This window comes from Entelurus aequoreus, linkage group LG01 (assembly GCF_033978785.1).
Source record: "Entelurus aequoreus isolate RoL-2023_Sb linkage group LG01, RoL_Eaeq_v1.1, whole genome shotgun sequence".
NCBI classification, from domain to species: Eukaryota; Metazoa; Chordata; class Actinopteri; order Syngnathiformes; family Syngnathidae; genus Entelurus; species Entelurus aequoreus.
Genome location: NC_084731.1, coordinates 10,575,621 through 10,719,799, shown reverse-complemented (window position 1 = coordinate 10,719,799; position 144,179 = coordinate 10,575,621). Strand labels below are relative to the sequence as shown.

The 144,179-nt window shown below is 39.3% G+C and overlaps 2 protein-coding genes and 1 pseudogene across 7 annotated transcripts in view; 2 read left to right on the top strand and 1 right to left on the bottom strand.

The window, feature by feature from the left end:
* The window catches only part of LOC133648124 (growth/differentiation factor 8-like), a 7,008-nt gene extending 3,115 nt beyond the window's left edge, over nt 1–3,893 (top strand). The window contains exon 3 of the mRNA XM_062043909.1: nt 2,548–3,893. Within this exon, the coding sequence (XP_061899893.1) occupies nt 2,548–2,928 (381 nt within the window). The 3' untranslated portion in view covers nt 2,929–3,893. The remainder of the gene's footprint in view (nt 1–2,547) is intronic.
* An 18,711-nt stretch (nt 3,894–22,604) lies between these two features.
* Nucleotides 22,605–36,049, bottom strand: LOC133655444 (sodium/hydrogen exchanger 2-like; annotated as a pseudogene).
* Nucleotides 36,050–42,319: 6,270 nt separating this feature from the next.
* On the top strand, nt 42,320–136,749 carry LOC133648080 (inositol polyphosphate-4-phosphatase type I A-like). 6 transcript variants are annotated; one of them, XM_062043883.1, is made up of 27 exons: nt 42,320–42,447; nt 50,074–50,133; nt 62,249–62,489; nt 62,727–62,771; nt 64,589–64,707; nt 64,789–64,905; nt 64,991–65,070; nt 65,155–65,266; nt 65,357–65,447; nt 69,802–69,949; nt 70,024–70,154; nt 77,198–77,302; nt 77,377–77,485; nt 78,989–79,006; nt 85,366–85,552; nt 85,627–85,842; nt 97,674–97,806; nt 97,892–98,041; nt 104,181–104,252; nt 104,364–104,536; nt 104,611–104,734; nt 109,490–109,557; nt 114,452–114,651; nt 114,737–114,834; nt 114,907–115,019; nt 115,089–115,243; nt 136,303–136,749. In XM_062043883.1, the coding sequence occupies exons 3-27, from the start codon at nt 62,384–62,386 to the stop codon at nt 136,433–136,435; spliced, it is 3,003 nt and encodes a 1,000-aa protein (XP_061899867.1). In that variant the 5' UTR covers nt 42,320–42,447; nt 50,074–50,133; nt 62,249–62,383; the 3' UTR covers nt 136,436–136,749. The 6 variants fall into 6 exon arrangements, with proteins under 6 accessions (XP_061899867.1, XP_061899845.1, XP_061899875.1 ...); XM_062043861.1 differs by lacking the exon at nt 136,303–136,749 and adding an exon at nt 121,631–122,997; XM_062043891.1 differs by lacking the exon at nt 78,989–79,006 and having other exon boundaries at nt 85,369–85,552.
* Nucleotides 136,750–144,179: the final 7,430 nt, after the last annotated feature.

Below are 144,179 nucleotides of genomic sequence, written 5' to 3'. Positions count from 1 at the left end.
AGACTAAACGTGACTGCTGTTGTTGTGTGTTGTTACCGCGCTGGGAGGACGTTAATGAAACTGCCTAACAATAAACCCACATAAGAAACCAAGAACTCTCTCTCCTTGTTGTGCACTCTACTCTCTAAAAGCCGTAGATGTCATGACGTCATTGGGCAGGCAAGCTGTTTATATTGTGGGAAAGCGGACGTGAGAACGGCCGTCCCCACTCAGGTCCGTATTGAGCTGGAGGGGGCGTGGCCTCCAGGTACGGCTGAATACCGGGAGTTTGTCCAGAGAAAATCTCTGCCGGGAGGTTGTCGGGAGAGGCGCTGAATACCGGGATTCTCCCGCTAAAAACGGGAGGGTTGGCAAGTATGCACTAAAATGGTAACACCCCAATAAGTTTTTCAACTTGTTTGACATTGGTTTTTACAACATTATATTGTTCATAGCTGCCAGTTTTTCTATCGTAAAAAACAAATGTACCGTCTTTCCATTTACAGTAACACACCGTTAAAAACAACAACCGTAGATTTTACAGTCAAAAACTGTACAAAAACTACAGTTGTACTATTTTTCAACTGTAATTTGATGGGTAGTTTGCTGTAAAGTTAAGTGTCTTTGTTTATTTTTATTTAGACAAAAACATGTTTGGCAAGTATGATAATATGCTGTAATATCTGTCGCAATATTGGATACTATAAGTTTAAAAGGTATGCAATTTATTTTTTTCTGTCAAAATGAAAAAAATTATATTACATTTAGTGAGAAAATATAAAGTACTTTATTGACACGTATCATTTCCAGGTGTTTGCGGGCCACATAAAATGATGTCACAAGTCAGATCTGGAGTTTGACCTTGAGTTTGATGTACACAGATGCCTAGAGGGCGCCAACTTTCCAATGTATTATCCACAGTACAACCCGCCCTCTCCTGCTTTTTGTACGTGGTGCCCAACCACCGGGCCGCGGCCCGATACCGGTCCGCGGACCGATTGGTACCGGGCCGCACAAGAATTTAAAAATTTTATTTTTTATTTTTTTTATTTTTTAAATGAAATCAACATAAAAAACACAATATATACATTATATATCAATATAGATCAATACAGTCTGCAGGGATACAGTCCGTAAGCACACATGATTGTATTTATTTATGTAAAAAAAAAATTAAAAAAAATTTTTTTTTTATTTTTTTTTTTAATACATCCCCCACCCCACACCGGTCCATGGGACAAATTTTCAAGCGTTGACCGGTCCGCAGCTACAAAAAGGTTGGGGACCACTGACGTACGTAACGCATGCACGCGCATGAGCTTCAGGTGTTGTTAGCTATTAATCCCAATTTAGCTCGCTAGCGTTAGCTGTCATTGAATGCATATTCTGTCATAACAACGACATGACTGCAAATGTATCGTTGCTTCTCTTGGCCTGCTTTTGTACACGTGCACGCTCTGCCTGTGCGTACGGCTTCCTCCCACCTCCAAAGACATGCACCTGGGGATAAGCCCCTCCCACTTCCAAAGACATGCACCTGATAGGTTGATTGGCAACACTAAATTGGCCCTAGTGTGTGAATGTGAGTGTGAATGTTGTCCGTCTATCTGTGTTGGCCCTGTGATGAGGTGGCGACTTGTCCAGGGTGTACACCGCCTTCCGCCCGAATGCAGCTGAGATAGGCTCCAACAGGTGTAAAAGAAAGGGCATCTCTATCCTCCTTCAAAACCGCAAAAAAAAGTTCACCTCCAGGCAGCTACAACCCTAAACTAACACCCTCTCCGGATTGCTAATAATCAAATGCTAATAATCAAATGTAAACAATCAAATGCAGATACTTCTTCCTATGCCTTCTGATCTCTCTCTCTCTCTCTCTCTCTCTCTCTCTCTCTCTCTCTCTCTCTCTCTCTCTCTCTCTCTCTCTCTCTATCTCTCTCTCTCTCTCTATGTCCACTACTTGCTGTCCATATCCTACCCCCCCCCCCTCCAAACCCCTGATTGTAAATAATGTAAATAATTAAATGTGATTATCTTGTGTGATGACTGTATTATGATGATAGTATATATGATAGTATATATAGTATATATCTGTATCATGAATCAATTTAAGTGGACCCCGACTTAAACAAGTTGAAAAACTTATCCGGGTGTTACCATTTAGTGGTCAATTGTACGGAATATGTACTTCACTGTGCAACCTACTAATAAAAGTCTCAATCAATCAATCAATCAATCAAAAAAGTGTGTAAGTGACTGGGAAGACAACCGATGTATACCGTAACTTGTAGGTCGACGTTAAGATAACATGGAGTCTCTCCTCCAGGATAGAGCTATCACTTTTGCGTTCCGAAGTCGGAATTTATTGCCTCTTCTCGTGAGAGAGTTAATCCAGTCCACATACGAATGTCCAACTAAGGCGCCTTAATTTCTTATGGGCTCAACCATTATTTACTTAAACCTGGTAGTTTAATATAAACATTCACCACATGTAGAACATAACATGAGTTTTTGGACAACATGACAATCTATAACAGAAACCTTGTCTAGAAATGATTCCTTTCTTCCCAGCAACCGTTCATCGAGATCAAGATCCTGGACAATCCAAAGAGGTCCCGGCGCGACTCGGGCCTCAACTGCAACGAAGAGTCCGCTGAGACGCGCTGCTGCCGTTACCCGCTCACCGTGGACTTTGAGGAGTTCGGCTGGGACTGGATCATCGCACCGAAGCGCTATCGAGCCAACTACTGCTCAGGGGAGTGCGAGTTCCTGCACCTGCAGCAGTACCCGCACGCGCACCTGGTGAACAAGGCCAACCCGCGGGGCACGGCCGGGCCCTGCTGCACGCCCACCAAGATGTCGCCCATCAACATGCTCTACTTTAACCGCAAGGAGCAGATCATTTACGGAAAGATCCCCTCCATGGTGGTGGACCACTGCGGCTGCTCCTGATGTGCGCGACACTTAGATACGGTCGTGGATTTGTAGGGTTTTAAAAATCAAACTACATGCAAGGACACAGTATTTGTTTTAGTGCATTTGGATTCACACGTGACTGTGAGCTCCACGACGCCGTGGCGGACCCCCTGCTGCTTCCGATCTCTTCTGATTTGAGCTTCGGCCAAAAGAAAGTCTGCATGATGTCCAACATGTGCTTTTATTTGAAAAACAACGAACTGAATGCCCTTTCATTCCCTGCGCATGTTTACAAACCCCTTGCTGGGAATCACACACCATTTATTTATCAGGACATCTAGCAGGTTGTGTACAATTTATAAGATGAGATCACCAGGGAAACAAGTCCCTCCGTACAGTTTCTAACATAAGCATTTATTTGGGCTTCACAATAAATGCCAAACACACAAAAGAAACAATATAAAAGATATAGGTTAGTGATTTGCAAATCATTTGTATTCCGTTTATATTTACATCCAACCAGGATGTAACCAATCTGGCGCCCTAGGCAAGATTTTAGGTGGCGCCCCCCCCCACATCGGCAGTGAAGTGTATATACTCACAAGAAACCGAATAGCTTTGTCTTTGACCTTTTTTTTTTACTTAAAGAAAGCAAATTAACAATCAGAATAGTTAACAAGATTAAAAAAAATATGGATAAATAAATGAATAAAAAAAATGATTATATGAAATACAATATTTTTTACATACATAAACACAAAATAAAACGTGTCAACAAGTTGCATAAAATAAATTAAAAATACAATATCAATAAGGCACTGCACAAAACAAGATATCAAACCAGTATGACTTTAACAACTATATTACAAAAAAAGTTCTCTATTGTGCTTTTTAATATTGCATTAACTAGAATGACTTACAAATGACTGTACACCAGGGAGTACTGTAATTACCTAACGTTACATTATTATTTTCCATAACAATTTAGCCCCCTCCACAATATTAACCCAACGTTAAAACAGAACTAGCTATTTATTGATTAGCAATTGCCGAATCATGTAACATTAGCTTAATGCTAAAAAGCCAGGTTACTATCACATTCTGTAACAGAAAAATAATTTCATGTAGGCTAACGTTACCTACCTACTATGTCTGTCTTTTTCTCGTTTCTCCTCTTCTTTTCTCTTTTTTCTGCACCTGACAGTTTTGGCCGTTTTGACATCTTGTGTTGATTTTTTGATGTGGTGGGAAGGGAGGGGGCGCACCGTGCCGGGGGAGGGGGGGGCGTAATGTTGTAACAAATAATATTTCTATTAAATAGGCTTTACTTTGCATTTTAATTAACGTGGGATTATTTTATGTATTTAGAAATAATAGTACCAAGTTTTTTTTTCCGTTTTTTTCCCTTCCAACATTTGTGGCACTGGCGTGGCGCCCCCTGATGGACGGCGCCCTTAGCATTTGCCTATACGGCCTATGCCACGGGCCGGCCCTGCATCCAACACAATTTCCCAACTTATATGGAAACGGGGTTTGTATGTAGAAATGGTAGTACAGTACTATAGGAGCTAAACCCGAAAACATGTTCATTGAACTGTATGCAATAAAACAAACAATGCAGAAAGTAGAATAAACATGGCAAAAAGCAGAAATAAAATATCCAGTCGAATAAATAACGTACAGTATATGTACAGTGGTGACACAAAGTGTAAATTGAGTAATGTGCAGTTGCAGCTGTGACAATATAATCCCTCTGTTGCAGTTGGAGGTCAATCAAAGGCAGTTTCAATATAAACTAAAGTTGTTTATTTTCTCAAGACATCCGCCGGTAAGAATTAAAGAGGAGTAGCGTCGAGTGAAGGCGTGTCCGAACTTTTCTCACAATACAATTTTGATATTTATTTTTACAGGCCAAAAGCAACCTATGTGGACGTTACTTACAGTGGCGGTCAAAAGTGTACGTACACTTGTAAAGAACATCATGTCATGGCTGTCTTGACTTTACAATCATTATTATTTTGTTGTGATGTAGTGATTGGAGCACATACTTGTTGCTCACAAAAAACATTCATGAAGTTTGCTTCTTTTATGAATTTATTATGGCTCTACTGAAAATGTGAGGGTCAAAAGTATACATACAGCAGGGGTCACCAACGCGGTGCCCGCGGGCACCAGGTAGCCCGTAAGGACCAGATGAGTAGCCCGCTGGCCTGTTCTAAAAATAGCTCAAATAGCAGCACTTACCAGTGAGATGCCTCTATTTTTTAAATTGTATTTATTTACTAGCAAGCTGGTCTCGCTTTGCCCGACATTTTTAATTCTAAGAGAGACAAAACTCAAATAGAATTTGAAAATCCAAGAAAATATTTGAAAGACTTGGTCTTCACTTGTTTAAATCAATTCATTTATTTTTTTACTTTGCTTCTTATAACTTTCAGAAAAAAGATTTTAGAGGAAAAAATACAACCTTAAAAATGATTTTAGGATTTTTAAACACATATACCTTTTTACCTTTTAAATTCCTTCCTCTTCTTTACTGACAATTTAAATCAATGTTCAAGTATTTTTTTTTTTATTGTAAAGAATAATAAATAAATTTTAATTTAATTCTTCATTTTAGCTTCTGTTTTTTCAACGAAAAATATTTGTGAAATATTTCTTCAAATTTATTATGATTAAAATTTAAAAAAAATATTCTGGCAAATCTAGAAAATCTGTAGCATCAAATTTGAATCTTATTTCAAAGTCTTTTGAATTTCTTTTAAAATTTTTGTTCTGGAAAATCTAGAAGAAATAATGATTTGTCTTTGTTAGAAATATAGCTTGGTCCAATTTGTTATATATTCTAACAAAGTGCAGATTGGATTTTAACCTATTTAAAACATGTCATCAAAATTCTAAAATTAATCTTAATCAGGAAAAATTACTAATGATGTTCCATAAATTATTTTTTTAATTTTTTCAAAAAGATTCGAATTTGCTAGTTTTTCTCTTCTTTTTTTCGGTTGAATTTTGAATTTCAAAGAGTCGAAATTGAAGATAAACTATGTTTCAAAATTTAATTGTCATTTTTTTTCGTGTTTTCTCCTCTTTTAAACCGTTCAATTAAGTGTGAATATCATTAATTATTAATAATAACATAGAGTTAAAGGTAAATTGAGCAAATTGGCTATTTCTGGCAATTTATTTAAGTGTGTATCAAACTGGTAGCCCTTCGCATTAATCACTACCCAAGAAGTAGCTCTTGCTTTCAAAAAGGTTGGTGACCCCTGACATACAGCAATGTTAATATTTGCTTAGGGTTAGGGTTAGGGTTAGGGTTAGGGGTTAGGGTTCACAGCAGGTGTATTATGGGGCGCCATTGCAGGATGGGTATCACTCAGTGTTAAAAGCCATGGAATAAAAGTATGTTCCTAAGAGAGATTTAAAAACTGGAAGAGAGGAGGCATGTCTAACAGAGGTAGGTCGTTCCAGAGCTTGGGAGCAGCAGCGGCGAAAGCTCTGTCACCTCTAAGCCTCTATACGTTTACCAAACAATCTGTCACTCCTAATCGCTAAATCCCATGAAATCTTATACGTCTAGTCTCTTACGTGAATGACATCAATAATATTATTTGATATTTTACGCTAATGTGTTAATAATTTCACACATAAGTCGCTCCTGAGTATAAGTCGCACCCCCGGCCAAACTATGAAAAAAACTGCGACTTATAGTCCGAAAAATACGATAAATGTGTTGGTTTTCTGACATTATTTCATCTGACCACAGAACTTTCCTCCAGAAGGTCTTATCTTTGTCCATGTGATGTCAGATGGAACAATGGAGCTGTTTGGCCACAATACCCAGAAATATGTTTGGAGGAGAAAAGGTGAGGCTTTTAATCCCAGGAACACCAGGCCTACCGTCAAGCATGGTGGTGGTAGTATTATGCTCCGGGCCTGTTTTGCTGCCAATGGAACTGCTGCTTTAAATGGGACAATGAAAAAGGAGGATTAGCTCCAAATTGTTCAGGACAAGCTAAAACCATCAGCCCGGACGTTGGGTCTTGTTGGGTGTTCCAACAGGACAATGACCCCAAACACACCTCAAAAGTGGTAAAGGAATGGCTAAATCAGGCTAGAATGAAGGTTTTTAGAATGGCCTTCCCAAAGTCCTGACTTAAAGGTGTGGACAATGCTGAAGAAACAAGTCCATGTCAGAAAAGCAACACATTTAGCTGAACTGCACCAATTTTGTGGTCAAAAATTCCAGCAGAAGCTTGTGGATGGCTACCAAAAGTGTCTTATTGCAGTGAAACTTGCCAAGGGACATGTAAGCAAATATTAACATTGCTGTATGTATACCGTATTTTTCGCACTATAAGTCGCAGTTATTTTCATAGTTTGGCCGGGGGTGCGACTTATACTCAGGAGCGACTTACGTGTGAAATGATGAACACATTAGGGTAAAATATCAAATAATATTATTTAGCTCATTCACGTAAGAGACTAGACGTATAAGATTTCATGGGATTTAGCGATTAGGAGTGACAGATTGTTTGGTAAACGTATAGCATGTTCTATATCGGGGGTCACCAACCTTTTTGAAACCAAGAGCTACTTCTTGGGTAGTGATTAATGCGAAGGGCTACCAGTTTGATACACACTTAAATAAATTGCCAGAAATAGCCAATTTGCTCAATTTACCTTTAACTCTATGTTATTATTAATAATTAATGATATTTACACTTAATTGAACGGTTTAAAAGAGGGGAAAACACGAAAAAAATGACAATTAAATTTTGAAACATAGTTTATCTTCAATTTCGACTCTTTAAAATTCAAAATTTAACCGAAAAAAAGAAGAGAAAAACGAGCTAATTCGAATCTTTTAGAAAAAATTTAAAAAATCATTTATGGAACATCATTAGTAATTTTTCCTGATTAAGATTAATTTTAGAATTTTGATGACATGTTTTAAATAGGTAAAAATCCAATCTATACTTTGTTAGAATATATAACAAATTGGACCAAGCTATATTTCTAACAAAGACAAATCATTATTTCTTCTAGATTTTCCAGAACAAAAATGTTTAAATAAATTCAAAAGACTTTGAAATAAGATTTAAATTTGATTCTACAGATTTTCTAGGTTTGCCAGAATATTGTTTTTGTATTTTAATCATAATAAGTTTGAAGAAATATTTCAAAAATATTCTTCATCGAAAAAACAGAAGCTAAATTGAAGAATTAAATTAAAATGTATTTATTATTCTTTACAATAAAAAAAATTTTTTTACTTGAACATTGATTTAAATTGTCAGGAAAGACAAGGAAGGAATTTAAAAGGTAAAAAGGTATATGTGTTTAAAAATCCTAAAATCATTTTTAAGGTTGTATTTTTTCTCTAAAATTGTCTTTCTGAAAGTTATAAGAAAGCAAAGTAAAAAAAAATTAATGAATTTATTTAAACAAGTGAAGACCAAGTCTTAAATCACCAAAAATGATTCCCGGGCGCGGCGCCGCTGCTGCCCACTGCTCCCCAAGGGGATGGGTCGAATGCAGAGGACACATTTCACCACATCTAGTGTGTGTGTGACAATCATTGGTACTTTAATCTTAATCTTGATCTTTAAAATATTTTCTTGGATTTTCAAATTCTATTTGAGTTTTGTCTCTCTTAGAATTAAAAATGTCGGGCAAAGCGAGACCAGCTTGCTGGTAAATGAATAAAATTTAAAAAATAGAGGCAGCTCACTGGTAAATGCTGCTATTTGAGCTATTTTTAGAACAGGCCAGCGGGCTACTCATCTGGTCCTTACGGGCTACCTGGTGCCCGCGGGCACCACGTTGGTGACCCCTGGTCTATATGTTATAGTTATTTGAATGACTCTTACCATAATATGTTACGTTAACATACCAGTTGGTTATTTATGCCTCATATAACGTACACTTATTCAGCCTGTTGTTCACTATTCTTTAGACATTTTAAATTGCCTTTCAAATGTCTATTCTTGGTGTTTGCTTTTATCAAATACATTCCCCCAAAAAATGCGACTTATACTCCAGTGCGACTTATACTCCGAAAAATAGGGTACTTTTGACCCAGCACATTTGCTCACATTTTCAGTAGAGCCATAATAAATTCCTAAAAGAAGCAAACTTCATGAATGTTTTTTGTGAGCAACAAGTATGTGCTCCAATCACTACATCACAAAAATATAAGAAATGATTGGAAACTCAAGACAGCCATGACATGATGTTCTTTACAAGTGTACGTACACTTTTGACCACGACTGTATGTTCAAATGTTACAGAGCCTGTATGCCACACGTCGTGTAACAGCATTCTCCAGCTTCCGACAGGAAACAATTCCAGGTGTAACAATTGATCGATATACCGATTTATAGTCCTAAATTACAAGTATATCAATTTGTGCTCGGCAAGTTTGCCTTCCGGAAGATAGGTATCGATCGTTTTGAAAGAGAATGAAATCGTTTTTTTCCAAAACATCGGATTGAAGAACTTTATACGAAGTTTAACACTTTTATGGATGAGGACGTTAAACGTTAAGTCTGTTTGCCCGTCTGTGGTGTTATCAAGACAAAAATGGCGGATAGCTACGGCGGTTGAGAAACGTCATAACAAAAGCAGACGCCACAATATCATGAATTGCAACACAAAAAACTTTCTGCTACAGCACGATTGCAAAAGCCACAACAAATACTAACAACGCAACAGTGTAAAACCGCAACGCAACGGAAGTGACGGCTGCGCGGGCTACGGCGAGACACAGACTTCCGGAACACAACAACATGCGACTGGCAGCCGATTTCATCAGAGACAAAGAAACACAAGTAGGAAGTGAGAGCCAACACCAGCAACAAGGATGAGGGGGCACACATGATTCTGCACACCTGGGACACGGTCCAGGGCAGAGAACAGAATACAGTTATGGCCGGGTCAGGGAACTTTGTTTAGCAGGTAAATCTACTGTTAAAATGTTGGTTAGTGTACTTTATTTAGCAGGTAAATCTACTGTTAACATGTTGGTTACTGTACTTTATTTAGCAGGTAAATCTACTGTTAACATGTTGGTTACTGTACTTTATTTAGCAGGTAAATCTACTGTTAACATGTTGGTTACTGTACTTTATTTAGCAGGTAAATCTACTGTTAACATGTTGGTTACTGTACTTTATTTACCAGGTAAATCTACTGTTAACATGTTGGTTAGTGTACTTTATTTAGCAGGTAAATCTACTGTTAAAATGTTGGTTAGTGTACTTTATTTAGCAGGTAAATCTACTGTTAAAATGTTTGTTAGTGTACTTTATTTAGCAGGTAAATCTACTGTTAAAATGTTGGTTACTGTACTTTATTTAGCAGGTAAATCTACTGTTAAAATGTTGGTTGGTGTACTTTATTTAGCAGGTAAATATACTGTTAAAATGTTGGTTAGTGTACTTTATTTAGCAGGTAAATCTACTGCTAAAATGTTGGTTACTGTACTTTATTTAGCAGGTAAATCTACTGTTAACATGTTGGTTACTGTACTTTATTTAGCAGGTAAATCTACTGTTAAAATGTTGGTTAGTGTACTTTATTTAGCAGGTAAATCTACTGTTAAAATGTTGGTCAGTGTACTTTATTTAGCAGGTAAATCTACTGTTAAAATGTTGGTTAGTGTACTTTATTTAGCAGGTAAATCTACTGTTAAAATGTTGGTTAGTGTACTTTATTTAGCAGGTAAATCTACTGTCAACATGTTGGTTACTGTACTTTATTTAGCAGGTAAATCTACTGTCAACATGTTGGTTACTGTACTTTATTTAGCAGGTAAATCTACTGTCAACGTGTTGGTTACTATACTTTATTTAGCAGGTAAATCTACTGTTAACATGTTGGTTAGTGTACTTTATTTAGCAGGTAAATCTACTGTTAAAATGTTGGTTAGTGTACTTTATTTAGCAGGTAAATCTACTGTTAACATGTTGGTTACTGTACTTTATTTAGCAGGTAAATCTACTGTTAACATGTTGGTTACTGTACTTTATTTACCAGGTAAATCTACTGTTAACATGTTGGTTAGTGTACTTTATTTAGCAGGTAAATCTACTGTTAAAATGTTGGTTAGTGTACTTTATTTAGCAGGTAAATCTACTGTTAAAATGTTGGTTAGTGTACTTTATTTAGCAGGTAAATCTACTGTTAAAATGTTGGTTACTGTACTTTATTTAGCAGGTAAATCTACTGTTAACATGTTGGTTACTGTACTTTATTTAGCAGTTAAATCTACTGTTAAAATGTTGGTTACTGTACTTTATTTAGCAGGTAAATCTACTGTTAAAATGTTGGTTAGTGTACTTTATTTAGCAGGTAAATCTACTGTTATAATATTGGTTACTGTACTTTATTTAGCAGGTAAATCTACTGTTAACATGTTGGTTAGTGTACTTTATTTAGCAGGTAAATCTACTGTTAAAATGTTGGTTAGTGTACTTTATTTAGCAGGTAAATCTACTGTTATAATGTTGGTTACTGTACTTTATTTAGCAGGTAAATCTACTGTTAACATGTTGGTTACTGTACTTTATTTAGCAGGTAAATCTACTGTTAACATGTTGGTTAGTGTACTTTATTTAGCAGGTAAATCTACTGTCAACATGTTGGTTACTGTACTTTATTTAGCAGGTAAATCTACTGTTAACATGTTGGTTACTGTACTTTATTTAGCAGGTAAATCTACTGTTAACATGTTGGTTAGTGTACTTTATTTAGCAGGTAAATCTACTGTTAACATGTTGGTTACTGTACTTTATTTAGCAGGTAAATCTACTGTTAACATGTTGGTTAGTGTACTTTATTTAGCAGGTAAGTCTACTGTTAACATGTTGGTTACTGTACTTTATTTAGCAGGTAAATCTACTGTTAACATGTTGGTTAGTGTACTTTATTTAGCAGGTAAGTCTACTGTTAACATGTTGGTTACTGTACTTTATTTAGCAGGTAAATCTACTGTTAACATGTTGGTTACTGTACTTTATTTAACAGGTAAATCTACTGTTAAAATGTTGGTTAGTGTACTTTATTTAGCAGGTAAATCTACTGTTAACATGTTGGTTAGTGTACTTTATTTAGCAGGTAAATCTACTGTTAAAATGTTGGTTACTGTACTTTATTTAGCAGGTAAATCTACTGTTAACATGTTGGTTACTGTACTTTATTTAGCAGGTAAATCTACTGTCAACATGTTGGTTACTGTACTTTATTTATCAGGTGAATCTACTGTTAAAATGTTGGTTACTGTACTTTGTTTAGCAGGTAAATCTACTGTTAAAATGTTGGTTACTGTACTTTATTTAGCAGGTAAATCTACTGTTAACATGTTGGTTACTGTACTTTATTTAGCAGGTAAATCTACTGTTAAAATGTTGGTTAGTGTACTTTATTTAGCAGGTAAATCTACTGTTAAAATGTTGGTTAGTGTACTTTATTTAGCAGGTAAATCTACTGTTAACATGTTGGTTAGTGTACTTTATTTAGCAGGTAAATCTACTGTTAAAATGTTGGTTAGTGTACTTTATTTAGCAGGTAAATCTACTGTTAAAATGTTGGTTAGTGTACTTTGTTTAGCAGGTAAATCTACTGTTAAAATGTTGGTTACTGTACTTTTACTAAAAACTGCTTGAATGTTGAAAATGTGAGCAGAAAAGGTTTCCTCCTGTTGATTCAACTTAAAGTGTTGGTTAGACTTAGACTAACTTTATGCATCCATCCATCCATCCATCCATCCATCCATCCATCCATTTTCTACCGCTTGTCCCTTTTGGTGTAGCGGGGGGTCGCTGGAGCCTATCTCAGCTGCATTCGGGCGGAAGGCGGGGTACACCCTGGACAAGTCGCCACCTCATCACAGGGCCAACACAGACAGACAACATTCACACTCACATGGAATGTGTCATTAATTAATTTTAATTGGTATTAAATAGCTATTAATTGTAATTACAATAATTAATTCAATGTAAAATTGCATTTAATCATTTAGTAATTTAAGTATTTCAATATTTAATTACTCGACAAATTCCTTATTTCAATGTTTATTTATGCAGGAATTATACCAAATTATTTCATGATTTAGGGAAATTGTTCCACACAGTAGCTCAGTTTCAAAGGATGGAAAGGGTAAGGATGGAAAGGATAATGCAGGTATTAAGTAGACAAAAAATGTACCATAGTAGCAATATAAAATATAACATATATGTAATATTTACATATTATATATACAGTATATGATATATACTGATATATTACATTATATTGTTATATAATATATACAATATATAGCAATCACCACGTACAATATTACAGTGTATGTAACAGCTGCAGCAGTTGCACTTTATTCAAATAAGATGTGAATGCATTGGCCGTTAATTGTTGTTTACTTGCTTGTTTGTATTCATATTTATCTAATTCCCTCACAAGAAATAACAGGACTATAGCAAACTTGACATGCAGGGTCAAGTATTCACTATTTATTTCACAGTCACAATGCTTGAATATTGTTTGCTAAAAGTTACTGAATTGATTTCGACTTACTTACCGTACTTTTCGGAGTATAAGTCGCTCCGGAGTATAAGTCGCACCGGCCGAAAATGCAAAATAAAGAAGGAAAAAAACACATATAAGTCGCACTGGAGTATAAGTCGCATTTTTTGGGGGGAAATGTATTTGATAAAAGCCAACACCAAGAAAAGACATTAGAAAGGCAATTTAAAATGTCTAAAGAATAGTGAACAACAGGCTGAATAAGTGTACGTTATATGAGGCATAAATAACCAACTGGTATGTTAACGTAACATATTATGGTAAGAGTCATTCCAATAACTATAACATATAGAACATGCTATACGTTTACCAAACAATCTGTCACTCCTAATCGCTAAATCCCATGAAATCTTATACGTCTAGTCCAGTGGTTCTAAACCTTGTTGGAGGTACCGAACCCCACCAGTTTCATATGCGCATTCACCCAACCCTTCTTTAGTGAAAAATATTCAAAAAAAATTCAAGACAAAGGTGCACAAAAAAGGAACCATGCGCAAACATCACCTTGTTCAAAGAACAAAACCAACACAGTGCAGGAACTCACAACAAATGACACACCTGCAAATTAGTGTGACTTCTGCTGTTGCCGTATCCGTAATATGCCGATAGGGAGAAGTTTTTATTTACACGATGAGTCGGATGTGTCTCGCCGTCCGCGGCGGAGGGTCCGCTAGGGTTTGATCGAACCCAGGTTAAGAACCACTGGTCTAGTCTCTTACGTGAATGAGCTAAATAATATTATTTGATATTTTACGCTAATGTGTTAATCATTTCACACATAAGTCACTCCTGAGTATAAGTCGCACCCCCGGCCAAACTATGAAAAAAACTGCGACTAATAGTCCAAAAAATACGTAATCTTTTCGCTTATATTGTTCTAAAAAAAAGAATAGTATCGTCCCTGAATTGTATCAGCAACCACAAATTCTGAATCGAATCAAATTGTTGATAAAAAGTGTTATCATACTTGTAATTTATTTCAGTTTTTTTCTCCATTTTCCTTGTCAATTGGATTTTCACAATAAACCTGCACACCGTGGGCTGCAAATACCCGGGCCGCACTTTGGACACCCCCTGCTCTGTAGAGCCAAGTAAACAAAGCGCTTATTTTGTTAGCGAGTTTTAAAATCGGATAGGGCCCGTGCGTGAGTAGCTTATTCGTCTGGTGGCTATTGCATGACAGATAGGTGGAATTGTGAGAAGGTTTGGTAGGTTTGAGGTCGGGCCCTCAGCCTGAAAGAAGTCAACGGAGTGTGGCCGAGGGTGATCTCAGGGGGAGGTTTGTCTTGATTTGACGCTGCATGCAGATGTCCTGGCTGTTGATGTGTTTCATGGGGATTTCTGACCTATATTGTTGCAACACACTGTCCACCATTACTGTCCTGAGCTTGAGTTCACATTTTGTCATGTCTCCAAAGAAGTCACTGCCCTCCACTAACTTTACTCAGCAAGTCACCGAGCAGATGGAAGAGGGACGCTTTCTCATCTTCTGGCTGTTAGTCACATTTTTTGTTTCAACAGCATTTATTACGTTCATCCCTGCAAGTCACAGCACGTAAAAGTCTTGTCAAAATAGCAACATAACTTCTGTTTTCTGTTTTATTTCATTAAAGGCCTACTGAAAGCCACTACTAGCGACCACGCAGTCTGATAGTTTATATATCAATGATGAAATCGTAACATTGCAACACATGCCAATACGGCCGGGTTAACTTATAAAGTGACATTTTAAAATTCCCGGGAAATATCCGGCTGAAACATCGCGGTACGATGACGTATGCGCGTGACGAAGTCCGAGTAACGGAAGTTATGGTACCCCGTAGAATCCTATACAAAAAGCTCTGTTTTCATTTCATAATTTCACAGTATTCTGGACATCTTTTGCAATTTTTTTAATGAACAATGAAGGCTGCAAAGAAGACAGTTGTAGGTGGGATCAGTGTATTAGCAGCGGACTACAGCAACACAACCAGGAGGACTTTGTTGGAGCGCTAGCCGCGCTAGCCGCCGACTTCACCTTGACTTCCTACGTCTCCGGGCCGCCAAACGCATCGGGTGAAGTCCTTCGTCCTTCTGCCGATCGCTGGAACGCAGGTGAGCACGGGTGTTGATGAGCAAATGAGGGCTGGCTGGCGTAGGTGGAGAGCTAATGTTTTTAGCATAGCTCTGTGCAGTCCGGTTGCACAGCATTGTTAACCTTCGCCAGCCTGGAAAGCATTAACCGTGTAATTACATGTCCACGGTTTAATAGTATTGTTGATTTTCTATCTATACTTCCAGTCAGGGGTTTATTTCTTTTGTTTCTATATGCAGTTAAAGCAAGATGCTATCACGTTAGCTCGTAGCTAAAGCATTTCGCCGATGTATTGTCGTGGAGATAAAAGGCACTGAATGTCCATTTCGCGTTCTCGACTCTCATTTTCAAGAGGATATAGTATCCCAGGTGGTTTAAAATACAAATCTGTGATCTACAATAGAAAAAGGACAGAGTGTGGAATCCAATGAGCCAGCTTGTACCTAAGTTATGGTCAGAGCTAAAAAAGATACGTCCATCGCTGCCTCTCAAGTCATTCACTGTAACGTTCCTCATCTACGAATCTTTCATCCTCGCTCAAATTAATGGGGTAATCATCACTTTCTCGGTCCGAATCTCTCTCGCTCCATTGTAAACAACGGGGAATTGTGAGGAATACTAGCTCCTGTGACGTCACGCTACTTCCGCTACAGGCAAGGCTTTTTTTTATCAGCGAGCAAAAGTTGCGGACTTTATCGTCAATTTTCTCTACTAAATCCTTTCAGCAAAAATATGGCAATATCGCGAAATGATCAAGTATGACACATAGAATGGATCTGCTATTCCCGTTTAAATAAAAAAAAATCATTTCAGTAGGCCTTTAATAAAGCTATGAGTGCATGTTTAATTATAACAACCATTGGCGTTGTTAGTCCTATTTTAGGGGGGCTCAAGCCCCCCTAAAATGTTCTTAAGCCCCCCTAAATAATTTGGTGTTAAAAAAAAAAAAAAAAAAAAAAAAAAATCTTTTTTTTTTTTTTTTTACAAATACATGCCGACATATTCATTATAAAGTGGCCCGAATATGAGTTTAAATAAATAATCATATAACCTGTCATTATTCACTCAGTTTCCCCTCACTTTATAGTGAAAGGTAGAGAGCCCCTTTAGTGCGTCGGTATCCAATCCATTCCTCTTGTTCATATACAAAATGCCCACATCACTCAAAATCCTGTCCGCATTTTCTCTGCGACCTTGCTTGCGGTCCTGCAGGTGTACGAAGCACATTAGCACACAGCACTGCAGAACAAGAACCTTGTGTCTGCAATTGTAAATAATGTAGTTTTTAAGTTTTGTGTTTCTTGTAGAATCTATATAAAGTAATATACATTAGCCTATTGTTAAAATAATGAAAAAAAACATCATTAAATATATTTGTTTTATTGTATTGTTACATTAATAGCTGTTGTATTATTATAGGATGGCTTGTTAAACATTTCATAGGATTTTCAGAGGGTGGAAAAACCAAGACATTTAATATAAAATGTAAAATGAATAAAACATAAAAAGAAAAAGAAAGAAAATGGTTAAAAGCCATCGTCCCGGGGAGCATTTAATTTCGTCCCGTGCATTTTTTTTACCGTCCCCGGGACGATCGGACTACATTAATCTCAAGCCCTGGAAGTTACATTTTATTGTTTGCATTATTTGTTTCAGCATTGCACTTTGAAGATGGTCCCTCAGCTCTTTGACAGCTTTGGCTCTTTTTCAGATCAGCAGACTAAGTATTTCTTATTTACAGTTTATATAAAAGTTTCTCATTTCTATTCAGACTTCCATATATATTTAATTTCCTTAACGGCTTGCCATAATATATATATATATATATATATAAATATATTATATACAAGCCAAATTATCCCGATCCAGATATTACTTTAATTCAAGTAATTAAGTAATATTTCCAGGGCTTGAATTTACAACCATTTTAGTCACACATGTGCCCAAAATGTAATCTGTTCAACTTCAAAATATTTGGGAACAAACAATTATTGTATTGTGAGCGAAAGTGCTGGCATTAGCCTCTATGTTGTGAAGTAATAACATAGAGGCTAATGCCACCACTCTCATTGTGTTTCAGTGTATCTTGAAGGATCATGCAAGTCATTGTTTCTTGTTGATGCTGTAAACAAAATGTCACTGTTTGTTGTTGTACTGAACACACATTGAAACTAAACAGACTGAAATAATAATAACAATGAATAATTTCTAAGTCTTTGTTAGCCGTTTGTGAAGTTTTGTGCTCGTGCGCTACGTTCGCTCGCATCCTGTGCATCTCCTGGGGGCTAAGCCCCCCCTGTCCTTAAAAGCTAGTGACGCCCCTGATAACAACTATGTCTTGGCTTAGGCCAGGCCTGGGCAATTATTTTGACTCTCGGGGCCAAATTTAGAGAAAAAAATGTGTCTGGGGGCCGGTATATCTGGGGCCGTACTTATCAAGCTTCTTAGAATTACTCCTAAGAAGTCTGCTAAGAGTTGACTTAAGAGTAAATAAATTCTTCGCTGAAAGCTGCACTTAAAAGTTAGTTATCAAGCGTCTTACTCACACTTTCAGCGAAGTGTAGGACTGAATCTTAAGTGTCACACTCAGAGCTGAATTACGACATTACTATGTGCCGTAAACGGAATTTTAGGTGACGTCATTTCTGTGTCCATAGAAATGACCAATCACGGAAGGGAATCCGTTGTCTAAGAATAAAGAAATATCTTGGAAATATTTAAGTGGACAATGGGAGTGTATATTTTGACAATAAACTACAAAATAATACAAAACAAACTAGTCCCCACCGGCACTCACGCTACCGCTCCCTCTCTTCTCTCGCCCACACACTCACTGACGTCACTCACCTCACGGCCACACACATACGCTACTGTCATAACATTTTCTTTCCAATTCATTAATTAGGCAACTAATTTGAAACTGGTGTGGGTGGCTCTATATATACTAGCCCACTGCAGACACATGCAGAAATCAACAAAGAATCGAAAAGTATTAAATCTGTGACAAAAATAATATCCGCTCTGTCTAAACGATACCGTTTGATCAGCGGCTCGTCATCAAAAAAAAAAAAAAACATTGTTCCGTTCCCTGAACGTTGGCGCACGTCTCTCTCGCCTCAGTGCCATCCCCTGCTGGCAACTCCTAACCACTTAAGACACCTCTGAAGGTCTCTTAAATATCGTGGAGAGTAGGAGTGATTCTTAGACTTAAGAACGTTGATAAAAAGCTTTTATTCTTAAGTTTGAGAGTAGGACTAAATTTCGCAAATTCTCAGGACTTAAGTGTAAAATGGCACTCTAAGAAGCTTGATAAGTACGGCCCCTGATTTTTAGGGACACTAATACAAAACCTCACAATAATGTCTGATTGAAAGCTAAAAACGTTATGACAGACCGCCTTGAAAAACGGAATGGAATTTTACATTTTTTCACTGAATGAGACACCCAGAATGTACATGAAAATAAAGAATGTTACAATATTAACTATGAAGGATAAAACACTGAATATTGACAACATATGAACGTCACACCCCCTCTCCATCCACATATTTTACAATCAAGCGAAACGCAACAAAAACGCAACAAATAAAGCGAAATATACGCAAAGGGTAAAAAAAACCTTCCTAAAATCTGATATATGTGATATATCACTAAGATTTAGAATTTTGTTGTAAAAATCTCCTTCCACGTCTGTCCCTGACACCCACATTTCAGGCTCTGTGGAAACGCTCCCCACCCACACTGCTTGGTACCTCGTCTGAGCTGCTGTGACTGAGATGACCATAGTAACTAATTAGATGACCACAGTAATTAATTAGATTACCATAGCAACTAATTAGATTACCATAGTAACTAGTATATTATGCAAAAGCGCAGATTCCAACCATTGAAATACTTCGTATAGTTCCAGACTTCCGGCCATTTAAAAACATCACTGCACAGTTTCCATCTTAAAGATCTAAAAATATTTTTGGGGGGAATGTCCGGCGGGCCAGATTGAAAAGCTTAACGGGCCGCATGTGATTCTGAAGACCACACAAACAAAATGATATCCCTGTTAGGGACAAGTTTTCTGTGATATACCCCCGACCGAGTAAAAGAAGAAGATCATCCATCCATCTTCAACCGCTTATCCGGAATGGGGTCGCGGGGACAACAGCTCCAGCAGAGACCCCCAGACTTCCCTCTCCAGAGCAACATTAGCAACTTCCTCCTGGGGAATCCCGAAGCGTTCCCAGGCCAGAGAGGAGATGTAATCCCCCCATCTGGTCCTTGGCTTGCCGCGGGGTCTCCTCCCAGTGGGACCTCCCTAGGGAGACGCTCGTGAGGCATCCGCACGAGATGCCCGAACCACCTAAGCTGGCTCCTTTCCAAGCGAAGGAGCAGCGGCTCTACTCCGAGTCTCTCTCGGGTGACTGCACTTCTCACCCTATCTCTAAGGGAGATGCCAGCCACCCTTCTGAGGAAACTCATTTCGGCCACTTGTATCCGCGATCTTATTCTTTCTGTCATTACCCACACTTCATGACCATAGGTGAGAGTAGGAATGTAGATAGCTCGGTAGACCGAGAGCTTTGCCTTCTGGCTCAGCTCTCGTTTGGTCACAGCAGTGCAGCAGAGAGACTGCAATACTGCCCCAGCTGCTCCCATTCTCCGGCTGATTTCCTTCTCCATCTTTCCCTCACTCGTGAACAAGACCCCGAGATACTTAAACTCCTCCACCTGGGACAGAGTCTCGTCCCCTACCCGGACTGTACAAACCATCGGTTTCCTGCTGAGAACCATGGCCTCAGATTTGGAGATGCTGATCCTCATTCCAGCCGCTGAACACTCGGCTGCGAACCGATCCAGTGAGAGCTGAAGATCACGAACCGAAGGTGCCATCAGGACCACATCATCTGCAAACAGCAGTGACGCAACCCTTAGCCCCCCGAGACGTATACCCTCTCCGCCATGGCCACGACTCCGCCTAGAAATCCTGTCCATGAAAATCACAAACAGGATAGGTGACAGAGCGCTGAAGAAGATGCTATCCTGAAGAAGATGCTGGACCAAAATGGTTGAATAATTGGACATTCCCAAAACCAATGAGACAGTGATCCTTCAGCTGATTGACATTTATCACAACGTGGAGATGTATCAGGATAACATTTGTGTAATGAAACTTTGGAGTAATAGAAACAATGAATCACTTTAAAGTGCATGAGCCTAAGTCTACTGTTCATTGAGCAATTGTCAATTTGAGAGAGTGTCCGTTCCCATTGTTGTTTGGGTTTTGTTGTTCTTACTTCCTGTTCCCAGGCTCTTTTAACACCGTCTGCTCATGTCATGGACATAATGAAGCAGCTGGCAAATTTGGCGGTAAACTTTTTACTTGTAGGTGATATATTTAGTAATTCTAAGAGAGGGTGTTTTTCATTTACCAGCTGAGACTTTGAAATGTTTTCTTTAATAAATGTTCTTACCTGCAAATAGCGAGACCAACTGGATTGGGACAAATTGAATTTGATTCGCAATTGCTCAAATGACGCAAGAATGTCCTTGAAATGAATGTCCTTTATGCATTTAATTACATTTGGGTACTACGGTAGTTAAAAAAAATATGTTTGTTATCGATGGAATAAATGCATGATTGTGGCACATTGGTGAGTACATAGTTACATTGGAAATATTCAATTGTTTTTTAATTTGAGAAATAATTTTGATAGAATTTCTTACTACTACACTATGGCTTGTTGATTTAATAGAATTGATTGATTGAAACTTTTATCAGTAGATTGCACAGTACAGTACATATTCCGTACAATTGACCACTAAATGGTAACACCCCAATAAGTTGTTCAACTTGTTTAAGTCGGGGTCCACGTTAATCAATTCATGGTAAAAAAAAAGACTGGTTTAGTAAAAAGTAGAGATAGCAATGATGTGTAAGGTTTAACTAATGACTGCAATTCCAATTTCAGCCACCAGGGAGCAGAATTGAGTGATTCATTGTTTGGGAAGCCCATCTTCCAATAGGTCAATGCGTTCAGATTTGATGCCCAGTAATCCTTTTTGAACATTGGAAGACCCAGTCCCCCTTCCTATGCAGATCTGAATAAATTATTTTTGGATATTCTGCGTTTTTTATATCCCCACATAAAATCTAGAACTAAAGATTCAAGTTTTTGGAAAAAATCTGCAAGAATGAGAATTGGTAAGTTTTGAAAAAAATAAAAAAGTCCAGTCCATAGTGGATCTAGCATAAGAATGACAGTTCAGTTCATAGTGGATCTAACATAATAGTGAGAGTCCAGTCCATAGTGGATCTAACATAATAGTGTGAGAGTCCAGTCCATAGTGGATCTAACATAATAGTGAGAGTCCAGTCCATAGTGGATCTAACATAATAGTGAGAGAGTCCAGTCCATAGTGGATCTAACATAATAGTGAGAGTCCAGTCCATAGTGGATCTAACATAATAGTGTGAGAGTCCAGTCCATAGTGGATCTAACATAATAGTGAGAGTCCAGTCCATAGTGGATCTAACATAATTGTGTGAGAGTCCAGTCCATAGTGGATCTAACTTAATAGTGTGAGAGTCCAGTCCATAGTGGATCTAACATAATAGTGTGAGAGTCCAGTCCATAGTGGATCTAACATAATAGTGAGAGTCCAGTCCATAGTGGATCTAACATAATAGTGAAAGAGTCCAGTCCATAGTGGATCTAACATAATAGTGTGAGAGTCCAGTCCATAGTGGATCTAACATAATAGTGAGAGTCCAGTCCATAGTGGATCTAACATAATAGTTTGAGAGTCCAGTCCATAGTGGATCTAACATAATAGTGAGAGTCCAGTCCATAGTGGATCTAGCATAAGAGTGAGAGTTCAGTCCATAGTGGATCTAACATAATAGTGTGAGAGTCCAGTCCATAGTGGATCTAACATAATAGTGAGAGTCCAGTCCATAGTGGATCTAACATAATAGTGTGAGAGTCCAGTCCATAGTGGATCTAACATAATAGTGTGAGAGTCCAGTCCATAGTGGATCTAACATAATAGTGTGAGAGTTCAGTCCATAGTGGATCTAACATAATAGTGTGAGAGTCCAGTCCATAGTGGATCTAACATAATAGTGAGAGTCCAGTCCATAGTGGATCTAACATAATAGTGAGAGTCCAGTCCATAGTGGATCTAACATAATAGTGTGAGAGTTCAGTCCATAGTGGATCTAACATAATAGTGTGAGAGTCCAGTCCATAGTGGATCTAACATAATAGTGAGAGTCCAGTCCATAGTGGATCTAACATAATAGTGTGAGAGTTCAGTCCATAGTGGATCTAACATAATAGTGTGAGAGTCCGGTCCATAGTGGATCTAGCATAATAGTGAGAGTCCGGTCCATAGTGGATCTAGCATAATAGTGAGAGTCCAGTCCATAGTGGATCTAACATAATAGTGAGAGTCCAGTCCATAGTGGATCTAACATAATAGTGAGAGAAAATAAAATAACCTTCCGGATTGTTATAGGTGGACAGTTCAAAAGCCAGCATGTGTGATGGTATGGGGGTGTATTAGTGCCCAAGACATGGGTAACTTACACATCTGTGAAGGCACCATTAATGCTGAAAGATACATACAGGTTTTGGAGCAACATACGTTGCCATCCAAGCAACGTTATCATGGACGCCCCTGCTTATTTCAGCAAGACCAGACCTGTCTCCCATTGAAAATGTGTGGTGCAATACGAAGGCTAAAATATGAGAAGGGAGACTGTTGAACAACTTAAGCTGTACATCAAGCAAGAATGGGAAAGAATTCCACCTGAAAAGCTTCAAAAATGTGTCTCCTCAGTTCCCAAACCTTTACTGAGTGTTGTTAAAAGTCAAGGCCCGAATCATTGTCATTAACATGTTTCTGACAGCCCTTTTCACAAGTCCTCGCTCAACCTTTTTCTTGACATTTCACGTCCCAGAGCCTTGCGAGCCATGTGACAACTTCCCAAGTAGCGGGTCTCCAGCTCCATTCTTCCGGACATTCTGGTTGTCAGGCATCCAGCCAGGAGGCGCAGGTAACGGGGGAGGAGCTACAGATTCCTGCCCATCTTCTGGATCCCTTGGGGTCCCCTCGAAGGTGCGCCTCCGCGGGGCTACAACCGGTGTCTTTTTCTCCGGATAAGGGCGTCGCTCGTCCACCACAACCACCTCAGGTGAGGCAGCAGGACGACCCGCTCTGCTTCCTGCTTCTGTGACGGTCTTCAGCTTCCTCACTGAGGTCAACCAGCGGGATGAGGAGCTTGGCGACACCCCACCTGACACAAGAGGTACATTAACTAGGTGAGTAAAGAACAATTACACCACGATGCCAGATTTGTGATCGTTGTTAGGAACTCGCATGGCTGCCGTTTTGGTGACCCCAAGATGCAAGAACCAGGAGGACGATGAGCAGGCAAGATGTTTTTAATTATCATCAACAGAGGAGAAAGCAGTCTTGCATGAACCAGTTCCAACATAACGTGATCTTCGAGCACTGAGGAGTGCTCGAGACAAAGCATGAATAGGATACATGTTGATTGGCCGCAGGTGTGGACCAACGGCAGGTGAGTAAACGAACAGTGCTCAGCGGAACAAGCAGGAAGTGGAAACCAAAATAAGAGCACTGATAGGAAGTGTGGAGAATGCATATATATGTTTAAGGGTTATTTCTTTATTCATAGTCATGTTTGAAGCAGCTAGTGTTTTTCCATTTGTACTCTTTCTATCTTTTCATTTTATGTCCGCAAGTAAACTGTGTGTGTTACCTTGAAGACTTGGAATGTAGGAGTTGGAGTACTCCCTTATATCTTATCTGTAGTAGAACAATGAGCCTGTATTCCTTTCTGGAGAGGGTAGGGGCTGTTTGCGGATTCAAGGAGTAGTCTCTTTCCGTTTGAATGCCAGATCAACTAGAGCAGCCGATACGAATGTATTAATTAAGTTGGTCTCCCAAAGATTAAAGATTAAGATTAAAGTACCAATGATTGTCACACACACACTAGATGTGGTGAAATTTGTCCTCTGCATTTGACCCATCCCCTTGGGGAGCAGTGGGCAGCAGCGGCGCCGCGCCCGGGAATCATTTTGGTGATTTAACCCCCAACTCCAACCCTTGATGCTGAGTGCCAAGCAGGGAGGTAATGGGTCCCATTTTTATAGTCTTTGGTATGACTCGGCTGGGATTTGAACTCCAACCTACCAATCTCAGGGCGGACACTCCAACCACTACAAAGCTTTGGAATAAACGAGAAAATATTCCAATTCTGTTTTGATGGTCCTTCTTACTCAGCATATATGTCATCAAAAGAACTTGGGATTGACCAGTAACTTAGATTCCCTTGGAGGAAAAACTGGTCCGACGCAACAGAAGTAAATACAAAAACAAGGAAAACAAACAGAAATGAAGTGACAGATCGTCACAATCGTACCATGACTTCGTCTTCTGAGAGGAAAAGCAACCTCTGGGTCGACTCCGGGCGGCAGGGAAAAGTACTTCTGGGATTTGGACACATTTTGAACGGCCTGTGTGAGAAAGAATAAGGGCGGTTTCAAGCAGGACTGTTGTCTTCTATGTTTGTGGGAAAGGTAAACTGTAGAAAACCAACCCACCATTTCACGTAAACTCTCAGATCGCAGGCTGCGTCTGATGCTCGCATGTCGGCGAATTAAAATCTCCCTGGCTCGGCTATTTTCAGGCAAGTTGGATTCGTTGGTGTAAGCCATCGTCTGCGCATCAAGCAGGTGTGCTGGTACGTCATTAATATGTTTGTGGGACGTTCCCGTCACTGGAGAAGACTTCTCTTACCTTCTCTCTGATTCTGTACATGTTCTTGGCCAGGATGTCATGCATCCTACTGACGTCTGCAGCCAGGAACTTCTTCTTAGGTCGAGACGCTCCCTTCTTCTCGTCGCTGGACAGGACAATGAACAGCCACTGAGTTACTCATTGTTGAAGTTCATACATCCATTTTCTACCGCTTGTCCCTTTTGGCGTGGCGGGGGGTGCTGGAGCCTATCTCAGCTGCATTCGGGCGGTAGGCGGGGTACACCCTGGACAAGTCACCACCTCATCACAGGGCCAACACAGATAGACAGATAACATTCACACACTAGGGACCATTTAGTGTTGCCAATCAACCTATCCCCAGGTGCATGTCTTTGGAAGTGGGAGGGGCCTATCCCCAGGTGCATGTCTTTGGAGGTGGGAGGGGCCTATCCCCAGGTGCATGTTTTTGGAGGTGGGAGGAAGCCGGAGTACCCGGAGGGAACCCACGGGGAGAACATGCAAACTCCACACAGAAAGATCCTGAGCCCGGGATTGAACTCAGGACTACTCAGGACCTTCGTACATGCACTAACCCCTGTTCCACCGTGCTACCCCATTGTTGAACTTGTCATACGTAATTATCTTTGCGGGATAGGCCAGTAAAAAAGGACCTGCAGGCCACATGTGGAGCCCAGGCTGCACTTTGAACACTCATATATTATTGAAAACTGTTATTAAGCCCGTATCAGTGCCTACAGGGTTTTGTTGGATTTTTTGGGGATTGTTGCGATCTAAAATGTCTGAATTCGTGGCGGCTTTTTTCAGAAAGTTGTTGCAAAGGTTGCAGCGTTTCCTTCCACACCTTTTCTGCAAGCCAGCTACTTTTCAATTGACCAAGACGAAGGGATCTACCTCATTCATATATATCATTTATATTGATTTATTTATGAAAGAGATGTTAACAAGTTAAAGGTGTTTAAAGATAATACAAGCATGTTTAACATTGCTTTCTTTCATGAAGACAAGAATATAAGTTGGTATGATTGTGATGACTTGCATTGATAGGAATCAGACAGTTAGTGATGATAACCTCCACATTTTCAAATGGAGGAGAAAAAAAGTCCTCCTTTCTGTCCAATACCACATGAAAGTTTGTCCAGCTTCCATACTCCTTTTTATACACTTTACAAGAAATACATTGGCGGAAAACTCCGTAGCTTGCTAGCTTGTGCGCGCTAGCTTTCTGATACTCTTATTTTGTTAGCGCAGGCGGGATGGAGCAGGGCTTTTATTGTGAAGACAGGAACTGTGCGGTCGGTCTTTAGAGTTTTGACGGCAGGTACGGTTGAAATAAAAAGTGTTTCTGGCCTTCCTGTCGGTCGTTTTTTCTTAATAATGATCTGGCAGCAGCCAGCTTCATCTCACAAGATCCTCGGGTGCTGGGAATGTCAATCAAGTGACCAAAGTCACGTCTGACTGAAGACTGATGATCGATAATTTTTAGGTCTATTTTTATTCATGCCTGGCTGGCGATGGACTGACACACCCTCCACCATCCATTGTGACCGAGTGCAAGAGCTTTTTACGACCCCCTCTCCCCTTAGAAACAGCTGTTGCTATGTAATCAGGGAAAGTCCAAATAAAAGAGGATGCCTGCAACCATTTCTTCAGAGCATTGTGGAAGACTGTCCAAAAGTACAGCACAGACGTTTCTCCTCATGAGCCAAATTGAATCCTGTCTCTGTTTGATTCCTTGCTTCTTGTCTGTTTAATAGATGTCATCGTTGTTTGAACCTGACAGTCCTACTATAATTTATTTATGAGCCTCCAATCTATTTGTGGCTCGGCAGGAAATACAGATGATGAATAATTAATGGGAAAGGTATTTAAATAGTCAAATGTTTCATCTGACTAATATGGACCTGATAACACGAGACTGAGTTTGTGCATTGACAATAGCATCTACTTACTACAGGGAAACGATGGACGGTGCCGCACTCAGGTCGCCCACTGATGTGTCCAGCAAATCAATGGCTGTCTGCAGCTCCAGTTTTTTGTACAGAGACACAATACTGGACTCTGCCCTGTTGTCTCGAAGCAGGATGCGCCTCAGAAAGCGATCGTTAAATTTTTTAAACCTGAGACACGGACAAAAGCACAAGGAATCGATCAATTTTTTATGACTGAAAAGATTGCAATCGTGTATTTCTGCAGCCCTACTTGTCTTTCCAGTAGTAATGGCTCCATTGCCCACACAGGTCCTCAATGCCACAAACAATGTGCTCCATCACCTTAGCGAAATCACTGTCAGTATCAGAGCAATCAGAATAGATGATCAACTACCAGCATGTTCTTACTCTGTTGTGTATTTCTACATTGATGGTGCTTGAGTCCTTGTTGGTCCGTCTGATATTCATATATTCTATGATGGGACGAATGCTGATCCCCTGCCAATTAGAAAAACATGTACATGATGTAGTTGTAGGGTCGAGGTACAAGACGACCGCACCTGTATGAACACGGTGAATATGATGACGGCGATGGAAGCGGTGACAAACAAGTTCTTCCTGTTGATGCTGTCGGGCATGGTGAAGACCAGAGCAAAGCAGATGGCCCCGCGCACGCCTCCGTAGGCCAGACCGAACTGGTCCTTGAAGGTGAATTGGATCGTCCGGAGTGGGTTGACGATCTGAGACAGAACCAGAATGCCTGCGGGACAGAAGATGCTCAAATCCAAGTCTGATGTGCCTGCGCTGGCGTTTCCGCCCGCACTCACCGATTCCTCTCCAGAGCAGGGCGAATAGGAGGGTGAACAGGATGTAGGCCCAGTTCCACTCATGTTCCGTCGTAATGGTCACGACGCCCAGGAAGAAGAAGATAAGAGTTTCTGAGATGGTGGCCAACATCTTGACCACGTGGCGGATAGTAGTGCAGGACCTCTGGGAGACGTTCTCCTCTACATAGTACTTCATGGTTATAGCACATGTAATAATCCTGAAAGTAGGATATAAAGTAGGACATACGTGACTCACAGCAGCAAATACTCACAATTATCTGTACCAAAATTCATGCCTTTACAAAGATAAAAGCTATGCCGAGTCTAAGGCTTCGTTTTGTCATGGACTTCATCCCAACAAACATTCGGTTTCTGTCTGCCGTTTCCTGTCTTCTGCTCTGTTTGTAGGCAGGTTGGTCTGGTGGTTGGGGTGGAGCATTGAGACTCAATTAGTGGTTGGGGTGGAGCATTTAGACTCAATTAGTGGTTGGGGTGGAGCAATGAGACTCAATTAGTGGTTGGGGTGGAGCATTGAGACTCAATTAGTGGTTGGGGTGGAGCATTGAGACTCAATTAGTGTTTGCGGTGGAGCAATGAGACTCAATTAGTGGTTGGGGTGGAGCATTGAGACTCAATTAGTGATTGGGGTGAAGCATTGGGGTGGAGCAATGAGACTCAATTAGTGGTTGGGGTGGAGCAATGAGACTCAATTAGTGATTGGGGTGAAGCATTGAGACTCAATTAGTGGTTGGGGTGGAGCATTGAGACTCAATTAGTGGTTGGGGTGAAGCATTGAGACTCAATTAGTGGTTGGGGTGGAGCAATGAGACTCAATTAGTGGTTGGGATGGAGCAATGAGACTCAACCGGTTGACACCCTTCCGACTGGCTTACTTACTACATAAGCGATTGTCGACATAATCAAAGTCCTAATAGAAACTAGCCATTGCTTCCCTCGTCACTTTGGCCAGAGACGTAGCAGAACGGTTGGTGATAATGGAATTGAAGTGAATTATATTTATATAGCGCTTTTGTTAGAATAATTGTTTCTAAATTATCACAAAAACTTTGTGTTACATTGAGGGTCTGGTGAGAAGACAAAAGCTGTCTTTGAAACCTACCAAGAGTAAGGCTCGTAAAACTCCACTGTGTAGGGGGGGGAAGCAAGATGAAGGTGTTCCTGTGTTCTTTCATGTATGGTAATCAACAGAAAAATATTGTTCTAACCCAAGGACTTCAAAGCGGAGAGAAGAATGGATCTGCCCAATTTCCAGACAACCTCTTTTTGAACCTCCTTTTTCAACTGGTTTACGAACGTCTTTTTGAACTATTTTATGGACCTCTTTTGGAACTATTTTACGAACTGTTTTTGAACTGATCTTTTCTGTGAATTGTTTACGACCTTTTCTGTGAACTTTTTGCGACCTTTGTCCTTTGGAAACAGCGGTGGCCATGTGGTCGGGGAGGGTCCAAAATAAAAGAAGGAGGTGTGCAATCTTTTGGCAGAGCGTGCTGAGATACTGTAAAGGGTACAGTGTACAGACGACTCTCCTCAATATTGAGTCCAAATTGAATTATGTCTCTGTTTAATTCTTTGCCTCTTGTCTTGTTTAATAGATGTCATCAGTGTTTGAACCTGACAGCTTTTCTCTAGTGACTTAAAGCACTTTAACATAGTGAAGGGACGGCGTGGCGTAGTGGGTAGAGCAACCGTGCCAGAAACCTGAGGGTTGCAGGTTCGCTCCCCGCCTCTTACCATCCAAAAACGCTGCCGTTGTGTCCTTGGGCAGGACACTTCACCCTTTGCCCCCGGTGCCGCTCACACCGGTGAAATGAATGATGAATGAATGGTAGGTGGTGGTCGGAGGGGCCGTAGGCGCAAACTGGCAGCCTCGCTTCCGTCAGTCTACCCCAGGGCAGCTGTGGCTACAAATGTAGCTTACCACCACCAGGTGTGAATGAATGATGGGTTCCCACTTCTCTGTGAGCGCTTTGAGTATCTAACAATAGAAAAGCGCGATATAAATCGAATCCATTATTATTATTATGAAACCCAATATCTAAGTTACATTTAAACCAGTGTGGGTGGCACTGGGAGAAGGTGGGCAAAGTGTCTTGCCCAAAGACACAACGGCAGTGACTAGGATGGCGGAAGCGGGGATCGAACCTGGAATCCTCAAGTTACTGGCACGGCCGCTCTACCAACCGAGCTATACCGCCCCGTTGAATTGAAAAACTACGGCAGTTTGTTGACATGGTTTTCTTCCGTTTGTGTATATTTCTCTTTTCATTCTTCTTTTGTATGCGATATTTTATGCAGAGGTACCTCAACTTACGAGCTTAATGGGTTCTCTGATGGAGCTCATAACTCAAAACATTTGTATGGACAATAGACGTCACCCATTGAAAACGATTCAACTGGTGCTTGGCTAAACATCAGAATTTTACACATTTTAGATAAGGAATAGTGTATAAAAATATAAATAAAAAATATATATAAAAGTGAGCTTTTGTTAAACCAAATATTGTGTTTTTTTCCATATACAACAACCTATCTGGATTTGATAAGAGAATCGATAAGGAATCGGTTCGATAAGAGGATTCGATAATGGGCTCGAACTCGATAATTTCTTATCAAACATCATCCCTAGGTATAACATATGTGGGGGTTCATTGGCCGGTTTGTCGCGTATTCAGCGTAAGAGAAACGTGCGGAACTATAATAAAAGTTGAGCAATAATTGCAAGCGCCCATTCATGGCGCATTGCAGCAGGCCCATAATAAATACACACACAACGATATGATCAGGATTTTGGATGGAGAAATTTGTGGTTTTTTGCAAGTGTATTCAACCAAGGGGATGTTGTTCTGTTTCATCAACACTTTGAACTTTCTCTTCCTTGAGAGGTGCATAGCGAGTTTGACATGTTGCGTCAGGCCTCAAGAATCTAGATTTCATACCTTGTTGTTTCTGACTTTTTTATGTTCTGTAGCAAACTCAATGGGACTATATGAGGAACATAAGTTGTAGGTAACATCCTAATTGAGGATGCTTGATGTCCAATCTGTTTTCAAGTAATATGGATGCCTGCAGCAGGTACATGACTACGGCGTGCTTGTTCCACTTACGCGAGAACACTGGAAATGGCGAAGAGCTCGGCGATCAGGTATGCCAAGTAGCTGAACATGAAGACGAAGAGCGGCTCGATCTGGCGGGCGTTGTGGGTGAAACGTGTGGTGAAGGCTGCAGCGAAGCCAAACACGAGGCCGAAAAGGAAACCCCCGGCCCCTACCACGAAGAACCGGGCCCCGCCCAGAAGCACGTCGGTTGATTCCACGGCGGACATGTCCGCCACAAAGGAAAACATGCTATAGAGTACCTGCAAGAAGAACAAGATGAATCAGCAGTTGCGTTGAAACCGCATGAGTTTACACAAACAGTTCACAGATGAGCCGTCAAGCAAGTTTTGCAAGTCAAATAGTGCCAAGAATCTGCTGTGACATGATTAGATGTGAGAGACATGATTAGATGTGAGAGACAAGATTAGATCAATCAGCAATAGTTAGTGGGAAGCTTTTTGAGCGAAACTTGGCGAGAGCCAAAACTGGAACTGGTAAGACCGGACAGAGGACGGTAAGAATGCGTGGTGACCGTCTCTGTCCGTGACAATAAAAGCATCGCTGCCACTCACCACGGTGACGGCGTCGTTGAACAGCCCCTCGCCAAAGATGACGATGTGAGTCTGCTCGTTCACGCCGACGTCGTCAAACACGTTGAGCACCGCAACGGGATCCACGGCCGATATGATCGACGCAAACAACAAGTTCTCCTGGAACGAGTAAAAGAACATCACACCAGGACACTTGCACATGTCCGAAAAGGAGTAATGGTAAATGGGTTATACTTGTATAGTGCTTTTCCACCTTCAAGGTACTCAAAGCTTTTATTTCCACATTCACCCATTCATCGGCGATCACTCGAAAGGAGTATGATTGTCCTCCTGTTGGTGGGTCCTTCAGGAGAACGCCTGTGCGTGGAATCTTTTAAAGTGGGGAGACTGGTGCACAGACAGCCACCACACTTTCCTTGGCAAAGAGAAGGCCAGGGTCCAATGGCATGGAGACCAAGACAATTGGGGCCCATCTTTGCTGCAGCCTTCTTCCGCCTTTGTGACCATTGTGGAGCTTCTCTGCAACGACCTTCTTTCATCTCCGTAATATCGCTAAAATTCGTTCCATCTTGTCCACTAGCGACGCTGAGATCATTATTCATGCGTTTGTTACGTCTCGTCTCGATTACTGTAACGTATTATTTTCGGGTCTCCCTATGTCTAGCATTAAAAGATTACAGTTGGTACAAAATGCAGCTGCAAGACTTTTGACAAAAACAAGAAAGTTTGATCATATTATGCCTATACTGGCTCACCTGCACGGGCTTCCTGTGCACTTAAGATGCGACTTTAAGGTTTTACTACTTACGTATAAAATACTACACGGTTTAGCTCCAGCCTATCTCGCCGATTGTATTGTACCATATGTCCCGACAAGAAATCTGCGTTCAAAGAACTCCGGCTTATTAGTGATTCCCAGAGCCAAAAAAAAGTCTGCGGGCTATAGAGCGTTTTCTATTCGGGCTCCAGTACTCTGGAATGCCCTCCCGGTAACAGTTAGAGATGCTACCTCAGTAGAAACATTTAAGTCCCATCTTAAAACTCATTTGTATAATCTAGCCTTTAAATAGACCCCCCTTTTTTAGACCAGTTGATCTGCCGTTTCTTTTCTTCTCTCCTCTTCTCCCCTGTCTCTTGCGAGGGGGAGTTGCATAGGTCCGGTGGCCATGGATGAAGTGCTGGCTGTCCAGAGTCGGGACCCCGGGTGGACCACTAGCCTGTGCATCGGTTGGGGACACCTCTGCGCTGCTGACCTGTCTCCGCTCGGGATGGTTTCCTGCTGGCCCCGCTGTGGACTGGACTCTCGCTGATGTGTTGGATCCACTGTGGACTGGACTTTCACAATATTATGTCAGACCCACTCGACATCCATTGCTTTCGTTCTCCCCTAGAGGGGGGGGTTACCCACATATGCGGTCCTCTCCAAGGTTTCTCATAGTCATTCACCGACGTCCCACTGGGGTGAGTTTTTCCTTGCCCGTATGTGGGCTCTGTACCGAGGATGTCGTTGTGGCTTGTGCAGCCCTTTGAGACACTTGTGATTTAGGGCTATATAAATAAACATTGATTGATTGATTGATTGAACCATCATCCGCCCACTCCACCGTTGAGGTCTTTTTCGACAAGGGAGACACACAGACTCCAACGTCACTTCTTGGCTGTGGGGAGCTGTATCCGATGGCAAGGGAAACCCAGGACGACCGGCACCTCCTCACAGCTGCAGGAGGCTGCCGGAGCTCCGGTCTGTCGGAGGACCGCCTATGGTGCACCTACCAGCACTTGCTTTTCTCTCAGGGTGTGCTCCCCTAGCCTTTTGTCTTCCCAGACTAACCCACAAGGCAGCGGGGCATTCACCCATTCACACACACATTCACACACTGATGGCGGGAGCTGCCATGCAAGGCCCTAACCACCACCTATCAGGAGCAAGGGTGAAGTGTCTTGCTCAAGGACACAACGAACGTGACGAGGTTGGTAGAAGGTGGGGATTGAACCAGGAACCCTCAGGTTGCTAGCACGGCCACTCTCCCAACCGCCCCACGCTGTCCCCAACCGTATGTTTAACATGTTGACACTTACAGTAATGTATGTGTGTGTATTCTGTTTGTTTACTTCCTGTGTTCAGGTGTCACCCCTTTCTAATTAGTAGAGAAAACAATAAAGAATGCAGATCAAAAAAATGAACGCAAATTAAAACTGCTCCCTTGCCCACTTCACTTACTCGCACAAACCCGAAGTTAACTTTTTCATCATTTCCTGTTGCAACTTTTACTAATTCAGATAGTGACATCAGTATGCAGAGCCTCAGGGTGTCATCGTCACACACTAATTATGATGAAGACTAGATGATCAACGTTTACATTTTTGTGGCAAATCATCGGAGTAGCCATCAAAGTCTGTCGCCATGCGCTGCCCGCATCATATGGTGTAGGCCAGGCCTGGGCAATTGTTTTGACCCGGGGGCCACATTTAGAGAGAAAAATGTGTCTGGGGGCCAGTATATCTATTTTTAGGGACACTAATACAAAACTTCACAATAATGTCTGATTGAATGCTAAAAACGTTATGACAGACCGCCTTAAAAAACGTAATGGAATTTTTCATTTTTCTATGAACGATAAAACATTGAATATTGACAAAATATGAATGTCACACCCCCTTTCGATCGACATATTTTACAATCAAGTGAAACGCAACAAAAATGCAACAAACTGTGAAATATGAACGCGAAGGCTACAAAATAAACCCGCCTACAATCTGATATATCACTAAGCTGTAGAACTTTGTTGTGAAAAGCTCATTCCGCGTCTGTGGAAACGCTTCCCGCCCACACTGCTTGGTGCCTCGTCTGAGCTGCTGTGACGTAGATTATCATAGTAACTAAATAGATGACCATAGTAACTAATTAGATTACCATAGTAACTGGTATATCATCCATAAGCACAGATTCCAACCATTGAAATACTATGTATAGTTCAAGACTTACGGTCATTAGAAAACATGACTGCACATCATAATGGCAGCTACACTTTACATCTTAAAGATCTAAAAAAATATTATTTGGGAATGTCCGGCAGGCCAGACTGAAAAGCTTAACGGGCCGCGTGTGGCTCCCGGGCCTTAATTTGCCCAGGTCTGGTCTAATCCATTCAAACCACCTAATGTTGTAACCTAATGTTGTCCCTGGAAATGGCAATGAGAGGCTAGAAAAACGATACACTCTGTAACCATATCAAAACTGTATTCACTTGCTCTTTCCTGTCCTGGTCACTAACCTGCAGGTTGATATCTTGGACACCAAAGACCTCAATTTGACAAATGGCGTAGAGTGAGAGCCCGATTCCAATGCTGTTCCACAGAGTCCCCACCACTGCGTACCACAGCACCGTGCCGACGTTCTCAAAAAAGGGCCTGGTGGGCATGAAGTAGCCATTTTCCAGGACGATGAGCGGGAGCATGTAGAGAAAGAAGACATCGGAGGTCAGCACGGCTGGCGGTTCCTCTTTCACTGAGTGCATGATGGCGCCGACGATGAGGCCAATGGAAATCAGCAAACAAGATTCCGGGATCCAGATCGTGATATTTTTGTAAATGTGAAAACCTGGAAAATGGCGGGATGAAACAGTAAACAAACAACAAACTTGAAAAGTCTAACAGATGACTCTTCATTCACAATTGAAGTTAAAAAGTGGCTATGGGGCAATCAAAGCTGCTCACACGGTCAATAAGGTGGCCACTATGATTGACACATCAACTTAGTGTGTATTATATTTATCCATGAGAGCATTTTTGTTGTAAATTGTGAGGTGTGTCTGTTAAAATCATGTTTTTTTTTACAAATGATGACAGATGTAATGGAAATGAGCTATTTAGCTATAATCTGGTACAGAACATATCTGTCTTTGAGCTTCATGTTTCTGTGCCTTGTCCCTTCATATAAAGACTCAACTAAAGTATGAAGGTTGATGTGGTAAAGCTGATGATTTGGTATAAAACGTACCAATTTTGGCAAAGGAAGCCAGCAGCACCCACAATGTGAACTCAATGGGGACTTGTACCCGAGGATAGTCCATTGTAAACACAGGAAGTCTGGCCCGCTCCTCATCAGGGAAGGCCTGGGGTTCATCGATGTCATGTTGAAAAGGTTTGATGTCGGTTGCTGCTGAAGGTTCCGACGGTTGAATTTCACATTTCCCTCCAATGCAGCAGAGTGACAAAAGCAGGAGCGTGCACACCCAAGTCTGACGGACAGAACCGAGGCACACATTCTCACAGCTCCACGCCGATCACACACCACAAGCCTCCGACCTCTGCCAGGAGTGTAGACATCAAAATGTTCCGATACTTCCAGTCTCTTCGTGTTGTGGTTGCATTCCCAGTGAGCGTCTGGTCTTGTTCAACCTGCTTGTCACGTGTGCCTTGCCCATTGGGTGGGGCAAAGGTAAAAGACATGATATTGTTAGCGTGCAGTGGCTGGAATGTTCAAGTACGTCTTAAATTGGGAATTTTTTTCTTTTGGAGCCAAAGTACCCCCAAAACAGAGAAAATAATTTTTGAAAGGAATAGCATTAGTATCAGACTTAGAAAAATAAGAGTACATCAAATATTAGCATGAATATATGAAACATATATAAAATATGACAAATTGTTTTTTTTGTTTTGTTTTTAATCTGTCCTGTCCAGCCGCATGGGCAACCATTCATCAAAATTACCATCCATCCATCCATCCATCCATTTTCTACCGCTTGTCCCTTTTGAACTTCGTCAAATGGTGCAATGATTTGTACCTGGAGCTTAATCAATCAATCAATCAATCAATGTTTATTTATATAGCCCTAAATCGCAAGTGTCTCAAAGGGCTGTACAAGCCACAACGACATCCTCGGTACAGAGCCCACATACGGCAAGGAAAACTCTCACCCAGTGGGACGTCAATGTGAATGACTATGAGAAACCTTGGAGAGGACCGCATATGTGGGTAAACCCCCCCCCCCCTCTAGGGGAGACCGAAAGCAATGGATGTCGAGTGGGTCTGACATAATATTGTGAAAGTCCAACACATCAGCGAGAGTCCAGTCCATAGTGGGCCAAGCAGGAACCCGATCCCGAGTGGAGACGGGTCAGCAGCGTAGAGATGTCCCCATCTGATGAACAGGCTAGCGGTCCACCCCGGTTTTGGAGCAGAGTAGAAAAGAAAAGAAAAGAAACGGCAGATCAACTGGTCTAAACAGGGAGTCTATTTAAAGGCTAGAGTATACAAATGAGTTTTAAGATGAGACTTAAATGCTTCTACTGAGGTAGCATCTCTAACTGTTACCGGGAGGGCATTCCATAGTATTGGAGCCCCAATAGAAAATGCTCTATAGCCCGCAGACTTTTTTTGGGCTCTGGGAATCACTAATAAGCCGGAGTTCTTTGAACGCAGATTTCTTGCCGGGACATATGGTACAATACAATCGGCAAGATAGGCAGGAGCTTGACCGTGTAGTATTTTATACGTAAGTAGTAAAACCTTAAAGTCGCATCTTAGGTGCACAGGAAGCCAGTGCAAGTGATAAAACGAAGGAGATGTACATTGACATTTCGCCGTGATCCCCCTGCCGAAGCACCCATTCTCATTAATGGCTCCGCTGTTGAGATAGTCCGTGAATACAAGTATCTAGGCACAATTTTAGACAACAAATTGACCTTTGATGCCAACACTGACCGTATTTGCAAGAAGGCCAATCAGAGGCTGTTTTTCTTGAGGAGACTGAGGGGCTTTCAGGTTGATAGGACACTGATGAGGATGTTCTATTCATCTCGTATCGAGTCTATTTTAACTTATTCTATCACTTCCTGGTTTGGTAACCTCAGTGTGGCCAATAAAAACAGACTAGTTGGTATAATCAAGACCATAGGCACTACCTTGAACCCCCTGAACCAGATCTATCAGGCCAGAGTCATCCAGAAGGCAAAGGCCATTGTGGTCAACCCTCAGCACCCTCTCTTCTCAGAGTTTAGACTCTTGCCCTCAGGATGCAGGTACGCCCCTAGTAATAGAAAGGCCAAAAACCACAGATACATAAGATCCTTTGTTCCCTCAGCTGTTGACTTAATAAATGAGCTTCTTAAACAAGCTTAGCTGCTATGCAGTCACTTTAGTGGGAAGCGACGTGTGATGATTAGTTTTTATTGTTTTACAAATGTTTTTTGTTTTTCGCTCAATGCCTTCATGATGGTTTGTATGTTGTATGTATTTTATGTATTTGTACCTTGTTTTTACTGTTTGTACCTCGTTTTTACTGTTGTACCTCGTTTTTAATCACTACTGCTGCAAATCAAATTGCCCCTCGGGGACAATAAAGATGTTCTAAGTCTAAGTCTTTTGGGGCCGCGGGGGATGCCGGAGCCTATCTCAGCTGCATTCGGGCGGAAGGCGGGGTACACCCTGGACAAGTCGCCACCTCATCACAGCAAAATGACCATATATTAGTTCAAGTTAAAGTACCAATGATAGTCACACACACAGTAGGTGTGGCGAAATTATTCTCTGCATTTGACCCATCACCCTTGATCACCCCCTGGGAGGTGAGGGGAGCAGTGAGCAGCAGCGGTGGCCATTTTGGGTAATTTAACCCCCAATTCCAACCCTTGATGCTGAGTGCCAAGCAGGGAGGTAATGGCTCCCATTTTTGTAGTCTTTGGTACGACTCGGCTGGGGTTTGAACTCACGACCTAGCGATCTCAGGGCGGACATGCTGTGCAGACTTACTTTACTTACTTTCTGTCTTGCCTCTGGTGAGGGCGGTCGCATTTTTTTCCGCTCCCTCTTCTCCCAGCTTGCTCTCTTTGTTTTTGTCTTGTCTGAACTTTTTTGAAGCCTCGTTCTTGCGCTGTCCTCAAATCTAAACATCAGACATGGATATGATCAGCTGGACTATCGACGCAATTGACAAAATCTTTTCGACGATGAAAAGAGGTTTGGGGGAGCCTGGCTGCTCTGATGGAACCATTGCTTCGGGGTACGTGAGAGATTCCTGGGATAAATAGAGAATCATGTGCCTCTCAGTCCTTTCCATCAAGGACGTGGAAGACATCTACCTATTTGGAACCGTGATCGCGAGGGACCTGCTGATTGGGCTGGGCATTGCTCTGGTGTATCGTCAAATTCGTAAGATGATGGCAGCCACTCAAGGAGCCCAAAGGCTGTTCGTCGCAATGGATGGTTTGGGCAGGGCTGTGGGAACACAGACTGTGGCGATTTCTAAACTGAATCGCAAGATGGATCACATCATGGAGGAGCTTGCTGAAAAGGAAATTGAATTGAATTTGAGTGCACCCAGCATGGACGAATAGAACAGACAAGTCATTGTTTTGTCTGCTTGCGGAAAACAAACATCCTAATCTACAATTTGACTCCCTCGAATGGCCTTGATGTGGGGGAAACAGGACCAGGCTGTTCTGAAAACACCCCCGAGGACACCTCTATGATGGACGTTTTTGACCTCCCTCCCTCCTCAACGACACCTGGAGTCGAACTTTTGCAGATTTTAGTGTTTGGTGCAACCGGACCAAAACACGAGGAAATAGAAAAACGACAAAAGAAGACAGAGAGAGACAACAACAAAAAGACAACAACAACACAGCTGTTCAGTATCTACAAATATTGTACAGGTATTCATAAAAACAAATCAGTGAAGTAGATAGTAATAATACAGTACTGGCAATTATTATTATTAAACAAGAATGATCATTATGTTAATAGTAATAACAATATTAACAAGAAATATTAATATTTACCTCCATTCAAACCCCGGCCGAGTCATACCAAAGACTATAAAAATGGGAGCCATTACCTCCCTGCTTGGCACTCAGCATCAAGGGTTGGAATTGGGGGTTAAATCACCAAAAATGACTCTCGGGAGCGGCCACCGCTGCTGCTCACTGCTCCTCTCACCTCCAAGGGGGTGATCAAGGGTGATGGGTCAAATGCAGAGATTCATTTCACCACACCTGGTGTGTTTGGACAATCATTGGTACTTTAACTTTAATGCCATTACTACCAACACAAATGTAGCTCTAACAATATCAACAAAGAAAAATAAATGAATCTCTAATATCAGCATCGACCTAAATGGAGCAATGCTTGAACTATTATAATTATTATAAGTCTAAAGAAGGAGCAAAAGGAAAAAAGGAGAGACATATATTAACGTATACATGTTTACTATGATAAGAATACAACTTAAATTGTAAACAAAGATTTAACTAATCAATATGTAAAGAAAAAAAATAATGATAATGCGTATATGTCCATATATGTCGTTACAATGCAATTGGTTGATAGAATTTTTTTTTTTTTAAATTGCTGGATTTTTTTTTTTTCATTCTGTCTCTCCCGGCTACAATAAATATACTATAAAAGTTGTGTCCTGTCCTTTTATATTTAAGAGGGCAATTAGTGGAGGGTCAAATACTTACTTGCCCCACTGTATATATGATACATATAAATGTGGTATATATCTTTTCAAGTACCCCTTTGGGGTACCTTCATGTACTCCCAGGTTCACCAGTACCCCGTTTGGAGAACCACTGGTCTATTCAAGTATGGACACTGATTTATAAACCTATTCATCAACTAGATCGGGGGTCAGCAACCCGTGGCTCTAGAGCCACATGCGGCTTTTTAGCGGCGCCCTGGTGGCTCCATGGAGCTTTTTCAAAAATGTATAGAAATGGGGAAAAAATGGGGTGTAAAATATATTGTTTGTTGTAACATGGTTTCTGTAGGAGGAAAAACACAACACAAACCTTCCTAATTATTAGAAAGCCCACTGTTTGATATGTTTGTGTTTATGCTTCACCGATGAGAGTATTTGGCGAGCGCCGTTTTGTCCTACTAATTTCAGTGAGCCCTTGAACTCACCGTTGTGTGGACTGTGACTCAACAGTTTGTTTCATACTTGCCAACCCTCCCGTTTTTAGCGGGAGAATCCCGGTATTCAGCGCCTCTCCCGACAACCTCCCGGCAGAGATTTTCTCCCGACAAACTCCCGGTATTCAGCCGGAGATGGAGGCCACGCCCCCTCCAGCTCAATGCGGACCTGAGACTGTGTGGGGACAGCCTGTTCTCACGTCCGCTTTCCCACAATATAAACAGCTTGCCTGCCCAATGAACGGAGAAGTTAAACAGGACAATACTGCCATCTAATGGATAGCCAACGGAACACTGAAATTCAAGTTTGTTTGTTTTTTTCTATGTAAATAAAATAAATAAATAAATAAATAAATATATATATATATATATATATATATATATATATATATATATATATATATATATATATATATATATATATATATATATATATATATATATATATATAGCTAGAATTCACTGAAAGTCAAGTATTTCATACATATATATATATATATATATATATATATATATATATATATATATATATATATATATATATATATATATATATATGAAATATATATGAAATACTCGAGTTGGTGAATTCTAGCTGTAAATAACCACGCCCCCAACCAATAAATATATATATATATATATATATATATATATATATATATATATATATATATATATATATATATATATATATATATATATATATATATATATATATATATATATATATATATATATATATATATATATATATATATATATATATATATATATATATAGCTAGATTTCACTGAAAGTCAAGTATTTCATACATATATATATATATATATATATATATATATATATATATATATATATATATATATATATATATATATATATATATATATATATGAAATATATATGAAATACTCGAGTTGGTGAATTCTAGCTGTAAATAACCACGCCCCCAACCACGCACCCAACCACCCACCCCACCACCCCCGACCAAGTCCCCCCCAACCCCCCCCCCCCACCCCCTACCCCCCACCTCCCGATATTGGAGGTCTCAAGGTTGGCATGTACAACTTCCTCCGACGCTGCCACAGAAAGATTTGTCTTATGCCACTCCTTTCTCTCATTTTGTCCACCAAACGTTTTATACTGTGCATGAATGCACACAGGTGAGCTTTGTTGATATAATTGACTTGTTATGGAGTGCTAATCAGGCATATTTACATCATGTGTTGCCATCATTATAACACTTATATAAGTCTTTTAATTTTCTTTGCGGCTCCAGACAGATTACTTTTCTGTATTTTTGGTCCAATATGGCTCTTTCAACATTTTGGGTTGCCGACCCCTGAACTAGATTATTAACATTTATAAATGTTATCCACTAGATGACGCTAGAGAGTGAATTGTATTCTGGAAGAAAACAATCAGTTTATAGTTTGGTAAAAAAATGTATACTTAAATTATTCTTCATTTTATGTATTTATTTTTTTTGGCTGGAATTATTGTACGCACATCATTTTATAATATTTTTTAAGGAATTAATTTTATTTTTTGGTTTTGAAAGCAAAAAGCCCGCGCGGTGAAGGAGAACGTGATGACGTCATTGTGACGTCACGCAGGAGGCGGAACTAGCCGGCCTGTCACTTCTGGTGCTGCAGTCTGAGACGTTGTGGCGACCTCAGGCGCCTCTCGACAATGTTCCTTTTTCACTTAAATGACGGATTTAACTCTTGAATGCTGAAAAGGAGCATGTAAGTAATACATTCCCGGCACACCTAACGACTCAAGCGAGTGTCTTAACTGTGTTGAAGTTGTTTTTTTAACGACGGTTCTGTAGTGTTTACGTTACAGCTTAAGAAAAGACTAGCTTTTCCCGAAAAAGTTCAGTTTTGACCCTGAGGCTTGAACATTGTCCTTAAACTGGAGGGAATCTGAGGGTTATCAAATAATTTGATAGTGAAAAAAGGACCAAGCTTCATCAGAGGATGGACATTAATGTTGTTTTGTGAGAATCTCTGACCGGAAGTGACTGGTGCAATTCGCCTTCATCCCGTCAGCGTGTTACAATCTGAAATATCACAGCTATAATATTACATTTTGTTAGAAACCCTGTTTTATTATCTTCATGCACACTGCGTTGTGTGTTTGCGGATTGTACGTAAGGTGTGGAGAATATGTTGCCTCTCTTATTTTGAAAGGGTCCTACTTCTAGTACTGCTACCATTTAGGGTGCTCTGAACACTACATATGGGTATTTTGTCAAAATATGTTTTGTCTTAAACTATGTCTGAGTGAATTGTTAAAGGGGAACTGCTCTATTTGAGGAATTTTGCCTATAATTCACAATCCTTATGAGAGACAAGAACACATGTCTTTTTTTAATGCAAAAAGTACCAACAACACCTACATTTTAACCAAGTATTAGCAATATTGTTATAATAAGCGCTATCGTTATGAACCTACATTTAGCGGCTCGTTGATCAGAGAGAGGTAACTTCCTTCTGCCGCTGTATCACCATGAATTGATTAACGTGGACCCCGACTTAAACAAGTTGAAAAACTTATTGGTGTGTTACCATTTAGTGGTCAATTGTACGGAATATGTACTGTACTGTGAAATCTACTAATAACAGTTTCAATCCATCAACAACACGAGCTGGTGAGCTGCTTTCTCGCCTCGGCGCTTGTGAAAGTTTATTCAAGGTTATGAATCATGCGTGTCACTGTGGTAGTAAAATTTGGTACACTTTGACTGCAAACTGAGACCCGGAACTGGTGAAAAATACCCGAAAAGACGCTTTAGTACACTTTGTGAGTGATTCTTCATCTAAACATGGAATATATCAGCATCCCAACAGTTGGCATCCCAGTGAGAGCAGACATTGTGCACTGAGTGATGTTTCGTTATGTTTGTTTGACCGAAGTCTGCAGTAATCAGTGATGTTGTCTGTGAAATTAAAGCGCCACAGTATGCTTGACTTGAGCAATATACGTAAATATTTAATGTTATTATACATGTGCCTGTTACTAAACTACATATATACTTACATCATGTATACAACACCTCATTGGAGGTGTTTGGATGTTTTTTAATGGCTTTTTAGGCAGAATAGACTCCCATAGTCTAAATAGCAACATAGTTTTGTTGTACTTGTGCAATGACAATAAAGTCCTATCCTATCCTATCCATAGGCTCCCGTGCTCACATTGATTTACCAGTAATGGTGCATAAAAAAAATAATCATACTGTATGTGTGCTTGTCGTACAAAAGGATTCCTATTAATAGTCCAACTTACAGGTACAGGAAGTGGACCATTATTCGGCACAGCAGCCTCATACCACAGCGATGTAACTGCATTTACAGTATAAATAGTTTGAATTTTTCCGCAAGTGAGTTTCTCTTTCCGTGTTTCCTCGCCACAAACATGTTTGCTCGGTTAAAAAGCTTGCAAAAGTCAAAAGTAACAACGTGGGTGGTTTAGGAGATCTGGGGCCGTACTTATCAAGCTTCTTAGAATTACTCCTAAGAAGTCTGCTAAGAGTTGACTTAAGAGTAAATAAATTCTTCGCTGAAAGCTGCACTTAAAAGTTAGTTATCAAGCGTCTTACTCACACTTTCAGCGAAGTGTAGGACTGAATCTTAAGTGTCACACTCAGAGCTGAATTACGACATTACTATGTGCCGTAAACGGAATTTTAGGTAACGTCATTTCTGTGTCCATAGAAATGACCAATCACGGAAGGGAATCCGTTGTCTAAGAATAAAGAAATATCTTGGAAATATTTAAGTGGACAATGGGAGTGTATATTTTGACAATAAACTACAAAATAATACAAAACAAACTAGTCCCCGCCGGCACTCACGCTACCGCTCCCTCTCTTCTCTCGCCCACACACTCACTGACGTCACTCACCTCACGGCCACACACATACGCTACTGTCATAACATTTTCTTTCCAATTCATTAATTAGGCAACTAATTTGAAACTGGTGTGGGTGGCTCTATATATACTAGCCCACTGCAGACACATGCAGAAATCAACAAGGAATCGAAAAGTATTAAATCTGTGACAAAAATAATATCCGCTCTGTCTAAACGATACCGTTTGATCAGCTGCTCGTCATCAAAAAAAACCCAACATTGTTCCGTTCCCTGAACGTTCGCGCACGTCTCTCTCGCCTCAGTGCCATCCCCTGCTGGCAACTCCTAACCACTTAAGACACCTCTGAAGGTCTCTTAAATATCGTGGAGAGTAGGAGTGATTCTTAGACTTAAGAACGTTGATAAAAAGCTTTTATTCTTAAGTTTGAGAGTAGGACTAAATTTCGCAAATTCTCAGGACTTAAGTGTAAAATGGCACTCTAAGAAGCTTGATAAGTACGGCCCCTGGTCTTTTTTATGCACTGTTTTTTCAGTCATTCTCATTATTTGGACGTAGGACCTCATTAATATTCGTATAGTTTCTATCTGTTGCTGTTGTTGGTGACTCATCATAGTCGCCCACTCGGCAAGGGTGAGCGCAAGCCGTTTGACTCTACCCTGCCGTCGTCAACCACCGCAGACGGATGCGTGATGTTTTCAGCCGTGTGACCTTTCCCCTGTCTGTTTGCTACTAGACAGAGCGAGAAAAGTACAAACCGGATCTGGATGCTGCTTATACACAAGTAATTTATTACTGACTTTCTGATAATATAGCCTAACATTGGTTGTGACAACATCATCAATTTACAATAGGACTGCCATCTATTTGTGGCAGTGGTGAGTTGCATAGATGCATTGGCGTAATTGGCCATTACACACTTGCAAAAAGTGAGTTAAAAATAGTAAAGCAAAAAAAACAAACGTTTAAAGCTACGAACTAACTTTCATCTGTCTCTTCTTTTGTCATGTTTACCTCTGCCAGGAGGTTACAGTATGCATTTGCTGAGGTTAGTTAGCATAGATCAGGCCTGGGCAAATATTTTGACTCGGGCGGCCAAATTTGGAGATAAAAGTGTGTCCTGGGGGCCGGCATATCTGATTTTTAGGAACACTAATCAGTGTTTCCCATAAACTGCCAAGATACCTGTGGCTATGGGCGTGGTCACCACGACATCATCGAGTAATTTGCATGATTTACTACAATGATTTGATTTTCTCTAAAAAGGCTCAAAAAATGTATACTTACTAATTAATAATAACAGTTTTGTTTTAAACGTCCATCCATCCATCCATTTTACAATATAATTACCACACTTTATGTACATATTTATATACAGATTTGAACAATAAGTTATTCACTGAAATATATTTATTAATTGTGGTTCTTACAAAAAATATATCTTATAAAATATAAAAGCTAAAATGTCTCATAAAGCGCTGCCCCTTTAATTAGTGCATACTAAATAATTTAACTTTAGCCTACTACTACAAGCATATTATTTACCAGCAACATAAAGTGAAACAGAGGCAGAGGTGTCCTGCCACAGTCAGTAACAAATAAACAGAAAACAGTGGTGGTGGTAGATAGACACAGAGCTTCATCAAACATCTGATCCACTGAACAAAGAGCTCCAAAAATCTTGAACTTTAGACTGCCATCAGTTTTACTCCCTACACTTAACCATGTGTTTCCTACTGCCTGCAGACTTTGCACCGTTTGTTTTTATACACATGTTGTGTTTCTAATATAAATACATTTAATAAAGTCAAATACAAATAAGGCAACAAGAGAAGTATCCTACACTTCTCTTTTGTAAAGTAAATCTGAACAGCCGATATGGGCATCTACATCAACAATATGATTTGCCTGAGAAGCTGGAGAGGACAAACATTTTTTTTTATTTTTTATTTTCTTTATTTTATTTTTTTTTTTTATTTTTTAATTTATTTATTTTTGTGGCGGACGTAATTCTTTCGTGGCGGGCCGCCACAAATAAATGAATGTGTGGGAAACCCTGCTAATACAAAACCTCAGAATAATGTCTGATTGAAAGCTAAAAACATTATGACAGACCGCCTTAAAAAATGGAATGGAATTTTAAATTTTTTTCACTGAATGAGACACCCAGAATGTACATGAAAATAAAGAATGTTACAATATTAACTATGAAGGATAAAACACTGAATATTGACAACATATGAACATCACACCCCCTCTCCATCCACATATTTTACAATCAACAAAAATGCAACCAACTCTGCGAAATATGAACTGTGTTCTATTTGTGGCGGTCCAAAAGTATTTATAGCAGGTTGGCACTGATAAATTAATGTATGGAAAATATTGCAGTATTTCTGGTAAAATGTAGATGGATATAATAATAATGTGCACAGGGAAAGCACACCCTTGTCTTACATGCTGTGTGTACTGGTAGTGTTGTGGTACATGTTGATACTTTCTTACATGCTGTGTGTACTGGTAGTGTTGTGGTACATGTTGATACTTGTCTTACATGCTGTGTGTACTGGTAGTGTTGTGGTACATGTTGATACTTTCTTACATGCTGTGTGTACTGGTAGTGTTGTGGTACATGTTGATACTTGTCTTACATGCTGTGTGTACTGGTAGTGTTGTGGTACATGTTGATACTTTCTTACATGCTGTGTGTACTGGTAGTGTTGTGGTACATGTTGATACTTTCGTACATGCTGTGTGTACTGGTAGTGTTGTGGTACATGTTGATACTTGTCTTACATGTTGTGTGTACTGGTAGTGTTGTGGTACATGTTGATACTTGTCTTACATGTTGTGTGTACTGGTAGTGTTGTGGTACATGTTGATACTTGTCTTACATGCTGTGTGTACTGGTAGTGTTGTGGTACATGTTGATACTTTCTTACATGCTGTGTGTACTGGTAGTGTTGTGGTACATGTTGATACTTTCGTACATGCTGTTTGTACTGGTAGTGTTGTGGTACATGTTGATACTTGTCTTACATGTTGTGTGTACTGGTAGTGTTGTGGTACATGTTGATACTTTCTTACATGCTGTGTGTACTGGTAGTGTTGTGGTACATGTTGATACTTGTCTTACATGCTGTGTGTACTGGTAGTGTTGTGGTGCATGTTGATACTTGTCTTACATGTTGTGTGTACTGGTAGTGTTGTGGTACATGTTGATACTTGTCTTACATGCTGTGTGTACTGGTAGTGTTGTGGTACATGTTGATACTTTCTTACATGCTGTGTGTACTGGTAGTGTTGTGGTACATGTTGATACTTGTCTTGCATGCTGTGTGTACTGGTAGTGTTGTGGTACATGTTGATACTTGTCTTACATGCTGTGTGTACTGGTAGTGTTGTGGTGCATGTTGATACTTTTCGAGCTGCCAGCATGGGTTCGATTTTTTGCCCTTCCATTACCTGTGCTGATCCCGCATAAATTGGAGGGTTGTGTCAGGAAGGTCATCGGCAATTTAGTGTAAAAACTTAAGCCTATCAAATTATACGAGTGGCTTGCTGTGGTGGGAGAAGACGCTAGAAAACTACTTGGCTAACAAAACAAATCTATCAATGGCCTAAGACTTCTCACGTGATATTTGTGTAATTAATACAACTTTGCTTTGTTTATCATTGTGGAAATGTGACAAAGGCTCCAGTCGAATGAATCATTGAAAACGGAGTATTTGAAGTGTTTGTGTCTGTTCAGTCTCTAGTGTGTGTAAGCTAAAGATAGCAGCATCCCCTGACATGTGTAAAGAAACATGATTGATCTCCATATTGCTTGTAAATATAAATGATGTGGTTTCTATTGATATGATAGCGTTGCCGCGATCCAAAGAGTGAAGCACATCAGTGTTTCCCATAAACTGCCAAGATACCTGTGGCGGTGGGGGCGTGGCTATGGGCGTGGTCACCATGACATCATCGAGTAATTTGCATAATTTACTACAATGATATGATTTTCTCTAAAAAGGCTCAAAAAATGTATACTTACTAATTAATAATAACAGTTTTGTTTTAAACGTCCATCCATCCATCCATTTTACAATATAATTACAACACTTTATGTACATATTTATATACAGATTTGAACAATAAGTTATTCACTGAAATATATTGTGGTTCTTACAAAAAATATATCTTATAAAATATAAAAGCTAAAATGTCTCTTAAAGCTCTGCCCCTTTAATTAGTGCATACTAAATAATTTAACTTTAGCCTACTACTACAAGCATATTATTTACCAGCAACATAAAGTGAAACAGAGGCAGAGGTGTCCTGCCACAGTCAGTAACAAATAAACAGAAAACAGTAGTGGTCAAATACAAATAAGGCAACAAGACAAGTATCCTACACTTCTGTTTTGTAAAGTAAATCTGAACAGCCTATATGGGCATCTACATCTACTATATGATTTGCCTGAGAAGCTGGAAAGAACCACCAAAAAAAAAAAAAAAAAAAAAAAAAAAAAATTGTGGCGGACGTAATTCTTTCGTGGTGGGCCGCCACAAATAAATGAATGTGTGGGAAACACTGCACATGACTGCAAGAACGGCAGCAGTAACCACAGGATGGCTGCAGCTGGAGAGGTGGTGCTGTTTGTGCTGCAAAGTGTTAAATGGCTGGAGTGATAGGGGAAGACGAGAGGGACAAGAGATGCAGCTGTGTTATTTTTTTTTGCCTCGTGATGCCGTCAGCAACGTGACTTTGTTTACATCCTGCCCGGTCGTGGAAGCGGGCATCCTCGGGTATGTGTGTATGGTGCAGCTGCCGTGTAACACTGATTGTGTCTTGACTGTGCAAGCCTGAGCTGCGTATTTGGATATGTTGTTGTTGAAAGTGCACAATCATGCTGCTAGCAGCTGGAGGCAAGTGCACGCAGTCATATTTGTTTACCGTGTTTACCACATAACCAGCGTGGTTATTATCCAAATATGAGTGTAGCTGCTGTGGGTATTTTGATTCAAAGATAAATAGATTTCACCATGCATTGACCTGCCAGAAAAAAATGCATCCTTGTAATACTTTTCTATCATTTTTTTTGGGTCCAACATGCTCTCAAGTCCTGAAGTGTTTTTTACTGACATTGTAGCCATGGAGTGTTTCTGTATCTTTTAACTTCCCTTGTGCAACATCCAAAGGAAGTGCTGGTAACTTGAGCAATACAGAACATTTGTGGATGTCAGGAACCTACTGCAGTGCGTCAGAATAAAACCAGGACTGTTTTTTTTAGAGGTGTGTGCTGGAGGATGGAGTTTAAAGGTGTTGCTCATTATCATGTGAAAGGCCAACAGCTGCTCGGTACCCTGAAAGACATAATTAATGCGTTATTCTAATGGACTCAGGTGGCACACACACTCACACACACTTCTAATATTAGTGTAATTAACCTGCATGGGGAAAACACACTTTTAGCAGCACTCTAATCTGAATCATTGTTTTCTTCTCAGGTTGTGACCTCCTGTTTCTCTACCTCATCAATAGTCCTCCTCACCTTCCTGGAGAAGACTGTGAGTCCATTGAAAGGGACACAAGCTGTGGAATATCGTATGGCAAGATACAGATTTTCCTCATCTTGTGCTAATTAACAAACGATAAACAAACCCCGTTTCCATACACTACCGTTCAAAAGTTTGGGGTCACCCAAACAATTTTGTGGAATAGCCTTCATTTCTAAGAACAAGAATAGCCTGTCGAGTTTCCGATGAATGTTCTCTTTTTCTGGCCATTTTGAGCGTTTAATTGACCCCGCAAATGTGATGCTCCAGAAACTCAATCTGCTCAAAGGAAGGTCAGTTTTGTAGCTTCTGTAACGAGCTAAACTGTTTTCAGATGTGTGAACATGATTGCACAAGGGTTTTCTAATCATCAATTATCTTTTGAGCCAATGAGCAAACACATTGTACCATTAGAACACTGGAGTGATAGTTGCTGGAAATGGGCCTCTATACACCTATGTAGATATTGCACCAAAAACCAGACATTTGCAGCTAAAATAGTCATTTACCACATTAGCAATGTATAGAGTGTATTCCTTTAAAGTTAAGACTAGTTTAAAGTTATCTTCATTGAAAAGTACAGTGCTTTTCCTTAAAAATAAGAACATTTCAATGTGACCCCAAACTTTTGAACGGTAGTTTATGAGTTGGGAAATTGTGTTAGATGTAAATATAAACGGAATACAATTATTTGCAAATCCTTTTCAAGCCATATTCAATTGAATGCACTACAAAGACAAGATATTTGATGCTCAAACTCATAAACTTTGTTTTTTTTTGCAAATAATAATTAACTTAGAATTTCATGGCTGCAACACGTGCCAAAGTAGTTGGGAAAGGGCATGTTCACCACTGTGTTACATGGCCTTTTCTTTTAACAACACTCAGTAAACGATTGGGAACTGAGGAAACTAATTGTTGAAGCTTTGAAAGTGGAATTCTTTCCCATTCTTGTTTTATGTAGAGCTTCAGTCGTTCAACAGTCCGGGGTCTCCGCTGTCGTATTTTACGCTTCATAATGCGCCACACATTTTCGATGGGAGACAGGTCTGGACTGCAGGCGGGCCAGGAAAGTACCCGCACTCTTTTTTTACGAAGCCACGCTGTTGTAACACGTGCTGAATGTGGCTTGGCATTGTCTTGCTGAAATAAGCAAGACGGCGCTTAGATGGCAGCATATGTTGTTCCAAAACGTGTATGTACCTTTCAGTATTAATGGTGCCTTCACAGATGTGTAAGTTACCCATGCCTTGGGCACTAATGCACCCCCATACCATCACACATGCTGCCTTTTACACTTTGTGTCGATAACAGTCTGGATGGTTCGCTTCCCCTTTGGTCCGGATGACACGATGTCGAATATTTCCAAAAACAATTTGAAATGTGGACTCGTCAGACCACAGAACACTTTTCCACTTTGCATGAGTCCATCTTAGATGATCTCGGGGCCCAGAGAAGCCGGCGGCGTTTCTGGGTGTTGTTGATAAATGGCTTTGGCTTTGCATAGTAGAGCTTTAACTTGCACTTACAGATGTAGCGACCAACTGTATTTAGTGACAGTGGTTTTCTGAAGTGTTCCTGAGCCCATGTGGTGATATCCTTTAGAGCAGCGGTCACCAACCTTTTTGAAAGCAAGAGCTACTTCTTGGGTACTGATTAATGCGAAGGGCTACCAGTTTGATACACACTTAAATAAATTGCCAGAAATAGCCAATTTGCTCAATTTACCTTTAACTCTATGTTATTATTAATAATTAATGATATTTACACTTAATTGAACGGTTTAAAAGAGGAGAAAACACAAAAAAAATTACAATTAAATTTTGAAACATAGTTTATCTTCAACTTCGACTCTTTAAAATTCAAAATTCAACCGAAAAAAAGAAGAAAAAAACTAGCTAATTCGAATCTTTTTGAAAAAATTAAAAAAATAATTTATGGAACATCATTAGTAATTTTTCCTGATTAAGATTAGTTTTAGAATTTTGATGACATGTTTTAAATAGGTTAAGATCTGATCTGCACTTTGTTAGAATATATAACAAATTGGACCAAGCTATATTTCTAACAAAGACAAATCCTTATTTATTCTATATTTTCCAGAACAAAAATTTTAAAAGAAATTCAAAAGACTTTGAAATAAGATTTAAATTTGATTCTACAGATTTTCTAGATTTGCCAGAATAATTTTTTTGAATTTTAATCATAATAAGTTTGAAGAAATATTTCACAAATATTCTTCGTCGAAAAAACAGAAGCTAAAATGAAGAATTAAATTAAAATGTATTTATTATTCTTTACAATAAAAAAAAAAATACTTGAACATTGATTTAAATTGTCAGGAAAGAAGAGGAAGGAATTTAAAAGGTAAAAAGGTGTATGTGTTTAAAAAAGGTTGTATTTTTTTCTCTAAAATTGTCTTTCTGAAAGTTATAAGAAGCAAAGTAAAAAATTATATGAATTTATTTAAACAAGTGAAGACCAAGTCTTTAAAATATTTTCTTGGATTTTCAAATTCTATTTGTGTTTTCTCTCTTAGAATTAAAAATGTTGGGCAAAGCGAGACCAGCTTGCTAGTAAATAAATACAATTTAAAAAATAGAGGCAGCTCACTGGTAAGTGCTGCTATTTGAGCTATTTTTAGAACAGGCCAGCGGGCTACTCATCTGGTCCTTACGGGCTACCTGGTGCCCGCGGGCACCGCGTTGGTGACCCCTGCTTTAGAGATTGATGTTGGTTTTTGATACAGTGCCGTCTGAGGGATCGAAGGTCACGGCCATTCAATGTTGGTTTCCGGCCATGCCGCTTACGTGGAGTGATTTCTCCAGATTCTCTGAACCTTTTGATGATATTATGGAGCGTAGATGTTGAAATCCCCAAAATTTCTTGCAATTGCACTTTGAGAAACGTTGTTCTTAAACTGTTTGACTATTTGCTCACGCAGTTGTGGACAAAGTGGTGCACCTCGCCCCATCCTTTCTTGTGAAAGACTGAGCATTTTTTGGGAAGCTGTTTTTATACCCAATCATGGCACCCACCTGTTCCCAATTAGCCTGCACACCTGTGGGATGTTCCAAATAAGTGTTTGATGAGCATTCCTCAACTTTATCAGTATTTATTGCCACCGTTCCCAACTTCTTTGTCACGTGTTGCTGCCATCAAATTCTAAAGTTAATGATTATTTGCACAACATTTTTTTTTATCAGTTTGTACATCAAATATGTTGTCTTTGTAGCATATTCAAGTTAATATGGGTTGAAAATGATTTGCAAATCATTTTATTCCGTTTATATTTGCATCTAACACAATTTCCCAACTCATATGGAAACGGGGTTTGTATGTCCCAGTAAAATGGCAGATCTGAGCTAATCAATGTGTGCACTTGGAAAAGATTGGGCAGACCCAGTTCTTGTTCATAATGAGTCGTCGTGTCTTGGCACACACCACCGACCAGTACAAAATGGCTTTTTGCCATATTTGGTCAACTGGCCGAGCTCCAGATACACGGACGCGCTCACTTCCATACACGAACAAGATGAGCTCCATATTCTCAAACAAGTTCTAACGAGTCAAGTAAATGATACTCAGGGGTTAAAAGAAAGTCAAACTACATAAACTATAAACAAAGACTAACTTTTTTTCCATCATGTCACAGCTAAATCCACTCTGAGCTCTCGCACAACTTTCCCATCAACTATAAATCATGTGCACGTGCTCAATTTCACGAATGCCGTTATTTGTAGGTCCCTTCTATGGCCTCTTCAGTCCCTCTTCAGTGGTGCATCAGAGTTTGTAAGCCATGTATTTTTCATTTAAGTCACGCAGTCAAAACTTTCTCAAATTAGTTTCCCTTATTCCCTACTTTATGTCATCATTCTTCAGACACGCTGACTGACGTTGACATACAGTACATAGTTATCAACTAAACCAGGGGTGTCCAAACTTTTTCCACTGACGGCCGCACATTGAAAAATCAAAGCAAGCGGGGGCCATTTTGATATTTTTTATTTTAAAAACCAATACAATACATGTATAAAAAATATACATTTAGGCTTCCACTCAGGCTTGATCCCCAAAAGGGTTTTGGTCCAAAAAATATGAAAAATGTGTCATTATTCAGTATTATTATTTGTGTTATTATTCAAGTTTTTAAATCTCTAGATCAACATTAGGTCTATATGTCAATATAACATTTTTTAAATATTTAAATTGTATGCTCTTTTTGTCAAAGAAAACCATTTTTTTAAATGAAAAAAACACAAAATATGCAATATTTTCACCCAATAACATTTTTAAGAGGGATATTTGAGATAATATAATAATTGGAGCCTTAAAAAGGTCAATAACTCATAACACCATTGATTTTAATTCATTATTATGTTTTGAGCAATGACACTTAAAAACTAATCACACTAAAATTGTAGGGGATCCAAAAGGGTCCTACTCATTAAAGTGTTAAAAAATACATCATAATTTTTTTTTTTTTACTGTTTACTTTTAACACAATAATCTCGAGATCAACTTCAGATCTATCTGTCAATTATACGTTTTTTGTTTGTTCGTTTTAGGCCCTTCTTTAAAAAAAAAACAGCTTGTTTTTTTACATGGCAAACACAAAATATGCAACATTTTCCCCAAAAAATATCTCAAAATATTTAATGTGACGTAATTGGAGCCTTGAATAGGTTAATAATTCATAATGACATTGATTTTGATTCTTTTTTTTTTTTTAAAGAAAGAAACAGCCTACATTTTGCTACATTTTCTTGTTACATTTCACCTGTTTGCTCTTTAAATACCACTTTTAATGTTTTTTATTTTTTTCAATCGTATTTTTAAAATGTGCCGTGGAGCCGTTAAAAAATGACCTGCGGGCCGCAAATGGCCCCCGGGCCGCACTTTGGACACCCCTGAACTAAACCAAAATTTAAAACTAAAAAAAAACCATTGCAAACACATTTATTGGCTAAAGACTCAGGATGTAACAATATCAAAATCTCATGGTGTGATATTATTGTGGTATTGTCCAAAAGAAAAAAAGACTTGGTAAAAGTGCCATAGCAGTGTTTCCCACACATTAATTTATTTGTGGCGGCCCGCCACGAAAGAATTACGTCCGCCACAAATTTTTTAAAAAAATAAAATATATATATATATATATATATATATATATTTTTTTTTTTGTCCTTTCCAGCTTCTCAGGCAAAACATATAGTTGATGTAGATGCCCATATAGGCTGTTCAGATTTACTTTACAAAAGAGAAGTGTAGGATACTTCCCTTGTTGCCTTATTTGTATTTGACCACTGTTTTCTGTTTATTTGTTACTGACTGTGGCAGGACACCTCTGCCTCTGTTTCACTTTATGTTGCTGGTAAATAATATGGTTGTAGTAGTAGGCTAAAGTTAAATTATTTAGTATGCACTAATTAAAGGGGCAGAGCTTTAAGAGACATTTTAGCTTTTATATTTTATAAGATATATTTTTTGTAAGAACCACAATTAATAAATATATTTCAGTGAATAACTTATTGTTCAAATCTGTATATAAATATGTACATAAAGTGTTGTAATTATATTGTAAAATGGATGGATGGATGGATGGATAAACAAAACTGTTATTATTAATTAGTAAGTATACATTTTTTAAGCCTTTTTAGAGAAAATCATATCATTGTAGTAAATTATGCCAATTACTCGATGATGTCATGGTGACCACGCCCATAGCCACGCCCCCACCGCCACGGGTATCTTGGCAGTTTATGGGAAACACTGCATAGTGTGTAAAATAAAGTGTCAGGAATGTTTAGGATAAACACACTTACTGTAATGAACACAAACATGCTCAAATGTTCTAATTATATTTATTATTACACACATATATTTTTAGGTGCAAAGAATTATGCGGGAAAATCCAATATTTCAAGTCTATATTTAAAAAAAACTACAGTTGATGTCTTTAAAGTGACAATGTAAACATCCAGTGTAATTGTTCTGTTAATGTCTTTCAACTTTTACTTTCTAAAAAGCAGTTTCCTCTGCATAGACATATTTTATTTCACTTGGGAAAATGCTGCTTCTCAGAAAAGGTAACTAACAGTTGAACTTTTAATGACGTAAACCTCACAAATAGAAGTTTATCTTCGCTGGCTTTAAATATGTTTTCCAGGTGATGGTTTATCAAGTAGCTTCTCATATACCAGGGGTCGGCAACCCAAAATGTTGAAAGAGCCATATTGGACCAAAAATACAAAAAAAAATCTGTCTGGAGCCGCAAAAAATTAAAAGCCATATTACATGTGCCATGAGATATAAATTTAATTAAGAGGACTTAAAGGAAACTAAATGACCTCAAATATAGCTACAAATGAGGCATAATGATGCAATATGTACATATCGCTAGCCTAAATAGCATGTTAGCATCGATTAGATTGCAGTCATGCAGTGACTAAATATTAGCACTCCACACAAGTCAATAACATCAACAAAACTCACCTTTGTGCACTCATGCACAACGTTAAAAGTGTGGTGGACAAAATGAGACAGAAAACGAAGTGGCATAAAACACGTCCTAGAAAGTCGGAGAAAGTTATACATGTAAACAAACTATACGGTGAGTTCAAGGACCGCCAAAATAAGTAGGACAAAACGGCGCTCGCCAAATACTCGAATCAGTGAAGCATGTTTAATATAAACAGTGTGATTTATAACAATTAGGGAGGTTTGTGTCATGTTTGTCCTCCTACAGAAACCATACTAAAACAAAAAAATTGATTTTTTCCCCCTCATCTTTTTCCATTCTTCATACATTTTTGAAAAATCTCCACAGAGCCACTAGGGCGGCGCTAAAGAGCCGCATGCGGCTCTAGAGCCGCGGGTTGCCGACCCCCGGCATATACTAATACTAACTAATATTTTCCGCGGTGTACAGTAATTGTGCTCCCACCGGTAGTTTTCCTTCCAAACACAGTTAAGAAACTACGAGCAAGTAAAAATGTAGAAAAGACATAAAATATACGTTAACACAGTGTTTTTCAACCACTGTGCCGCGGCACACTAGTGTGCCGTGAGATACAGTCTGGTGTGCCGTGGGAGATTATCTAATTTCACTTTATTGGGTTAAAAATATTTTTTGCAAACCAGTAATTATAATCCGCCAATGTGCCGTTGAGTGTCTGTGCTGTCTAGAGCTCGGCAGAGAACCCGTGTAATACTCTTCCTTATCAGTAGGTGGCAGCAGGTAGCTAATTGCTTTGTAGATGACGGGAACATGGTTTTTCCTTAACACAATATGCGGGAGGCACCGTGTAGGTAAAAAGGTATCTAACAGTTAAACCAAAAATAAACAAAAGGTGAGTGCCGCTAAGAAAAGGCATTGAAGCTTAGAGAAGGCTATGCAGAACGAAACTAAAACTGAACTGGCTACAAAGTAAACAAAAACAGAATCCTGGACAACAGCAAAGACTTGCAGCGTGTGGAGCAAAGATGGCGTCCACAAAGTACATCCGTACATGACATGACAATCAACAATGTCCCCACAAAGAAGGATAAAAACAACTGCAATATTCTTGATTGCTAAAACAAAGCAGGTGCGGGGAATAGCGTTCAAGGAAGACATGAAACTGCTACAGGAAAATACCAACAAATGAGGAAAAGCCACCAAAATAGGAGCGCAAGACAAAAACTAAAACACTACACACAGGAAAACACCTAAAAACTCCAAATAAGTCAGGGCGTGATGTGACAGGTGGTGACAGTACACCCAACTACTTTGAGACAAGAGCTATAGTGATGCATGCTTGGTTATGGTTTGAATTCATATCCAACAATTGCGACTTTTTATTGTCAATATCGGCTACTGAGTTTCCTTTTTTTATGATTTCTGCTGGTGGTGTGCCTCCGGATTTTTTCAATGATAAAAATGTGCCTTGGCTCAGAAAAGGTTGAAAAACACTGCGTTAACATACAGTATCATTTAAAACAAAAGTAAAAAATATACATTTAGGAATAAAAAGATCACATAAACTTTTTTTTTTTTTTAATGAATCAAATAAAAGGCAGTTCAAATAAAAATGATTCCAAGTCTCATGCTTGGTTGAAATCCAGTAAATAAAAAGTAAATTGTACTTCATCTTTTCTCCAGGCCTCTGATTGGCTAAACTCTGTATAACTGCTGTGGAGTGTTGTCGTAAATGTAGAAAGAAGGTAGGTGCTGCTACAGTCGGTCCAGTTGCCACGACAGATGTAGGGCTCGTTAATCAAACTGGGGCAAGTCAGGCACCGCGGAGAGATCTATGTGGACCAGTTATCTTAAAGTAGGCCAGCAACTATTAACCTAGAATCATAGTTTTAATTGAATCCTTCTCAAATTGAGGATGCTCATGCAGTATTTCATTTCATTGAACCTGTTACCATGCGACTACAATCCTCAGGTCACTATTATGCCAGATTATTTATTTATTAATCACTCCTGTGGGTGCGAGCGACACTCTATATCAGGGATGTCAAACATGCGGCCCAATGGCCGGATCAGGCCCGCCAACAGGTTCAGTCCAGCCCACAAGAGGAGTTTGCTAAGTCATACTTGCCAACCTTGAGACCTCCAATATCGGGAGGTGGGGGGTAGGGGGTGGGGGTGGGGGTGGGGTGGGGGGGGGGAGGGGGGGGGTTGGTCGGGGGGGGGGGGGGGGGTTGGGGGCGGGGGGCGTGGTTGGGGGCGTGGTTATTTACAGCTAGAATTCACCAACTCGAGTATTTCATATATATATATATATATATATATATATATATATATATATATATATATATATATATATATATATATATATATATATATATATATATATATATATATATATATGTATGAAATACTTGACTTTCAGTGAATTCTAGCTATATATATATATATATATATATATATATATATATATATATATATATATATATATATATATATATATATATATATATATATATATATATATATATATATATATGTATTTTATTTACATAGAAAAAAAAATTAATACTTGAATTTCAGTGTTCCGGTGGCTATCCATTAGATGGCAGTATTGTTCTGTTTAACTTCTCCGTTCATGATGAGTATATCATTTCGGCCACCGTGTTCAATGGAGAAGTCTGTTCTACAAAATTTACAGGCAACATACACCTTCCCCTTCAAACTGTCCTGGATGAACTGAAATTCTTGTTTCCATTCGTTTTGGAACTTGCAAGCGTATTTCTTCATCTTGCTCGTCGACGGCGTCGCCATGTCTGCAATTTCCTCGTTCTTCTGCTTCGTCTCCTTGTTGTGTGCGCAGTTGTGCACTCTACTCTCTAAAAGCCCTAGATGTTATGACGTCATTGGGCAGGCAAGCTGTTTATATTGTGGGAAAGCGGACGTGAGAACAGGCTGTCCCCACTCAGTCTCAGGTCCGCATTGAGCTGGAGGGGGCGTGGCCTCCAGCTCCGGCTGAATACCGGGAGTTTGTCGGGAGAAAATCTCTGCCGGGAGGTTTTCGGGAGAGGCGCTGAATACCGGGATTCTCCCGCTAAAAACGGGAGGGTTGGCAAGTATGCTAAGTGGAAAATTAAACTGCTGTTCTAAATGTGTCCACTGGATGTCGCAATAGTAATTATGTTAGGCAAGCGAATAGTATACCAAGCAAGATATACATGCTAAAGCGGGGCTGCAACTCCCCCTCGACCTAAAGTAAAACAAACAGAAGTAAAATTACAAAAATGCTAACCCTAATTAAAAGGCTGCATGAGACACTGCATATTGACATAGTTCCGCGAAAATGATTGTCTTCTGTGAACATTTCAAGAAAGTGAACAGTGTGTGATTTGCTGCAATACTGTCAGTCTTGTAAGTTTTTGTTTTTGGTTTGTTGAAATGGTTCACACGTTGCACAGCTTTAATTTTTCTATTAATACACAGTGATGCCTAGAAGGTAGGGAGTAACTCAACCCTCTTTGATAGTGTCTACCTCAGTTTAAAGTTCAAGTTGAAGTACCAATGATTGTCAAACACACACCAGGTGTGGTGAAATTATCCTCTGCATTTGACCCATCCCCTTGTTCACCCCCTGGGAGGTGAGGGGAGCAGTGAGTAGCAGCGGTGGCCGTGCCCGGGAATCATTTTTGGCGATTTAACCCCCAATTCCAACTAGGGATGTCCGATAATATCGGTATCGTTTTTTTTATTATCTGTATCGGGTTTTTTTTTTTGGTTTTTTTTTTTTTTTTATTAAATCAACATTAAAAACACAAGATACACTTACAATTAGTGCACCAACCCAAAAAAACCTCCCTCCCCCCATTTCTTTCTGTTATCAATAATGTGGTTCCTACATTATATATCAATATATATCAATACAGTCTGCAAGGGATACAGTCCGTAAGCACACATGATTGTGCGTGCTGCTGCTCCACTAATAGTACTAACCTTTAACAGTTAATTTTACTCATTTTCATTAATTACTAGTTTCTATGTAACTGTTTTTATATTGTTTTACTTTCTTTTTTATTCAAGAAAATGTTTTTAATTTAGTTATCTTATTTTATTTATTTTTTTAAAAAGTACCTTATCTTCACCATACATGGTTGTCCAAATTAGGCATAATAATGTGTTAATTCCACGACTGTATATATCGGTTGATATCGGTATCGGTTGATATCGGTATCGGTAATTAAAGAGTTGGACAATATCGGAATATCAGATATCGGCAAAAAGCCATTATCGGACATCCCTAATTCCAACCCTTGATGCTGAGTGCCAAGCAGGGAGGTAACAGGTCCCATTTTTATAGTCTTTGGTATGACTCGGCCTGGGTTTGAACTCACGTTTGTATGGTTTGTTGCGTTAGCACAGGATTCATACGTGGAAAGGACTAATGAGGTAGTTGTTACATAATAGAGTTTTTATGTATGCTTTATTTTGTTATTTGTTCTACCCTAAATGGGCTGTGACTTAAAGTTGAATTGCTTTGCAGGCCTCAAAGTATGCTGTGATCTTTGTGCATTTACACACAGGATTAACATTCAGTGTTTCCCATAAACTGCCAAGATACCTGTGGCGGTGGGGGCGTGGCTATGGGCGTGGTCACCATGACATCATCGAGTAATTTGCATAATTTACTACAGCGATCTGATTTTCTCTAAAAAGGCTCAAAAAATATATACTTACTAATTAATAATAACAGTTTTGTTTTAAACGTCCATCCATCCATCCATTTTACAATATAATTACAACACTTTATGTACATATTTATATACAGATTTGAACAATGAGTTATTCACTGAAATATATTTATTAATTGTGGTTCTTACAAAAAATATATCTTATAAAAATATAAAAGCTAAAATGTCTCTTAAAGCTCCGCCCCTTTAATTAGTGCATACTAAATAATTTAACTTTAGCCTACTACTACAACCATATTATTTACCAGCAACATAAAGTGAAACAGAGGCAGAGGTGTCCTGCCACAGTCAGTAACAAATAAACAGAAAACAGTAGTGGTGGTAGATAGACACAGAGCTTCATCAAACATCTGATCCACTGAACAAAGAGCTCCAAAAATCTTGATCCTACACTTCTCTTTTGTAAAGTAAATCTGAACAGCCGATATGGGCATCTACATCAACTATATGATTTGCCTAAAAAGATGGACAGGACTTAATTCTTTCGTGGCGGGCCGCCACAAATAAATGAATGTGTGGGAAACACTGAACTATGATATGAAATGTTGTAACAGTTACATCCCTAACCTGCACCATCACCAACCATCAGGGTGCGAAGTACGAGTACAATGTCCTTAAAATTGGTCTTGTCCTGTCCATGCAGATCTTCATTTGATCTTTTCTGTATCTTGGTTTCACAGAGCCCTTAGGTATCACACACTTTTCATATAATACATATCACATTACATATCATAGTGTGCAATTACATAAACCTTTTATTTTCCTTGACCAAATTTCCTTTTGAGGTATGATGAGTGTGTAAGAGAAGAACTGTGATTTTTTATAAACACACATTGAAAAAAAATCAGTCCAACTGTCAATTTAAATCAATGAACTTTTATCATAAACAGTACTGTTGTCATACATGTTGTATTGTGTGTCACAGACAAGACAACCGCTTCCAGAAGCAAATGTGGCGAGACACAGAGGGAAGGATCAAGTCACATGGGAGTGTGTGACAGTACGAGCGTAAGGCTTCGTGTTCAGGCCTCCCGCCATTGCCCCCTCGTCCCAGACAAGCATGGCAGGGAGCAGAGAGCGCAGTGGTCGGGCACAGAGGCCGTGGTCAGTCTACCGGGCGAACACGTTCCAGCTGTCCAGCGAGATGATTGGCTTAGCCCTGGCAGGTAAGGAAGACAAGAATCCGGCTGAAAATGAAATGAAATTGCATTATTCTAAATGTAACTTTTGAAGGGGGAGATGCTAAAAATGAGGGAAATGCTCAGTTTGATCACAAGTTTCCCACAGAAATACACACAAAAACACAAACTGAGTATTTGTTTGCATGCAACTATTAATCGGTCAACATTGTACATACGGATTCAGCGTAATTTGATGCCTGCGTTGTCTTATGTGTCTTCCAGGAAACAGTCAAGACCCAGATGAACCCGTGCTTGAGTTCAGCATTGGTGAGTCAATTAAAGGCCTACTGAAATGAATTTTTTTTTATTTAAACGGGGATAGCAGATCCATTCTATGTGTCATACTTGATCATTTCGCGATATTGCCGTATTTTTGCTGAAAGGATTTAGTAGAGGGTAGCACGGTGGAAGAGGGGTTAGTGCGTCTGCCTCACAATACGAAGGTCCTGAGTAGTTGTGAGTTCAATCCCGGGCTCGGGATCTTTCTGTGTGGAGTTTGCATGTTCTCCCCGTGACTGCGTGGGTTCCCTCCGGGTACTCCGGCTTCCTCCCACCTCCAAAGACATGCACCTGGGGATAGGCTCCTCCCACCTCCAAAGACATGCACCTGGGGATAGGTTGATTGGCAACACTAAATTGGCCCTAGTGTGTGAATGTGAGTGTGAATGTTGTCTGTCTATCTGTGTTGGCCCTGCGATGAGGTGGCGACTTGTCCAGGGTGTACCCCGCCTTCCGCCCGATTGTAGCTGAGATAGGCTCCAGCGCCCCCCGCGACCCCGAAGGGAATAAGCGGTAGAAAATGGATGGATGGGATGGATTTAGTAGAGAACATCGACGATAAAGTTCGCAACTTTTGGTCTCTGATAAAAAAAAGCCTTACCCCTACCGGAAGTAGCGTGACGACACCGGAGGAAGGACTGCTCATATTTTCCTATTTACACCAGCTGCGAGAGAGATTCGGACCGAGAAAGCGACGATTACCCCATTAGTTTCAGCGAGGATAAAAGATTTGTGGATGAGGAACGTGAAAGTGAAGGACTAGAGTGCAGTGCAGAACGTATCTTTTTTCGCTCTGACCGTAACTTAGGTACAAGCTGGCTCATTGGATTCCACACTCTCTCCTTTTTCTATTGTGGATCACGGATTTGTATTTTAAACCACCTGGGATACTATATCCTCTTGAAAATGAGAGTCGAGAACACGAAATGGACATTCACAGTGACTTTTATCTCCACGGCAATACATCGGTGAAGCTCTTTAGCTACTGAGCTAACGTGATAGCATCGGGCTTTACTGCATATAGAAACAAAACAGTTCCTGACTGGAAGGATAGACAGAAGATCAACAATACTACCAAACTCTGGACATGTACATAAACGGTTAATGCTTTCGAGCTCGGCGAAGCTTAATAACGCCATTGAAGCTAATTTAGCTACGGAACCTCGACAGAGCTATGCTAAAAACATTAGCTCTCCACCTACGCCAGCTCTCATCTGCTCATCACAACCCGTGCTCACCTGCGTTCCAGCGATCGACGGTACGACGAAGGACTTCACCCAATCACCAATGCGGTTGGCGGCCCGGAGACGGAGGAAGTCAAGGTGAGGTCGTTCGGCTAGCGCGTCTGCTATCCTCAAAGTGCTCCTGGTTGTGTTGCTGTAGTCCGCCGCTAATACACCGATCCCACCTACAACTTTCTTCTTTGCAGTCTCCATTGTTCATTAAACAAATTGCAAAAGATTCACCAACACAGATGTCCAGAATACTGTGGAATTTTGAAATGAAAACAGAGTTTTTTGTATTGGATTAAATGGGCTCCGAATACTTCCGCTTCCACTGTTGACGTCACGCGCAAATGTCATTATATCGAAACGTTTTCAGCCGGAAGTTTGCCGGGAAGTTTAAAATGTCACTTTATAAGTTAACCCGGCCGTATAGGCATGTGTTGCAATGTTAAGATTTCATCATTGATATATAAACTATCAGACTGCGTGGTCGCTAGTAGTGGCTTTCAGTAGGCCTTTAAATTCAGCTTTTTGACTTATCCAGGTAGGTAATTATTGACTCTGTGTGTCGCCGAGTAGCCTGCAAAGACCTGCTGACTCCTGCTTTGGATCGGAAACCCAACAGTTTTGTAGCTGTGAGCTGCACAACGCCACCGCAGGCCTTCTGGACCAAGCACGCCCAGACAGAAGTCATAGAGGTGAAACGCCATCCGTTTGGTTTTTCTTGTGAACCAGCATGTGCTGGTACAGATCATCGTCACTGTTCCCCACTTCAACAGGGTAGCAGCAACCCCATCTTCCTTAGCAGCGTCGCCTTCTTCCAGGATTGCAACATCAACCAGCAGACGCAGGTGAAACTGGCAGTCTACGACGTGAAGGACCGCTCCCATGGCACGGTGGGAGGTCTACGACGGCAGTCACGCACGCTTCTGCTTTCAGACGGAACTGACACTTCTGTTTTCCTTCTTTTTGCGGGTTCAGATGTACATGTTGGGCTCAGCACTCTTCCCTGTGAAGGAGTTGTTGCATGAAAAAGACCACAGATTAGAGCTGGAACTCAGGTAGAAAGAACATGCAAGGCACCCTTCTCATGTGCACGTGCCCATTAAGTACTAAGCTAGATTGTTTATTTTTTAATCATACAGGTCAGCGGAGAACAAGCGGGTGGGAAACCTCTCCGTGTCCGCATGGCAGATGGGCGAGAAAGCAGATCAGAGAATTTCAGTCAGCCGCCTTCCAGACAGTAACAATGGCCGGGTAGGGCAGCGTATTTTTCAAAGAAACCCTCAACAGGAAGTTAGTTTTCCCCACGTACATGTTGTTGAGCACCTTCAGTGTTTCCTGTAGACAATGCTTGCTGTTGACGAGAGCCTTTCGGAAGCGATGGGAGTGCGAATCAAGTACGCCTCACTGTGCAGAGACACCCTTCTGCGTTCAGGTATGATGACATTTTCCATATGCTACATCCTTTTGTATTGACATGCGGACAAGGGTCAACAGGAGCAGCCTTCAGGAAGCAGACCAGCATCCCTTCAGCAGCTTATTCACAACCTCGCTATGCGGTTTTGCAGCGGAACTTAAACCTGGATCCACCCTCATATGAATGAGATGTTTTTTTGTTTTTTGTTTGCTATCCCGCTGTCTGCCATCTGTGCTGACTGACCCATGACTCCATGTTCACATCACACCCTGACGCTTATTATTGAATGAATGAAATAAGTTTATTTCGGTCATATAATCAACCATCAACCATTTTTGTGTGAGCAGTTTAACAGCACAGATTATACATATTTAACAATCATACACATTTACACACAAAAAGAAAAGAAAAAGAATGACCGAAAAAGGAATAGCTTATATTTTTCTATCCTATACCTTCACTGAAAATAAGATTGCCTGGAACATCAACGTTAAAAAAATCAATGGGATGAAAGTAATTGTTACTATATTTTATAATTTCAAGGTTTTCTTGAACCTTAACAAAGAACTACATGTCTTCAACTCACCGAGCTTGTTCCACCATTTAACTCCTAAAACTGAAATACATTTGTATTTTATATTCCTTCTTACTTTACCTATTTCAAAAATCAATATCCCCCGTAAATTATAGTTTTCTCCTCTTAGCTTAAATTACCTAAGAACACAAACCCAAAGGCTGTTGTTTACTCCAAACATAATTTCCATAATTTTTAAAAACACAATATCTGAAAATGTTAACACATTATAACTTATAAATAATGTATTGGTATGTTCATAGTAGCACGCTTTGTGTATTATTCTAATGACCCTTGTTTGAAGTTTAATTATTGGCTCTATGTTTGTTTTATAAACATTTCCCCAAACTTCAACACAATATGTTAGATATGGAAAAATAAAAGTATAATATAACATATGCAGACATTTCTTATTCAGCATGTGTCTTACTTTATAAAGAATAGCAATGGATTTGGATAATTTTCCCTTTATATATTCAATATGCGGTTTCCAACATAATTTATGATCAATTATTGTTCCCAAGAACTTAGTTTCATATACCCTATCAATTTCCACTTGATTTAATTTTAATTTTGCTTCACAATTTGTCCTTGCACCACTAAACACCATACATTTAGTTTTCTTATCATTTAAAGGCCTACTGAAAGCCACTACTAGCGACCACGCAGTCTGATAGTTTATATATCAATGATGAAATCTTAACATTGCAACACATGCCAATACGGCCGTGTTAACTTATAAAGTGCAATTTTAAATTTCCCGCTAAACTTCCGGTTGAAAACTCCTTTGGATGATGACGTATGCGCGTGACGTAGCCAGTCAAACAGAGATATGGCTCCCCCATTGAAGCCGATACGAAATAGCTCTGTTTTCATCTCATTATTCCACAGTATTCTGGACATCTGTGTTGGTGAATCTGTTGCAATTTGTTCATTGCATTATGGAGAAAGAAGCTGAGCAAGCAAAGAAGAAAGTTGTCTGTGCGAAGCGGAGTATTTTGCGAGGGAAGTCAGCAACACAACACAGCCGGCGTTTCATTGTTTACATTCCCGAAAGATGCAGTCAAGATCGAAGAACTCGGACAACAGAGACTCTTACCAGGAGGACTTTGACTTCGATACACAGACGCCTGTAGAGAACTGGGACAACACAGACTCTTACCAGGATTACTTTGATTTGGATACACAGACGCAGACGCGGTACCGTGAGTACGCAGCTGCGCTTCCAAACATTTGATCGCTTGCCCGTTTGTGCGTGTCACGTACGTTACTTTGGTTAAATATATAAGCTTTATGAACCTTGGGTTAGGTGAACGGTCCTTTGGGCTGAGTGAGTGTGTGTGTTGTGCAGGTGTTTGAATTGTATTGGCGGGTTATATGGACGGGAGCTAGTAGCTAGGAGCTAGGAGCTAGCATAACAAACACCTAGGTGTTTTTATGCGGGATTAATTTGTGGCATATTAAATATAAGCCTGGTTGTGTTGTGGCTAATAGAGTATATATATGTCTTGTGTTTATTTACTGTTGTAGTCATTCCCAGCTGAATATCAGGTCCCACCCGGCTCTCACAGCATCTTCCCTATCTGAATCGCTTCCACTCCCCACTAGTCCTTCCCTTGCACTTTCCTCATCCACAAATCTTTCATCCTCGCTCAAATTAATGGGGAAATCGTCGCTTTCTCGGTCCGAATCGCTCTCACTTCTGGCCGCCATCATTGTAAACAATAGGGAACTCTGCGGATATGTTCAACCGACTACGTCACGCTACTTCCGGTAGGGGCAAGCCTTTTTTTTATCAGATACCAAAAGTTGCTATCTTTATTGTCGTTGTTCTATACTAAATCCTTTCAGCAAAAATATGGCAATATCGCGAAATGATCAAGTATGACACATAGAATAGATCTGCTATCCCCGTTTAAATAAAAAAAATTCATTTCAGTAGGCCTATCATTTAATGATAGCTTATTAATATCAATCCATTTGTTTAGCTCAACCTCTATTATCCTCAACACTTCCTTCAAGTCTTCTCCTGAACAATATACATTTGTATCATCTGCAAACATAATAAATGTCCATTTATTAGATACTGAACAAATATTATTTAAATAAAGTATAAATTACTTAGGTCCCAAAACCGAGCCTTGTGGAACCCCACAAGTTACTCTTCTTGGCTGTGATTTAGTCTTATTCATTTCCACATATTGAGATCTATTACTTAAAAAACTACTTAACCACTGTTGTGAAACACCTCTTATGCCATAGTTTTACCATGTTTGCAGAAGTAAGGAATGATGGATTGTGTCAAAAGCTTTACATAAGTCAATAAATAGACTAGACTAGACTAGACTTCCTTTTTATTGTCATTCAAATTTGCACTTTACAGTACAGATAAGAACGAAATGTTGTTGCATTAGCTCCTGGTAGTGCAGGATAAAAAAGCAATAAGGTGCATATATAAATAAATAGGTTACTGTACAGATAAATATATTGCTCTTTTTCATATACATCCACGTTTATGGATGTATGTTATATGGTCTTTTTGATTCCAGTGAGTTAATCCATTTTGGGGGGATAATTATGATGCGTTCAAGAGTCTTACGGCCTGAGGGAAGAAGCTGTTACAGAACCTGGAGGTTCTGCTTCGGAGGCTGCGGAACCTCTTTCTAGAGTCCAGCAGTGAAAACAGTCCTTGGTGGGGGTGGGAGGAGTCTTTGCAGATTTTCTGAGCCCTGGTGAGGCAGCGGCTTTTTGCGATCTCCTGGACAGGAGGAAGAGGAGTCCTGATGATCTTTTCCGCCGTCCTCACCACTCTCTGCAGAGACTTCCAGTCTGAGGCATTGCAGGCTCCAGTCCAGACAGAGATGCAGTTGGTCTCTATAGTGCCTCTGTAGAATGTGCTGAGAATACCACAGCAATCATCAAGAAGGCTCAGCAGCGGCTACACTTCCTGAGAGTCCTCGGGAAGTACAACCTGAAGCCTGACCTGCTGCTGACCTTCTACTGCTCGTCCATCGAGAGCCTGCTGACCTACTGTATTACAGTATGGTACGGCAGCTGCACTGCAGCAGACAGGGAGAGGCTGCAAAGAGTGGTCAAGACGGCTCAAAAGATCATCGGCCGCCCTCTCCCCTCTCTGATGGACATCTACACCTCCCGCTGCCTCAACAGAGCCAGTGCCATCATCAAGGACAGCACCCACCCTGGCTCTGACCTGTTCCACCTGCTGCCCTCTGGTAAGCGCTACAGGTGCATTAAAACTAAGACGAACAGGCTAAAAAACAGCTTCTTCCCCAGGGCCATAACCACCCTGAACAGACTTCCCCATTGACCCTCATAACTGCCTTCTCTTCGGTGCAATAACCCATTCCACCAACCTCCCTGTTTCATGTCGATATTCATGTACATATTCATTTCACCCTCTGTATAGAGTGTACACTTGTTTTATCGCACTGTATGGAATGGCCTCAATCTCGTTACCCTGCGTAATGACAATAAAGCTGATTCTGATTCTGATTCTGATTCTGAATACTCACCACAAATACTCCAATTGCTTTTTTTCTATTGCTGTAGCTATGTTTTTCTACAAAGTCCACCACTGCTAGGGATGTCGATCGATTGCTCCTGAACCCATACTGATGGTCATTCAGTCGCTCATTCACCCTTATTTATTATTAGGAGTGTATTGATCCCCCCTGTGAGTGTGAGGGATCTGTTTACTTCAAACATGGTGTGGTTCTAAAAATAACACATGTAAAGGGTTGGATTTAGAGAAAATAATAGAATGATTTGCATTTTCAGTGTTTGGAGGCACAATGTCCAGGATGTACCGCTTCCCTACGACTAACGGCAACCACCTGCGGGTGCTTGAGCAGATGGCCGAGAGCATCTTGTCCCTGAACATCCCCAGACAGTTTGTCAAACTGCTGTTGGAGGAGGACACGGCCCGGTACAATGCCACCTGTTATGACTGTACGCCGTGTCACTTTCCATACCGCTAACAGCAAATCATTTCCCTGGCAGGGTCGGTGAGCTGGAGGAGCTGGGAGAGTTGTCCCCTTGCTGGGAGAACCTGCGGCGACAGATCGTCACGCACTACCAAGCTGTCGTAGTCTCGTACCAGGAAACACTGTCTGACCTCAGTAGCTACAAAGGTTTCAACCCTACACAGATACTTTCTTTCTTTCTTTCTTTAGTTTATTTGAAAAACGAACACACTTACAGCTGGGGGTGTAACGGTACACAAAATTGTCGGTTCGGTACGTACCTCGATTTAGAGGTCACGGTTCGGTTCATTTTCGGTACAGTAAGAAAACAACAAAATATAAATGTTTTAGTTATTTATTTACCAAATTTGTAAACAAATGGCTTTATCCTTGTAACATTGGGAACACTATAATAATTCTGCCCACGTTAATCAACATTAAACTGCCTCAAGTTGTTGCTCAGATTCAATAAAATGACAAAACTTTTCTTCTACATATAAAAAGTGCAACATTAAACAGTTTCAAGTCAACTCATCATGCTTAATTTATTACAGCATTTGGGAAGCCTGCAGTTGATTTATTATGTAAATGTTATATTTTTATCAACATGTGCTAGCAGGGACCCTGACATTCAAAACTAGGCTGCTGCATTACTAATGATTCATGTAACTATAGCTGAAAAAATGGTACAATAGCAATAGGAGAGACTATTCATCCCTGAACACCATGGAGTTCATGTAGGCTTAATGATGCACTTACATTATTATATCAACTATCAGAGACAGAAACTCTTCATTTAACATAATGTCCTTTTTTGCTGCTTCAACACAGCTCAATCAACACAGAAAAAGGTAAAGTGAAATAACAGACAGACAGGGCTTTGCTGTCCGTAACACACATACACGCACACACACCGCAAAATGAGCTAACGTTACGCTAAAAGCAAATTAGCTTTCACATCAAGCCAGGACTGCGAGCGAGCTGAACTGCCTTTTATATTTCTAGAAGGTCAACGAGCTCATAGTGATGTTACTAGTAGTTGACTGGGAGGTGTTTATTATCGATTGGGGAGAGTCCGCTGCCTGATGCTTACCTGCTAAACACTGACTACATGTGCTCTGAATACGCACTGCTGATTGGCTGTTACCGCTCTGTGTGTAACCAATCAGATGGTTGTGTGGGTGGGACAATGCTGGGTGCTGTGTACAGGACTGACAGAGACAGGTAGAAGGAAGCGGAGGCGGCTACTTAATATGTTCGTGTGGAAACTCGTTCGGTACACCTCCGAACCGAAATGAAACCCCCGTACCGAAACGGTTCAATACAAATACAAGTACCGTTACACCCCTACTTACAGCATAATACATCACACAATTTCATATAATTTCACTTGACATCATGTCCGAAAAGGAGTAGGAAGAAGTAAAGCTTATTTAATCCTACCCCTTTCCCACTTCAGAGCGTTTACAAATATATACATTCATTTACTGACTTTTTTTTATGGTAAAATGACATCCGTGAATGAGTAATACAACAGTTTTGTAATACATAAAGAAGTCAGTCATTATTAACATACTGAGATGAAGAATATCTTATTTTCAATAAGGTTGAAAGTATTTCTCATAATTCTTCTTCTTTGTACTTTGTAAGCACGATTAATTTGAACAACCTCTTAAACTGGATCATATCAGTACTTTGTTTAACTTCTTTACTTCATCCATTCCATCATTTAATTCCACATACTGATATGCTAAAGGTTCTAAGTAGGGATGTCCGATAATGGCTTTTTTGCCGATATCCGATATTCCGATATTGTCCAAATCTTAATTACTGATATAAACCGATACCGATATATACAGTCGTGGAATTAGCACATTATTATGCCTAATTTGGACAACCATGTATGGTGAAGATAAGGTCCTTTTTTTTAAAAATAATAAAATAAAATAAGATAAATAAATTAAAAACATTTTCTTGAATAAAAAAGAAAGTACAACAATATAAAAACAGTTACATAGAAATTAGTAATGAATAAAAATGAGTAAAATTAAGTGTTAAAGGTTAGTATTATTAGTGGAGCAGCAGCACGCACAATCATGTGTGCTTACGGACTGTATCCCTTGCAGACTGTATTGATATATATTGATATTTAATGTAGGAACCACAAAATTAATAACAGAAAGAAACAACCCTTTTGTGCGATTGAGTGTAAATGGGGGAGGGAGGTTTTTGGGGTTACATATATATATATATATATATATATATATATATATATATATATATATATATATATATATATATATATATATATATATATATATATATATACACTACCGTTCAAAAGTTTGGGGTCACCCAAACAATTTAGTGGAATAGCCTTAATTTCTAAGAACAAGAATAGACTGTCGAGTTTCAGATGAAAGTTCTCTTTTTCTGGCCATTTTGAGCGTTTAATTGACCCCACAAATGTGATGCTCCAGAAACTCAATCTGCTCAAAGGAAGGTCAGTTTTGTAGCTTCTGTAACGAGCTAAAGTGTTTTCAGATGTGTGAACATGATTGCACAAGGGTTTTCTAATCATCAATTAGCCTTCTGAGCCAATGAGCAAACACATTGTACCATTAGAACACTGGAGTGATAGTTGCTGGAAATGGGCCTCTATACACCTATGTAGATATTGCACCAAAAAGCAGACATTTGCAGCTAGAATAGTCATTTACCACTTTAGCAATGTATAGAGTGTATTTCTTTCAAGTTAAGACTAGTTTAAAGTTATCTTCATTGAAAAGTACAGTGCTTTTCCTTCAAAAATAAGGACATTTCAATGTGACCCCAAACTTTTGAACGGTAGTGTATATATATATGTATATATATATATATATATATATATATATATATATATATATATATATATATATATATATATATATATATATATATATATGTATATATGTACATATATCTATATATATACATATAGATACATAAACATATATATGTGTGTATGTTTATATGTGTATGTATATATATATATATATATATATATATATATATATATATATATATATATATATATATATATATATATATATATAGTACATATATACATCTATGTATATATGTACATATATATAAATATGTATATATATGTGTATATATTTATATATATATATATATATACATATATGTACATATATATACACTGTACATATATAAATATGTATATATATATATATATATATATATATATATATATATATATATATATGTGTGTATATATTTATATGTATATGTATATATACATTTATATATGTACATATACAGTTACTTTTTTTAGATATATTTTACTTAGCTCTCCAAAAATGTTCTATACGTAATAAGCACCAGTCTGAAAATGTCGCCTTCTTCTTTGGAGTCGCCATCCCTGTCTTCCTTTATTGACAGTCCATCATGAGATCCTTCAACTCATCAAAATATTCACGATCTGATTAGTGTTGCCCCGTATGGATGATTGTGGGAGTAGTTGGAGGACACCAGGGAGGAACTTTTCCGCGCACAATTCACTGCAGGTGTGATTTATAATGAGAAGAGTGTGCAGCATGCTTTATAAAAATATGTTTTGTTGTTACTTACATTCTGAGCTTTTTGCTTACTCAAAGTTCTACGTTGGAGTCCAGGCAGAGTTTTATAAATGAGGTCCCAGGGGCGTTTGAGCTGTGTTAAGAAATGTAATTATGATGTCTACTGCCACCTATAGGGTAGATCAGGGGTCACCAACGCGGTGCCCGCGGGCACCAGGTAGCCCATAAGGACCAGATGAGTAGCCCGCTGGCCTGTTCTAAAAATAGCTCAAATAGCAGCACTTACCAGTGAGCTGCCTCTATTTTAAAAAATGTATTTATTTACTAGCAAGCTGGTCTCGCTTTGCCCGACATTTTTAATTCTAAGAGAGAAAAAACTCAAATAGAATTTGAAAATCCAAGAAAATATTTTAAAGACTTGGTCTTCACTTGTTTAAATACATTCATTAATTTTTTTACTTTGCTTCTTATAACTTTCAGAAAGACAATTTTAGAGAAAAAAATACAACCTTAAAAATGATTTTAGGATTTTTAAACACATATACCTTTTTACCTTTTAAATTCCTTCCTCTTCTTTCCTGACAATTTAAATCAATGTTCAAGTAAATTTATTTTTTTTATTGTAAAAAAAAATATATATTTTAATTTAATTCTTCATTTTAGCTTCTGTTTTTTCGACGAAGAATATTTGTGAAATATTTCTTCAAACTTATTATGATTAAAATTCAAAAAAATTATTCTGGCAAATCTAGAAAATCTGTAGAATCAAATGTAAATCTTATTTCAAAGCCTTTTGAATTTCTTTTAAAATTTTTGTTCTGGAAAATCTAGAAGAAATAATGATTTGTCTTTGTTAGAAATATAGCTTGGTCCAATTTGTTATATATTCTAACAAAGTGTAGATTGGATTTTAACATATTTAAAACATGTCATCAAAATTCTAAAATTAATCTTAATCAGGAAAAATTACTAACGATGTTCCATAAATTATTTTTTAAATTTTTTCAAAAAGATTCGAATTAGCTAGTTTTTGTCTTCTTTTTTTCGGTTGAATTTTGAATTTTAAAGAGTCGAAATTGAAGATAAACTACGTTTCAAAATGTAATTGTCATTTTTTTCGTGTTTTCTCCTCTTTTAAACCGTTCAATTAAGTGTAAATATCATTCATTACTAATAATAACATAGAGTTAAAGGTAAATTGAGCAAATTGGCAATTTCTGGCAATTTATTTAAGTGTGTATCAAACTGGTAGCCCTTCGCATTAAGGCTGCAGCTAACGATTATTTTTCTATCGATTAATCTATAGATTATTTTTTCGATTAATTGGTTAATCTATAGATTATTTTTTTCGATTAATCTATAGATTATTTTTCCTTTTACCGATTATTTTTTTATTCAAAATGAAGATGAAAAAATAAATGTAGGCCCGTTTTTTCAAAAGGCATGGCTTTTATTTACAAAAAAAAAGAAGTATGGCCACTCAGTCAACATTGACAACAACATGACTAAATATTCTGTAACAATGTAAACATTTAAAACTTTTAACATTTAACAAAATTAAAAGTAGCTTATTTGCTTTTTAATGTGCACATATAAAAGTCAACATCCAGTGCAAATCTTAATATTCTGCAATAGTATAAGCATTTCAAAAGTAAAAGTATTGCTTATTTTGCTTTAAAATGTGCAAAAATAAAGATAAACATCCAATACAAAAAAGTGCAAAACGAAATATTATGTAACAACAGTGTAAACATTTCAACAAAAGTGAAAGTATTGCTTATTTGCTAAAATGTGCAAAAATAAAGATAAACATCCAATACAAAAAAGTGCCAATCTAAATATTCTGAAACAGTGTAAACATTAAGTATTGCTTTTAAAATGTGCAAAATAAACATCCAGTCCAACACAGTACACAATAACCAATTCTACTCATTCCAGTGAGTGACTAACAGTTGTAATGAAGAAAGGTTAGCATGTCTACGCTCAGAAGGGGTCGATGTGGCTGGAACTGAGAGGTAATTAGCCTTCACCTCAAGCCAGGACTGCGAGTGAGCTGAGCTGCAGTTTATATTTCTAGAAGGTCAACGGGCTCATAGTGATGTTACTAGTAGTTGACTGGGAGGTGTTTATTATCATTTGGGGAGAGTCCACTGCCTGATGCTCACCTGCTAAACACCTATCTGCTCCATGCTGAAGCGCTGACTACATGCGCTATGAATACGCACTGCTGATTGGCTGGTAATGCTTCGTGTGTACCAATCAGATGGTTGTGTGGGTGGGACAATGCTTTGTGTGTACCAATCAGATGGTTGTGTGGGTGGGACAATGCTTTGTGTGTACCAATCAGATGGTTGTGTGGGTGGGACAATGCTTTGTGTGTACCAATCAGATGGTTGTGTGGGTGGGACAATGCTTTGTGTGTACCAATCAGATGGTTGTGTGGGTGGGACAATGCTTTGTGTGTACCAATCAGATGGTTGTGTGGGTGGGACAATGCTTTGTGTGTACCAATCAGATGGTTGTGTGGGTGGGACAATGCTTTGTGTGTACCAATCAGATGGTTGTGTGGGTGGGACAATGCTTTGTGTGTACCAATCAGATGGTTGTGTGGGTGGGACAATGCTTTGTGTGTACCAATCAGATGGTTGTGTGGGTGGGACAATGCTTTGTGTGTACCAATCAGATGGTTGTGTGGGTGGGACAATGCTTTGTGTGTACCAATCAGATGGTTGTGTGGGTGGGACAATGCTGCGTGCTGTGACAGAGGCAGAGGAGCGAAGCAGCTTGTTAAGACTTTAGCAGCTAAAGTTAGCTTTAGCTTAGAAACTCGTTCGGTACACCCCCGTACCGAACCGAAAGCCCCGCACCGAAACGGTTCAATACAAAACACGTACCGTTACACCCCTAGCAGATACAAATGACACATTCATGTTTTTGTGTAATGATGACAACGTATGCTCGCGCGGACGATTGACTAGTTGATGGTTTTCTTTTCAAATGTTCGTTCATAGCCGTTGTGCTGCTATGATAGGCCATTTCCGCTCGACACAGTGTGCATACAACAACATTATTAGGCCGTTTATTGAAATACTCCCACACTTTTGACCACTTTTGGCATGCTTTTCCCCCTCGCTCGCACCGCTCGCATCGTCTTCTTTGATCGTCTGCTTTGCGCTTCGCCATGACGGTAGTGTGACGTCATTATGCGACGCGTCGACGCACAAAAACGGCGTCGACGTATTTACGTAACCGATGACGTCGACTACGTCGACGCGTCGTTTCAGCCTTACTTCGCATTAATCACTACCCAAGAAGTAGCTCTTGCTTTCAAATCTATTCATGGCGGTCCAAATTTATTAGAAGCGAACCACTACAAATAAAGAAATGTATGGCATACTGCCGCTGACATCGCCTGATTTCTTTTCACCAGTATTAACTGAGGGTTTAAGGACATTGTTGGAGGATGCCCTACCTCGCACTGTCAAGAAATCCTGTATTTGCAAAGGTTTCTCCTTTAATTCCTCCACAAAGTTTAGCAAAGCCATTTTTCAGTAATTCTGCTAACAATGAACAAACAATGACGTGAAGAAATAAACATTCTAAAAATCTAATGTTCCCACTCCCCATCAGGACCGTCATTTAAAGCCAGCAGTCGGAAGGCAGACAGGAAGATGGAGTTCATGCCAACCAACCTCCACATTCAAAGGATGAGGGTGCAGGATGAGTTGGGTTTTGGTAAGGCAGCTTGGATCACATCCACTTTGCCTTGTCAATGTTTCTTATTTGGTTTTTATACCTTTGCTTTCCAGAGCACACGTATGATGTCATCACCATGGGTGCGCCGGCTGCGCACTGCCAGGGCTTTAAGAACGGCGGCCTGAGAAAACTCACTCAGAAATTTGAGGAAGCAAAGAAACAGTAAGTTCAGAAATGTTTTAAAACAAAGTTTTTGTTCACTTCTTCATGGTGATTTTTTGTTTTCTCTGTTCACTTAAAGGCCTACTGAAATGATTTTTTTTTTATTTAAACGGGAATAGCAGATCCATTCTATGTGTCATACTTGATCATTTCGCGATATTGCCATATTTTTGATGAAAGGATTTAGTAGAGAAAATCGACGATAAAGTTCGCAACTTTTGCTCGCTGATAAAAAAAAGCCTTGCCTGTAGCGGAAGTAGCGTGACGTCACAGGAGCTAGTATTCCTCACAATTCCCCGTTGTTTACAATGGAGCGAGAGAGATTCGGACCGAGAAAGTGACGATTACCCCATTAATTTGAGCGAGGACGAAAGATTCGTAGATGAGGAACGTTACAGTGAAGGACTTGAGAGGCAGTGATGGACGTATCTTTTTTGGCTCTGACCGTAACTTAGGTACAAGCTGGCTCATTGGATTCCACACTCTCTCCTTTTTCTATTGTAGATCACAGATTTGTATTTTAAACCACCTGGGATACTATATCCTCTTGAAAATGAGAGTCGAGAACGCGAAATGGACATTCAGTGCCTTTTATCTCCACGACAATACATCGGCGAAATGCTTTAGCTACGAGCTAACGTGATAGCATCTTGCTTTAACTGCATATAGAAACAAAAGAAATAAACCCCTGACTGGAAGTATAGATAGAAAATCAACAATACTATTAAACCGTGGACATGTAAATACACGGTTAATGCTTTCCAGGCTGGCGAAGGTTAACAATGCTGTGCTAATGACGCCATTGAAGCTAACTTAGCAACCGGACTGCACAGAGCTATGCTAAAAACATTAACTCTCCACCTACGCCAGCCAGCCCTCATTTGCTCATCAACACCCGTGCTCACCTGCGTTCCAGCGATCGGCAGAAGGACGAAGGACTTCACCCGATGCGTTTGGCGGCCCGGAGACGTAGGAAGTCAAGGTGAAGTCGGCGGCTAGCGCGGCTAGCGCTCCAACAAAGTCCTCCTGGTTGTGTTGCTGTAGTCCGCTGCTAATACACTGATCCCACCTACAACTGTCTTCTTTGAAGCCTTCATTGTTCATTAAACAAATTGCAAAAGATGTCCAGAATACTGTGGAATTATGAAATGAAAACAGAGCTTTTTGTATAGGATTCTACGGGGTACCATAACTTCCGTTACTCGGACTTCGTCACGCGCATACGTCATCATACCGCGATGTTTCAGCCGGATATTTCCCGGGAATTTTAAAATGTCACTTTATAAGTTAACCCGGCCGTATTGGCATGTGTTGCAATGTTAAGATTTCATCATTGATATATAAACTATCAGACTGCGTGGTCGCTAGTAGTGGCTTTCAGTAGGCCTTTAATTTATCATTTGGCTGCCTGCAGGGGCATTTTCTTTACATGAATTATTTAATTGTTTCCGCACTTGTATAGCTTCCTCTTAATAGTTTTGTTTTTGTTACTTTTGGGGTCAGCGCATATGAGGAGGTGCGGTGAGTTGATTGCACTCGTTTGCTTCTTTTTGTTTGTTTGTCTTTATGCCACAAAAACAACCCTGTCTTCTTCACGTCTTCACTGCACACTTGTCACCAAAACCAACAAATCAAGCTAATTGTCTTTGTTTTTAAATGTTACATTCACCTTATTATTGTTAAAAAAAAGAGGCATGTGCATGTCAACGTATTCAGTGTCCGAGAAAAAGGAATAGGAATGTAACCAACACCAAGTGGTACCTCGGTTTTTGCACCTTTTTGTATGATACATTTTTTTTTTTTTTTACAAAAAAAATGTTTTATATACTTTGGCCCAGTTTTCTTATACTGTCTTGATCAGGCCTGGGCAATTATTTGGACTCTGGGGCCTTATTTAGAGAAAGAAATGTGTCTGGGGGCCGGTATATCTGATTTTTAGGAACACTAATACAAAACTACTTCTACCAACCTGGCCATGCCTCCCAAATACATTTTTTTTGTGTAAATCCTTCTACCAACCTAGCCACGCTGCCCCAAATAAATGTAGTTTTGGGTAAATCCTTCTACCAACCTAACCACTCAACCCCAAATAAATGTAGTTTTGGGTAAATCCTTCTACCAACCTAGCCACGCTGCCCCAAATAAATGTAGTTTTGGGTAAATCCTTTTACCAACTTAGCCACGCCGCCCCAAATAAATGTAGTTTTGGGTAAATCCTTCTACCAACCTAGCCACGCTGCCCCAAATAAATGTAGTTTTGGGTAAATCCTTCTACCAACTTAGCCACGCCGCCCCAAATAAATGTAGTTTTGGGTAAATCCTTCTCCCAACCTAACCACTCAAACCCAAATAAATGTAGTTTTGGGTAAATCCTTCTACCAACCTAGCCACGCTGCCCCAAATAAATGTAGTTTTGGGTAAATCCTTTTACCAACCTAGCCATGCCACCCAAATGAATTTAGTTTTGGGTAAATCCTTCTCCCAACCTAACCACTCAACCCCAAATAAATGTAGTTTTGGGTAAATCCTTCTACCAACCTAGCCACGCTGCCCCAAATAAATGTAGTTTTGGGTAAATCCTTTTACCAACTTAGCCACGCCGCCCCAAATAAATGTAGTTTTGGGTAAATCCTTCTCCCAACCTAACCACTCAACCCCAAATAAATTTAGTTTTGGGTAAATCCTTCTACCAACCTAGCCACGCCACCCAAATAAATGTAGTTTTGGGTAAATCCTTCTCCCAACCTAACCACTCAACCCCAAATAAATGTAGTTTTGAGTAAATCCTTCTACCAACCTAGCCACGCTGCCCCAAATAAATTTAGTTTTGGGTAAATCCTTCTCCCAACCTAACCACTCAACCCCAAATAAATGTAGTTTTGGGTAAATCCTTCTACCAACCTAGCCACGCTGCCCCAAATAAATGTAGTTTTGGGTAAATCCTTCTCCCAACCTAACCACTCAACCCCAAATAAATGTAGTTTTGGGTAAATCCTTCTACCAACCTAGCCATGCCACCCAAATAAATGTAGTTTTGAGTAAATCCTTCTCCAAACCTAGCCACGCTGCCCCAAATAAATGTAGTTTTGGGTAAATCCTTCTCCCAACCTAACCACTCAACCCCAAATAAATGTAGTTTTGGGTAAATCCTCTACCAACCTAGCCACGCTGCCCCAAATAAATTTAGTTTTGGGTAAATCCTTCTCCCAACCTAACCACTCAACCCCAAATAAATGTAGTTTTGGGTAAATCCTTCTACCAACCTAGCCACGCTGCCCCAAATAAATGTAGTTTTGGGTAAATCCTTTTACCAACTTAGCCACGCCGCCCCAAATAAATGTAGTTTTGGGTAAATCCTTCTACCAACCTAGCCACGCTGCCCCAAATAAATGTAGTTTTGGGTAAATCCTTCTACCAACCTAGCCACGCCACCCAAATAAATTTAGTTTTGGGTAAATCCTTCTCCCAACCTAACCACTCAAACCCAAATAAATGTAGTTTTGGGTAAATCCTTCTACCAACCTAGCCACGCTGCCCCAAATAAATGTAGTTTTGTGTAAATCCTTCTACCAACCTAGCCACGCTGCCCCAAATAAATGTAGTTTTGGGTAAATCCTTCTACCAACCTAACCACTCAACCCCAAATAAATGTAGTTTTGGGTAAATCCTTCTACCAACCTAGCCACGCTGCCCCAAATAAATGTAGTTTTGGGTAAATCCTTTTACCAACTTAGCCACGCCGCCCCAAATAAATGTAGTTTTGGGTAAATCCTTCTACCAACCTAGCCACGCTGCCCCAAATAAATGTAGTTTTGGGTAAATCCTTCTACCAACTTAGCCACGCCGCCCCAAATAAATGTAGTTTTGGGTAAATCCTTCTCCCAACCTAACCACTCAAACCCAAATAAATGTAGTTTTGGGTAAATCCTTCTACCAACCTAGCCACGCTGCCCCAAATAAATGTAGTTTTGGGTAAATCCTTTTACCAACCTAGCCATGCCACCCAAATGAATTTAGTTTTGGGTAAATCCTTCTCCCAACCTAACCACTCAACCCCAAATAAATGTAGTTTTGGGTAAATCCTTCTACCAACCTAGCCACGCTGCCCCAAATAAATGTAGTTTTGGGTAAATCCTTTTACCAACTTAGCCACGCCGCCCCAAATAAATGTAGTTTTGGGTAAATCCTTCTCCCAACCTAACCACTCAACCCCAAATAAATTTAGTTTTGGGTAAATCCTTCTACCAACCTAGCCACGCCACCCAAATAAATGTAGTTTTGGGTAAATCCTTCTCCCAACCTAACCACTCAACCCCAAATAAAGGTAGTTTTGAGTAAATCCTTCTACCAACCTAGCCACGCTGCCCCAAATAAATTTAGTTTTGGGTAAATCCTTCTCCCAACCTAACCACTCAACCCCAAATAAATGTAGTTTTGGGTAAATCCTTCTACCAACCTAGCCACGCTGCCCCAAATAAATGTAGTTTTGGGTAAATCCTTCTCCCAACCTAACCACTCAACCCCAAATAAATGTAGTTTTGGGTAAATCCTTCTACCAACCTAGCCATGCCACCCAAATAAATGTAGTTTTGAGTAAATCCTTCTACCAACCTAGCCACGCTGCCCCAAATAAATGTAGTTTTGGGTAAATCCTTCTCCCAACCTAACCACTCAACCCCAAATAAATGTAGTTTTGGGTAAATCCTTCTACCAACCTAGCCATGCCACCCAAATAAATGTAGTTTTGAGTAAATCCTTCTACCAACCTAGCCACGCTGCCCCAAATAAATGTAGTTTTGGGTAAATCCTTCTCCCAACCTAACCACTCAACCCCAAATAAATGTAGTTTTGGGTAAATCCTCTACCAACCTAGCCACGCCACCCAAATAAATTTAGTTTTGGGTAAATCCTTCTCCCAAACTAGCCACTCAACCCCAAATAAATGTAGTTTTGGGTAAATCCTTCTACCAACCTAGCCACGCTGTCCCAAATAAATGTAGTTTTGGGTAAATCCTTTTACCAACTTAGCCACGCTGCCCCAAATAAATGTAGTTTTGGGTAAATCCTTCTCCCAACTTTTAGGAACACTAATACAAAACCTCACAATAATGTCTGATCGAAAGCTAAAAACTTTATGACAGACCGCCGGAAAAAACGGAATGGAATTTTACATTTGTTTCACTGAATGAGACACCCAGAATGTACATGAAAATAAAGATTGTGGTGTTTATAATATTAACTAAGAAGGATAAAACATTGAATATTGACAACATATGAACGTCACACCCCCTCTCCATCTACATATTTTACAATCAAGCAAAATGGAACAAAAATGCAACAAACGCAGCGAAATATGAACGCAAAGGGTAAAAAAAAACCCACCAACAATCTGATATATGTGATATATCACTAAGCTTTACAACTTTGTTGTAAAAATCTCCTTCCGCCTCTGTCCCTGACACCCACATTTCAGGCTGACACTGTGGAAACGCTCCCCACCCACAGTACCTGGTGCCTCATCTGATCTACTGTGACTTACACTACCGTTCAAAAGTTTGGGATCACCCAAAGAATTTAGTGTAATAGCCTTCATTTCTAAGAACAAGAATAGACTGTCGAGTTTCAGATGAAAGTTCTCTTTTTCTGGCCATTTTGAGCGTTTAATTGACCCCACAAATGTGATGCTCCAGAAACTCAATCTGCTCTACGGAAGGTCAGTTTTGTAGCTTCTGTAACGAGCTAAAGTGTTTTCAGATGTGTGAACATGATTGCACAAGGGTTTTCTAATCATCAATTAGCCTTCTGAGCCAATGAGCAAACACATTGTACCATTAGAACACTGGAGTGATAGTTGCTGGAAATGGGCCTCTATACACCTATGTAGATATTGCACCAAAAAGCAGACATTTTGCAGCTAGAATAGTCATTTACCACATTAGCAATGTATAGAGCAGGGGTCACCAACGCGGTGCCCGCGGGCACCAGGTAGCCCGTAAGGACCAGATGAGTAGCCCGCTGGCCTGTTCTAAAAATAGCTCAAATAGCAGCACTTACCAGTGAGCTGCCTCGATTTTTTAAATTGTATTTATTTACTAGCATGCTGGTCTCGCTTTGCCCGACATTTTTAATTCTAAGAGAGACAAAACTCAAATAGAATGTGAAAATCCAAGAAAATATATTAAAGACTTGGTCTTCACTTGTTTAAATAAATTCATACATTTTTTTACTTTGCTTCTTATAACTTTCAGAAAGACAATTTTAGAGAAAAAATACAACCTTAAAAATGATTTTAGGATTTTTAAACACATATACCTTTTTACCTTTTAAATTCCTTCCTCTTCTTTCCTGACAATTTAAATCAATGTTCAAGTAAATTATTTTTTTTTTATTGTAAAGAATAATAAATACATTTTAATTTAATTCTTCATTTTAGCTTCTGTTTTTTCGACGAAGAATATTTGTGAAATATTTCTTCAAACTTATTAAGATTAAAATTTTAAAAAAATATTCTGGCAAATCTAGAAAATCTGTAGAATCAAATTTAAATCTTATTTCAAAATCTTTTGAATTTATTTTAAAATGTTTGTTCTGGAAAATCTAGAAGAAATAATGATTTGTCTTTGTTAGAAATATAGCTTGGTCCAATTTGTTATATATTCTAACAAAGTGCAGATTGGATTTTAACCTATTTGAAACATGTCATCAAAATTCTAAAATTAATCTTAATCAGGAAAAATTACTAATGATGTTCCATAAATTATTTTTTAAATTTTTTCAAAAAGATTCGAATTAGCTAGTTTTTCTCTTCTTTTTTTCGGTTGAATTTTGAATTTTAAAGAGTCGAAATTGAAGATAAACTATGTTTCAAAATTTAATTGTCATTTTTTTCGTGTTTTCTCCTCTTTTAAACCGTTCAATTAAGTGTAAATATCATTAATTATTAATAATAACATAGAGTTAAAGGTAAATTGAGCAAATTGGCTATTTCTGGCAATTTATTTAAGTGTGTATCAAACTGGTAGCCCTTCGCATTAATCAGTACCCAAGAAGTAGCTCTTGGTTTCAAAAAGGTTGGTGACCCTTGGACTAGACGTATAAGATTTCATGGGATTTAGCGATTAGGAGTGACAGATTGTTTGGTAAATGTATAGCATGTTCTATATGTTATAGTTATTGGAATGACTCTTACCATAATATGTTACGTTAACATACCAGTTGGTTATTTATGCCTCATATAACGTACACTTATTCATGTTCACTATTCTTTAGACATTTTAAATTGCCTTTCAAATGTCTATTCTTGGTGTTGGCTTTTATCAAATACATTTCCCCAAAAAATGCGACTTATACTCCAGTGCGACTTATATATGTTTTTTTCCTTCTTTATTATGCATTTTCGGCCTGTGCGACTTATACTCCGGAGCGACTTATACTCCGAAAAATACGGTAATTTCCGATATTACATTTTAAAGCATTTATCGGCCGATAATATCGGCAGTCCGATATTATTGGACATCTCTAGTAAATAGGCAACAGAAGATGTAACATGAATCTTCAATAAAGGTAAACATGATGTTAATTGTTTATTTATCCATTTCATTAATCATTTATATGTAGTTGGAAAATGTTCTGCACATAAAACTAGAATTATCCCCTATAAAACGGATTTGTGTTAGTATTTTTGTCTGTCTGTAGCAATTAGATTAAAATGATTTCATATGGAAAAAACTGCTTTTGTCTTCGTACAAAACCGAGCTACCACTGTAACAGCATTTTGTAAAGAGTCGGAAGAAGATCCACACGTTTTTTACAGGAGAAGACTACTGGAAGCATCGTTATGCACAAACAAGCTGCTAAGACCGAGTGTTTGCCCTCTGCAGCAGCACCGTCTCCAGCTCGCAGTCTATCGTCTTCATACCTCAGGATGTGGTTCGAGCCAAAGAGATCATCTCCCACATCAACACCCTGAAGACACAGGTCTATTATTACGCTGAGAGGCTTTCTAGAGCTGCAAAGGACCGGTCTGCCAGCGGAATGGAAAGGACACTGGCCACGCTGGCTGATAAGGTCTTTTATTATTGTGTATCATTAGCAACGTTGAAGTCATCACCCGATTTTTCACGACTGCCTGCCCCACCCAGACTCGACAACTGGTGACGGTATGTGACTGCGAGCTGCTGGCGTCTGCCATTCAGGCTCTGAACGCAGCAAGGCCCGAGTACATCGCCTCCAAATTGTCTCCCTCCGCTGATTCCGAGCAAGTAGTCCTCCGCAATGACCAGGACACGCTACTGGCCAAGTGGAGCGGCAACAACAGTCGATCATCGCTGCTCGTAGACTGGCATGAGAAGGAGTGGGTATGTCATTCATGTCTTATTTCTCTGGGGACAGTCATTAGCACTGTGGGATCATTGGTGATAGACCTGAAAGAGCCAGGTACTAGGGATGTTACTCGAAACCGGTTTTCCCGGTTGTTTGATAAGAAAAGAACCGAGTCCTAGGACTCGAATCCCTTTTTGAGAACCGGTACCCGTTATCGAGACCACTATAGTAAAGGAAAAGAGTTGATTCTTTATTCGAATCCTGTACCGACCAGAAATGCTCCGTGGGACATCACAAGAAATGACGTCACGTAGCTCAGTCATTAGGCGCAGATAGCGAAAGCAGGAAAACAATGGACGGGAAAAAGCGCTCCAAGGTGTAATAAAGTTCTAAACAAAAGCTATAATCCATCGAATAACTTTACTGAGAGATTTGAGCAGGGTAAAACACATGACCAACACTTTTACGACCAACCGGAAACATAGCAACCAGGCTAGCAACGCACCTCCTTTACGGCAGCTGTCGCAACGTTCTTCAAACAACCGCAGCACATACATATATATACAACATATCTCCCTTTTTGAACTTTTGTTTTTCTTTCCTTGTAAACAAAACAAAATCACACTGTAGATGTGTTGTCTGTCTAATTATAAATAATGCAGACGAGGCGTGTTGGCTGAGTTCTTGACGTTTACTTTCACAGCGTGGCAACATGCAACACTTTTCGGGGCTACCGCGCATGCTCGTAACTCCCGTTGCATGCTGGGTAGTTAGTTGTTATATTCTCTAGCTCATAAAATTTTTCCCCCATAAAGAAATAATGTTAACTCAATAAAGTGTATTTCTTTTTTTAGCTTTAACTTTTCATTTTTTAGCCTTGTAACCACATTTGCAAAGAACTTTTCTCTTCATATAATTTTCTTTCAATAAAGAAATAAAGTGCAAAAATGTCAAAGCATCATAACAAACAGTTATGTTCCAATAGCAGCAGAAGTGCACTTTTTGGAGAGCTGTATTATTTTCAGTTTTGTGCCCAAAGGACTGATTTTATTTAACACTATATTATTATTTATACACCTATAGTGATCACAGAGACAGATTGTTTTTGTGTTACTGTATATATTTGTTTTTCTGAAAAATCCCACTTAATATACTTTGGGTAACAACAGTCAATATTTATTTATTTTATTTTATTTTTTTAGGGGGGTAACAGTCAATATTTATTTATTATTAGATTAAATTGTTTTATTATATAATAAAAGTGAGCTTTTGTTAAACCAAATATTGTGTGTTTTTTTCCATATACAACAACCTATCTGGACTCGATAAGAGAATCGATAAGGAATCGGTTCGATAAGAGGATTCGATAACAGGCTCGAACTCGATAATTTCTTATCAAACATCATCCCTACCAGGTACTGAATGCAATTAGCAAAGCCCATCATGAGGTTTTCAGTTTTGAAACTCGGATCTCATTCTGATTTCTCAGGCTCTGCTTTTCAAAGACAATTTTATTACTTAGGCTTTGTTGGCCTAATCCAGGGGTGCTCACACTTTTTCTGCAGGCCAGCTACTTTCCAATTGATCAAGTCGTGGGGATCTACCTCATTCATATATATAATTTATATTTACTTAATTATGAAATATATGTTTTTGTTAACAAGTTAAAGGTGTTTAATGATAATACAAGCATGTTTAACACGTATAGTTAATATTGTTAATAAATTAAAGGTGTTTAATGATAATACAAGAATGTTTAATACATATAGTTAATATTGTTAAAAAGTTAAAGGTGTTTAAAGATAATACAAGCATGTTTAACACATATAGTTAATATTGTTAACATGTTAAAGGTGTTTAAAGATAATACAAGCATGTTTAACACATATAGTTAATATTTTTAACAAGTTAAAGGTGTTTAAAGATAATACAACCATGTTTAACACATATAGTTAATATTGATAACAAGTTAAAGGTGTTTAAAGATAATACAACCATGTTTAACACATATAGTTAATATTGTTAACAAGTTAAAGGTGTTTAAAGATAATACAAGCATGTTTAACACATATAGTTAATATTGTTAACAAGTTAAAGGTGTTTAATGATAATACATGCATGTTTAACACATATAGTTAATATTGTTAACAAGTTAAAGGTGTTTAAGGATAATACAAGCATGTTTAACACATATAGTTAATATTGTTAACAAGTTAAAGGTGTTTAATGATAATACATGCATGTTTAACACATATAGTTAATATTGTTAAAAAGTTAAAGGTGTTTAAAGATAATACAAGCATGTTTAACACATATAGTTAATATTGTTAACAAGTTAAATGTGTTTAATGATAATACATGCATGTTTAACACATATAGTTAATATTGTTAACAAGTTAAAGGTGTTTAAAGATAATACAAGCATGTTTAACACATATAGTTAATATTGTTAACAAGTTAAAGGTGTTTAAAGGTAATACAAGCATGTTTAACACATATAGTTAATATTGTTAACAAGTTAAAGGTGTTTAATGATAATACATGCATGTTTAACACGTATAGTTAATATTGTTAATAAATTAAAGGTGTTTAATGATAATACAAGCATGTTTAACACATATAGTTAATATTGTTAACTAGTTAAAGGTGTTTAATGATAATACATGCATGTTTAACACATATAGTTAATATTGTTAAAAAGTTAAAGGTGTTTAAAGATAATACAAGCATGTTTAACACATATATATTCCTTTCTTTCATGAAGACAAGAATATAAGTTGGTGTATTACCTGATTCCGATGACTTGCTTTGATAGGAATCAGACATTAGTGCTGATAACGTCCACATTTTCAAATGGAGGATAAAAAAAGTCCTCCTTTCTGTCCAATACCACATGAAAGTGGTTGCTTTTTGTCATCTTTTTTGTCCAGCTTCCATACTCCTTTGTATACACTTTACAAGAAATACATTGGCGGCAAACTCCGTAGCTTGCTAGCTTGTGCACGCCAGCTTTCTGAGACTCTTAGCGCAGGCAGGATGAAGCAGAGCTTTTATTGTGAAGGCAGGAACTGTGCAGTCGGTCTTTGGAGTTTTGACGGCAAGTACGGCGCCAGAGTCTGTTGAAATAAAAAGTGTTTCTCGCCTTCCTGTCGGTCATTTTTTTCTTAATAATGAGCTGGCAGCAGCCAGTGTCATCTCAGAAGACCCTCGGGTGCCGTGAATGTCAATCAAGTGAGGAAAGTGACGTCATAGTGAAGCTTTACGATGGCTCATTTTTAGGACTATTTTTTTAATGCCTGGCTGGCGAACGACTGACACACCCACCGCGATCGACCAGTAGATCGCGATCGACGTAATGAGCACCCCTGGCCTAATCACTTAGATGATAATAGAAATATTAAAAAAAACTTACAGAAACAAACTTTAATTTGGCCGCCACCAACTGACTCAAATTTACAAAGAGATACCCTATTTTCCGGACTATAAGGCACACTTCAAATCTTCTTTTTTCCTCAAAACTCGACAGTGCGCCTTGCGCCTAATGTACGGTATAATTCTCGTTTTGCTTACCGACCTCAAAGCTATTTTATTTTTGGTAAATGGTGAAATGACAAATGTGACCAGTAGATGGCAGTCAAACATAAGAGATAAGTGTAGACTGCAATATGACTCAAGCAAACCACACCAACGTTTTATATGTTCTATTGAAAATATAGAACATTACACACGGCTCTCAAATATCTTTTAAAATGTTTTAGTAGGACTTTGGTAAGCTATGAAGCCACACCGCTTGATGGATTGTACTGTGCTTCAACATAGGAGTATTATTATGGTGTGTGTAGAAGGTAAGACATATTATCTGCTGTTTTGTTTCGCAATATTATGCAAAAGCAACTTTTCTTACCTTCTGGTACCTGCTGATCTGTATTTGGGATCTGCATAAGTCCGTGCCGACGCCATAGTCGATAAGCTTCTTCTTTTTCTCTATCTTCTTGTTATGTGACATTCATCCTCCACTGTTGCCATTTCTAATATAAAGTAGTGTAAAGTTCTTACTTATATCTGTCAGTAAACTCGCCATGAAAGCACTAAAACATACCGGTGTAGTGACTTTACATTATTCACCCAAGGAACTTTAAGTTATTCGAGACGGACGTTTTTTCACGGGACACATTTCGGGCGTTGTTGTTGCACTAGTGAGCCACGGATGAGGAGATGCTTGCTCCGTTATTGATTGAAGTAAAGTGTGAATGTCATTAAAACAGTTAGCGCCATCTTCTGACACTTCTTCCACTCCCGTCCTTGCACGCTACACCGCTACAACAAAGATGACGGGGAGAAGACGATGTCCAAGTGGAGGCACGTAAATAAGACCCGCCCACAAAAGGGCGCATCCTGAAGAGACTGTCAGAAAGCGACTTGAAGATGATGTGTAAAACATCATCTATGCAACATTTTGAGCAAAGAACCACCATCACATGTTATGTAGACCACAAGGAAGGAACTGTGGACCAGCTCTATACTCTCGGCAGGGTCCTTGAGGGTGCATGGGAGTTTGCCCAACCAGTCTACATGTGCTTTGTGGACTTGGAGAAGGCATTCGACCGTGTCCCTCGGGAAGTCCTGTGGGGAGTGCTCAGAGAGTATGGGGTATCGGACTGTCTGATTGTGGCGGTCCGCTCCCTGTACGATCAGTGTCAGAGCTTGGTCCGCATTGCCGGCAGTAAGTCGGACCAGTTTCCAGTGAGGGTTGGACTCCGCCAAGGCTGCCCTTTGTCACCCATTCTGTTCATAACTACAGACCGCGACCACTTCCCTGAGGACAGCAGGAACTTCACTCGGTGACAGAAAACACTGTGAGTAATGGCTTCCTGCGCGTCTTGCACCATACTCACGGAGAGGTTGGCTCTGCTAGAGGGCCGTGTCCGCCAGTTAGAGCAGAGTAATGTCGTAACTTTAGATGTTGCGGACACATCTGCTAGCGTTAGCTGTAGCGAGCTAACTAGCCCAGCTTGTAGCAGTCCTAAGCGGCCTACAAGCTACGGTGTACCGGTTGAGACGCATAATAGATTTAGCTCTTTAGCTAGTCCTACACCCCAGTCTACCGGGCACCACACCTTAGTTATAGGGGACTCCATCACCCGAAACATAAAGCTTAGCAAACCAGCCACAATAAAGTGTATCCCCGGGGCCAGAGCACCTGACATTGAAGCTAATCTTAGGGAGCTAACTCGCAACAGGCCTAGTAAACACGTACGACAGGCTAATCGCACCACTAATTATGCGAATATAGTTGTACACGTTGGCTCCAATGACACTAGAATGAGACAGTCAGAGATTACAAAGAGAAACATAGCCAGGACTTGTGATCTCGCCAGAAAGATGTCCAGGCATCGAGTAATTGTCTCTGGCCCCCTGCCTGCGAGAGGCAATGATGAGAGATATAGCAGATTAGTCTCGCTTAACAAGTGGTTGGCTAGCTACTGTAGGCAGAAGGGACTAACGTTTATTGATAACTGGCCCTCTTTCTGGGGCAAACCAGGCTTGCTGATGAGAGACGGCCTTCACCCTAACCAGGAAGGCGCCATCATCCTGTCTAGAAACATAGACTACTATTTAAGTCTCACTTGACTGACTACACTAGAGCAAGCCCGGTCACAGGCAACTACAATGTCTGTTAGTCCGGGTGAGGAGTCAGTTAAGCTAGAACTAGCCAGCGCCAGGCTGGATAATCCATGTACGCATAGCAATTCTCTTAGAATAATACACAATTCACATAATGTTTTTTCTGTTGTGTCTGTGTCAGGGGTGGACATGCATTCTACTGAGGTGGCAAATTATGATATGTCCAGTCTATTGCAGCACCAAACAAACAATCGGAAAATTCCCGTCATATCAATTCCTAGATATGGTCGAAACTATTTAAAGTGCACTACGCATAATAAACGCAACATTGTTAATATTGCCACTACGGATAATCTTAACAAAAACTCGTCAAAACAGCCCAATACCTATAATATGGGCTTTTTAAACATAAGATCATTGTCTCCCAAGGCGTTATTGGTTAATGAGGTCATTAGAGACAACAATCTTAACGTCATTGGTCTTAGCGAAACCTGGCTCAAACCGGACGAATTTTTTGCGCTCAATGAGGCATCTCCTCCTGGCTATACGAATGCGCATGTTGCCCGCCCTCTTAAAAGGGGAGGGGGTGTCGCACTAATATACAATGAAAATTTCAACCTTACCCCTAACCTAAATAATAAATATAAATCGTTTGAGGTGCTTACTATGAGGTCTGTCACACCGCTACCTCTCGACCTGGCTGTTATCTACCGCCCCCCTGGGCCCTATTCGGACTTTATCAGTGAATTCTCAGAGTTCGTTGCTGATCTAGTGACGCACGCCGACAATATAATCATAATGGGGGACTTTAATATCCATATGAATACCCCATCGGACCCTCAGTGCGTGGCGCTCCAAACCATAATTGATAGCTGTGGTCTTACACAAATAATACATGAACCCACGCATCGCAACGGTAATACAATAGATCTAGTGCTTGTCAGGGGTGTCACCACCTCCAAAGTTATGATACTTCCATATACTAAAGTAATGTCCGATCATTACCTTATAAAATTTGAAGTTTTGACTCTTTGTCAACAAGCTAATAATAATAATAACTGCTATAGCGGCCGCAACATTAATGCTGCCACAACGATGACTCTTGCTGACCTACTGCCTTCGGTAATAGCACCATTCCCAAATTATGTCGGCTCTATTGATAAACTCACTAACAACTTTGACGATGCCTTGCGCGAAATTATTGATAGTATAGCACCGCTAAAGCAAAAAAGGGCCCCTAAAAGGCGCACCCCATGGTTTACAGAAGAAATTAGAGCTCAGAAATTATCATGTAGAAAACTGGAACGCAAATGGCGCGCGACTAAACTTGAGGTTTTCCATCAAGCATGGAGTGATAGTTTAATAACTTATAAACGCATGCTTACCTTAGCTAAAACTAAATACTACTCAAATCTCATCCGCCTCAACAAAAACGATCCTAAATTTCTGTTTAGTACAGTAGCATCGCTAACCCAACAAGGGACTCCTCCCAGTAGCTCCACCCACTCGGCAGATGATTTTATGAATTTCTTTAATAAGAAAATTGAACTCATTAGAAAGGAGATTAAAGACAACGCATCCCAGCTACAACTGGGCTCTATTAACACAAATACGACTGTATATACGACGGACACTGCCCTCCAAAATAGTCTCTCTATTTTTGATGAAATAACATTAGAGGAATTATTACAGCGTGTAAGTGGGATAAAACAAACAACATGTTTACTTGACCCACTTCCTGGGAAACTTATCAAGGAACTGTTTGTATTATTAGGTCCATCAGTGTTAAATATTATAAACTTATCACTTTCCTCCGGCACTGTTCCCCTAGCATTCAAAAAAGCGGTTATTCATCCTCTGCTCAAAAGACCTAACCTCGATCCTGACCTCATGGTAAACTACCGACCGGTCTCCCACCTTCCGTTTATTTCCAAAATTCTCGAAAAAACTGTTGCACAGCAGCTAAATGAACACTTAGTGACTAACAATCTCTGCGAACCTTTTCAATCCGGTTTCAGGGCAAATCACTCTACGGAGACAGCCCTCGCAAAAATGACTAATGATCTATTGCTAACGATGGATTCTGATGCGTCATCTATGTTGCTGCTTCTTGATCTTAGCGCCGCTTTCGATACCGTCGATCATAATATTTTATTAGAGCGTATCAAAACACGTATTGGTATGTCAGACTTAGCCTTGTCTTGGTTTAACTCTTATCTTACTGACAGGATGCAGTGCGTCTCCCATAACAATGTGACCTCGGACTATGTCAAGGTAACGTGCGGAGTTCCCCAGGGTTCGGTTCTTGGCCCTGCACTCTTTAGTATTTACATGCTGCCGCTGGGTGACATCATACGCAAGTACGGTGTTAGCTTTCACTGTTATGCTGATGACACTCAACTCTACATGCCCCTAAAGCTGACCAACACGCCGGACTGTAGTCAGCTGGAGGCGTGTCTTAATGAAATTAAACAATGGATGTCCGCTAACTTTTTGCAACTCAACGCTAAGAAAACGGAAATGCTGATTATCGGTCCTGCTAGACACCAACACCTATTTAATAATACCACCTTAACATTTGACAACCAAACAATTAAACAAGGAGACTCGGTAAAGAATCTGGGTATTATCTTCGACCCAACTCTCTCGTTTGAGTCACACATTAAGAGTGTTACTAAAACGGCCTTCTTTCATCTCCGTAATATCGCTAAAATTCGTTCCATCTTGTCCACTAGCGACGCTGAGATCATTATTCATGCGTTCGTTACGTCTCGTCTCGATTACTGTAACGTATTATTTTCGGGCCTCCCTATGTCTAGCATTAAAAGATTACAGTTGGTACAAAATGCGGCTGCAAGGCTTTTGACAAAAACAAGAAAGTTTGATCATATTACGCCTATACTGGCTCACTTGCACTGGCTTCCTGTGCACTTAAGATGCGACTTTAAGGTTTTACTACTTACGTATAAAATATTACACGGTTTAGCTCCAGCCTATCTCGCCGATTGTATTGTACCATATGTCCCGACAAGAAATCTGCGTTCAAAGAACTCCGGCTTATTAGTGATTCCCAGAGCCAAAAAAAAGTCTGCGGGCTATAGAGCGTTTTCTATTCGGGCTCCAGTACTCTGGAATGCCCTCCCGGTAACAGTTAGAGATGCTACCTCAGTAGAAGCATTTAAGTCCCATCTTAAAACTCATTTGTATAATCTAGCCTTTAAATAGACCCCCCCTTTTTTAGACCAGTTGATCTGCCGTTTCTTTTCTTCTCTCCTCTTCTCCCCTGTCCCTTGCGAGGGGGAGTTGCATAGGTCCGGTGGCCATGGATGAAGTGCTGGCTGTCCAGAGCCGGGACCCCGGGTGGACCACTAGCCTGTGCATCGGTTGGGGACATCTCTGCGCTGCTGACCCGTCTCCGCTCGGGATGGTTTCCTGTTGGCCCCGCTGTGGACTGGACTCCCGCTGATGTGTTGGATCCACTGTGGACTGGACTTTCACAATGTTATGTCAGACCCACTCGACATCCGTTGCTTTCGGTCTCCCCTAGAGGGGGGGGGTTACCCACATATGCGGTCCTCTCCAAGGTTTCTCATAGTCATTCACCGACGTCCCACTGGGGTGAGTTTTTCCTTGCCCGTATGTGGGCTCTGTACCGAGGATGTCGTTGTGGCTTGTACAGCCCTTTGAGACACTTGTGATTTAGGGCTATATAAATAAACATTGATTGATTGATTGATTGATTGAACTTTTATGGACAGAATTTCTAGGCGCAGTCAGGGCGTTGAGGGGATCCGGTTTGGTGGCTGCAGGATTAGGTCTCTGCTTTGTGGACTTGGAGAAGGCATTCGACCGTGTACCCCGGGAAGTCCTGTGGGGAGTGCTCAGAGAGTATGGGGTATCGGACTGTCTGATTGTGGCGGTCCGCTCCCTGTACGATCAGTGTCAGAGCTTGGTCCGCATTGCCGGCAGTAAGTCGGACCAGTTTCCAATGAGGGTTGGACTCCGCCAAGGCTGCCCTTTGTCACCCATTCTGTTCATAACTTTTATGGACAGAATTTCTAGGCGCAGTCAGGGCATTGAGGGGATCCGGTTTGGTTGTTGCAGGATTAGGTCTCTGCTTTTTGCAGATGATGTGGTCCTGATGGCTTCATCTGGCCAGGATCTTCAGCTCTCACTGGATCGGTTCGCAGCCGAGTGTGAAACGACTGGGATGAGAATCAACACCTCCAAGTCCGAGTCCATGGTTCTCGCCCGGAAAAGGGTGGAGTGCCATCTCCGGGTTGGGGAGGAGATCTTGCCCCAAGTGGAGGAGTTCAAGTACCTCGGAGTCTTGTTCACGAGTGAGGGAAGAGTGGATCGTGAGATTGACAGGCGGATCGGTGCGGCGTCTTCAGTAATGCGGACGCTGTATCGATCCGTTGTGGTGAAGAAGGAGCTGAGCCGGAAGGCAAAGCTCTCAATTTACCGGTCGATCTACGTTCCCATCCTCACCTATGGTCATGAGCTTTGGGTTATGACCGAAAGGACAAGATCACGGGTACAAGCGGCCGAAATGAGTTTTCTCTGCCGGGTGGCGGGTCTCTCCCTTAGAGATAGGGTGAGAAGCTCTGTCATCCGGGAGGAGTTCAAAGTAAAGCCGCTGCTCCTCCACATCGAGAGGAGCCAGTTGAGGTGGTTCGGGCATCTGGTCAGGATGCCACCCGAACGCCTCCCTAGGGAGGTGTTTAGGGCACGTCCGACCGGTAAGAGGCCACGGGGAAGACCCAGGACACGTTGGGAAGACTATGTCTCCCGGCTGGCCTGGGAACGCCTCGGGATCCCCCGGGAGGAGCTGGACCAAGTGGCTGGGGAGAGGGAAGTCTGGGCTTCCCTGCTTAGGCTGCTGCCCCCGCGACCCCACCTCGGATAAGCGGAAGAAGATGGATGGATGGATGGATGGATGGAATCTCAAAGTGCTACAAAGTACTAAAAAAAATAAAAAATAGAAAGTTAGAATATGTATAATAGAAAATTAAAATAGAAACGAAAACATGAAAAACACTAGATGAACACTGGATAAAACAGAAACATAGATAAAAATAGAAATAAAAAGCATGAAAGCACTGGATTAAACAGATAGACAAGCAGTGTATTTAAAAACAAGAAGGCAGAGAAATGAGATAAAAGCTGTGCTAAAAAGGTGGCTTTGTAGTCCATTCTTAAAACGGTCGACCGACTTTGGTGCTCTAAGATGGTCGGGGAGAGTGTTCCAGAGCACATGAGTTCAGATCTATAATCAGATCTATATACAGCCATCAGACTGTATAATGCATATGTTCCTTCTTGTCTGCACTTAAATGTAGAATATATTTATATTATTAATATATTATGTATATAATATATTATATACACTACCGTTCAAAAGTTTGGGGTCACATTGAAATGTCCTTATTTTTGAAGGAAAAGCACTGTACTTTTCAATGAAGATAACTTTAAACTAGTCTTAACTTGAAAGAAATACACTCTATACATTGCTAATGTGGTAAATGACTATTCTAGCTGCAAATGTCTGCTTTTTGGTGCAATATCTACATAGGTGTATAGAGGCCCATTTCCAGCAACTATCACTCCAGTGTTCTAATGGTACAATGTGTTTGCTCATTGGCTCAGAAGGCTAATTGATGATTAGAAAACCCTTGTGCAATCATGTTCACACATCTGAAAACACTTTAGCTCGTTACAGAAGCTACAAAACTGACCTTCCATAGAGCAGATTGAGTTTCTGGAGCATCACATTTGTGGGGTCAATTAAACGCTCAAAATGGCCAGAAAAAGAGAACTTTCATCTGAAACTCGACAGTCTATTCTTGTTCTTAGAAATGAAGGCTATTCCACAAAATTGTTTGGGTGTATATTATATTATTTATTATTATTATTGTCTATTGTGAGCGAACTGTGGTGCTGAATTTCCCCCAGGGATCAATAAAGTACTTTCTATTCTATTCTATTCTATTCTAATGAAGTCTGCCTGTTGAGGGCCCCTTAATCAGGGTCTGCTGCATAAGATCCAGAAATAAAATGAGCTCAGAGATCATTTACATTAATTGTGGGGCGCCCCATGCTTTGCACATCCCGTCGATGTTATCTCATCTCTCCAATGTACTTTTTGTCAAATTCCCAGAGCCCATTTATGTAAGTGTAAGTAACCTCTCTGGATGTGAAGATGAGAAGTGTGTGATGTTCTGTGTTATCCTCCTCCCAGGAGAAAGTGTGGTTGAATGTGGACAAGTCACTGGAGTGCATCATCCAGCGTGTGGACAAGCTGCTGCAGAAGGAGAGGAATCCTGGCGACATCGCTGAAGGCGCAGGCCATTCAGGCGGTGCCAGTAAAAAGGGTAACCCTGTCACACATAGTATGCACGTTGCCATACTCGTACCCTGACGAACGTCACTAACTTGGGCCCGTGTGGCTGTGCAAAGGTGATGGAAAACGACGTGCTTTTTGGATCAACCCCAGAAGTTCTTTGCCGGAGTTTCCATTACTGTCCTCATCAGCTTCTCCTCCCCCATCATCATCTTCCTTGCCTGCTCTCTCATCTGCATGCCCTCCAAGCCCTGCACAAGACAGCTGTAGGTGTATTACATATTATTACATGACTTTCTACCTTTTCTACCATTTCTCTGCACCGTCTATCTCTTGTTCCTTCTTCAAATGCTGCTCTTAAAGGGGAACTGCGCTTTTTTAATGGAATTTTGCCTGATGTTCGCAATCGTTATGAAAGACATGACGACGGATGTATTTTTTTATGCATTCTAACTCATAAATAAATGTAAATAAAAGTCACTTTAGAGCGGAGCCAATGGGAGGTCCTCTATTGCAGTGTTTTTCAACCACTTCACCTATTTGGGTTAAAGGCCTACTGAAAGCCACTACTAGCGACCACGCAGTCTGATAGTTTATATATCAATGATGAAATCTTAACATTGCAACACATGCCAATACGGCCGGGTTAACTTATAAAGTGACTTTTAAAGGCCTACTGAAATGATTTTTTTTTAGAGCGGCTCCCATAGGCTCCATTGCAAGCGGACCTTTGATCGCATTTTTTTACTATTTAGAATGCATACAAATTTTAAAAAATCCATCCATACTGATTGTGAACGATAGGCAAAATTCCCCCAAAAAAGTGCAGTGTAGCCTTTTCTCTGCAGCTGTGCCGTTACCTAACTCAGCGATTCTGTCTGACCAACTTTTGTTTTGAGTAAACCAGTCAAGTTAAAAGAATGTTTTACATGAGAATTGTAAACATCAATCAATCAATCAATCAATGTTTATTTATATAAACATCTGCATTTCTGCACCTGTACAGTGGAACCTCCCCAGCCAGACAAAATCTGTTATGAGACCCCTGATCAGTCTCCAATTTATTCACATTTAGTATCCATTTTTACCATTGAAATTGAATTATTCAGTTCCAGGGTGAAACTGTCATGGTTATATAACTATCTTTAGCTGCACAGGCACATTGAGAGAGAGCAGTGTTTCCTCTAGTGCAGGGGTCACCAACCTTTTTGAAACCAAGAGCTACTTCTTGGGTAGTGATTAATGCGAAGGGCTACCAGTTTGACACACTTAAATAAACTGCCAGAAATAGCCAATTTGCTCAATTTACCTTTAACTCTATGTTATTATTAATAATTAATGATATTTACACTTAATTGAACGGTTTAAAAGAGGAGAAAACACGAAAAAAATGACAATTAAATTTTGAAACATAGTTTATCTTCAATTTCGACTCTTTAAAATTCAAAATTCAACCGAAAAAAAGAAGAGGAAAACTAGCTAATTCGAATCTTTTTGAAAAAATTAAAAAAATAATTTATGGAACATCATTAGTAATTGTTCCTGATTAATATTAATTTTAGAATTTTGATGACATGTTTTAAATAGGTTAAAATCCAATCTACACTTTGTTAGAATATATAACAAATTGGACCAAGCTATATTTCTAACAGAGAAATCATTATTTCTTGTAGATTTTCCAGAACAAAAATTTTAAAATAAATTCAAAAGACTTTGAAATAAGATTTAAATTTGATTCTACAGATTTTCTAGATTTGCAAGAATAATTGTTTTGAATTTTAATCATAATAAGTTTGAAGAAATATTTCACAAATATTCTTTGTTAAAAAAATAGAAGCTAAAATTAAGAATTAAATTAAAAAATTCCGTCAGTCTACCCCAGGGCAGCTGTGGCTACGAAAGTAGCTTACCACCACCAGGTGTGAATGAATGATGGGTTTTTAACATGTAAAGCGACTTTGGGTACTTAGAAAAGCGCTATATAAATCCCAGGTATTATTATTATTATTATTATAAAATGTATTTATTATTCTTTACAATAAAAAAAATGAATTTACTTGAACATTGATTTAAATTGTCAGGAAAGAAGAGGAAGGAATTTAAAAGGTAAAAATGTATATGTGTTTAAAAATCCTAAAATCATTTTTTCTCTAAAATTGTCTTTCTGAAAGTTATAAGAAGCAAAGTAAAAAAATGTATGAATTTATTTAAACAAGTGAAGACCAAGTCTTTCGAATATTTTCTTGGATTTTCAAATTCTATTTGAGTTTTGTCCCTCTTAGAATTAAAAATGTCGGGCAAAGCGAGACCAGCTTGCTAGTAAATAAATACAATTAAAAAAATAGAGGCAGCTCACTGGTAAGTGCTGCTATTTGAGCTATTTTTAGAACAGGCCAGCGGGCTACTCATCTGGTCCTTACGGGCTACCTGGTGCCCGCGGCCACCGCGTTGGTGACCCCTGCTCTAGATTTAGCGTGGCAGGGGGACATGTGGAGAGAGAAAAACAATTCCACTGTGAAAATAAAGTAAATAACATTGTCCTATTTTGTTTGTTTAATAAAAAAGAAAAGGTGTACGCCTTATCTATGATTAAATGACTTCTGTTGTGTTCTGGCGCCGTTTAAAAGGCACAATTAAATACAAATGAGCTTGAGCTTGAAGTGGGTGCTGTTGGTGAAAACATTGAAGAAAATACGGCCTGTGCTTGCAAGTCGCTTCACAGTGTAAATTATTAGTTGTCATGTTTTCTAATGACCGTAAGTCTTCAACTATACAAAGTATTTCAATGGTTGGAATCTGCGCTTATGGATGATATACCAGTTACTAGGGTAATCTAATTAGTTACTATGGTCATCTAATTAGTTACTATGGTCATCTACGTCACAGCAGCTCAGACGAGGCACCAAGCAGTGTGGGCGGGAAGCGTTTCCACAGACGCGGAATGAGCTTTTCACAACAAAGTTCTAAAGCTTAGTGATATATCAGATTGTAGGTGGGTTTATTTTGTACCCTTCGCGTTCATATTTCACTGTTTGTTGCATTTTTGTCGCGTTTCACTTGATTGTAAAATATGTCGATCGAAAAGGGGGTGTGACGTTCATTTTGTCAATATTCAAAGTTTTATCGTTCATAGAAAATTTAAAAATTCCATTACGTTCTTTAAAGGCCTACTGAAATGAATTGTTTTTATTTAAACGGGGATAGCAGATCCATTCTATGTGTCATACTTGATCATTTCGCGATATTGCCATATTTTTGCTGAAAGGATTTAGTAGAGAAAATCGACAATAAAGTTCGCAACTTTTGCTCGCTGATAAAAAAAAGCCTTGCCCCTACCGGAAGTAGCGTGACGTCACAAGGGGTAGTGCTGCTCACAATTCCCCGTTGTTTACAATGGAGCGAGAGAGATTCGGAGCGAGAAAGCGACGATTACCCCATTAATTTGAGCGAGGATGAAAGATTCGTGGATGAGGAACGTTAGAGTGACGGACTAGAATGCAGTTCAAGAGATATCTTTTTTCGCTCTGACCGTAACTTAGGTACAAGCTGGCTCATTGGAATCCACACTCTCTCCTTTTTCTATTGTGGATCACGGATTTGTATTTTAAACCACCTGGGATACTATATCCTCTTGAAAATGAGAGTCGAGAAGGCGAAATGGACATTCACAGTGACTTTTATCTCCACGACAATACATCGACGAAGCTCTTTAGCATGAGCTAACGTGATAGCATCCGTCTCAAATGCAGATAGAAACAAAATAAATAAATCCCTGACTGGAAGGATAGACAGAAGATCAACAATACTACTATCAGGAGACACCGAACCAAACACTGGACATGTAAATACACGGTTAATGCTGTGCCGCCTGTCGAAGCCTGGCAATGCTGTTGCTAACGACGCTAACTTAGCAACGGGAACTCGTCAGAGCTATGATAAAAACATTAGCGCTCCACCTGCGCCAGCCAGCCCTCATCTGCTCATCAACACCCGTGCTCACCTGCGTTCCAGCGATCGACGATGCGGTCGGCGGCCCGGAGACGTAGGAAGTCAAGGTGAGGTCGCCGGCGCTAGCGTCTGCTATCCAACAAAGTCCTCCTTGTTGTGTTGCTACAGCCAGCCGCTAATACACCGATCCCACCTACAACGTTCTTCTTTGCAGCCTCCATTGTTCATTAAACAAATTGCAAAAGATTCACCAACACAGATGTCCAGAATACTGTGGAATTTTGTCGAAGAAAACAGAGTGTCCAATAGGGTCCAAACACTTCCGTGGACCTCGCGACGTCACGCGCATACGTCATCCTCCAAAGGCGTTTTGAACCGGAAGTTCCCCGGGAAATTTAAAATTGCGTGTTGCAATGTTAAGATTTCATCATTGATATATAAACTATCAGACTGCGTGGTCGCTAGTAGTGGCTTTCAGTAGGACTTGAAGGCGGTCTGTCATAACGTTTTTAGCATTCAATCGGACATTATTGTGAAGTTTTGTATTAGTGTCCCTAAAAATGGATATACCGGCCCCCAGACACATTTTTTTCTCTAAATGTGGCCTCCCGAGTCAAAATAATTGCCCAGGCCTGCTCTAACCACTGAGCAGTACCACTTGAAAATCGAGGCTTTTTGGAGTGAGTTACAGTTGGAACAACAGACATTTCCTGTTCTATGTTGTCGTCACATTTGCACTTCAGTGGTACCCTTTTTGTAGTACAGTTTCACTACGTTAGGAAAAGCAAACATGGAGTTAATACACTGCTCAAAAAAATTAAAGGAACAGTTTTTTATCAGGGTATGGCATGAATTCAATTGCACTTTTCTGATAAGGTTTTGGTCAGGTACGTGGCAGAGGGGGTTGTTAATCAGTTTCAGCTGCATTGGTGTTGATGGAATTAACAACAGGTGCACTAGAGGGGCAACAATGAGATGGCACCCAAAACAGGACTGGAGGCCATTTCAAGTTCCTCCCTCTTGATCTTTTTTTAACTGTTTTTACAAAAGTGTTGGCTTTAGCTAGAGTCATTATCACGACTGGGAGCATGAGGCCATTTCTAAACCCTCCTGAAGTTGCGCAGATTGTCCTACTCCTCCAGGATGGCACATCCATGCATGCTGTTGCAAGAAAATTTGATGTGTCTCCCAGTACAATCTCCAGAGCATGGAGGAGATTCCAGGAGACAGGCAGTTACTCTAGGAGAGCTGAACAGGGCCGTAGACGGTCCTCATCCCATCAGCAGGACCGATATCTGCTGCTTAGTGCAAGGAGGAACAGGTTGAGCACTGCCCGAGCCCTACAGAATGACCTCCAGCAGGCTACTGGTGTGAATGTCTCAGTCAGAAACAGACTTCACGAGGGTGGCCTCAGGGCACCACGTCCTGTGCTCACTGCTCAGAACCGTGGAGCTCCATTGGCATTTGCCATAGAACAGCAGAATTGGCAAGTCTGTGCTTTTCACAGATGAGAGCAGGTTTACCCTGAGCACCTGTGATAGACGTGAAAGGGTCTGGAGAAGCCAAGGAGAGCGCTATGCTGCCTGCAACATCATTCAGCATGACCTGTTCGGTGGTGGGTCAGTGATGGTCTGCGGAGGCATTTCCATGGAGGGCGAACAGACCTCTACAGGCTACAGAACGGCAGTCTGACTGCCATTAGGTATCGGGATGAAATCCTTGCACCCATGGTCCGACCCTACGCTGGTGCAGTAGGTCCTGGGTTCCTCCTGGTCCACGACAATGCCCGGCCTCATGTGGCAAGAGTATGCAGACAGTATCTGGAGGACGAAGGAATTGACACAATTGAATGGCCCTCACGATCACCTGATCTAAACCCGATAGAACACCTCTGGGACATAATGTTTGGGTCCATCAGACGCCGCCAGGTTGCTCCTCAGACTCACTGATGCCCTTAGACAGATCTGGGAGGACATCCCACAAGACACCATCCGTGGTGTCATTAGGAGCATGTTGTCAAGCATGCATACGAGCACGTGGGGGCCACACAAGATGTTGAAAATCATTTTGAGTTGCAGAAATGAAATTTAGGCAAAATGGACGAGCCTGCCACATCATTTTTTCACTTTGATTTTTGGGGTGTCTATATACTGAGCCCTCTGGAGGCTGAAAACTTTTATTTCCATCAAAGGGTGTGGCATCCTTTTGTTCCTGAGACATTAAACTGTCCATATTAGTATAGATATCACACTTTTTTTTTTCACCATTGAAATCGGATGTGTTTTTAAAGTGTTCCTTTAATTTTTTTGAGCAGTGTATTTAGATTCAGTTCCAACTCTGAATTGAGTGATGGTGTGTCAGTTTGACTTCGTAGGTTCCGCTGTATTTGGATGCTTAGAAAGCTGCATTTTGAAATGATTGATGAGGTTCCACATTAATATCTGTGCACATCTCCAGCGCCCAACAATCAGCCATGTTGCGCTTCATCCCTTCTGGAAGGAAGCCCTAACGTTGAGGAGGCGTACCCAGGTAAAATGATCTGTATTACCAGCACACTTACTATTACGTCTCTTTGGCTCTTCTGGGATCACTTGACAAAAAGGCGGTCGTTGTTTGAATTTGCCACACCTGTGTTCTTAGGCGAGTGGAGCGAGGCGTTGTACCCTCTTCTCACCACGCTCACCGACTGCGTGGCCATGATGGGCGACAAGGCCAAACAGTCCATGGTCTTCCTCCTCATGCAGGACAGCGCACCCACAATTGCGATGGACGTTTCCCTGCAGTACCGCCGTGATGTCGTCTTCTGCCAGACAGTCGGTCATTTACACAGGTGCATTTATTCTGGCGTGTCGGACGAAGGCGTAACAAGCGTGTCTGTGTTGTGCAGCTCACTGCTCTCATCTGCGGCTTCATTATCAAACTGAGGAACTGTCTCCGGGACAACGGGTTCCTCCGACAGTTGTACACCATTGGCCTGCTGGCTCAGTTTGAGTCCCTCCTCAGCACCTACGGTACAAGCACCTCATGACACACTCTTTGGTTCTTGGTTCTGGAGGGTTTCTATGGGGGTTTGGAATAATGGAGTATTGCAGTGGTTCTCCGACTTTGTTCAGCAAGTACCACCTCAGAAACCACTTGGCTCTCCAAGTACCACCATAATGTGCAGAGGGTTTAAGTTAACAAGTATATTTCATTAACAATAACATTATACACAGTTTGAACAGTAACACTATGTTTGAATATTTAATTGAGAGATTCTTAATTCTTAACTGTGGTTTTGATTGATTGATTGATTGAAACTTTTATTAGTAGATTGCACAGTACAGTACATATTCCGTACAGTTGACCACTAAATGGTAACACCCCAATAAGTTTTTCAACTTGTTTAAGTCGGGGGTCCACGTACCGTAAATCAATTCGTGGTAAATTCATGGTACACAGCTTGAGAATCACTGGAGTATTGAATAAAGTGTTTGAAAATGTATCTATCAGAGGTACTTTAACTTTAACTTTTTAAATTAGTGCTATTAAATTATCAGAATTTTATACACAAAAATGTAAATGGGTTATTGTTATGGTTGGAGAAGGGAGTTGTGACGACACAGTTCCACAAGGGGGCGGTATAGCTCTATGTACACTACCGTTCAAAAGTTTGGGGTCACATTGAAATGTCCTTATTTTTGAAGGAAAAGCACTGTACTTTTCAATGAAGATAACTTTAAACTAGTCTTAACTTGAAAGAAATACACTCTATACATTGCTAATGTGGTAAATTACTATTCTAGCTGCAAATGTCTGCATTTTGGTGCAATATCTACATAGGTGTATAGAGGCCCATTTCCAGCAACTATCACTCCAGTGTTCTAATGGTACAATGTGTTTGCTCGTTGGCTCAGAAGGCTAATTGATGATTAGAAAACCCTTGTGCAATCATGTTCACACATCTGAAAAGAGTTTAGCTCGTTACAGAAGCTACAAAACTGACCTTCCGTAGAGCAGATTGAGTTTCTGGAGCATCACATTTGTGGGGTCAATTAAACGCTCAAAATGGCCAGAAAAAGAGAACTTTCATCTGAAACTCGACAGTCTATTCTTGTTCTTAGAAATGAAGGCTATTCCACAAAATTGTTTGGGTGACCCCAAACTTTTGAACGGTAGTGTATTTTTATTATATATGTATATATATATGTACAATATATATAATAAAACACAATATTAAATATACTTAAACTAAGGAATGGTGTGTGACAAAATCCAAGGTGTGTGTGTGTGAGGCTGTAGTGTTTTACCAAATGTTGAAACGAGGAGAAGGAACAAGGCAGGAAGGCAGTCCGTGGAGCAGGCAGATGATCCAGGGCGAGAGAGAGGCGTCAGAGTCCGTGTCCATGCGAGGGGTCGAGGATCGAGGGTGGCAGTCCAAAGTCCAAAAGAGAAGTCGAGGCGCACAGCTCGATCACGCGGGGACGAAGGCAGATTGCTGGGGAGGATGACAAGGAAGAGCAATGAAACACGGAGGGGAAAACACAGAGAGAGAGAGAGAGAGAGAGCATAAAGCTGGGTTATCGGTTTACGGTACAGAAGACTATATTCCAGCCAGGGATGGCAGGTTGTGCAGGCTTTTGAAGGCAGGTCTGATCATCAGCTCCAAGTGTGCAGATTGCCGGAGATTGATTGCAGCTGTTCGCTGCCGCTGTATTATTTTATTGAGTATACATTTTGAACTGGCTATTCCTTAAAAAACGTGTTTTACTTTTAGATGGTATTTTAAACTTTTACTTTAGACTCGTTGCTTCCATTAAAGGGAAATGATTGCAAATGACCTTGGTTTCATATGATGTCCCCTTGAGGTGTATTTTAAAGCAGAATTTGCCAGCAAGCACATCGGTCGGGGTCTCTTCCGAGGTCGGCTTTACATAGGGGCAGAGCAGGTTCTTCTCAAACCTCGGACATGTGACTGATCAAAGGTTGGATGTGTCACACGGTAACATAGTTTACACTCCAACTTATGGCCATAGAGCTATAGGTCCACTTGTTTATTTGAGCGTGCATAGAAGACATTTATTTTTCTCCTTTGATAAGATGTCCGTATTGGACTCAGCACAAAAGCAGACCGGCTACAAGGAGGACTGTTGACTGTTGGTAAAACACAATTAAACCAATGCTAAGTCTAGAGTGTGGGCAGCACTGGTAGGTTTCTGTGTAAATGAGTGGAGAATGCAGAAACTTTGAGGCATGATGCAGCTGATGATGAACTAGTTTGAGAAGTATGTTTCTGTATTATTCATAAGTCACTTTTGTAAATATGGACTAATGTGTGTGAAGTCCTAATTAGGCTTACCGTATTTCCTTGAATTGGCGCCGGGAATATGGTATTCGCATGCCTCGAATTACAGCCGGGTCAAACTCGTTTCGCAAAATAATTAGCGCATGCTTGGCACTTCCGCCGGGTCAAATATGAGTCATTAAATTATTCCCGCCTCCTGGTGGTAGAGGGCGCTAGTGATCCTTCTTGCGACTGCTGGTACTGCAGAACACCGGTGCAGCAGAAGAAGATAACCGGCAGCAAGAGTGCGCAGCCATTGTTTGCTTGGACTTTTGCCATGGAGGATTACATATCTAAAATAAAACAGTTTTCTAAACTGGACTTCCAATCGAAGCAGGAGGTAATACTTAAAAGGAAGATCTCCATCGAGACAGAGAGACTTTTAAAACTGAAGAAAGATAAGGAAGACTTCTATATCGATGCTTTTCTTCAAAAGGAACTGGCATGGACTCATTTATACCTAAAGGTAAGACAATAATAATGTTTTTTTTATTAAATGTGCTTTTCGTGATAAGGTAAGCGCCGGAGTGAGAAGAGGTTTTAAAATAATTAGCGCATGCTTGGCCATCCCGCAGGCTTCTGGTAAGCACCGGAGTGACAGGAGGTTTTAAATTAATTAGCGCCCCTGCGGCTATTCAAGGAAATACGGTAAATTCAATTGAATAGTTAGGCCATTAAGTTCAAATAAATTTTTAGTCCCCCCCTGAGGGATTGCCACCTTGTTGTGGTAAGGGGCTTGCCTACCTCAGTGATCTTAAGAGCTATACCATTAGTCTTCGGGTGGTACACTCAAGTTGTACAAGTCTGTAGGTAGAGGCCTGATAAAGTGCTATTCACTTCTCCAGGTTGGAGTTTGACACACAACTAGCAACCAAATTCAACTAAGAAAGTATATATGTTTCCAAGACATTGGTCTTAAAGTGTTTTACTGCATGATCTTAGTGCAGGGGTCACCAACGCGGTGCCCGCGGGCACCAGGTAGCCCGTAAGGACCAGATGAGTAGCCCGCCGGCCTGTTCTAAAAATAGCTCAAATAGCAGCACTTACCAGTGAGCTGCCTCTATTTTTTACATTTTATTTATTTACTAGCAAGCTGGTCTCGCTTTGCCCGACATTTTTAATTCTAAGAGAGACAAAACTCAAATAGAATTTGAAAATATTTTAAAGACTTGGTCTCAAATAAATTCATTAATTTTTTTACTTTGCTTCTTATAACTTTCAGAAAGACAATTTTAGAGAAAAAATACAACTTTAAAAATGATTTTAGGATTTTTAAACACATATACCTTTTTACCTTTTAAATTCCTTCCTCTTCTTTCCTGACAATTTAAATCAATGTTCAAGTTAAAAAAAAAGTATTGTAAAGAATAATAAATAATTTTTTAAATTTAATTCTTCATTTTAGCTTCTGTTTTTTCGACGAAGAATATTTGTGAAATATTTCTTCAAACTTATTATTATTATATTCTGGCAAATCTAGCAAATCTGTAAAATCAAATTTAAATCTTATTTCAAAGTCTTTTGAATTTATTTTAAAATTTTTGTTCTGGAAAATCTAGAAGAAATAATGATTTGTCTTTGTTAGAAATATAGCTTGGTCCAATTTGTTATATATTCTAACAAAGTGTAGATTGGATTTTAACCTATTTAAAACATGTCATCAAAATTCTAAAATTAATCTTAATCAGGAAAAATTACTAATGATGTTCCATAAATTCTTTTTTTAAGTTTTTCTCTTCTTTTTTTCGGTTGAATTTTGAATTTTAAAGAGTCGAAATTGAAGATAAACTATGTTTCAAAATGTAATTGTCATTTTTTTCGTGTTTTCTCCTCTTTTAAACCGTTCAATTAAGTGTAAATATCATTAATTATTAATAATAACATGGAGTTAAAGGTCAATTGAGCAAATTGGCTATTTCTGGCAATTTATTTAAGTGTGTATCAAACTGGTAGCCCTTCGCATTAATCACTACCCAAGAAGTTGCTCTTGGTTTCAAAAAGGTTGGTGACCCCTGGCTTAGTGCAACATCACCGAGCATGTCATAAGTTGTCAGATGGACATGTTTAGGATTTTTGGGTGTTGGCACAGGCCTGAATATGTGGTCCTTTGGTCCACTACAGAAAATGTAGCGCTGTCTGCTCTTCCGAGCTCACAATCACATCAGTAATGATTTGCCTGGTTGACTTGTCATTATACAAATCAGTCCAGTAGATGGCGTCATTTGGCAAACTTCAATTCAAACCAACAGATGGTCAGTTAACAGAATGAGTTTTATTCCGGGTGAGGCTATAAGAATAAACTGCACGCAATCCACCCCCACAGAGGAAGTGCATACCTGTGGAAAAAATTGTTTTCTACCCCGTATGTAATGTAATGTGTCTCATGTGAGTGGTGAAATTGGACTTTTGAAAAGGTGTACTGTGTTGGTGTATGTGTTCTTAGGAGAGGAGTTGGCCATGTTGGAGGACATGAGCATCGGCGTAATGGATCTGCGGAATGTCACCTTTAAGGTACACGTGTGACAATGTTGCTGCTGCACACTGCAAAAAGTCAGTGTTCAAAAACAAGGGAAAAAAATACAAAAATGAGGGGTATTTTATTTGAACTAAGCAAAATGATCTGCCAATAGAACAAGAACATTTGGCTGGTCAAGACTTTCCAAAACAAGTCAAATTAGCTAACCTCAATGAACCCAAAAATACCTTCAAATAAGTATATTCTCACTAATAACAAGTGCACTTTTCTTGGTAGGAAAAAAAGAGACCTTTTTGCTCAATATGTTGAAAAATATTCTTAAATGAAGTAAATGCTAGTGCCATTATCTTGACATAATGATATGCGCTCGGCATTACATTTCTTGAAACCAGCAAACTTATACTAAAAACTAGGGATGTCCGATAATGGCTTTTTGCCGATATTCCGATATTGTCCAACTCTTTAATTACCGATACCGATATCAACCGATACCGATATATACAGTCGTGGAATTAACACATTATTATGCCTAATTTGGACAACCAGGTATGGTAAAGATAAGGTCCTTTAAAAAAAAATAAAAAATAAGATAAATAAATTAAAAACATTTTCTTGAATACAAAAGAAAGTACAACAATATAAAAACAGTTACATATAAACTAGTAATTAATGAAAATGAGTAAAATTAACTGTTAAAGGTTAGTACTATTAGTGGAGCAGCAGCACGCACAATCATGTGTGCTTACGGACTGTATCCCTTGCAGACTGTATTGATATATATTGATATATAATGTAGGAAGCAGAATATTAATAACAGAAAGAAACAACCCTTTTGTGTGAATGAGTGTAAATGGGGGAGGGAGGTTTTTTGGGTTGGTGCACTAATTGTAAGTGTATCTTGTGTTTTTTATGTTGATTTAATAAAAAAAAAAAAAAAAAAACGATACCGATAATAAAAAACCGATACCGATAATTTCCGATATTACATTTTAAAGCATTTATCGGCCGATAATATCGGCCTGCCGATATTATCGGCCGATAAATCTCTACTAAAAACTAATTTATTGTTCTTAATGGAAAGGCAACAAGGCAAGCGCTTGTTACTCTCGGGGTCTCCTAGCCGCTCAGGCAAATCATATGGTCTAAAAATGTGTTTTTCCATGGATAACATGACATCATCGCACCAAGTGCGTGCTCTTTCAGTCAATTAGTGCGCATATATACAGCCCGGCCCCCGGCCAAAAATGTTTTAATTGTAATTTTGAGGACTTTATCTGAATGTGCATGAACTATTTCTGTTCCAAATTGTTTGAAATGTTAAATGTTTAAATATTAACTGTCAGTTTACTGTACTGTGCCAACTGTACTACTATATGAGTACGTGTTTTCTATTGTTTCATTGGAAGTAAAACAGCAAAGTCCATTTGGCTGTCATCTGTTTTAATTATGACACACAATTGTGTCAAAATCATGATTTTTTTTTTGTAATGCTTGGAGTAAGAAGTTATTACTTTAAAAAATTAGTTTTATACTTGTGAGTAGGGATGTCCGATAATGGCTTTTTGCCAATGTCCGATATTCCGATATTGTCCAACTCTTTAATTACCGATACCGATATCAACCGATATATGCAGTCGTGGATTTAACACATTATTATGCCTAATTTGGACAACCAGGTATGGTGAAGATAAGGTACTTTTTAAAAAAATCAGTAAAATAAGATAAATAAATTAAAAACATTTTCTTGAATAAAAAAGAAAGTACAACAATACAAAAACAGTTACATAGAAACTAGTAATTAATGAAAATGAGTAACATTAGCTGTTAAAGGTTAGTACTATTAGTGGAGCAGCAGCACGCACAATCATGTGTGCTTACGGACTGTATCCCTTGCAGACTGTATTGATATATATTGATATATAATGTAGGAAGCAGAATATTAATAACAGAAAGAAACAACCCTTTTGTGTGAATGAGTGTAAATGGGGAAGGGAGTTTTTTTGGGTTGGTGCACTAATTGTAAGTGTATCTTGTGTTTTTTATGTGGATTTAATTAAAAAAAACAGAAAAACAAACAAAAAACAAAAAAAAACGATACCGATAATAAAAAAACGATACCGATAATTTCCGATATTACATTTTAAAGCATTTATCGGCCGATAATATTGGCCTGCCGATATTATCTGCCGATAAATCTCTACTAAAAACTAATTTATTGTTCTTAATGGAAAGGCAACAAGGCAAGCGCTTGTTACTCTCGGGGTCTCCTAGCCGCTCAGGCAAATCATATGCTCTAAAAATGCATTTTTCCATGGATAACATGACATCATCATGCCAAGTGCGTGCTCTTTCAGTCAATTAGTGCGCATATATGCTTTAATTGTCATTTTGAGGACTTTATCTGAATGTGCATGAACTATTTCTGTTCCAAATTGTTTGAAATGTTAAATGTTTAAATATTAACTGTCAGTTTACTGTACTGTGCCAGCTGTACTACTATATGAGTACGTTTTTTTGATTGATTGAGACTTTTATTAGTAGGTTGCACAGTGAAGTACATATTCCGTACAATTGACCACTAAATGGTAACACCCGAATAAGTTTTTCAACTTGTTTAAGTCGGGGTCCACTTAAATTGATTCATGATACAGATATATACTATCATATATACTATCATCATAATACAGTCATCACACAAGATAATCACATTGAATTATTTACATTATTTACAATCAGGGGAGTGGAGGGGGGGTGGGGTGGGGGGGTGGGGGGGGGGGGTAGTGGACATAGAGAGAGAGAGAGAGAGAGATCAGAAGGCATAAGAAAAAGAATCTGCATTTGATTGTTTACATTTGATTATTAGCAATCCGGGGAGGGTGTTAGTTTAGGGTTGTAGCTGCCTGGAGGTGAACTTTTATTGCGTGTTTTCTATTGTTTCATTGGAAGTAAAACAGCAAAGTCCATTTGGCTGTCATCTGTTTTAATTATGACACACAATTGTGTCAAAATCATGATTTTTTTTTTGTAATGCTTGGAGTAAGAAGTTATTACTTTAAAAAAGTAGTTTTATACCTGTGAGTAGGGATGTCCGATAATGGCTTTTTGCCGATATCCGATATTCCGATATTGTCCAACTCTTTAATTACCGATACCGATATCAACCGATATATGCAGTCATGGAATTAACACATTATTATGCCTAATTTGGACAACCAGGTATGGTGAAGATAAGGTACTTTTTAAAAAAATTAGTAAAATAAGATAAATAAATTAAAAACATTTTCTTGAATAAAAAAGAAAGTACAACAATATAAAAACAGTTACATAGAAACTAGTAATGAATGAAAATGAGTCAAATTAACTGTTAAAGGTTAGTACTATTAGTGGAGCAGCAGCACGCACAATCATGTGTGCTTACGGACTGTATCCCTTGCAGACTGTATTGATATATATTGATATATAATGTAGGAAGCAGAATATTAATAACAGAAAGAAACAACCCTTTTGTGTGAATGAGTGTAAATGGGGGAGGGAGGTTTTTTGGGTTGGTGCACTAATTGTAAGTGTATCTTGTGTTTTTTATGTTGATTTAATTAAAAAAAACAGAAAAACAAAAAAAAATGATACCGATAATAAAAAACCGATACCGATAATTTCCGATATTACATTTTAAAGCATTTATCGGCCGATAATATCGGCCTGCCGATAATATCGGCCTGCCGATATTATCGGCCGATAAATCTCTACTAAAAACTAATTTATTGTTCTTAATGGAAAGGCAACAAGGCAAGCGCTTGTTACTCTCGGGGTCTCCTAGCCGCTCAGGCAAATCATATGCTCTAAAAATGCGTTTTTCCATGGATAACATGACATCATCGCACCAAGTGTGTGCTCTTTCAGTCAATTAGTGCGCATATATACAGCCCGGCCCCCGGCCAAACATTTTTTAATTGTAACTTTGAGGAATTTATCTGAATGTGCATGAACTATTTCTGTTCCAAATTGTTTGAAATGTTAAATGTTTAAATATTAACTGTCAGTTTACTGTACTGTCAAATCAACTTTATTTATAAAGCACATTTAAAAAAATTTACCACAGGGGTAGCCAAAGTGCTGTACAATGGGCAGGTTAAAAATAATACGAGAACCGAGCAAACACAACACAACACAAACAGAACACGATAAAAAATGAATAAATAAAATATAAAAACAGGTTCACAGCAGGTGTATTATGGGGCGCCATTGCAGGATGGAGATCACTCAGTGTTAAAAGCCATGGAATAAAAGTATGTTTTTAAGAGAGAATTAAAAACAGGAAGAGAGGAGGCTTGTCTAACACTAAGAGGTAGGTCGTTCCAGAGGTTGGGAGCAGCAGCGGCGAAAGCTCTGTCATCTCTAAGCTTCAGCCTTTACTGTGCCAACTGTACTACTATATGAGTACGTATTTTCTATTGTTTCATTGAAAATAAAACGGCAAAGTCCATTTGGCTGTCATCTGTTTTAATTAAGAGACACAATTGTGTCAAAATCATGATTTTTTTTTTTTCATGCTTGAAATAAGAAATGATGACTTTAAAAAAGTAGTTTTCTACTTGTGAGTGTTGATGACACAGCTTTGCAACAGTTGATATTCTAGTTTCAAGCATGTTTTACTCAATATAGCTCATCAAATCTCAGCAACAAGCTGTAATATCTTACTGAGATCATTTAGGACACTTAAAACAAGTAAAACACTCTAACATCAAATCTGCTTAGTGAGAAGAATTATCTTATCAGACGGAAAATAAGCAAATATCACCCTTATTTGAGATATTTCATCTTACTTAGATTTCAGTGTTTGCAGTGCAAATTCTGAAAAAAGCTAGTGCAAATATTGCTGCTGCTATTTCCTTACAAGCCGCATAACGACACCGTGTCATCACCTTGAAGGTGACACAGGCGACTGGCAGCTCTGCCCTCGACATGTTGCCGATCATCACCGGCAACCGTGACGGCTTCAACGTCCGCATCCCTCTGCCGGGAAGCATGTTTGATGCGTTGCCACGGGAGATCCAGAGCGGAATGCTGCTCAGGGTCCAGCCGGTGCATTTTAACGTGGGCATCAACGAGCAGCAGACGCTGGCTGAGAAGTGAGTGTGGCCAAGACCCGTTTGGCATCCAACAGCTTGTACTTGCCAGTTGGCTTTGGACTGGAGACGTTTTTGTGTGTTTCAGGTTTGGAGACACATCCCTTCAGGAGACCATCAACATGGAAAGTTTGACGAGGCTCAACTCTTACTATGAACAATTTAAAGAAGTTCTGCCTGAGGACTGTAAGTGTTGAGAAAGAACGAAGCTCACATCTACCAGTAAGTGGACTCAGTACTTATGCTTGCAACCACCAGGCCTCCCAAGGTCCCGTTCTCAGACTTGTCTCCCGGAGTTGCTCAGGTTTCTGGGCAAGAACGTGGAGTCTAGGAAAAATAAGAATGTGGACATCTTGTGGCAATCGGCTGAGGTGAACTCCCTTTCCATTAAATCATTCCATCTCATTGTCAGACTCAATGATTCTCTATTCCGATCTCAGATCTGTCGCCGGCTTAACGGCGTTCGTTTCACCAGCTGCAAAAGCGCCAAGGACCGGACGGCCATGTCGATCACCCTGGAGCAGTGTCTGATCCTGCAGCACGAGCACGGCATGGCGCCGCAGGTCTTCACCCAGGCCCTGGATTGTATGCGCAGGTAGGACTCTTTGGCTTTTTGGACTTTGAAACGTTCTACCCAGCACTATTCTGTCCTCATCGCTGCTTAGCATCGTGCTGGTCACTCATGCATGCTCGCAGGAGACTGAGGAATTGAGTTTAACGAGGGAATTTCAAAATTACCGTGGACCTCAATTTACCAACTTACTCAATTCTTCAACAGTTTATGAAAATCGAAAAGTTCATTTAATTAGTTCCCAATTCAAAACAATGTGCACATGAATAATGGGTTACAGATTTGACTAAAGTTCCTATTTTAATGAAGGGTTGCACACTTTGAACACAACTTAAATAAGGCTGCAGCTAACGATTATTTTTCTATCGATTAATTTATAGATTTTTTTAATTTATTTATTTCGATTAATCTATAGATTTTTTCAATTAATCTATAGATTTTTTTTTTTCCTTTTACCGATTATTTTTTTATTTCAAATGAAGATGAAAAAATAAATGTAGGCCAGTTTTTTCAAAAGGCATGGATTTTATTTACAAAAAAAAAAAGTATGGCCACTCAGTCAACATTGACAACAACATGACAAAATGAGTGAGTTTATATATTCTGTAACAATGTAAACATTTATAACATTTAACAAAATTAAAAGTAGCTTATTTGCTTTTTAATGTGCGAATATAAAAGTAAACATCCAGTGCAAATCTTAATATTGTGCAATAGTATAAGCATTTCAAAAGTAAAAGTATTGCTTATTTTGCTTTAAAATGTGCAAAAATAAAGATAAACATCCAATACAAAAAAGTGCAAAACGAAATATTCTGTAACAACAGTGTAAACATTTCAACAAAAGTAAAAGTATTGCTTATTTTGCTTTAAAATGTGCAAAAATAAAGATAAACATCCAATACAAAAAAGTGCAAAACGAAATATTCTGTAACAACAGTGTAAACATTTCAACAAAAGTAAAAGTATTGCTTATTTTGCTTTAAAATGTGCAAAAATAAAGATAAACATCCAGCCCAAAAAAGTGCCAATCTAAATATTCTGGAGCACTGTAAACATTAAGTATTGCTTTTAAATTGTGCAAAATAAACATCCAGTCCAACCAATTCTACTCATTCCAGTGAGTGACTAACAGTTGTAATGAAGAAAGGTTAGCATGTCTACATGCTCTGGTTCTTTTCTTGTTTACAATATTCCCAGCAGACAAACATAACAATGGATGAACTTTCTTTTTAATAACAAGCCAAAACAACCAGCTGAACTGTCCTGTATGTGCTGCCAACACACACACAAGCCACTATGGTGCCCTCACAAACATTCAAAATAACAAAACTCCTTAATTTTTTTCGATTAATCTATAGATTATTTTTCCTTTTACCGATTATTTTTTTTATTTAAAATGAAGATGAAAAAACAAATGTAGGCCAGTTTTTTCAAAAGGCATGGCTTTTATTTACAAAAAAAAAAAGTATGGCCACTCAGTCAACATTGACAACAACATGACAAAATATTCTGTACCAATGTAAACATTTAAAACTTTTAACATTTAACAAAATTAAAAGTAGCTTATTTGCTTTTTAATGTGCAAATATACAAGTAAACATCCAGTGCAAATCTTAATATTGTGCAATAGTATAAGCATTTCAAAAGTAAAAGTATTGCTTATTTTGCTTTAAAATGTGCAAAAATAAAGATAAACATCCAATACAAAAAAGTGCAGAACGAAATATTCTGTAACAACAGTGTAAACATTTCAACAAAAGTAAAAGTATTGCTTATTTTGCTTTAAAATGTGCAAAAATAAAGATAAACATCCAGCACAAAAAAGTGCCAATCTAAATATTCTGGAGCACTGTAAACATTAAGTATTGCTTTTAAAATGTACAAAATAAACATTCAGTCCAACCAATTCTACTCATTCCAGTGAGTGACAAACAGTTGTAATGAAGAAAGGTTAGCATGTCTACATGCTCTGGTTCTTTTCTTGTTTACAATATTCCCAGCAGACAAACATAACAACGGATGAACTTTCTTTTTAATAACCAGCTGAACTGTCCTGTATGCGCTGCCAACACACACACAAGCCACTATGGTGCCCTCACAAACATTCAAAATAACAAAACTCCTTAATTTTTTTCTATTAATCTATAGATTATTTTTCCTTTTACCGATTATTTTATTTATTTAAAATGAAGATGAAAAAATAAATGTAGGCCAGTTTTTTCAAAAGGCATGGCTTTTATTTACAAAAAAAAGAAGTATGGCCACTCAGTCAACATTGACAACAACATGACAAAATATTCTGTAACAATGTAAACATTTAAAACTTTTAACATTTAACAAAATTAAAAGTAGCTTATTTGCTTTTTAATGTGCAAATATAAAAGTCAACATCCAGTGCAAATCTTAATATTCTGCAATAGTATAAGCATTTCAAAAGTAAAAGTATTGCTTAATTTGCTTTAAAATGTGCAAAAATAAAGATAAACATCCAATACAAAAAAGTGCAAAACGAAATATTCTGTAACAACAGTGTAAACATTTCAACAAAAGTAAAAGTATTGCTTATTTTGCTTTAAAATGTGCAAAAATAAAGATAAACATCCAGCCCAAAAAAGTGCCAATCTAAATATTCTGGAGCACTGTAAACATTAAGTATTGCTTTTAAAATGTGCAAAATAAACATCCAGTCCAACCAATTCTACTCATTCCAGTGAGTGACTAACAGTTGTAATGAAGAAAGGTTAGCATGTCTACATGCTCTGGGGTGAGGCTGCTTCTTTTCTTGTTTAGAGACAGACAAACATAACAATGGATGAACTTTCTTTTTAATAACAAGCCAAAACAACCAGCTGAACTGTCCTGTATGCGCTGCCAACACACACACAAGCCACTATGGTGCCCTCACAAACATTCAAAATAACAAAACTCCTTAACTTTAACAACCATGTTTCTAAAATATTAAACATTTAAGAAATCAAAATCTACCCGCAAGGAGCAGACGAAAAAAGAAGCAGACACCGAGCGCCAAAGACGGGGGGCTTCTGAGCTATGATGTGACTATTATGTGCAGAAACTCGTGTAGTAGAAGTTACACTGAATGAAGCACTATGATGTGACTATTATGTGCAGAAAGTGAGTGTACGCTACAATGATGAGTCAGTGTTTAGTCTGGCAGGCGTGACTCAATCAAGCGTTTGTACACAGAGACTTGGCTCGCACATACTTGGCTCGACCAAAAAGTTCGTAAATCGAAAAGTTCGCAAATAAACGGGTTCAGAAATCGAGGTTCCACTTTATTTCTTTTTTTAATGTCACAACATGCATAAAAGGGGTGCTGAAGATGACCTCCCCTTACTGGAACTTTACCAGTGGTGAACCAACATGGCCTTCTCTGCTGGCCTCAAATGTTGGAAAGCATTCACCTACTTATCAAACTTGAATTCTAGTATTTGATCCATGAAATTGTGTAACTGCATTCCCAGTCGAGTCTTCATTTCGTAGCATGTCTCATGGCTGACCTGCTTCCGGTATGTTGGATCTTTTCTTTTTGTTCGATCAGCTGCCACATCAATAGGACTTTTTACAGCAAAAGTTCAGGAATTTTAGGTTTATTGGAATCGTTAATTCCTGGAACTATAGGTTCTTGTAAAAAGTGTGTAGTTTGTGTTGAAACCACATTTCACAATTCAGGGTAGTTTAAACAAATCAGGCTGATGACGTATTGAAGAGTAGTACAGTATGTTTCTACACTGATACCATCAAGATCAGGGGTCGGCAACCTTTACCAAAACTCACAGAGCCATTTTGGCAAGTTTCACAAATTAAAGAAAACAATGGGAGCCACAAAAAAAAATTAAAATTTAAAATAAAAAACACCGCATACAAAGCTTAAATTGCTTTGTGCTATGTTAACCAGGGGTCTCAGACACACGCACCGGCACGCACCTTAATATGGAAATTTGATGTTAGTGCGGCCCGCGAGTTTTGAATGAATGGCGCTTGATAGCGTCATACTTGCCAACCCCCTCATTGTTTCCGGGAGACTCCCGGATATCAGGGTGTGATGGCGCTGCTTTTGGCGCCCTCTACAGTCTGCCCAAACAGTGTACCTACCTGCTCGACCACATGTAGAATGCAGTTTCAGCTTGCTCACGTAAGTGACAGCAAGGCGTACTACTTCAACAGCCACACAGCTTACACTGACGGTATAGCCGTATAAAACAACTTTAACACTGTTACGTTACAAATATGCGCCACACTTTGAACCCACACCAAAAAAGAATGACAAACACATTTCTGGAGAACATCTGCACTGTAACACAACATAAACACAACACAACAAATACCCAGAATCCCATGCAGCCCCGCACAAGAAATTAAAAAAAACAAAAAATTTTTTTTTTTTAAATTTTTTTATTAAATCAACATCAAAAACACAATATATACATTGTACATCAATATATATCAATACAGTCTGCAGGGATACAGTCTGTAAGCACACACGATTGTATTTCTTTATGAAAACAACAAAAAATTTGCTAGTCTCTCCCAGGTTCTTTTAATGGCACATAAGCTGAAGTTTAAATTGATCACCAAGCAGTAGTTGGTATTTTGTGGTTTATTCTCAAAGCTTTGAAAACAAACGTGAGACCAATCCAGTACAGAAGCGTTCCCTAGCCCAGCCAAGATCGATCTCCCCCCAAACCCACGGAAGTGCTGTTTTCTTCCCTCTCTCCCTCGCTCCCACTACCGTTGTTATGTCTACTCCCTGAGTTATCTCTGCACTCCTGCATTCCAAACTATCAAGGCCGACACTACTTACAGATTGAAAGAACAAATTGGAAGAACACTAGCACACTAGCTGTTTTGTAATATGACTATGAAAATAAAGAAGTAACACTTAAATATGGATATATGAAAAAAATCTTCTTCCGTCATTAGTTACTATGGTCATCTAAGTCACAGCCGCTCAGACGAGGTACCAAGCCGGGTGGGTGGGGAGCATTTCCACAGAATTAGCATTATTGTGTGAGTTTACATGGTTCCAAAGAGGTTTTGTTTTGGCCTGGGCTTGTTTGAGTACGAACACACTTCACTTCCTGTTTACGGATTTCCACGCCGCCACCTTGCCGGTACCACGCTGCGTAGAGGATTCTGGGAGATTAGTTTATTTACAGCCATAAAAAAACGACACTCACCAAGATTTTGTTTGATACCGTCACATGTCACCGTATTATTGAGAAGACTTCCATCAAGAACAGATGGTGGTTCCTCTCTTTAAGAAGGGGAACCGGAGGGTGTGTTCCAAATATCGTGGGATCACACTCCTCAGCCTTCCCGGTAAGGTCTATTCAGGTGTGCTGGAGAGGAGGCTACGCCGGATAGTTGAACCTCGGATTCAGGAGGAACAGTGTGGTTTTGGTCCTGGTCGTGGAACTGTGGACCAGCTCTATACTCTCGACAGGGTCCTTGAGGGTGCATGGGAGTTTGCCCAACCAGTCTACATGTGCTTTGTGGACTTGGAGAAGGCATTTGACCGTGTCCCTCGGGAAGTCCTGTGGGGAGTGCTCAGAAAGTATGGGGTATCGGACTGTCTGATTGTGGCGGTCCGCTCCCTGTACGATCAGTGTCAGAGCTTGGTCCGCATTGCCGGCAGTAAGTCGGACACGTTCCCAGTGAGGGTTGGACTCTGCCAAGGCTGCCCTTTGTCACCCATTCTGTTCAGATCTTTTATGGACAGAATTTCTAGGCGCAGTCACGGCGTTGAGGAGATCTGGTTTGGTGGCTGCAGGATTAGGTCTCTGCTTTTTGCAGATGATGTGGTCCTGATGGCTATTAAGAAGTGGATTAGGAAAATGGTGCAATCAAGAAGTGGATTAGGTGTGTTAAATCCCCACTTCTGGCCCAGGTACCAAAAGGCCCGTCACTGGTATTTCCTCAGCCAGCTAGCATGTTAGCATGGTCACGTGGGCCTGAGTCTTCACCCTTTTGGAAAAACGGTTATCCTCTTTCTTTCATATTCAGTTGGCGTTTTTATTTTGTTAAAAAATCTTTTTTGCTCCCTTGTCACTCCATATGACCGCAGAGAACTTTAGAGGTATACTTGCTTATGTTTGCTAAATGATGTCTCTCTCAATTGTTCCTTCTTCTCTCTCTTTATGTCTCTTTCTCTCCTTCTCCTGCTTTCTGTTTCCCACATATTTGACTGTCATTACCCTCGTTTTTGCTGGACATTGTTGTTGTTGTTGTTTTCCTGTCTTGGCTTGGTCACCTCTGTGTATGTTTGTGCTATTGCTTTATTTTGCCATCCTCTCCTTTTACGGCTTCCTCCTCCTTCTGGATCTTTCCTCATTCCTCCACCCATGTTCATGATTCATGGTTCCTCCCCTGCCCACCCCTGCACTTCAGCATTGGGACAAGGGAGGGGGTGATCCAGAAGAACCTGAGTGGTTTACTGCCGGTGCGGGACTTCCGCGTGGACCCCAGCCTCCTGTACTCTCTGCCCCTGCTGGCCCTCAGCCCCAACCTCCTGGTGGTGTGGATCTTCCTCAGCGTGACTTTTATCCTGACCAGACTCCGCTGCAGCTGAGCGCCAATCAGTTTAGCAAGACCGAGATGTATTTATATGACTTTCCAGGAGGGGAGAGGACCTGTGCCACGATCCTGCACTCGCTCTGCTGCATGGTCAACTGATGCCTTGTGCTCAGGAATGTTTTCGGTTTCTTGCCAAATCTACAGACCCTCTTATTAGTATCAATAAGTATTCATAATATCATGTTGGTTATTAAAGGGTCCCCTAGAGACATTATTTCCAGGGACCGGCTTTCCACTTGTGCCAGATATATACAGCAAAAATAAGTGCATGAAAAATACAACTCGCTAGAACGCTGAATTAGTGAGAGCCTTGGACTTGTTTCTTTGCAATGAGATCCCCAGCTGGTGACCATCAACCTGCTGGGGACTTTGATTGATTGATTGATTGAAAATTTTATCAGCAGATTGCACAGTACAGTACATATTCCGTACAATTGACCACTAAATGGTAACACCTCAATAAGTTTTTCAACTTGTTTAAGTCGGGGTCCACGTTAATCAATTCATGGTAGACTGCAGATGGAAATCAGCCTTTGGCTACAATCTGTCACATTTATATTTTATATGTTCATTAATGTGCATTGTATCATGTCACAAAGATATAGCAACTTCCTATGAGGAGTTTTATTGTACATCTATTAACAAGCTTATTGGTGTGTCTAGTGGTACAGATTAAAGTTAAGTCGGAGAAAATGCAGTCGTCAATAAATGATCTAATACCGGGGTCACCAACCTTTTTGAAAGCAAGAGCTACTTCTTGGGTAGTGATTAATGCGAAGGGCTACCAGTTTGATACACACTTAAATAAATTGCCAGAAAAAGCAAATTTGCTCAATTTACCTTTAACTCTATGTTATTATTAGTAATTAATGATATTTACACTTAATTGAACGGTTTAAAAGAGGAGAAAACACGAAAAAAATGACAAATACATTTTGAAACGTAGTTTATCTTCAATTTCGACTCTTTAAAATTCAAAATTCAACCGAAAAAAAGAAAAGAAAAACTAGCTCATTCGAATCTTTTTGAAAAAATTAAAAAAATAATTTATGGAACATCATTAGTAATTTTTCCTGATTAATATTAATTTTAGGATTTTGATGACATGTTTTAAATAGGTTAAAATCCAATCTGCACTTTGTTAGAACATATAACAAATTGGACCGAGCTATATTTCTAACAAAGACAAATCATTATTTCTTCTAGATTTTCCAGAACAAAAATTTTAAAAGAAATTCAAAAGACTTTGAAATAAGATTCAAATTTGATTCTACAGATTTTCTAGATTTGCCAGAATATTTTTTTTGAATTTTAATCATAAAAAGTTTGAAGAAATATTTCACAAATATTCTTCGTCGAAAAAACAAAAGCTAAAATGAAGAATTAAATTAAAATGTATTTATTATTCTTTACACAAAAAAAAAAAAAATTACTTGAACATTGATTTAAATTGTCAGGAAAGAAGAGGAAGGAATTTAAAAGGTATATGTGTTTAAAAATCCTAAAATCATTTTTAAGGTTGTATTTTTTTCTCTAAAATTGTCTTTCTGAAAGTTATAAGAAGCAAAGTAAAAAAATGTATGAATTTATTTAAACAAGTGAAGACCAAGTCTTTAAAATATTTTCTTGGATTTTCAAATTCTATTTGAGTTTTGTCTCTCTTAGAATTAAAAATGTCGGGCAAAGCGAGACCAGCTTGCTAGTAAATAAATACAATTAAAAAAATAGAGGCAGCTCACTGGTAAGTGCTGCTATTTGAGCTATTTTTAGAACAGGCCAGCGGGCTACTCATCTGGTCATTACGGGCTACCTGGTGCCCGCGGGCACCGCGTTGGTGACCCCTGATCTAATGTTTCTCTGCGGCCCGGTAGGAAATGCGTCACAGACTGGTACCGGTTCTCGGACCTGTGGTTGGGGACCACTGCTCTAGACCACAACTTTTGAGCATAGATATTATAAATATTGTTATATTATTTGTTCTACATAATCTGGAGGGGCTATATCGAGACGTTGGTGTGTTTTAAGTCATTCCTTGTATCATATTTATTCCACTCTTGAATCTCGTGAATAGTGGGTTACTTCTCGAGATTTCCCAGAGAGCTTGAAAATGTCATTTATGGCAACTCGATGGTTGCCCACTGCTCGGTTTGTTGTCTTTGAAACGGCGGCCAGAATGTTGTTTTTTTGGTACAAGAATTGTGTCCGAATGTCAATACCGGAGTAAGTAAGGCAGTACTGGGAAGATTGTTTGGTTTTCTGGGGAGCTAAAGACTAACCTGACAGTCTTTGCCCCTCAGCCACTTCACAGACGGCTGTTTCGTGTACAAAGCATAGTTCTATGCCAAATTTCCCAGTATTTATCTAAATATATCCAATATACAATGATCCTTTACTGTTTGCTGATAGTGTTATGTTGTCATGTAACTGCTTAAGGGAAGGTACCTTCTATGCAGCTACTGGAGTTGACCCTGACTCTGACAGAGTAGGCGTGGTCTGAGAGGAGGCTGCAGAATCCAGGTGTTTTGGCCAGGAAGATAAGAAGCTAGATTTACCCTGTATACAACTTAATCTTTATAGAGTATTCCGAGAAACATACTGTAGTGCCCCAACGGGGTCCAATATCATTTTAAAAGCCCCTGAAACGGCAGGATAGGGTCCCTTTAACCCGGGGGTCGGCAACCCAAAACGTTGAAAGAGCCATATTGGACTAAAAATACAAAAAACAAATCCGTCTGGAGTTGCAAAAAATGAAAAGCCGTATATAAGTCTTATAATGAAGGCAACACATGACCAGTGTCTATATTAGTTATAATAGCCTACTATCAAAATGACTATGTGTCGCAGGCTGAAGCAAATGTTCGTGGACAGAAATATTGAAATGTAATATTTATTCTACACATTTTTACAACATTAGAAACCATTAGTAAATCAAATCTTGAGATAACTCCTGGAAATGACTGGCTTTTAATGGCCAAAGGTTTAGATATGTGTGTCCCAGTTAAAGGAAACGTCAGGCTGTCTTCTTCTAATTACAATCTTTGGCAAGCTAGGTAATGTTTGCTGTGGTCTGGAACAACATGGCACACAAACAACTATCTGAAATGCAGCCAATATTACATACAGATAATGTGTCATGAGACATGCAAATATATATTATATACAAAGAGGATAAAAGTAAAGGATATTAAATGAGATCAAATATAGCTACAAATGAGGCATAATGATGCAATATGTACATACCGCTAGCCTAAATAGCATGTTAGCATTGATTAGCTTGCAGTCATGCCTGATTAGCACTCCAACAAGTCAATAACATCAACAAAGCTCAACTTTGTGCATTCACGCACAGTATAAAACATTTGGTGGACAAAATGAGACAAATGAGTGGAAGATTTTACACGTAAACAAACTGTTGCGTCACAGTCCACACTATGGTGAGTTCAAGAACCGCCGAAATGAGTAGGACAAAGGGATGTTGACCAAATAGTGTCATCAGTGAAGCGTACACACAAACATATTAAACTGTGGTAGTTCTAACAATTGGGAATGTTTGTGTCGTGTTTGTCCTCAAACAAAAAACATACTAAAGCATTTTCAATCCTTTTTTTAAGAATGCTCCAAGGAGCCACTAGGGCGGCACTAAAGAGCCGCGTGTTGCTGACCCCCGTTTTAACTTTTGGCCTGTTTGGCTTGTCAACTACAGCAAATACAAAAGTACTTGGATACGTAATGTCAAGGCACTTCCTGTAAACAGCACCTGTAGCTCGCAGTAATGTTAAGGCACTTCCTGTAAATAGCACCTGTGGCTCGCAGTAATGTTAAGGCACTTCCTGTAAACAGCACCTGTAGCTCGCAGTAATGTCAAGGCACTTCCTGTTAGGGATGATGTTTGATAAGGAATTATCGAGTTCGAGCCTATTATCGAATCCTCTTGTCGAACCGATTCCTTATCGATTCTCTTATGGAGTCCAGATAGGTTGTTGTATATGGGAAAAAAACACACAATATTTGGTTTAACAAAAGCTCACTTTTATTATATAATAAAAAAATAAAATCTAATAAATAAATAAATATTGACTGTTACCCACCTAAAAAAATAAAATAAAATAAATAAATATTGACTGTTGTTACCCAAAGTATATTAAGTGGGATTTTTCAGAGAAACAAATATATACAGTAACACAAAAACAAGCTGTCTCTGTGATCACTATAGGTGTATAAATAATAATATAGTGTTAAATAAAATCAGTCCCTTGGGCACAAAACTGAAAATAATACAGCTCTCCAAAAAGTGCACTTCTGCTGCTATTGGAACATAACTGTTTGTTATGATGCTTTGACATTTTTGCACTTTATTTCTTTATTGAAAGAAAATTCTATGAAGAGAAAAGTTGTTTGCAAATGTGGTTACAAGGCTAAAAAATGAAAAGTTAAAGCTAAAAAAAGAAATACACTTTATTGAGTTAACATTATTTCTTTATAGGGGGAAAGATGTTATGAGCGAGAGAATAAAACAACTACACTACCCAGCATGCAACGGGAGTTACGAGCATGCGCGGTAGCCCCGAAAAGTGTTGCATGTTGCCACGCTGTGAAAGTAAACATCAAGAACTCAGCCAACACGCCTCGTCTGCATTATTTATAATTAGACAGACAACACATCTACAGTGTGATTTTGTTTTGTTTACAAGGAAAGAAAAACAAAAGTTCAAAAAGGGAGATATGTTGTATATATATGTATGTGCTGCGGTTGTTTGAAGAACGTTGCGACAGCTGCCGTAAAGGAGGTGCGTTGCTAGCCTGGTTGCTATGTTTCCGGTTGGTGGTAAAAGTGTCCGTCATGTGTTTTACCCTGCTCAAATCTCTCAGTAAAGTTATTCGATGGATTATAGCTTTTGTTTTGAACTTTATTACACCTTGGAGCGCTTTTTCCCGTCCATTGTTTTCCTGCTTTCGCTATCTGCGCCTAATGACTGAGCTACGTGACGTCATTTCTTGTGATGTCCCACGGAGCATTTCTGGTCGGGACGGGATTCGAATAAAGAATCAACTCTTTTCCTTTACTATAGTGGTCTCGATAACGGGTACCGGTTCTCAAAAAGGGATTCGAGTCCGAGGACTCGGTTCTTTTCTTATCAAACAACCGGGAAAACCGGTTTCGAGTAACATCCCTAGTTCCTGTAAACAGCACCTGTAGCTCGCAGTAAAGCAAGCGTTTGGCTTTTTCACATTCCTTCCTGTCTTCCATGTGCTATTGCACACAACTTTCATGGAAGTGTTTGTTTTGGTTACACCACAAAAAGTCAGTGTTCAAAAACAAGAAAAAAATAAATAAAAAATGAGGGGTATTTTATTTGAACTAAGCAAAATTATCTGCCAATAGAACAAGAACATTCGAATTGTCAAGACTTTCCAAAACAAGTCAAATTAGTAGAGATGTCCGATAATGGCTTTTTGCCGATATCCGATATTCCGATATTGTCCAACTCTTTAATTACCGATACCGATATCAACCGATATATGCAGTCATGGAATTAACACATTATTATGCCTAATTTGGACAACCAGGTATGGTGAAGATAAGGTACTTTTTAAAAAAAATTAGTAAAATAAAATAAGATAAATAAATTAAAAACATTTTCTTGAATAAAAAAGAAAGTAAAACAATATAAAATCAGTTACATAGAAACTAGTAGTTAATGAAAATGTGTAAAATTAAGTGTTAAAGGTTAGTACTATTAGTGGAGCAGCAGCACGCACAATCATGTGTGCTTACGGACTGTATCCCTTGCAGACTGTATTGATATATATTGATATATCATGTAGGAACCAGAATATTGATAACAGAATGAAATGGGGGGAGGGAGGTTTTTTGGGTTGGTGCACTAATTGTAAGTGTATGTTGTGTTTTTTATGTTGATTTAATTAAAAAAATAAATAAATAAAAACATTTAAAAAACAATACCGATAATTAAAAAAAACGATACCGATAATTTCCGATATTACATTTTAAAGCATTTATCGGCCGATAATATCGGCCGGCCGATATTATCGGACATCTCTAAAAATTAGCTAACCTCAATGAACCCAAAAATAGCTTAAAATAAGTATATTCTCACTAATAACATGTGCACTTTTCTTGGTAGGAAAAAAAAAGAGACCTTTTTGCTCAATATGTTGACAAATATTCTTAAATGCAGTAAATGCTAGTGCCATTATCTTGACATAATGATATGCGCTCAGCATCATAATTTATTTTTTCATGCTTGAAGTAAGAAGTTATTACTTTAAAAAAGTAGTTTTCTACTTGTGAGTGTTGATGACACAGCTTTGCAACAGTTGATATTCTAGTTTCAAGCATGTTTTACTCAATATAGCTCATCAAATCTCAGCAACAAGCTGTAATATCTTACTGAGATCATTTAGGACCAAAACACTTAAAACAAGTAAAACACTCTAACATCAAACCTGCTTAGTGCAGGGGTGTCCAAACTTTTTCCACTGAGGGCCACACATGGAAAAATGTAAGCATACGGGGGCCATTTTGATATTTTCCATTTTCAAACCATAACAAAATATATAGATTTTTTTTTTTTTTAATCTTTAGGGCTCCCGGGGACCAGTCAAAGGTCAAGGGTCTCAGTCATTAAAATGTTAAAAATAAGTCAAATTATTATTTTATTTTTTTACAGTATAATCTCTATATCAACTTCAGGTTGATATCAAGTAAAAAAAAAAAAAACAGGTTTTATGCTTTTTCTGTCAAAGACAACTTTGTTTTTTATAGTAAAACTGAAGTATGCAGTATTTAGTCATTAGAACCCTAAAAGATCAATAATGCAGGACACTATTGATTAGAATTCTTTAATATTGTTGAGTAATCACAGTGAAAAGTTAAATAAAATCCCACTAAATATATTTGGGATCCAAAAGGTCTCCCACTCATAAAGCGATACAATTTTATTAGTTTTTTTTTAACTTTTCACACTTAAATTACGAGATCAACTTCAGATATATCTGTCCATTTTACGTTTGAACTATTATTTTGTTTGTTTTATGCTCTTTTGTCAAATAAAACTTTTGATGTTTTTACATGGCAACCACACAATATATGCAATATTTTTTCCACATAAAACATTTTAAAGTGACATTTTTAAGTAATAATTCATTGTAACATAGATTTTTTGTCTTTTTTTTTTTTTTTTTTTTTTTTTTGAGCAATGGCAAAAAAAATAAAAATAAACGAAGACAAAAGAAGAAAAAAACAGCCTGCACGGCAACTTTGTGTCAACATTGCAACGTTTTCTCGTTACATTTCACCTCATTCCACTTTTTTAAAATGTGCGAGCGCTCCTGGAAGTGAGGGCAAAAATACCCCTCAATTCAGTCAATTTCATGGCTGGCTCACAGCGTGTTCACTCCGTGATCACTTACGACCGACTTACAATTCTGGATGTGGAGAGATCGGGCCATTTTGGGCTGATAGATGCGCGTACGATGGACCTGCTCGCTAGCTTGGGAATTCTTCGCGAGCTACATCCAGCAGTGGCCTTTGAAGCAGCGGCGTCGACTACCAGCGGAGACTGTCAGCGAAAGAGACGTAAGCGGTGCGCTCGGAAGCAGAAGCGGGGGTGTCGGGCGGGGCTAACAACAAAGCTAAATGCTTTGTTGTTAGCGGGGCTAACGAAAAAGCTAAATGCTAATCCACAAAGAAGCGCTAATAAGGAGTCTGTTAAGCTAGAACTAGCCAGCGCCAGGCTGGATAATCCCTGCACACATAGCAATTCTTCTAGAATAATATACAACTCACATAATGTTTTTTCTGCGTCAGAGGTGGACATGCATTTTACTGAGGTGGCAAACAATCTAAAAATTCCTGTCATATCAATTCCTAGATATGGTCGAAATTATTTAAAGTGCACTATGCATAATAAACGTAACATTATTAATATTGCTACTACGGATACTTTCAACAAAAACTCCTCAAAACAGCCCACTACCTATAATATGGGCTTTTTAAACATAAGGTCATTGTCTTCCAAAACGTTATTAGTTAATGAAGTCATCAGAGACAACAATCTTGATGTCGTTGGTTTAGCCGAGACCTGGCTCAAACCAGACGAATTTTTTCCGCTGGGTGAGGCGTCTCCTCCTGGCTATGCGGGAACGCATATTGCCCGCCCCATTAAAAGGGGTGGGGGTGTTGCACTAATATACAACAAAAACTTTAGCCTTACCTCGGACCTAAATAATAAATATAACTCGTTTGAGGTGCTCACTATGAGGTTTGTCACACCGCTGCCTCTCCACCTGGCTGTCATCTACCGCCCCCCTGGGCCCTATTCGGACTTTATCAATGAATTTTCAGAGTTCGTTGCTGATCTAGTGATGCACGCCGACAATATAATCATAATGGGAGACTTTAACATCCATATGAATACCCCATCGGACCCTCCATGCGTGGCGCTCCAGACTATAATTGATAGCTGTGGTCTTACACAAATAATAAATGAACCCACGCATCGCAACGGTAATACGATAGATCTAGTGCTTGTCAGGGGTGTCACCACCTCTAAAGTTACGATACTCCCGTACACTAAAGTAATGTCCGATCATTACCTTATAAAATTCGAAGTTCGGACTCATTGTCAACAAACTAATAATAATAATAATAACTACTATAGCAGCCGCAACATTAATACTGCCACAACGACGACTCTTACTGACCTACTGCCTTCAGTAATGGCACCTTTCCCAAATTATGTGGGCTCTATTGATAACCTCACTAACAACTTTAACGACGCCCTGCGCGACACCATTGATATTGTAGCACCGCTAAAGCTAAAAAGGGCCCCTAAAAGGCGTACCCCATGGTTTACAGAAGAAACTAAAGCCCAGAAATTATCATGTAGAAAGCTGGAACGCAAATGGCGTGCGACTAAACTTGAGGTTTTCCATCAAGCATGGAGTGATAGTTTAATAACTTATAAACGCATGCTTACCTCAGCTAAAGCTAAATATTACTCAAATCTCATCCACCTCAACAAAAATGATCCTAAATTTTTGTTTAGTACAGTAGCATCGCTAACCCAACAAGGGACTCCTCCCAGTAGCTCCACCCACTCAGCAGATGACTTTATGAATTTCTTTAATAAGAAAATTGAACTCATCAGAAAAGAGATTAAAGACAATGCATCCCAGCCACAACTGGGTTCTATTAACACAAATATGACTGTATATACGACGGACATTGCCCTCCAAAATAGTTTCTCTCTCTTTGATGAAATAACATTGGAGGAATTGTTAAAATGTGTAAATGGGACAAAACAAACAACATGTTTACTTGACCCAATTCCTGGGAAACTTATCAAGGAGCTTTTTGTTTTATTAGGTCCATCAGTGTTAAGTATTATAAACCTATCACTTTCCTCTGGTACTGTTCCTCTAGCATTCAAAAAAGCGGTTATTCATCCTCTACTCAAAAGACCTAACCTCGATCCTGACCTCATGGTGAACTACCGGCCGGTGTCCCACCTACCGTTTATCTCGAAAATTCTCGAAAAAATTGTCGCACAGCAGCTAAATGAACACTTAGTGACTAACAATCTCTGTGAACCTTTTCAATCCGGTTTCAGGGCAAATCACTCTACGGAGACAGCCCTCGCAAAAATGACTAATGATCTATTGCTGACGATGGATTCTGATGCGTCATCTATGTTGCTGCTTCTTGATCTTAGCGCCGCTTTCGATACTGTTGATCATAATATTTTATTAGAGCGTATCAAAACGCGTATTGGGATGTCAGACTTAGCCTTGTCTTGGTTTACCTCTTATCTTACTGACAGGATGCAGTGTGTCTCCCATAACAATGTGACCTCGGACTATGTTAAGGTAACGTGCGGAGTTCCCCAGGGTTCAGTTCTTGGCCCTGCACTCTTTAGTATTTACATGCTGCCGCTGGGTGACATCATACGCAAGTACGGTGTTAGCTTTCACTGTTATGCTGATGACACCCAACTCTACATGCCCCTAAAGCTGACCAACACGCCGGATTGTAGTCAGCTGGAGGCGTGTCTTAATGAAATTAAACAATGGATGTCCGCTAACTTTTTGCAACTCAACGCTAAGAAAACGGAAATGCTGATTATCGGTCCTGCTCAACACCAACATCTATTTAATAATACCACCTTAACATTTGACAACCAAACAATTAAACAAGGAGACTCGGTAAAGAATCTGGGTATTATCTTCGACCCAACTCTCTCGTTTGAGTCACACATTAAGAGTGTTACTAAAACGGCCTTCTTTCATCTCCGTAATATCGCTAAAATTCGTTCCATTTTGTCCACAAGCGATGCTGAGATCATTATCCATGCGTTCGTTACATCTCGTCTCGATTACTGTAACGTATTATTTTCGGGCCTCCCTATGTCTAGCATTAAAAGATTACAGATGGTACAAAATGCGGCTGCTAGACTTTTGACAAAAACAAGAAAGTTTGATCATATTACGCCTATACTGGCTCACTTGCACTGGCTTCCTGTGCACCTAAGATGCGACTTTAAGGTTTTACTACTTACGTATAAAATACTACACGGTCAAGCTCCTGCCTATCTTGACGATTGTATTGTACCATATGTCCCGGCAAGAAATCTGCGTTCAAAGAACTCCGGCTTATTAATGATTCCCAGAGCCCAAAAAAAGTCTGCGGGCTATAGAGCGTTTTCTATTCGGGCTCCAATACTATGGAATGCCCTCCCGGTAAAAGTTAGAGATGCTACCTCAGTAGAAGCATTTAAGTCTCATCTTAAAACTCATTTGTATACTCTAGCCTTTAAATAGACTCCCTTTTTAGACCAGTTGATCTGCCGTTTCTTTTCTTTTCTTTTCTACTCTGCTCCGGGGTGGACCGCTAGCCTGTCCATCAGATGGGGACATCTCTACGCTGCTGACCCGTCTCCACTCGGGATGGTTCCCGCTGGCCCCACCATGGACTGGACTTTCGCTGATGTGTTGGACTTTCACAATATTATATCAGACCCACTCGACACCGAGGATGTCGTTGTGGCTTGTACAGCCCTTTGAGACACTTGTGATTTAGGGCTATATAAATAAACATTGATTGATTGATTGATTGATTATTTTTTATTTTTGCAATACTATCGATTTTGCAATTTTTGCAGAATGTGTGGGGGGGGCCGGTAAACGATTAGCTGCGGGCCGCAAATGTCCCCCGGGCCGCACTTTGGACACCCCTGGCTTAGTGAGAAGAATGATGTTATCAGACAGAAAATAAGCAAATATCACCCTTATTTGAGATATTTCATCTTACTAGATTTCACTTTTTGCAGTGTATTTACAGCACGTAATGGGTTATGGGGTTATACTTGTATAGCGCTTTTCTACCTTCAAGGTACTCAAAGCGCTTTGACAGTATTTCCACATTCACCCATTCACACACACATTCACACACTGATGGCGGGAGCTGCCATGCAAGTAATGACCATGAATTCTCCTTCTGTTTTGTGTAATGACACAAACAATCTAACTGATATAAATAACAAAAAAAGTGAATCTAGTTTTATTGTAGTTTATTTTTACTGACAAGGAATTAAATATGAGGTCTGCTGTTGTACATATATAATGTTTAGGTTGTTTTATTTAAACAGGAAAACAGAATAGCTTATTATTATGATACTTGTGCAATAAAGCTGTGCTATAAAATGTGATTTTTGTGTTTTTGGTTGCCAGAGCCAAATATTGGTCTTTTTGTACTATAAGTAGTATGAGATAACAGCAAAATACAGTACAAACACCCGATTACATCAGCTTGCATCTCAAATCTCCGATATAAAACTCCGATACAAGCAGTCCTGCAGCGCGATTACTTCTGCAAAGTTGGACAGACACTTAAAATCTAAATGTTAGACAGACAGTTAACATCTAAATGTTGGACAGCCACTTAACATCTAAATGTTGGACAGACAGTTAACATCTAAATGTTGGACAGACAGTTAACATCTAAATGTTGGACAGACAGTTAACATCTAAATGTTGGACAGACAGTTAACATCTAAATGTTGGACAGACAGTCAACATCTAAATGTTGGACAGACAGTTAACATCTAAATGTTGGACAGACAGTTAACATCTAAATGTTGGACAGACAGTTAACATCTAAATGTTGGACAGACAGTTAACATCTAAATGTTGGACAGACAGTTAACATCTAAATGTCTTCCAATAAGCAAACAATGTTTGTCATTTCTTGTATTTTACAAAAGGTAGGCTGTAAGCTTCTAGGAGCTAGCAGCTACACAACAGGTAAGCACACAATAGCAGCCATGCTGGACATGCAAAATAAATGTCCTTAATTGAAGAATGTTGCAGACTAAAACTTAGACTTAGAGTTAGGCTTGAAAAAACCCTGTTATTGATCCACAAGGGAAATTGTTCGACACAGTAGCTCAGTTACAAAGGATGGAAAGGGTAAGGATGGAAAGGACAATGCACACAAGGACACAAAAACAGGGTGCAAACAAAAGGTGTAAAGCCACATTTGTCAATATAAACAAGTATCAAATAGTAATAGTTGCATATCACTGACGCATACAAAGTCTCCAAGGCAGAATAAAACATTTTCAGTAACAAACGTCTGCATCATTCAACTTACTGCGCTTCATTTGATAAATTTCACCAATCAAATGCAGTCACTGGTGACGTTTGACTCCGTTTCACCAATCAAACAGAGCCGGGCGGTCACATGATTAACAAGCTTAAGCTTACATGAACTCAACGTCAAATTTGAGGAAGCACATTACGTTAGTAAGTAACGTTAGTAGATATTTTGACTGTCACCGTAGGCTGATGTTAGCTTCCCTGCTATGAATCACTGTCAAATGTACATCGTGTGGGGACATTTATTAACGCACTGCAGCCTCATAGACACACACACACACACACACACACACACACACACACACACACACACACACACACACACACACACACATACACACACACACACACGCCCGCACGCATAGAAACACCAATCAGAAGTGCACAGTGTGTTCCCAGGTGCAGCCCACACCTATCAGTTTATGGTTTGCGTAAAGGCTAACTTGTTATTTTCCTTCGTAATCTCTGCCTACTGAGCCTATGGTGCTGTTAAGTCATTGTGGCTCAATTTGCCTTCATTTTTTTATGTTAATGTATTATTATTTAATATATATTATTGTTTTAGTTGCTTAAGAGATATTCCTGGCTCTAAATTTGCTCATTGCTATTTTTATGTTTTTGTGCATTATTTGTTGCCGTCATCATTAAACAAACAGGTTACTCATCAGTTACTCAGTACTTGAGTAGGTTTTTCACAACATACTTTTTACTTTTACTCCAGTAAATATTTGGGTGACTACTCCTTACTTTTACTTGAGTAATACATCTCTAAAGTAACAGTACTCTTACTTGAGTACAATTTCTGGCTACTCTACCCACCTCTGCTTAGGACTCATAGTTCATACAAAGTATTTTTTCTCCTCATTTGATCTTCACACAATTGTATCGTTTAAGTCAACGGTGTCCAAAGTGCTGCCTACAGGCGTCATGTGTCCATATTGTATACAATATTTTGTTTTTTATTAAGATATATAGTACCGTAATTTCCGGACTATAAGCTGCACCTGAGTATAAGCCGCACCAGCTAAATTTAGGGGGAAAATACAGATTGCTCCACATATAAGCCGCACCCGACTATAAGCCGCAGGGTTTTGATGTGTAATTAGCGTAGTATATAGGGGTTCCTGCTAGCACGGAGGGGATTGTCGGGACAGAGATGACTGTTTGGGAACGCAAAGCGTCCCATTTCTTAACAATAAATCTTTCAATCATTCAATCAAACTTTCACATCTTTGACATGGCGAACAGCATTCGTGCAGAGTACAAATAATACAACGGTGCAAAGTAATACAAAGTGCTCGCCTGTACGTTATCAAAATAACCAGCCTACCGGTATATGAAAAGTCAGTCTTTAATCATTGTGTCATCGTCTTCCTCCTGCGTACTAAAACCACCAAAATCCTCTTCGTCGGTGTCGGAGAAGAACAGGCTGTTGTATAAGCCGCACCCTTGTATAAGCCGCAGGGACCAGAACGAGGGGGAAAGTAGCGGCTTATAGTCCGGAAATTACGGTACTTGTTTGCACCTGTAACACAAACATGTTTGTTCATATATTGACCTTTAATTGAACAAAATGTCCCACCAGAAAATAGACAAGTCAGCACTTCTGAGCCCGCTCGGTGGTTTTGCTCCAACAACCGTCTTTGTGCCCAAATCCTGTTGGCATCTGTGGACGTTTTTTGTTGTTGTTGTTGTTAAATCCTGAAAAGACTTGTGAAAAGAAGTGATCCTTTCCTATCGATGCAATCACTCTTGCTGTCCTTAGTGAAGTGACGGACTTGTGATGGCGTTGTTGTCTCCCCACCCAGCGAGGGCTGCAGACGGGAGAACACTGTGAAGAACGTGGGCAGCAGGAAGTACGCTTTCAACTGTCTGCAACTCAAAGCCTTCCCGAGATTCTACCGGCCGCCCGACGGCACCTACGGCAAGGTGGAGACCTGAGAGGGATCTGCTGCCTTGAGGGTAAACCCCCGCTCACAAACTGATTGTCAGGTTTCCAACAAAATGGTCACCAAATCCCTCATGTAGTAGTTGTTCTTCTTACAATATGTTGTTCTTCTTACAATATGTTGTTCTTCTTACAATATGTTGTTCTTCTTACAATATGTTGTTCTTCTTACAATATGCAAGCTAATGCATATTGTTGCAGGGATGTTTAGCACTTGTTTTTATCGTGAAATAACTGCCTGACGCCGTCAACAATATGCTGTCAGATGTTTTCATTTGCATCTCAATTATGTCCAGTTAATTAAAGAATGGTGAAAATATTTATTTTCATGCCACGTCTTTTCTTCACTCGGCCCAGCTTGGTTCAGTTTTATTGTATTTATCCGCAATACACCACCGGAAACATCCGTTTGAAAACCGCCTAAATCAGAGGTGTCCAAGGTGCTATGGAAAATGTATCTTAAAGGCGGGTGTGGTGGTTTCTCTCCCGTGGGTCCTCCAGACCAGTGGTCCCCAATCTTTTTGTAGCTGGGGACCGGTCAACGCTTGAAAATTTGTACCACGGACCAGGGGGAGAGTGGGTTTTTTTTTTTGTTTTTTTTTTTTTTTTCATAAAGAAATACAATCATGTGTGCTTACGGACTGTATCCCTGCAGACTGTATTGATCTATATTGATATATAATGTATATATTGTGTTTTTTATGTTGATTTAATAAAAAAAATATATATATATATATTATTATTAGGGATGTCCGATAATGGCTTTTTGCCGATATCCGATATTCCGATATTGTCCAACTCTTTAATTACCGATACCGATATCAACCGATATATGCAGTCGTGGAATCAACACATTATTATGCCTAATTTGGACAACCAGGTATGGTGAAGATAAGGTACTTTAAAAAAAAAAAAAAATCAAATAAGATAACTAAATTAAAAACATTTTCTTGAATAAAAAAGAAAGTACAACAATATAAAAACAGTTACATAGAAACTAGTAATGAATGAAAATGAGTAAAATGAAGTGTTAAAGGTTAGTACTATTAGTGGAGCAGCAGCACGCACAATCATGTGTGCTTACGGACTGTATCCCTTGCAGACTGTATTGATATATATTGATATATAATGTAGGAAGCAGAATATTGATAACAGAAAGAAATGGGGGGAGGGAGGTTTTTTGGGTTGGTGCACTAATTGTAAGTGTATCTTGTGTTTTTTATGTTGATTTAATAAAAAAAATAAAATAAAAACGATACAGATAATTAAAAAAACGATACCGATAATTTCCGATATTACATTTTAACGCATAATAATGATAATATCGGCCTGCCGATATTATCGGACATCCCTAATTTTTTTATTTTTTTTATTATTATTTCTTGCGCGGCCCGGTACCAATCGGTGGTTGGGGACCACTGCTCCGGACCACCAAGCATCGACATGACAGCCCGGTTTCAGGGTTACACACTCTTTTATTTTGCAACAAAGTCCCTTCTGTGCTTTTCAGCTGTCACTCTCTCTCTCTCTCTCTCTCTCTCGCTCCAGCTCCACCCCCTCTCTCCTCCCCGGCTGCTGCCTTTTAACAGAGCGACAGGTGATTTAGATACCCAGGCCCAGGTGGGCCATCTACGCACCTGTCGCTGATCTCGAAGCCGGTCCTGGCACACCCCGCTTCGCTGCAGGTCCGCAGGCCACGCCCCCCTCCAAAGGGGGATATTATGATTTGTTTCTCTATTTAAAAGACTTCCTTGTGGTCTACATACCATCTAATGGTGGTTCTTTGCTCAAAATGTTGCATAGATTATATTTTACAAGTGCTGCTTTCTGACTTCAGGACGTGCCATTTTGTGGGCGGTCTTACTTACGTGCCTCCACTTTGACTTTGCCTTCTCCTCGTCATCCATGTTGTACTTTTTGCCCTTTCATAGCGAGTCTACTGACAGATAGAAGTTCCAAGTATGTGTTACTTTGTATTACAAGTGGCAACTGCGGAGGATGCATGTGCATGTACGAGCCAGTCTGCCCCACAACAAAAGAGTATCAAGAAAAAGGTGCTTATTGGCTACGACATCAAACTACACCGGTGGACCGTGCAAAGTACTTTGGGTACAGTATTTTTCGGACCGAATCACAGCAGTGCTCAAATTAAAAAACAGCATTCCCTCTCATGTGATATTGCTTAATTAACATTAATGATGTGCACTTTAACAACTAGGCTTACAACTATACCTAATATATAAAGGGGTGGAAAAGTGACTATTACCTGCAGGGCAAACATTAGCTAACCAGAAGGCAATAACAATGTCAACAAAAAACACCTGCTTTAAAGATCTAATACAAATGTCCCTGAGGAATGTAAGGTGGGAGTACTGTAATTACCTAACGTTACATTATTATTTTCCATAACAATTTAGCCCCCTCCACAATATTAACCCGACGTTAAAACAGAACTAGCTATTTATTGATGAGCAATTGCCGAATCATGTAACATTAGCTTAATGCTAAAAAGCCAGGTTGCTATCACATTCTGTAACAGACAAATAATTTCACGTAGGCTAACGTTACATACCTGCTACCTCTGTCTTTTTCTCGTTTCTCCTCTTCTTTTCTCTTTTTTTCTTCCCTGGGCACCTGACAGTTTTGACAGTTTTGACATCTTGGGTTGATTTTTTGATGTGGTGACGTCCAAAAAGAGTCATGATACGGGAAGGGAGGGGGGGCGTAATGTTGTAACAAATAATATTTCTATTAAATAGGCTTTACTTTGCATTTTAATTAACGTGGGATTATTTTTTGTATTTAGAAATAATAGTACCAAGTTTGTTTTTTTTTCGTTTTTTTTTCTCCAACATTTGTGGCACTGGCGTGGCGCCCCCTAATGGACGGCGCCCTTAGCATTCGCCCTATGGTCCGTAAAATACGGTACTTTGTTTACCATATATGGAGATATCCGCTGACATCACACTTGAGGCAAATACCAAACGGCTCGTTTTTTTTCCGGAAGTATGAAGAAAGGCAAAATTGTTTTATAAATATCATGCTTTTATTGTTTGATTTCAAATGTTCTGGACTTATGCAGATCCCAAATACACAAAAACAGGCACCAATAGGTAAGGGAAGTTGAATTTGCATAATAGGTCCCCTTTACGCTGCGTTCATTATGGTCCTAAAAAGTCTTAACTTTGTATTGTTGAAAGCTAACAGACTAAAAATAAATACTAATAGTACTGTAGGTTTCATTGGTGCTGATATCCAATCAGATTGATACCAGTATCAGCCAATACTCACGTTGTCACCGGATGCGACACAGGCCAGCCGGTGTGGTCGGGCCACTTGTACATCGGTGAAGCTCACTCCCTGACGACTAGCTCGGTGGCTAGCACGCTCGTCTCTCATGCGGAGTCCCGAGCGGGGGAAAAAAATAAATAAATAAATGATGCGGCCATTGCGTGAAAATGTTCAATCAGATGAATATTGATGATGGATAAAACCGCGTTAAAAAGTTATTTTGACAGCCCTAATTTTATTGTCTGTTTTTTTGTCTAATTTGTGTAATCATCAATGGATTTCATACACAATCAGCCAGGACTTGAGCAGGACAGAAAGAGAAGGTCTAGAGCAGGGGTCACCAACCTTTTTGGAACCAAGAGCTACTTCTTGGGTAGTGATTAATGCGAAGGGCTACCAGTTTGATACACACTTAAATAAATTGCCAGAAATAGCCAATTTGCTCAATTTACCTTTAACTCTATGTTATTATTAATAATTAATGATATTTACACTTAATTGAACGGTTTAAAAGAGGAGAAAACAAGAAAAAAATGACAATTAAATTTTGAAACATAGTTTATCTTCAATTTCGACTCTTTAAAATTCAAAATTCAACCAGAAAAAAAGAAGAGAAAAACTAGCTAATTCGAATCTTTTTGAAAAAAATTCAAAAAATAATTTATGGAACATCATTAGTAATTTTTCCTGAATAAGATTAATTTTAGAATTTTGATGACATGTTTTAAATAGGTTAAAATCCAATCTGCACTTTGTTAGAATATATAACAAATTGGACCAAGCTATATTTCTAACAAAGACAAATCATTATTTCTTCTAGATTTTCCAGAACAAAAATTTTAAAAGAAATTCAAAAGACTTTGAAATAAGATTTCAATTTGATGCTACAGATTTTCTAGATTTGCCAGAATAATTTTTTGGAATTTTAATCATAATAAGTTTGAAGAAATATTTCACAAATATTCTTCGTCGAAAAAACAGAAGCTAAAATGAAGAATTAAATTAAAATGTATTTATTATTCTTTACAATAAAAAAAATACATTTACTTGAACATTGATTTAAATTGTCAGGAAGGAATATATAAAAGGTAAAAAGGTATATGTGTTTAAAAATCCTAAAATAATTTTTAAGGTTGTATTTTTTGTCTACAATTGTCTTTCTGAAAGTTATAAGAAGCAAAGTAAAAAAAATTAATGAATTTATTTAAACAAGTGAAGACCAAGTCTTTAAAATATTTTCTTTGATTTTCAAATTCTATTTGAGTTTTGTCTCTCTTAGAATTAAAAATGTCGGGCAAAGCGAGACCAGCTAGCTGGTAAATAAATACAATTTAAAAAATAGAGGCAGCTCACTGATAAGTGCTGCTATTTGAGCTATTTTTAGAACAGGCCAGCGGGCTACTCATCTGGTCCTTACGGGCTACCTGGTGCCCACGGGCACCGCGTTGGTGACCCCTGGTCTATATTGTACATTACCGTAATTCCCGGACTATAAGCCGCACCTGACTATAAGCCGCACCAGCTAAATTTAGGGGAAAATACAGATTGCTCCATATATAAGCCGCACCCGACTATAAGCCGCAGGGTTTTGATGTGTAATTAGCGTAGTATATAGGGGTTCCTGCTACCACGGAGGGGATTGTCGGGACAGAGATGACTGTTTGGGAACGCAAAGCGTCCCATTTATTAACAATAAATCTTTCAATCATTCAATCAAACTTTCACATCTTTGACGTGGCGAACAGCATTCGTGCAGAGTACAAATAATACAACGCTGCAAAGTAATACAAAGTGCTCACCTGTACGTTATCAAAATAACCAGCCTACCGGTATATGAAAAGTAGTCTTTAATCATTGTGTCATCGTCTTCCTCCTGCGTACTAAAACCACCGAAATCCTCTTCGTCGGTGTCGGAGAAGAACAGGCCGTAAATAAGCCACACCCTTGTATAAGCCGCAGGGACCAGAACGAGGGGAACAAGTAGCGGCTTATAGTCCGGAAATGACGGTAATTATACATATAATACACTGTCAGTGTTGTTCTTGTGCAACATGACAATAAGCCACAACGCCCATTGAAAACACATTTTTGTATTCACTTCTCATTTTTTGGCTTAGTCTTTTAACTGAAGTTGCAATACTTGAGCGGTGGAAGATGTTATAAAATGTTACTGTAGTCTTCATTTATTGTGTTGGATTAGTTGCGATGAATAACTTATTTGTCTTACGTCATGAAATTCTCCCTCGCCCTCCTTTGAGCAACACGATGGTGTTTCCGCCATGTTACGCAGACAACGCTCCAAACAGGAAATGACGTGCCAGACCAGATCGCCAAAGTAAGAGCACAGGAAAGCTAACATCTTCACACTGCGTCAGAATGAGATCAAACTAAAACACTTTCTGGCAGTGTTGTTTGATCCAGTTTTTTTTTTCAAACCCCACAATTGGTTTTTGGAGCATTACTTTTCTGGGAATGGTCTTTTCAGGTCACCCTGCTTGAGCCACGGATTATTATTAACCATGAGGCACTTTTCACAAAGGCACTTAGGCTATTTGTGAGGAAGAGTGGCCTTGACTATTTGGAAACATGTGTTGTCCTGACACGAGGAACAATCCACCACATGTTTTGAAGCTGCCTCAAAGCTTCTCTTTGTTTTGCTGAGTGAAAGTCAAACACTGATGCATAACACAAACATTCTCCTTAAACTACAGCCTGCTTTTGGGCCCATCTACCAAATAGTTGCCAGGATATAAAATGTATAAAAGCACGATAAAATAACTGTTAAATAGTTTTCTTTAACATTGATCTAATTTTATATTTAATTACCGTAATGAAAATGTTTAATTTAAATTACATTTAACACTGGAAGAATACCATTTGTTGCCCCTCTTTGTAAAAGTAGACTTTACCTACAAATGTGTTACTCCTAATCCCTGATCTACTTTTCTTAATTAGGTTACAATCCCCACTCTAATGTTCATGGGTGTCCGCTCAGTCCTGTTACCCTAACTCAGGGGTCGGCAAGCTAAAATGCTGAAAAAACTACATTGGGCCAAAAATACAACAACAAAATCTGTCTAGAGCTGCAAACAATTAAAAGTCTTATATAAGTGTTATAATGAAGACAACACATGATGCAAGTGTCTATATTAGCTATATTAGCCTACTATCAAAATGACTTTAAAGGCCTACTGAAAGCCACTACTAGCGACCACGCAGTCTGATAGTTTATATATCAATGATGAAATCTTAACATTATAACACATGCCAATACGGCCGGGTTAACTTATAAAGTGACATTTTAAATTTGCAGCTAAACTTCCGGTTCGAAACGCCTCTGAGGATGACGTATGCGCGTGACGTAGCCCGGGGAACACGGGTATGCCTTCCACATTGAAGCCAATACGAAAAAGCTCTGTTTTCATTTCATAATTCCACAGTATTCTGGACATCTGTGTTCGTGAATCTGTTTCAATCATGTTCATTGCATTATGGAGAAGGAAGCTGAGCAAGCAAAGAAGAAAGTTGTCGGTGCGAAATGGACGTATTTTTCGAACGTAGTCAGCAACAACAGTACACAGCCGGCGCTTCTTTGTTTACATTCCCGAAAGATGCAGTCAAGATGGAAGAACTCGGATAACAGAGACTCTAACCAGGAGGACTTTTGACTTCGATACACAGACGCCTGTAGAGAACTGGGACAACACAGACTCTTACCAGGATTACTTTGATTTGGATGACAAAGACGCAGACGTGCTACTGTGAGTATGCAGCTTTGGCATCTAAACATTTGTTCGCTTGACCGTATGTGCGCAACTTTTTTTTGCGTATGTACGTAACTTTTTTAAAATATATAAGCTTTATGAACCTTGGGTTAGGTGAACGGTCTTTTGGGCTGAGTGATTGTGTGTGTTGATCAGGTGTTTGAATTGTATTGGCGTGTTCTATGGAGCTAGGAGCTAGCAGAGGAGCTAGGAGCTAGCATAACAAACACGCAGGTGTTTTTATGCAGGATTAATTTGTGGCATGTTAAATATAAGCCTGGTTGTGTTGTGGCTAATAGAGTATATATATGTCTTGTGTTTATTTACTGTTGTAGTCATTCCCAGCTGAATATCAGGTCACTCTCACAGCATCTTCCCTATCTGAATAGCTTCAACTCCCCACTAGTCCTTCACTTGCACTTTCCTCATCCACAAATCTTTCATCCTCGCTCAAATTAATGGGGAAATTGTCGCTTTCTCGGTCCGAATCTCTCTCACTTCATGCGGCCATCATTGTAAACAATAGGGAACTTTGCGTATATGTTCAACTGACTACGTCACGCTACTTCCGGTAGGGGCAAGCCTTTTTTTTATCAGATACCAAAATTTGCAATCTTTATCGTCGTTGTTCTATACTAAATCCTTTCAGCAAAAATATGGCAATATCGCGAAATGATCAAGT

Bases quoted from the DNA above. Each gene is read 5' to 3' on its own strand.
- LOC133648080 (XM_062043861.1), top strand. From the start codon at position 62,384: ATGGCAGGGAGCAGAGAGCGCAGTGGTCGGGCACAGAGGCCGTGGTCA. The intron at 62,772-64,588 runs GTGAGTCAATTA...GTCGCCGAGTAG, and splicing joins CGTGCTTGAGTTCAGCATTG to CCTGCAAAGACCTGCTGACT. The intron at 69,950-70,023 runs GTACAATGCCAC...TTTCCCTGGCAG, and splicing joins TTGGAGGAGGACACGGCCCG to GGTCGGTGAGCTGGAGGAGC.